Below are 138,463 nucleotides of genomic sequence, written 5' to 3'. Positions count from 1 at the left end.
AGGCTGAGTCCCGGGACCAAGCGACCCCTCACTGCTCCTCGGGCCCGTCTCCCCCCTGCGCCTGTTCGTAGGGGCAGGGCCGGCGGCCAAGTCCGGCGGGCTCGGGGCCCGGCCTGGGCCCCGCGGGCGGCGCCTCCTCCTCCGCGCCGTCCCCATGCTCGCCCTCCGCGTCGCTCTCGTCCGAGTTGTCCTCCTCCAGGTAGCGGTAACCGCGCACCTTGTGCTGGGGCCGCGGGATGCGGGGCTGGCGTGGGGCCACGCCCCGCCGCAGCTTCTGCTCCATCCGCAGGTAGGAGACCGCGGCCGCCACCAGCGTCACCAGCAGCACCGCCAGCTTAGCCTGGGCGTAAGGACAGGGATGCCAGGGACCCGCGGCCACCTCGCCCCGCACCTCCCCGCCTATGCCCCTCGCCGAGATAGGCCCTGCCCTCCTTCTGGAGCCTCCCGAGCCACAGGGCCCTCAACTTCTTCAGCACCTCCACCCACGCTTCCTGGACCGCCTCCTGCAGGCCAAGCTCACATCCCAGCACTGTCCCTTACAGTCGCCACGCCCCTGGGAACCTCAGTGTCCCACGCTGTAAGGGGAGAATGCAAATCCCTTTGCCTTATAGGGTGCATGCACCGGTGTTGATAAAGTGCTGGCCACAGGCGCTGCTTTCTCAGGGCTTACAGCACTCTGTGTCCCTAACACGCCCGTGGGCTGTAGTGATGTTTTTCATGGAGTTTTGACTATAACCCGCAGTCAGGGATGATTTTACATCATAGCTCAGTACATACACACGTATCTGTAGGCATACTTCCTGTTATTTTCTCCCCCGCCCCACACCTGCTGGAGTGCAGTGGCATGATCATGGCTCACTTCAGCCTCAACCTTCCAGGCTCAACCCATCCTCCCACCTCAGTCTCCCAAGCTGGAACTACAGGCACGCGCCACCACGCCCAGCTAATTTTTAAATTTTTTGTAGAGACAGGGTCTCCTATGTTGCCCAGGCTGGTCTTGAACTCCTGGGCTCAAGCAGTCCTCCTGCCTCAGCCTCCCAAAGTGCTGGGATTACAGGTGTGAACCACCATGCCCAGCCCACTCACTGCTTTTTTTTTTTTTTTTTTTTGGAGACAGAGACTCGCTCTGTCCTCCAGGCTGAAGTGCAGTAGCATGATCTTGGCTCACTGCAACCTCCATCTCCCAGGTTCAAGCCATTCTCGTGCCTCAGCCTCCAGAGTAGCTGGAATTACAGACACACGCCACCATGCCCAGCTAATTTTTGTGTTTTTAGTAGAGGCAGGGTTTCACCATGTTACCCAGGCTGGTCTCAAACTCCAGACCTCAGGTGACATGCCCACCTCGATTTCTCAAAGTGCTGGGATTACAAGCATGAATCACTATGCCCAGCCCATTCCCTGCTATATTTAGTTCTATTTTTAAAAAATGTTTAGCAACTGGGACTTACTAGACCGAGCCACCATCTTTTGGGAGCAGAGTATGAGGGCCTTGCCCCACTTCAGGCCATGAAGGGAGACAGACCCAAATCTGGAGAACAGGGTACCAAAGAGCCCACAGGACGGCTGTGATGCACCCACAAAATCCCCTCAGAGATGGGCAAACAGACTGGCTGGAGGTGGGCCAGTAAGTGGGGTGCTGAGTTGAGGGCCACCCAGTGGGCTGCAGGAATGGGGCCTTGGCCCAGAGACTGGCTTGGGAAGGGGTGGTGTTTAGGAAACTGTGAAGCCAGGGCAGGGGCTAAGGAAGTACCTGTCATTGGGCATGGGGCCCCCAACCCTGCCCAGCCTCACCTTCATGGGCAGGCTCGAGCCCAGGTACACGGTGAAGATGGCCACAGCCTGCCACCAGTGGTAGATGGTGAAAATAAAGTCCTGTCTCTCCTTGTCTTCGTACAAGATTCCCAGGAGTGCTGCAGGCAGGCAGTACAGGGCAGGCAGGGGAGAGGTGTCACCTGGGGCCTGGAGGTGCGGAGCTACCACCTATGAATTTTACTAAGCCCTGTGTGAGTCCCAGCCCAGGACCGGAGAGCGCCTAGAAAGTGCTGTAAGCCGGTCCTGGCCTGACCCCTGGTGGAGACCCTAGTCACCACACCACTCACACGCTAAAGCAGAAATAGGAGCAGGTGCGCTGGGCTGTGTGGATGCAGGTGGTTCCACTCTGCACCACATGCGTGGCCTCAAAAGAAGAAAGCTCTGTGCTTAGTCATGTCCTGTCCCCAACCCCAGGTGTGCAGTGCCAAGCGTGCAGGTGCTGTTTCTCCTCCTCAGCCAGGGCTAGGGAGATCGAACTGTTTGCAGCTGCTAACTCTGCAAATCAAACCTGAAGCTAAGCATGGAGAGGGGGGCTTCCTTTCCAACGAGTCCTCCCAGGGTGGGCAAAAAGAGTAATGAATCGGGAGTCAGGAGATGTGTACTCGTTCTCAGGACTGTAATGTCGGCTCTGTGGGTGATTTGGGTACTTAACTCCCCAGAGCCGCTTTTCCCAGTGGTGAGAGGAGCTTATGCCTATTGTGTGCTGTGTTCTGAAGTTCTAAAGCAAGAAGGTGGGCATGGCACCTGCCAAATCGTAGGGGCCACTATTAACACCTTTGCCAGGCACTCAGGACATGAACACTCCTGTCTTGGGGCCCTGCAGGGTGACTTTACCCCCACAGGGCTGCTATGAAGAGACACGGAGCCCCCATGGTTCACAAGGAGGAGATGGAATGTGGAGCTGGGCAGAGGGGATGCCAGGACCAGACAGGGCACAACATAGGTCCGAGATACCCAGGCTGGACTCTGCCCAGAATTGGCTATCCTTGGGCAAAACAGCCAAGAGACTGTGGTGCAGTGTGGGGCTCCAGCCCCTACTACAGACAGAGACACCGAGCACGCCCCTGCCCTGGCAGCAGCAGGCATGACCTCTGCCACTCCACACCCCAAGGATGACATTCAAAACCGTTCACAGTTCGGCCCATCAGAACAGACGCTGACATGGATGCCCTGCAGGACCGTGCCCGTGTGTGCTAGCTGTGTCACTGCGTGTGCCCATCTGTGGGCAGGGAGCATCCTGGAGCTGAACTTGGGCCTACTCGCTGCCTTCTGCAAACAGGGCCCTGTTCCCCAGCAGCCCAGACCTGGGGCCTGGACTCTGGTACTGAGCAGACTGGGTTGGAGCTGCAGGCCTGCTCCTCTCCATACAAAGGCCCATGTCTGTATCTATGCCCTGGTGTACACAAGGCCACTTGCTCCTACCACACGCTCCCTGAGACAGAGACCAAAACATCTGCTCCAAGTGTCACGAAAACTATGCCAAGGTAAGCCCTGTCCCCTGGTATGAAAAGGGAGAATCCCTGATGTGTTTTTCACACTGTCCCTAAGGGGTGTCCACAGAGCCCCACACCTACCCTGTGTAGCCACGAGATTTCACACTGACCCTCCAGTGTTGATGGGGCCCTGTGCCTGCCCTGGGGTATTAACAGAATGTTCATGGCATGGAACTCCCATACCTGTCTCCAGGCCCTCCCCATCTATCCCCACTGTGTCCATGAGACTTCCCTTCCACCCCTGGAGTGTCCACAGGAAGCCCCACCTACCTCTGCCATGTCCGCAGGACCCTATGTGACCATGGGACTCCATATCTGTCCCTGGGATGTCTATGTCCAGCCAACCGCCCAGAGATAACCATAAAGTCCCCTGCCCCGCCCCGCCTCCCCCACTCCCAGTGCCTACAGTTATACTCACTGCTGAGTCCAGTCTTGTTCAGGGCGCTGCCCACACCCCAAAGGGCGGCTGCCACGTAGAGGATCCAGCTGTGTTGCAGGACCCGAGGCACAGGAGCCCAGAAAAAAAGGACGAAGGTGAGCAGCAGGTGCACCCCTGCTCCAGCCACCAGGGGCACCGGGCGTGGCAGCCATAGCCCCAGCAGGCCCAGGAGTGAGGCAGCTGAGGCGCCCAGGCTGTAAGCCACGAGGAGGTAAGCCAGCCGCTCCAGCCCCACCGAGCACACGCCATAGCCCTGGGGGGGACAAGGGGTGAGCACTGGAGTCCAGAACAGCCCAGACCCCGACCTCAGCCCTCCCCACAAGAAGTGTTCCTTAGGCCACGCCCTGCCCTCCCTGGACTGCCTGACCTCGCTCCAAGGCTCAGGGGAAGGTTCTGAGGGCAAGTGTGAAAATGCCTGGAGTGTCCCTAGACACCATGGGCTGTACTCCGCAAGGAACCAAACGCTTTGTGGGTGCCATCCCATTTCAATTCAGGGAAGCTAAAATAACTTGCCCAAGGTAAAGACAGGATGGGGGTAAGAGAGGGAAGAGAAAGCAGGAGGGGAATATTCGGGATATACATGTACACACTTACACATGTAATTAAAAATTATTCGTTGTTTACTTGAATTCAAATTTACCTGGTTATCTTGTCTTTCATCGGGCAATCCTATGCAGGCTGTACTTACCAAGGCGATACCAGTGCAGGCAAAGAGCACCTCGAAACCGCTGTATATAAAGAAAGGTACCAGATGGCGCAGGCGGTAGTCACGCACGTGCTTGAAGGGCAGCTGGAAGATGTTGCCCCAGCCCACGCTGCGCAGATCGATCTCCTCTGTGGGCCGGTAAGCGGCTCCGCACAAACCCAGCACCTGTGAACCCATGACTTGAGGGGCAGCCAGCCAGACCCAGGCCCGGCCTCCAGGCTTCAGCCCCGCCCTTCAGATGCACCACAAACCCAGGCCTTGCCCTAGCTCTCGGCCCCGCCTCCCAGTCCAGGGCCCCGACCCTGAGACACACCCACAGGTCCAGGTCTTGCCTCATCCCAGCTCAAGGCCCCGCCTCTCAGCACAAAGCCACGCCACCACACTTCCAAAGACGGTGGTCTTACCTCCCAGCCAAAGTCCCCATCCCCTGTCTCTCACATGCACACACTTCACAACTCACACTCAGACAAACCCATAGACTTCAGCCTTGCTTCTCAGCCCCGCCCCAGGCCTCAGCCCCGCCTTCCAGACTAGTCCCTGTCCCTTGGACACACCCACATACTTCAGCCCCGCCTCCCAGCGCTAGGCCCCGCCCTGACACAGCCACAGACTGGGCCTTGCCTGCCAGCTCCATCGCTAGGATGCAGCCGCGCCAACGCCTTAGTTCTGCCTTCCAGTACCGCTCCCAGTTTGAGCCACACCTTCCAGCCCTCACCCTGGGTCCTGTCCCCAACCCCCTCACAGGTCTCAGTCAGTCCTCTAAGATCTTGCCTCCAGCTCGAAACCGTGGGCCAAGCCCGTTCCCACCAGCCCCTGGCCTCTGGATTCCCACCCCTGCCTCGGACCACAGGCCTCAGCCCCGCCTCGGAGCCTCATGTCCCCTCTGCAGCACTCGGCCCTGACTCCCCAACTCAGATCACGCTCCCAGGCCTACGGCCTCCCCGAGGCCACAACCCGACCCTGGCCACGCCACCTGATCCAGACCCTTTCTCGCAGACTCGGTCCCCAGACCCACACTCTGGTTCACAGACTGTCCTGCCCCCATCTCAGGCCGCACCAGCAGCATGGCCAGGAAGGCCACTGCCATGAGCACGCTCTCCACCACAATGAGGTTTCCGCTCCGCGGGAGCATCCGCAGAACCGTCTTGTTGAAGCCGTTGAGGATCCCATGGCTGTTGGTGCCTGGGAAGGGTGGGGGTGGGAGCACCGTGAGTGAAGAGTAGGGCATAGAGTCAACCCAGCCACCTGGGTGGAGCCACACCAGCCGCGGAGGCGCGGTGGAGGGATGGGAGAGTGAGAGCAAGGGCAGGGTTCCTTCGGAGAGCAGTTTGGACGTTTGAGCCACTGGGGCCGGGTGTGCCCCGGGGAAAGGGGCATCTTTCCCCTGCTTCCCACCCTATTGCCCCAAGGCTCAGTCGACCTCACATTTCCATACACACCCCCTGCACTGATTGAGCTCTGACTCTCTGCCTGGCCCCAAGAAAGATCCCACTGGCAGCCTCAGCCCAGATGGTGCCTCCTCCAGGCAGTCTTCCCTGCCCACCCACTCTCCTGGCTGGGTCAGATGTCCTAACTACTTACTCCTACAGGGACCTGTGTCTTGCCCACCAGAGCCGTGGGGCGCTGGGCTGCCAGCCCTGAATCCTGTGAGTGAGGGCCCAGTGTCTGCTGGGAAAGTAAGTAGGCTTTGGGGACTCCTCCCCAACCCCCATAAGGACTAACCGCAGCTCTGCACGTTGTACAGCGTGTGGTTCAGGTCATACAGGTAGTGGTTCAGGAAGTAAATCATGGGCAGCTGGGCGCAGGCGAAGCTCAGCTGCAGACACAAGGGCAGTTGGAACCAGACTCAGGCATAGAACCAGGTAGGGGTCACAGGCATGTCCAGGCACAGCCTTTTGGGGACAGGGGCCTTCCCAGTTCTGGGAGTAGTGTGGTTACAGGGCTGCGCAGTGAGGAAGACCTCCTCCTGGCCAGCACTGTGGACAGGGGCGGATGAGGTCTCTATGGATGAGCAAGCTGGGGTGTGCTCAAGAAAGGCAGATGGGCAGCCTGGGCAACATAGAAAGACCCTATCTCTACAAAAAATTAAAAAATTAGCCAGGTGTGGTAGCACACGCATGTGATGCCAGCTACTCAGACCGCTGAGGTAGGGGGATCACTTGAGCCCAGGAATTCAAGGTTGCAATGAGCCGTGACTGCACTACTGCATTCCAACCTGGGCAACAGAGCCAGACCCTGCCCCCCACCCCCACCAAAAAAGAAAGAAAGAAAAAGAAATGAAGTCGGGGCAGATACAGTGGTGTGCGCACGTAGTCCCGGCTGCTTGGGAGGCCAAGGTGGGAGGATCAATGGAGCCCAGGAGTTCAAAGCCAGCTGGGCAACATAGTGAAACCAGGCCTCTTAAAAATAACAATAATAAAAGACAGGAAAACGGGACTAGAGGGTTGAGACTGTGGATGGGCTTCAATGCCGGGGGTCTGCCCTTGCCACCCAACAATGACCCACGTGGTACTCACATGGAAGAAGCTGTAGAAGATGGCTTGGAAGACCAGGAGATATGGCGCATGGGAGCCCCGTGGAGGCCGCTGCTTCAGCCCCTGCCCATCCTGCTCCTTGTAGTGGGAGTACTCATGGTACTTCTGTGCCATCCTGGACCACAAAGGAGAGAAGGCTCTCCACTGCCCGACCTGTGCCACTCCTGTGTGTCCTGCACCCAGAGCTAGGGGCAGACCAGCCCTGGTGTGGGGAAACTGAGGCCCAGAGGGTGGAAGGGGCTGGACCGTGATCCCTGAACCAAAGTTGGCAATAAAATGGAGGCTTGACCAGGTCTGCAGCCTCCTGTTCTGCTGCCCACCAGGCTCACCTGGTGATGTAGTTGCCCATGGAAGCCCAAAGAGGCACGATGGCCATGCCCAGGGCCACAGCCGAGGGCACAAGTGTGTAGTACCGCTCCCAGTAGTTGGTGGAGACAAAGAGGGCGTAGATGCCCACAGCCAGGAACATCATCCACTTGGTTCCGAAAAACCTGCGGACAGTGGGAGGGATGCTGGCACCACGGGCCTGCTGGACCACGGTGGCCTGAAGCCAAACGGGGTCAAAACTGCAGGTCCCAGCTGACAGGGCTGTGTGAGGTAGTCGAGGGCCCTGAGATGGAATCTCAGATACACAGACCTGCTGAGTGGCCTCAGGCAAGCTACTGTGCCTCAGTTTTCCCAGCTGTCGTATGGGCACAGAGCCCAAACCACAGGCCTCTCATCACCGCTGTGAGGATGGAGAGTGGCCCATGGGTATAACCAGCCCTCATGTGTGTTCTGGGCTCTCTGACTTTCCCATTCCCCCTTCTCCTCCCAAGCTCATGCACTGTGTCTGTAGGGCCCAGGGACACCTCCCCGGGGCTTGATTCAGGCTGGGAGAAGAAAGAGGAGGCCCCACTGCTGGGAGCAGCAGAGCCGGAGTCCTGGTGCCCCTGCCTCCAGCCCATTGCTCTTAAGAACCGTGGTGGTCAGTCAGGAAGTTTCCTCCTCTCTGGGTCTGGGAAAAGGTCACACAGTGACAATAGAAGGGGCTTGGTGAGTGACAGGCTGAGGGCCCAATCAGGCCATGGAAGCTGATCAGGCCAAAAACTACTACTGGTATCTTCAGGTTTTCTGTATTTATGCTCCTTAAGTAAAAATGCCAGTAAAAATGTGCATTCACCACTGGTGAGGATGTGGTTTAAGAGTGGCACATATAGGCTGGGCATGGTGGCTCACGTCTGTAATCCCAGCACTTTGGGAGGTGGAAGTGAGCGGATCACCTGAGGTCAGAAGTTTGAGACCAGCCTGGCCAACATGGTGAAACCCCATCTCTACTAAAAATACATAATTCGCCGGGCGTGGTGGTACACACTTGTAATCCCAGCTACTCAGGAGGCTGAGGCTGGAGAATTGCTTGAACCCAGGAGGCAGAGGTTGCAGTGAGCTGAGATCGCACCACTGCACTCCAGCCTGGGCAACAGCAAGAGTGCATCTCAAAAAAAAAGTGGCACATAGAGCCAGTGGTCATGCACACGGCGTAACCCTTTGGGAAAGCAGCCTGGTAGTTTTGGCAGGGGGTGAACATGTGAAGTTGAGTCCCTCTGCTGGGGTTCAAGCCTTCAGTCTGCCAGTTACTGCCTGTGGGACCTGGGCAAGTTGTTCAACACCATGGTTTCTTCATGTCTAAGATTAGAGCAGCTTCCTCAAATTCTTGGGAATGAAATTGTACTTATAAAGTGCCCAGCACGGCCAGGCATGGTGGCTCTTGCCTGTAATCCCAGCACTTTGGGAGGCCGAGATGGGTGAATCACGAGGTCAGGAGTTTGAGACCAGCCTGGCCAACATGGTGAAACCCCGTCTCTACTAAAAATACAAAAAATTAGCCGGGCGTGGTGATGGGCGCCTGTAATCCCAGCTGCTCGGGAGGCTGAGGCAGGAAAATCGCTTGAACCTGGGAGGCGGAGGTTGCAGTGGGCCGAGATTGTGCCGTTGCGCTCCAGCCTGGGTGACAGAGCGAGACTCCGTTTCCAAAAAAAAAAGTAAAAATAAAAATAAATAAATAAATAAATAAAATAAAGTGCCCAGCACACAGGAGACAAGAGTTCACTGCTACTAGTAGAAGTGATAGGTTCCAAAAACCATAAAGCCTTTCGTATGGCTTTGACCTAGTAAAGACATTGTTGAAAACGTATCCTAGGAAAAATAATTGTTTAAAAAATTGGCGGAGTGCTGGATGTGGTGGCTCACACCTGTAATCCCAACACTTTGTGGGGCTGAGGCGGGTGAATTCGAGACCGGTCTGAGCAACATAGCAACCCCCCATCGCTATAAACACTATAGAAGTCAGCCAGGTATGATGGCGTGTTCCTGTCGGCTCAGCTACTCAGGAGGCTGAGGCGGGAGGATTGCTTGAGCCCAGTGTGTGGGGGTTGAGGAGGCAGCGAGCTGTGTTTGTGCCACTGCACTCTAACCTGGATGACAGAGTGAGACTGTCTCAAAAATAATAATAATAATAAACAAACACATTAATTAAAAAAACAAACAAGGAAACAACTCAGTGCCGCCATATCTGCAGAAGATGCTACCATCTTGCAAAGTCATAACTGTGAAGGCTGTAGAGTAGCTAAGATATGCTCAGTGAAAAGAAGGAAGCAAGCGCTGGGCACGGTGGCTCATGCTTGTAATCCCAGCACTTTGGGACGCCAAGGAAAGCGGATCATTTGAGGTCAGGAGTTCAAGACCAGCCTGGCCAACATAGTGAAACCCCGTCTTTACTAAAAGTATAAAAATTAGCCGGGTGGCAGGCGCCTGTAATCCCAGCTACTCAGGGTACTGAGGTAGGAGAATCGCTTGAGCCTGGGAGGTGGAGGTTGCAGTGAGCCAAGATCATTCCACTGCACTGCAGTCTGGGTGACAGAGCAAGAGTCTGTCTCAAAAAAAAAAAAACAAAGTAAGCAAGCAAAAGCAAACATGGCCCACTTGCATACACACACACACACACACACACACACACGGGCGTGTCCACACACATGCGCTCTGGGGACAAGGATGTGAATATAATCCATGCATGGTGGTGGGACAGCATGGATAGCCGATTTCCTGGAGGGCTTAGGCGGGGTTTCTTTTTTATGATTTCAGTTATTCTAATCCTGCTTGTGCAACTGGAGATGTTTTAAATTTTCAAATTTTTGTTTAAATGGAGTTTTTTTGTTTTTTTGTTTGTTTAAGATGAGGGAACTCAAATTCACACAATTTGTCCACTGGTCTCCAGGTCCCATTAGGGAGGGCGCTGTGGACCGGTGATGGGGAGGCTGAGCCACATACCTCCAGGGCTCAGATCTGGGGCAGAGTTCCCGGGGCACCTGCCCCGCCATGCGTGTCTGTGAGAAAATACCCCTCAGCACCAGTCACAGCGACTGGGCCAGGCATGGGTGCTGGACTGTGCTGACCAACCAGAAACCCCTAACTCCACAGCCCCAACCCAGAAGGCCACGGTGGCTCTAGGAGGCCTCCGAGGAGGCCTGGAGAGGAGGATGTCACATGAGACCCAGGCAAGCTGGGAGGGAGCTCAGCCCGTGGGAATCTGTTGCTGGAAACCAAATGTGCCCTGAGGCAAAGTTCCTCTTTCCTTCCCCAAATCCGAGTTTCACCCCCTTCACTCTCAGGCTTCCGGGTAGAAGAAGCCTCTCCCTTGCTCTCTCCCACCACAAACACCCCGACAGATGAACGCCTCCTAGCCCGCCGGCCTCTACACCCCGCGGAGATGGGAGTAACCGCAGCATCCCACGGGAGCAGCCACGCCCACCTGATGAGCACTGGTGTGTAGAGCAGGGCGGCGATGGGCGTCACGTTGATGCCCATCAGCATCTTGCTGTCGATGTCGGGCAGTCCCATGTTGCCATATTTCACCTCGCGGTAGGTCTCGTCGTAGTGCAGGATCAGCTGCATCTGCAGGAGGCCTGGGGACAGGACAGGGAGCGGCGTGGAGGGAGCAGCCTGGCTCTGGGCGCCACCGAGCAGAAGCCGGCATGCAGGCCTCCTGGGTACCTGCAGTCACCGAAGGCATCCCCTCTAGCAGCGCCCCTCAGGACAGCGTGGGTCCGGGTTGCGCCACGCCTTCTGCCAGCCCGCGGCCACTTGACCCAGACCCCACCCTGCCTTGCTCCGCCAGCCTCCATTTCCGAAGGGGGCAGGTCTGTCCCGGAGCCTGGACCCCCGCCCCCCACCCACACCGAGACTCTGGCTGGGACCTGGGGACGCTGCTCTACTTGACCTCCCTACCCCACCCCCACCGCGGGGGGCCGTGGCTGCAGCTGCGAGGGCGGCGGAGGGGAAGTGAGAGCGGGCGGGAGGCCGTGGCCCGCGGTTTCTGTTTCCCGGGCCGGGCTGGGAGCGGGCGGGGCGGCCCTGGGTGCCCGCGCGGCACCTACCCAGGTAGACGCCGTAGGTGAGCATGCCCCCGGCGCTGGCCGCCAGCACGTTCTTGAGCACGCCCAGGCGCTTGCGGCGGTAATAGCGGCGCTCCTCCTCCTCCTCGTTGTAGTTGGGGTACGCGCCCACCAGCTCGTCCAGCTGCGGGCCACGCATGCCGCTCGCACCCGCGATCGCGCCCCGAACCCGTGCCCCCCGGTGCCCGCTGCCCCCCGGCCCGCCCCGGCCCACAGGGGACCCCTGCCCCTCGCGCTGCTGGTCCCCGCTCACCGGGGCCTCGGGCCCGTCCGGAACCCCGAGCCGATCCTCGTCGCCCTGCGGTCCCGCGGCCCCCGCCATCGGGTAGAGCGGCGGCTCCGCCTCCATGGCCCGAGCAACTGCGGACTCGCGGCGGTGGCCCCGGAGCCCCTGTGACCGCCCGGCCACTTCCTCCCGGCGGGCGGGACCTGCCCCCGCCCCGCCCTGTCCCGCCCTGCGGGCTGCCTCCTCCAGGACACGTGTGTGTGCGCGCGCGTGCAGGAGCGTGCCTGTGTGTGCCCCCTTGGGTGTAAGTTCGAATTCCCGCTCAGCCACTTCCTGGCCCTGTGACTTTAGGAATTAACTCCATTTCTTTATGCCTCGGTTTCCTCAGTTTCCTTGACAGTGAAACAGAAATACTTGGCACTACCTCCAGGGCCATGGCAGAATTACTGTGTTAATGCAAAGCCTTGGAAAAGTGCCAGGCCCACCTTAAGCTCCCGTCGGGGTTGCCTGGGTCATCCCTAGCCCCACCTCCAAGTCTGCTGTTACAGCTCATCAAAGAGCCCTACAGGGACAGTATCCTCACCAGCTGGGCCACACCTCCCACCACAGGACACTACAGCCAGAGTCCACCTCCCATGTCCCCATCCTGCTCCAGTTTGGGCTGTGCAAAAGGGAGCTTGGGTGGGGTCCTGGGAGGTGGAGATGGTGGCCCCCACTGAACTACATGCGGAACCCTGCCACCACCCTGTAGTGGGGCCGAGAGCCACCCGCCCCCGTCCTGCTGGGCACTGGATCCAGGGCTGCAGCGGGAGCTGTGGTGGGGCTGACATTCCAAAGCACTGGCTGCGCACCCGGCTGCAGCCACCGGCCCCTTTTGAAAATATCCAGATTCTCTGGCCCCTGGGTTCCTCCTGGTTTGAATGCTCTTCCTCCTGCTCCTCCCAGGTGGCTTCCTTCCCACTCAGCTCTGGGAACAAGGGACCATCCCTGCAGAGAATGCAGCCCTCCACTTCCCTTCTGGTTTTCCGTGCCCTCCCTGTGCACCCCCTCCCCCAACCACTCTCCAGGTACATCCTCTCCCGAATGCAGAGGATGGCATTGGGCACCTACTGAATGATCAATACTTGTGACTGGATAGATGCATGAGTGACTGGATGACAAACACCTCCTGCCCCGCAAGGATTGCTGGGAAGGTGGAGGGACAGGGGAGGGAGGTGTGAATCTGCAGTGGCTTTAGGCTTCCAGGAGATAGAACTTTCTCCAGGTGAGGATGCCCAAGTGCAGATGTGGGGAACAGACAGGTGGATTCATGCAGGTGGGTGGCTGGAAGTGGGAGACAGGAAAGGAGCAGGAGAGAGGGCAGGGCCCGAAGCTCAGGGGCAGGGAGGAGGTGGGAGAGTGGGGCTAAGGTGGGGGCCGTTCTCAGACAGCAGACACTGGCATCATTACACAGCATGATGAGAAAGTGCCATTCTCCTGCCTCAGCCTCCTGAGTAGCTGGGATTACAGGCATGTGCCCCCATACCCAGCTGATTTTTGTATTTTTAGTAGAGACGGGGTTTCGCCATATTGGCCCAGGCTGGTCTCGAACTCCTGACCTCAGGATCCACCCACCTTAATCCCCAAAGTGCTGGGAGTGGGCCCCCCAAGCTTCTCAATTTCCCTGAGGGACCCAACCCTCTGGGGCCTGGTGACATCTCTTCCTCCCCTTGTCCCTCTGGGTCTGGGGGTGGTGGCAGCTGCTGTGGTTGCCCATCCTGGGCTCTTCAGTCACCTGTGCTGTGCCACCAACTCCCTGCACTCAATGTCTCCTACTCGAAACACCTGGAGACAGCCGGGCATGGTGGCTCACGCCTGCAATCCCAGCACTTTGGCTGGCCAAGGAGGATCACTTGAGCTCAGGAGTTCAAGACCAGCCTGGGCAACATAGCAAGACCCCATCTCTACAAAAAACACAAAAACTAGCCTGGTGTGGTGGTGCACACCTGTAGCCCCAGCTACTCAGGAGGCTGAGGTAGGCGAATTGCTTGAGCCCAGGAGGATGAGGCTGCAGTGAGCCGAGACTGTGCCACTGCACTCCAGCCTGGGCGACAGAGTGAGACCTTCTCTCTCAAAAAAAAAAAAAAAAAAAAAAAAAAAAGCCCTGGAGGCTCTAAGCCCTGACTGACCTGACTGATACCTCTTCTCTCTCCAGAAAGGATTTTTTTAGGTGGTTTATGGAGCTGCTCTTGGGGAGCCTGGAGACTATCTAAGAGGCTGATAGGGTGGCCCAGATAAACACACCAGGGTGACCTGCGGGACAGAGATCTGAGCAGGGCCAGCACTCACGCCAACCCATCCAGGTTGCAACAGTCCACAGTCACATCCCCAGGAAGGGGCAGCCAGATCTCCCCCCTCACTGTTTGCCAATGCTTTTCTCTATAATAAGGCTTTACTTTCAGTTCTCATTATGAAAATAATCGATGTTCCTTGAAGAAAAGCAAGCCGAAGAGAACAAATATTGCTCTCAACTGGAACTCCCTGAAATAACCTCTTGGAATATTGTTACCCTGCATTGCACTGACACAGGAGCGTGCTGGGCAGCCCACGTGATTCCCTTAACACCACTTCCCTGGCATGGATGCGATTCCACAATATTTTAAACATTAAAGCCAACGGGGATGATGATCACTGAGTCTGGCTCACGGGATGTTGAGAGGTCCCCAGGTTGGGGTGTGCCAAAGGCTCTGCCCAGTGCCTGGCACAGCAAATTCCCAGGTGGCTGCTGCTTTCCACTGATACTTGAGGCTTCCAAGAGTTGGTGGCAAGGGGCTCACCCAGAGCTGATGACCCCAGCCCATTCCTGTGCGAGGGCTCCAGGCACCTTGGAAGCACCGTGGGCCGGGGAGCCAGGACTGGCTGGGTGTGGATCCCCGTGTGTCCTTGTCACTGTGTGACCCAGCTGGAAGGCACGGTCAATAATGTCTGGGAATTGTGAAAATTGTGTGAAGTATCTGCACACAGTAGGTGTTCAGTAAAGGGTTGTTGAGTGCGTAAATGAACAAGTGACCCGCATTCACGGTTGCCCGTGAGTTCCGACTGTGTCCTGGGCCCTGTGCCCCTGCAGCCTCTAACTTTGCCTCTCCGAGGAGCCAGGGTGGGCCCAGCCTTCCAGGCTGCCAGGGAGGGAGTGGGAGGCAGGACCAGGGCCTCAGGGCCAAGGCCTGGGGCAGCTACTTCCTCAGGAGGGCAGGGAGAGGGGCAGGAGGACGTTCACATGCTCTGGGCGCCTCCTGGGCACCAGGTGCCCTGTCGGTGCATCAGGTCGGCTCTCGTTTCACCCTCACAGTAGCTGTGTGAGGCAGCTAGAGTCAGCCCCATTTTACAGCTGGGGAAACTGAGGCCCAGTGAGGAAACGTGACCTGTTCAAGGTTACTCGTGGGCAGGTGAGGCAGTGAGATGCTCTCGGGCAGGTCTGAGGCCCTGTGAGCCAGGCTCAGGGGTGTGTGTCTGAGAAGTGAGGGAATGAATAATGAATTATAAGTGAATGAATGAATGAATGAATGATTCCACCTGATGCCATGCTCATGCCCTGCCCATGCTCCTGTCCTGGAGTTAGGATGGTAGCTCTCAGACCCCTCCAGAGGGGCAGGGGCACTTGGAGTGGTCACAATTCCAGGCCCACGTGCATGGAATGACTTGTTTCGGTCTCACAATCACTTGGGTACGTTCTTCTTACACATCCCATTTTATAGATGGGAAGGCAGAGGCACGGGGGGTTAAGACGCTAACCTAGGTCACACAGGTAAGTGACAGAACCAGGATTTAAGCCCAGACTTCACACTTAACGCCCTCCATGCCGGGCGCCGAGGTACGTGCCCACCGAACCCTCTCATTCACCCACAGATGCCCCCGGGACTTAGTCAGCCCGATTCTCACATGGGAACTCCGAGACCCAAAGAGGGGAAGCGTCAGCCCAGCGAGGAGGAGGCAGGGCAGGTGGGGCTGCAGCTGTCTGGCCCAGATCCCTGAGCTCCCCTCCATCCGCCCCACCTGGCTGGCCTGGGCCTTGGCAGAGCCCCCTCACCCCAGAGCTGGCTTAGAGAATGAATCCTCCTGGTGCTGTACGCAGAGGGTTCCCCTTTTACCCTGGGCTCCCCTCAACAAGGACGGGACTCCCAGGCCCCACTGAGCCTCTGAAGCTTTGAGGAGTAGTGAGGGGCACCCAACCCAGACTGGGGAGGGCCCAGCCCTCCTGTCCCAGGAGGATAGGTCTCTTCAGGGGCCTCTTCCCAGTTGCTCCTGCATTCATGACAAGTTCAGCCCCTGTGAGTTGGGGGGAATTCCTTGACAGCTCCCTGGCCAGGGAGGGGGCCCTCGGGATCCTGAAACACCCCTCCCACCTGCCAGTACCCACCAAGATGGGTCCCTGATTTGCTGTGTGGCCTTAGACCAGTGGCTGCCCTCTCTGGGCCTCACTCCCAGCTGAGATGTACAGACTCAGCCTCTGCCCAGCCCTGCCTGGCACCTGCTCGATCTGGCTGAGCTCCAGAGAATGGCAGGGCTGGGCTGTCACATGCTGAGCCACGTGACTGGCAGTAGCTGGGGGCTCCATCCCACACAGAGGACGGGGGCTTTGCAGTCCCTCACTGCTACCCTATCTAAATCCTCACAGGCCACCAGTGTGGGCGTGGTCCAGAAGACCTCACCGCCCTCCCAGGTAGGCAGGGAGCTGGCGGGTGGGGGCCGTGATGAGCACCTCCCGGGTGCCAGGTTGGCCCAGAGGCCCCAGGGCCAGGAGCCACGGAGACCCAGGGCACCAGGGAGATGGCAGCAGCGGCAGGCCCAGGAAGGGGAGGAGGATCCTCCCCCACACCTGTCACCCTGTCCCCTGCCTGTCCACATCCACAGCAGCTTGTGCATCATCCCTGCAGGGTGCTGGCTCAGACAGGTGTATCCGGGGCAGGCTGGGGGCAGGCAGGGACAGGCTTTGGCCTGTGCTAAACCTGAGGAGGATCGAGACTACAGGAACCACCAAGGTGACCGTGGCATCACGACCACGGTCCTAAGCAGAGAGGGAGGCACTCCTCCCGGGAGGCAGAGGGGACATCCAGGATGGGTGCAGACCCAGCTCTGGAGCGAGAAGCCCTGCCACACACACCCCCCATGTTTACATCCCACCCCTTCTACCCCCAATTCCTCGTTTGTAAAATGTTAGATCTGGGGGAAGACAGGCTCTATGAATGGGGTGGCCCGTGGGGTGATGTGGAGGGACATAGAAGCACAGGGCGCTGGGAGAGGAGCAGGCATGAGGTGTGGTCCCTGAGATGGTATTTCTAGACTCCAGCCACCTTTGGGTGTGACTTGTTTTGCAGAAGGGGAAACTGAGTCTTGGGTAGGATGTAGCAGGACGAACCACAGACAAAACTCCTCAGACACTGGATTAAAGAAGGAAGAGGTTTATTCAGCCAGGAGCATCGGCAGACTTGCATCTTAAGAACTCAGCTCCCTGAAAAATAAATTCTTGGCCTTTTTAAAGGCTTACAACTTTAAGGGGTCCACATGAAAGGGTCATGATAAATCGAGCAAGCGTGGGGAAGGTGACTTGCTTGACAAGTCCTCAAGCTTCAGCCGTGTGTAAACTGGTCAGCCTGCAGAGTGACCAGAGCAGGGCTGTTGTGCTCAGCAGCAGCTTGGTCTCGTCTCAGGATCAGCTGGATTGGATGATCTGCGTCCTGCTGGCTGGTCTACTTGTCCTGAGCTGCCAGTGTTAGCTGACTGTGATGAATCTAAGACACAACACATGCAAGTTTAACAGCAGTGGGAGTGGACAAGATTTTCGTACAGGGCCTATCCTATGTGGGTCTTAGAGAAATTAGATTTTACTTTTTAACTTAAACAGAGTCACTAGATTTAAAGGGGTGTCAGGCTGATAGGCATTTTTATGTACCTAATTATGAACACTTTGGCAATTCTTAAAGCCTGCATTTGTTTCTTAAGGTTAATCCCCCTAGTTCTTGGAGGTCACCTTTAATTTGACCTATGATGTGGGGATGGCCGACCGAACAAAATCTTATAGGGCAAATCCTCAGTTTGTTTGGTGGGGGTGCACCTGACTCGGAGGAGGACCATAGGCAGAAACCTGATTCTACCTTAAATGAATTTCCCGGCAATATTTCTTCAGTAGCTGCTTAAGTGTCTGGTTCACGCATTCCACCTTCTCCTGAACTTTGCAGCCGATAGGCTGTGTGTCTCTTCCATTTGATTTTTGACAGTCCTGTTAAATCTTGCACTATTTTAGCTACAGATGCCGGCCTATTGTCTGACTTTAAAGTTAGAGGCAGTCTACACCTGGGGATAATGTCTTTTAACAGTGCTTTAGTCACTTCTTGTACTTTTTGTGTCCTCGTGGGGAAAGCTTTAACTTATCCTGAAAAGGTGCAAACAAGCACTAGCATGTACCGACAGCCTCCGGCATGGGGCAGTTCTGTAAAGTCTACAAGCAAGTTTTCACAAGGCAGGGCTCCTTCTCCTGTTCCGTTTCCCAGAGGAGGGGTTCGTTTTCTGCCCCTTTTGTAACTCCATCTAGTGGCTTAGCCATCGGTGAGAAACTGGAATCCAGATATGGCCGAATCCTGCCACCTTTAACTTCTAATGTGACCGTGGGCTCCTGGGAGCCTAATGAGAAGGTGCCGGGTCTGTCCTATTCCTCACGTCCTTCAGCTTCTGCCAGCCTGATCAGGTCAGAATTTGGTTCCTCCAAGGTGCGGCAGCCCTTGGCCGATGGCCTCTTTGTCTTGCAGCCTTGGCCATTTCCCTCATTGCCTTCTGAACATTTATCTTTCTAGTTTTCTTTCTTTTTGTATCTGGCACATTAATCTTTCTCTAGCCTTGTCCAGCTCTTGAATCCTTGCCTAACTTGACTTCTTCCACGTCTGCATCTCCATCCAGGTCCTCTCACATTGTTAATTTTTTTTTATAAGAGCTGTTGCCAACAGATTGGCTTTTTTTCTTTAAGCCTTGAATTTACTTTCCTTTTTTCTTTTTTTCTTAGTTTTTCTGCTCCCACATCCAGCTGGCGGGGCCAGGCAACGGCATGGGCCCTGCCCTCACGCACTGCTGTCTGTCTCTTCTATTTCCTTTTGATTTCCTTTTTTTACACTTACTCTTAGTCTTGTTTTTCTTTTGCTCTTCTCCTGGCACCGGTCTTTAGCCTCCCTTTTTCTTTTTTTTTAGATGGAACTGGGCTGGGGAGAGGGATTTAAAATTTGGCGTGCCTAGCCACCATGCTTGTTGCTTTTGCTCTTTCCCGTCTTGTTCCCTGGTCACAGTTAACATACACGTTGGTGGCCACTTTTACAGACTGGGTGGTATTCACGCCTGCAACTTCCGCTTGATGTTACCCTGGGCTTGCCTTACAAATGCAGTAATCACCATATGCGATGTTCAGCAGCCTCAGAGTTAAATGGGGTGTAAAGCCAGAATGCTTCATGGAGTCTCTTACAAAACTGACTTAGGCTCTTGTCAGTTCCTTGAAGCACTTCTGAAATTTTTCTTTTTTTTAATTTTTTTTGAGACAGAGTCTCGCTCTGTCGCCAGGTTGGAGTGCAGTGGCTCAATCTCGGCTTACTGCAAGCTCTGCTTCCCGGATTCACGCCATTCTCCTGCCTCAGCCTCCCAAGTAGCTGGGACTACAGGCCCCTGCCACCAGGCCCGGCTAATTTTTTGTATTTTTAGTAGAGACGGGGTTTCACTGCATTAGCCAGGATGGTCTTGATCTTCTGACCTCGTGATCTGCCTGCCTCGGCCTCCCAAAGTGCTGGGATTACAGGCATGAGCCACCACGCCTGGCCCTGAAATTTTTCTTATATTAATGGCTTTCTTTTTACCAACTCTTAGCTTCTGCAGAAGTGCCTCTCGGTACCTCTGCAAACGCTGAAAATGAGTTGCGTTCTCTGGGTCCTTTTTGTCCTTTTTGCCAGAGTTCAGCAGGCCCTTTTCTTTATATAATACTCCATGCACTTGGAGGGTTAAACAGGCATACCGAGAGTCAGTGTAAATGTTTACAGTCTTACCTTCACTGAGTTCTAAGGCCCGGATTAAAGCAATGAGCTCCGCTTTCTGGGCTGAAGTATTTCCTGGGGCAACGATCTGGCTTTAACGACAGTGTCCAGGGTTACCATCGCATATTCTGCATCTCTCTCTCCTTGTGGGTTGATGAAGCTGCTCCCGTCCACATACAGCTCCCAGTCTGCTGACGCCCAAGACTGGTCCCGGAGGTCAGGTTTGCCAGAGTAAACTGAGTCCAACACCTCTGCACAGTCATGCTTGACAGGACTCTCTGATACCAGGAGCAAGGTGGCGGATTCAGGGTGTTTCCAGTTTAGTGGTTGAAAAGGGCTGATAGGCCAGGCGCAGTGGCTCACGCCTGCAATCCCAGCACTTTGGGAGGCCAAGGCAGGTGGATCATGAGGTCAGGAGTTCGAGACCATCCTGGCTAACATGGTGAAACCCTGTCTCTACTGAAAATACAAAAAATTAGCTGGGCCTGGTGGCAGGCGCCTGTAGTCCCAGCTACTTGGGAGGCTGAGGCAGAATGGCCTGAACCCAGGAGGCGGAGCTTGCAGTGAGCAGAGATGGAGCCAATGCACTCCAGCCTGAGTGACAGAGCGAGACTTCGTCTCCAAAAAAAAAAAAAAAAAAATTAGCCAGGCATGGTGGTGGGCGCCTGTAGTCCCAGCTACTTGGGAGGCTGAGGCAGGAGAATGGAGTGAACCCGGGAGGAGGAGCTTGCAGTGAGCCAAGATCACGCCACTGCACTCCAGCCTGGGTGACAGTGCAAGACTCCATCTCAAAAAGAAAAAAAGAAAAGGGCTGATAGATGAAAGTCTATTGCCCCTGTCCCCGGACATGGGCTTGGTCATCATAATAGATAGGTCCTCGTGTGTCCCTGAGAGGCATTTACATAGCTTGAGGACGGCCAGATCTGAGACGGCCCGCTTGACTATCTTGACTTCCTTTCCTGGCCTCTCAAGGCTCCGATCTTCCCCTTGGAGGTGAGACCTGGGGCGTGTTAGCTCCTGAATCTCATTTCTGGGAGGGCTGTTGGCCTCGGTAAAGAGGGGTAGGCTGGGACATATGGAGAAAAAAATTTCTGTTACCTCTGGCGGCTCCTACAAAACTGACTTCTCTTGCTGTTCCTGGGACTCTCCTTTTAACTCTGTGTCTACTGGCGAAACTGATCTTACTTTCACTTTCAGCTTTTTTTTTTTTTTTCTTTTGCAATAAGCTGTTAAACAGGGCTGGATTTATGCTGGTTTTTGTTTATATTATATTTAACTATGAGTTAATATAAAGGAATTGATCTGGGTCCACTGGCTGTCCTCTGACTCTTGTCACCACCTTAAATACATTGCCAATTGTTCCCTGCCTATACCTTCCGTCGGCTATCCAACACCAAAAGAGGGCAATTCTAATTCACAGAGAGTTCTCAGCCTCTTTGGGGGAGGACAGGGGTTAACTTAACTCTATAACCCCCTCCAAAACCTTTCATAACATGCATTTTAATAGAGTAAGTTTTGGCTGAGCGTGGTGGCTCATGCCTGTAATCCCAGTACTTTGGGAGGCCAAGGCAGGCAGATCATGAGGTCAGGAGATCGAGACCATCCTGGCTAACATGGTGAAATCCCGTCTCTACTATAAATACAAAAATTAGCCGGGTATGTTGGTGGGCACCTGTAGTCCCAGCTATTCGGGTGGCTGAGGCAGAAGAATGGTGTGAACCTGGGAGGGGAGCTTGCAGTGAGCAGAGATCATGCCAACACACTCCAGCTAGGGCAATAGAGCGAGACTCCGTCTCTAAAAAACAAAAAACAAACAAACAAAAATAGAGTAAGTTTTGATGTTTTGATGACTTTTCTCTTATTTTTTTTCTTTTTTTTTTTGATTTTTTTTTAACATAGTTCCTAGCGGAGTGGGCTTATTTTGTGTCTGACCTGTTTTTCTCTCAAGACGAAACAACATTCACACTACAAGGAGGAAAGGGTAAAATGTTACTCACTCGTCTAATTCACACTAAATCAAAATCAAAACTAAAACCAAAGTGTTGTTAAAGGCACACCTGTTCGTCAAGCAATTTAAGCCAAGTCAAAATCAAAACAAAACCCAAAGTGCCAACAAAGGCACCCTGTGGGTGGTCGGGCCACGCTTCCACTCAGATGGAGTGGGCAAGTTCCCAAGACCTGTCTTACCGTGTTTCAAATGTCCGGACTCCAAGTGCCAGTTCCTTCCCCATGTTCAGCCACTGCGTTGATCCTCCACGGGGGCCTGCTGTGCGCTACTCTGACAAGGCATCCTACCGGGGCCAATGCGTACCCGGGAGCGCTCTCAGGATCCGAATCGCTCAAGCTGGCTGGAGTCCCCCACAGGGATGCTCTACAGGGCAGGCATAAGCTGCCTAAGGGGCTGCCTTGAACACCCATTAATCACCTTGCTTCCCAGTCAGGGAACCAAGAAATGTAGTGGGACGAGCCACAGACAAAATTCCTCAAACACCAGATTAAAGAAGGAAGAGGTTTATTCAGCTGGGAGCGTCAGCAGACTTGTGTCTTAAGAGCCAAGCTCCCAGAAAAAGAAATTCTCGGCCTTTTTAAAGGCTTCCAACTTTAAGGGGTCCACATGAAAGGGTTGTGATAAATGGAGCAAGTGTGGGGAATGTGATTAGCGGCTACGTGCATCAGCTAACAGAGCGGAAAGTTTTACAATGCTTTTTCATACAATGTCTGAATTTACAGATAACACAAGTAGTTTAGGTCAGGGGTTGATGTTGCTATTATTACTTTTTTAAACTACCAGGGCCAGGTGGTGGCGCCAAGGTCTTCTGGCTATTTCTCTTACTTCTGTTTTTTCTAACTTTTTGCTTTCTCTCTTTCCTCCTGTCTTGTAAACCAGGCAAGGTGGTGGGAGGAGGGCAGCAGGAGTAGTAGTGGTCTCCTTCTTTAGGGAGACATCGAGGGAAGGCTGGGAGTGGGGGTAGAGACTTCCTTGCTATTCTGGGCCACAGAATATAACATTCCACTAATATTATAATATAATATAATTGATACAATGATAGTTCCCCTCCCCACACCAGGATTCCCAGGGCCACTGCCCCACTCCTTGTCCTCAGGCTGGCCCTCAGCTCGGAGCTCACCCCTGCTGTGTGGCTCTAGCCTGGCGCCCTCTGGGCGTTGACTCCTTCTCTGTGGTCTGGGAGGAGATGTCGAGACCCCTGAGGGAGGTGGTGGTGAAATCTCGGCTTGCAGCCTCCAGCCCGCCCAGAGCCAGAGTCAGGCACGAGGCCAGGGCAACTCCGCCTCCCGGGGGCTGGCCCTGCGTTGGACATTTCTTAACAGCAGGGCTGCCAGGCAGAGTGAGACAGCCAGGAGGAAGGGCAGCTTGGCAGAGCCTCAGGTACAGTATTCTGGGGAGGCTGGGGCTGTAGTGGGCCAGCAGTCAGGGCCAGAGTCCAGCTCAGCAACTGTGGGTTGCAGGCAGCCCAGGCGGGCCTAGCCACAGGCAGCTGCACTCAGGGGCCGCCATGTCCTGGCTGAGCTCATCTGCCTGCCTGCTGGGGGAGAAAGCAGAAGGAGGAGAGGCAGGGCTGGGGAGTGGCAGCGAAGTCCCGGGCACCCCACTGGCTAGCAGGCACCCTTCCGTTGTCCGAGCTGGGCTGCCACCGCCTCCTGTTCCTGGGGTTCCCGGGCACCCTCCAAGGGAACCAAGGGACCAGTTCTGGGCCCAGCTGCCCCAGGAAGGACTGTGCCGTCCTTCCCTGCAGGGGGTCAAGTATCTCTTCCAGCAACAGCTGTTTCCTGGGCACCAGCCTGCATGCCCAGCACTGATGCGGGGACGTGGCGATGAATGACTCTGGGAAAGAATTGTTCTTAGCAATGGACTTTGTCAGGGTCCAAGGAAGGAGTAGCCAGCCCCGCCCTGCCTGCAGGAGGCCCTTCTCATCCCGGGAACTGTGCCCCAGCAGGGAGCCGGGGCTGCTCAGCCGCTTTGTGGCCCAGGGTTGGGTCGGCCCAAGCCACAAACGCGGGGATGCGCTGGTCCCTGGCTCCCCAAGGACCCCATGGAAGGGAGGGGCTGCCAAGCTTTGGGAGACCTCATGAAAATCCAGCTTAAGGCCATCAAAAGACAAAATGACAACACATTTAGTTATAGATCAAATTGGCTTCTATTCATGATTCATGAATCTGGGCAGCCTGCATTCTACAAAATGGAATGAGACTTCCCACCAGGCTGTGGCGGAACAGGGGGTTCGTAGGGCAAGAAGGAGGAAACAGAAAAATAGGAAACACCAAACTACCTAACACTGGGTCGCTGCAGACACAGGGTCACCGCAGACACCGGGTCACTGCAGACACCAGGTCGCCGCAGACACCGGGTCGCCGTAGACACTGGGTCACCGCAGACACCGGGTCACTGCAGACACCAGGTCGCCGCAGACACCGGGTCACCGCAGACACTGGGTCACCGCAGACACCGGGTCGCTGCAGACACCGGGTCACTGCAGACAGCTGTTTTCTAAGGGGTAAGACAGAGGGGACTTCCTGATGCCGCCAGCCCATGTGGACTGGAATCTCCTGCTTCCTGGAGAAACTTGTCTGTTGTTTTGGGCTCTATCTGCTTCCTTAAAGCTTCAGTTTGAAGACGTGGTGTTTGGCATAAGTGCCTCCATTTTGGTTCGGTCTTGTCTGTTGGGGCCTAGTACAGGAACTCAGGTCAAACCATAGCCTCTCATCATGTTTGTTGAAGGAAGCTAAACTGCAGGAGATCAGAATCGGAGACCCTGTGGTATTGGGCCTGTGGGTCCCCTGAAGCTGACCTGGTGATCCTCGCCTTCTGGCTGCCCTGATGGGGGTCCCCCCAGGCCCTCTACTCACCATGTTCAGTCCCTCTGTCACCGCATCACTGTCCCCAGTTGGGTCTCAGGGTGATGTCTGTGTCTTCCCAGCACCCACCCTGGATCAAGGTCTCTTCAGGCCCCTCTATAGAGAGGCTGCCCCCAGCCCTCCCCTGTACGTCCGTCCTCCATGGACACTGAGCACTTCCCGGGCTCCCAGTGCTTGAATTCTCTCGACAGTGGTGTGGGGGCTACAGTCAGTGCCCCATTTTACAGACGGGAAAAGTGAATACAAAGAGGTCAAGCAACCTGTCCAAGGTATCCCCACTCACACGCAGTTGCTGCAGTTTGAACCCAGGTCATTGGGCCCCCAGACCATACCGTGCTTACAGGATGCTCTTAGAAGGCCCATGGTATAGATGAGGAAACTGAGGCAGAAAGAATGAGAGAACGGGTAGAGCCTCCGTTTCTTTGGAATCCACCCACTTGATGGGCCGGGGTGTGAATGAGCAGGGGGGTCTCTGCCCAGGGATGGTCCCTCAGCAGGACGATCCCTGCTGTGAGGCTGGGGGCAGCGGCTTGGCCAGCCATTCACTCCCTGTGATATGTTGTCCCCGTTCCTGCCCGCTCTGTTCCCAGAGCCTGTGGGCACCTGCAGCGAACACCCAGCGTGTGGGCACCTGAGTATTGCTTTTAGAGGCCTGCGGCCTTGGGGGGAAGTGGCTGGTCCTGCCCCGGCCCCCAGGCCAGAGGAAACAGAGCCACTGTCTTCATCACCAAATGATGTGGCAACTCCCCCCCACCCCAGAAGCTGTAGGTCTGGGCCAGATGTGCCTCAACCTGTGATGGGGGGCCATGCCCCAGAGACCCTTGGGCCCATCAGCCCCCGGACCTCAGTGGCTCAGCCCCAGGAGGCAAGAGGTGGTCTTAGACCCCACAACCCAAGCACTGCGGGGAGTGGCAGCAACGGTGAGGAGGGAGGCCAAGGAAATGGAATCCAAACAGCAAGACACCTCCCCTCACTGGGCACCCCTCCCACAGCCGGCCTGCCGGAGTCCACCCGGCCCTGGGTCTGCTGTCCAGGCCCCAACCCAGTGTCCCTTCCCCCAAGGACTTGGCTGCCCATCCCCAGGGGACTATGAGGGAGGTGGGAGCCGGGGTGGGTAGCCTTCTGCTCTTCTGGATTTGGGTTTTCCAGTGTGAGGAGCTGGGTGGCATCAGGCAAGCTCTAGCCCTCTCTGAGCCTCAGCCTCCATCTCCTTCAGTGGGGTGAACAGCGGCCCCTCAGTAGGCAGCCGTGGTGGTGAAATGAGTCAGGGCAGGCACGGGGATCACACGCAACTTCCTTATGACCTCACACTGTGGGAGAGGCGCCGCGGGGTGGGCTTGGGGGCCGCCAGCCCAGTGCCTGATGTAGGAGTTCCCTATTCTGTGTGACCACAATGGCTGTCCGGCACCCTCGGTGGGTCACAGGCCCAGGATCCCCCGATCTCAGGCAGAAGGCAGCCTTGGCTTCTCCACTTGCGAGGGTCCTGCCCAGCTCCCTGTCCCCTGCTGGGCACTCCCTGGGGGCCTCAGTCCAGAGTGAGTGACCCGTAGGGGCAATGCCAGGGCTGGTTGCCCTGTGGGAGAGATGTGTCCTGCGGCCCTGGCGGGTTGGTTTCAGTGTTGCTAGGAGGGTTCTGGAATGTTCCATGCAGAACTCCATCCCTCGCAGAGCTCCCAGCCCACAGTCCACCATTCACATTACGTGCCTTGCATTTTTGTGGTTTCTGCAGAGATTCTTACAAAGGGCGAGAGAGGTGCAGGCGTGGTTTGCCTTTGACCATCGGCAGAAGTCTGAAGGTGAGAGTAGAATGGAGAATGACCCAGGAGAGTGCGGAGTTGGGGGAGATAAATATTTGCAGGCTACTTAGCAGAACACCCAGAGCTGACCTTTGTCGAGTACTTTCTGTGGGCACAACAGCAAACATTTTATGCAGCGTCATGTCATTTAATCCTCACAATGACACCAGGTGCCATTAGCATCCCCATTTCACAGATGAGGAAACTGAGGCAGAGAAGGTGAGTTACTTGCCCAATGTCCCACAACCAGTAAGAGGCAGAGCCCGGAGATGGGCCTGATGGTGGCTCGAGAGGCTCGTTCTTGGCTCCTGGGTCTCTCAGTCCTGCTCCCGTAACGGGCCATCGCCTATGGGGACCATGGTGCCTGTCCTGTGTGCGGGCAGCTGCCCAGCTTCTCCCAGTCAGAGCAGGAAGATGGTGGGTTCAGCCTGCCTGCCCCCGCCCCCCAATCACTCCAGCTGAGGGCTGGCCTGGGTCTCCCTACCCGGCTGTCAGCGGCACACTGGTCCAGCAGGGCCATCCTGCAGATCGAAGCAGGTCCCGCCCTCAAGGTGGCCACTTAATAATCACCCACAGCCTTGTGCTCACTGATGCTGGGCCCTGGGCTCAGAACGGACTGTGTGGTCTCATTATCAGCTGGCAGGTGCCATCATCACACTAGTAACATGACAGGCTTCGAGCACTAGGTCTCAAATAAGTAGGCACAGAGGGGCCTGCTCCCAGTCTAATGAGGGGGAAATAAGAGGGATGTGGACAGGGTTGGGAGGTGGGTAGAGTGTAACCAGACGTTTATCACATAGCAAAACTCAGAACGGTGGGGAGCAGAGTCAAGGGGCCACTGTGACAGTGGATGAGGGCATAATCTGGGTGGGCTGCCTGGAGGAAGCATCGACCAAGCTGAGATCTGGAGGAAAGGGACTCAGAGAGGGAAGGAGGAAAGGGTCCCCACGGGTCCTTGGCACCAGGCCGAGGAACGAGTGCACCAGAGCGCTCCTCCGACGAACTTCAAGTTTCAAGTAAACAGGCAGGGCTCGGGGGAATGTCTAGGCCCCTACCCTGCCTGCCAGCCCTGGCTGGCACCAGCATGGAGGCAGGAACGCCCTCTCCCACCCCCGATCCTCTCCCCCACAGCTGTTTCCGCCTCCCAGCACCACAGCCCCGGCGGGGTGGACAGCAGGGCCTCTAGGAGGCCCGAGGTGTTCTCCCTCTTCCTGCAGAAGCTCAGGCACAGGGAGAAGAGGCTATTGCCCACTGGCCTGGCCTCCCTGGGCAGTGCCCCCCGGCTGGGGACAGGGGAAGATGGACAATTCTGTGTCTGGAGTGCTCCAAGGTGGTGGCCATGGTGGCAGTGGGTGGGATACCCCCTCTACTCATCAAGCTCCTGCTTACTCCATTCAGGCTGGCAGGGGTGAGGCCACCCCGCCTCCAGGAGGGGCATCAGGGCAGGGCAGAGGCCATGGCTTGGGGTTAATTTCTGTGCAGCAGGAAGAAGCGTGGCGCTCAGCCTGCTGCTCACCCTCGGGGGGCTGTGGTGGAACAGCTGTCCCCAAGCCCACATCCAGTCCTTCAGCCGCCTCCAGGTCCATGGCAGAGGGGCCTGGAGTGGTGCGAGGGGCTTCATGTGTGTCTGGGAATGTTCACTGTTGGGGGTAAGGGGTCGCAGGCAGCCTCAGTCCCCCTGGGGCCATCTGAGTGGGTCCCTGTGTGTGTGTAAGGTAGAGGTGTCTGCAAGCCCCTGTGGGTGCAGGCAGGTCAGGGGTGCCCAGACCCTGGGGTGGCTGGGTGGTGCCTGTGAAGGAGGGGCAGCCCTGGCCACCCAGTTCATGCCGCCCCATCTGGCAGGATGGACCCCTTTGAGGACACACTGCAGCGGCTGCGGGAGGCCTTCCACACGGGGCGCACGCGGTCGGCTGAGTTCCGGGCTGCGCAGCTCCGAGGCCTGGGCCGCTTCCTGCACGAAAACAAGCAGCTTCTGCATGACGCGCTGGCCCAGGACCTGCACAAGGTGGGCTGGGGTTGGGGTATGAGAGGGTGCACCAGGGGCAGGGGGACATGGAGGGCAGCTGGGACAGAGGAGGATGAAGGCAGCTGCGCCCTCCACGAAGGGGAGTTGAAAGCAGCTCCTCCCCTAGGCCAGAGCTGCTCTTGCACATTCATCCAGTCACTCATTTCTGTATTCATGTAGCAACTATTTGCTGAGCACCTACTATGTGCCAGGTACTATGTGCCAGGTACTGTTCTAGGCTCTGGATATACAGCAGAGAATAAAACAAAGTTCCCACACCTACGAAGCTGACCTTCTGTCCGAGACAAAAAAAACAGCAAATAAATAATTGCACAGCGAGGCCGGGCGCAGTGGCTTACGCCTGTAGTCCCAGCACTTTGGGAGGCCAAGGTGGGCAGATCACTTGAGGCCAGGAGTTCAAGACCAGCCTGACCAACATGGCGAAACCCCGTCTCTGCTAACAATACAAAAATTAGCTGGATGTGGTGGTGGGCACCTGTCATCCCAGCTACTCAGGAGGTTGAGGCATGAAAATCGCTTGAACCTGGGAGGTGGAGGTTGCCGTGAGCTGAGGTCACATCACTGCACTCCAGCCTGGGCAACACAGTGAGACTCTATCTCAAAAATAATAATAATAATAATAATTACACAGCATGTTGGGTTGAAATATGTGCCCTGGAGACACAGCCAGGGTGAAGGGGAGAGAGGGGCCAGGATCAGGGTGCTGTTTTATATGTGGGGGTCAGGGAAGGTTTCTCTGAGAAAGCGGCCTTAGAGCAGAGACATGAAGATGGAGGGGGAGGCTCCCCATGGACGCTGGGGAGATGGCAGCAGGCACAGCATGTGCAAAGGCCCTGAGGCAAGAGGTGCTGGGCGTTTCTGCTTGAGGAGCAGCAAGGAGGCCAGCTTGGCTGTGGGGAGTGGGAGAGGAAGAGGCAACAAAGGCGAGGCCCGGGGCACGGGCCACACTAGCTAGGACCTCACAGGCTATGAGGTCTTGGGCTTCTCTCTGGGTACAGCAGGCATCGTGGCCTCTGTCTGGACCCCGAAGGCCTGGGGCCTCAGCCCCTCCCAATCCCAGTAGCAGCCAAGGCAGAACCCCGAGAAACACACTTCCCCCAGCCCCTTACCCATCAGGGCCTGGCCTGCCCCTGCCTCAGGACACCTGCCCCTGCCTCAGGACATCTGTCCCAGGGGCTGCCCCCGGCTCCTATTCTCTGGACAAAATGTCTCCTCCCTTTGCCTCGAAGGCCATAGTGTCCAGACCTTCCCCTAGCCCATTGGGTTCCCTGGGGACAGACTCCCCCGCCACCACTGAGCTTCTGCCACCGGCCACCTACCTGCCTTCATGAGACTTGACCTGACATCTCTCTGGTCCCTTTTCTCCCTTCGGCTCAGATTCTGCCTCCTGCCTTCCCATCCCAGGTGCAGGAGCAGGGCCCTACAAAGGGAGCAGTAGCCCAGAACATTCAACCTGGTCTCTCTCTCTGGCCCTGGTCAGCCCCCTGTCCCCATCCTCAGCAGGCAGCATCTGCCCAGCGTCACGTGCACCCTCTCAGTTAACCCCTTGGTGAATCTGGCTGGACAACCACACACCCAGCGGCCCCCAGACGAGTCTCAGAGAGCGCGTTCTTGCCCAAGGGCAAGCAGCCAGGAAGAGCAGAGCCAGAGTTTGAACCTGGCTCAAAATAGCCCAGTCTCCCAAAGTCAGGTCCCAGGTGACCTAGGAGGTGTGACGGGCAGGCCACCAGGCTCATGGGGCCAGAGCACAGGCTGTGGGAAAGTCCTCAGTGGCTGGGAGGTGCTGGTGCACGTGGCGTCTTCCTCCCTCTTGGGTGGAAGCCAGCTGTAACCCTGGCCTTGCCCCTGGTTTGCTGAGTGACCTCAGGCAGGGCATCCCCTTCTCTGGGCTTCGCTGGTCCTCCGGCCCATCCAGCACCCCCTCTGCCCTGACCCGGGAGAGCCTGCACCCCATAACCTCAGGCAGGGAGATAGCCTGGCCCGGTGTCCCTGACTTGTTCTCCAGCGGCCTGCGGCCTGCTGCCTGCCTGATTTCTCCTCCCTTGGGGTGCAGAGGGCAGGGCATACTGGCTAGTCGAGAGCAGGACAATGTCCCTATTGATTCGGATCTCCTCACTCCTGCTTAGAAGCCTGACAGTGGCCCTGGCCCCTGGGCTGTGGGAACTGACAGCATTTACCTAGGGGTGGCTGTGCCTGTGTCCCCTGCAGGCCAATCTCCACCCTGCTCTTTGGGAGGCCGAGGTGGGAGGATTGCTTGAGGCCAGGAGTTCAAGACCCACCTGGGCAACATAGCAAGACACTATCTCTGCAAAAATTCAAAAACTAAACTTTTTTTTACATTAAAAATTAAAAAAAAAAAACAAACCTAAGTCAGATCCCATCCCTGCTCTTCTCAGGAGTCCCTTGCCCAGCCACCTGGCCCCCTCACCTTGCCCACTCCTCTTCTTGCTAAACAGGAGCAGAGCAAGCTCACAGCCACCTCAGGGTCTTTGCAGCTGCCAGGGCCTCTGCCCACAGTATGCCGCCTCCCAGTACCCACGACTTGCTCCTTCCTTGCCTTCAGGTCACTGCTCAAATGTGACCGCCGCCTGGAGACCTGTACTGGCCACTTTGTAAAAACAGCACACACACATTGGATGTATACATGTGCACACCTGTGCACAGCCACACGCTCCAGCAGTCTCCACCCCTGCCCTGCTCCGTGCTTTCCCTAGCACAGCCACATCCTAATGGAGCTGTCAGTGTTCTCACCTTCACATGGACCGACTACCCCCTGCAAGGTCGGCCCCAGGGCAGGTCCCTCCGTTTTGCAGAGACAGCACCTCAGACAGGAAGCACGCACTGAACATGGAGTGAGTGAGTGAACGAATGAAAATGAATGAATGAGTTGTGGAAGCAGGCCCTGCCTGGAGGAGGCTGTACCCTCCTGCTGACTCTGGGACTCCTGGCCCACCCTGACCCCACCCACTTCCCACAGTCGGCCTTCGAGTCGGAGCTGTCTGAGGTTGCCATCAGCCAGGGCGAGATCACCTTGGCCCTCAGGAACCTCCGGGCCTGGATGAAGGACGAGCATGTGCCCAAGAACCTGGTGAGCTGGTCGGGCTGGGGCGGGCGGGGCTCAGGGGATATTTGCTCCCACAGGGTGGCCCCTCTGGATGGAGCTGGTTGCCAAGGGGTCGGGGTGCTGAGCGCTTAATTTCATCCCCGGCTCCCCGCCCAGGCCACACAGCTGGACTCCGCCTTCATCCGGAAGGAGCCCTTTGGCCTGGTCCTCATCATTGCGCCCTGGAACTATCCCCTGAACCTGACGCTGGTGCCCCTCGTGGGTGCCCTCGCTGCAGGTGAGAGCTGGGCCTGCCCCTTCTGGCCACCCTTCCCCGCTCGGGGTCTCAGGGCCACCCATGGATCCCAGGAGGACATGGGGGAACCGGCCCAGGTGACAAAGAAGACTGTCTGGTCCACCGTACCCGGGCTGTGTGGCCCTGGGCCCATCATGTCACCTTTCTGAACCAGGTTCTGCATCTGAAAGTGGGTGAGGCCGATGCCTGCCCTGCAGGTGTGTGGAGACCAGGAGCGGGCTACGCCTCCCCCAGCTCTCTCCCTGCGCTGCCCTGCAGGGAACTGCGTGGTGCTGAAGCCATCAGAGATTAGCAAGAGCATGGAGAAGGTCCTGGCCGAAGTGCTGCCCCGATACCTGGACGAGGTGAGCAGGGCTGCCAGGCAGGTGGAGTGGGAACAGGCGGGGCTCAAGGGCTGGGCAGCCCCTGACATGGAAGGGCCTGTCGGTCAGACCCAAGTCCCCACCTCAATTCTGCCTCTTCTGAGTTGTGTAAACTTGACCAAGTCACCGCCCCTCTCAGCCTCACTTTCCCTCTGAGGAGCAGCGAGGGCAGCCTGTTGCCCAGCGGTCCCGTGTCTGCCTCCACCTGGCCCTGGCATCAGTCCCTCCAGCGCCAGCCGGACTCCAAGCTGGGCCTACCAATGCCAGGCAACCTTGGGGAGCTCCCTGCTCCCCACTTTGCCTCCACCCAACCCTCCTAGAGTCCTGGCTGGGTCAGGCCAGACGGGGCGGAGGCAGGGCAGGGTCCAGGCAGTGCAGGCTCCTCCCTGGGATCTCGGAGCTGGGGTCCCAGAGGGAGCCTCGCCTATCGCGCCTTGCAGAGCTGCTTTGCTGTGGTGCTGGGGGGGCCCCAGGAGACGGGGCAGCTGCTGGAGCACAGGTTCGACTACATCTTCTTCACAGGTGAGGCCGGGACGAGGGTCGGGCCAGGCTGGGGTCGGGGAGGACAGCCCCATGCTCAGGGGTCCTGTCCCTCAATCTGGGAGTCCACAAGGGAGACCGAATTCTCCTCTCTCCGGACCAGGCTGGGAGCAGTCCTGGATCCCCAGACCCCTTAGGAAGGGATGGAGTCCTATGTCCAGGGCCAGCCCACCGTGCCAACCACAGCCTCAGGAACCACAGCCTCTGCCCCCACTGCCCCCAGACCCTCATATGTGACCCCACTGCCCCCAGGCTCTTAGACACCACCCTACTGGTGCCCACAGCCCTTTCTGCAGGCAGATGAGGGACTAGGCCTCAGCGTCCTGCCCAGGGTCACCCTTGTGGCCAGGATGGGGACAGGCTGGAATGTGCATACAAGCCCTTGGTGAAATCCATGCTAGAGGTCACTCCTTTTTTTTTTGAGACAGAGCCTTGCTCTGTCACCCAGGCAGTGGCACAATCTTGGCCCAATCTTGGCTCAGTGCAACCCCTGCGCCTCCCGGGTTCAAGTGATGCTTATGCCTCAGCTTCCCAAGTAGCTGGGATGATAGGCATGTACCACCATGCCCGGCTAATGTTTTGTATTTTTAGTAAAGACAGAATCTCACTATGTTGCCCAGGCTGGTCTCGAACTCTTGGCCTCAACCAATCCTCCTGTCTTGGCATCCTAAATTGCAGGGATCACAGGCATGAGCCACCACAAAAACCCAGCCTCGAGTTTTTGAGCTAGTGAGGGGCAGAGGGAGGGGGAGGAAGACAGTGGTGCTGGCAGGCGAGTCTGTGCCTTGCAGGTCGAGGCAGTCATGGGGACGGGCTCGGCAGGATTGAACAGGCCACCTCCCAGCAAAGACAGGAGGAGGCCCGGAAGGAAGCACAGAGCCCAGGAAGCACTGTGCCCAGGATGGGGCAGGGGTGAGAGTAGAGAAGGGACAGTGGCTCCTGCTGGCTTTAATCCTTGACCACAAGGGGGAGAAATGCCAGGGCCATCCCCACAGACACAGCAGCGTGGTCCGAGAGTCAGGTCTGGGGAGGAGGCCTTGAGGCCCAGACAGGGCTAGGGCAGAGAAGGCTGAGTGCATGGGGAGACTGCTGGGCTCTCAGAGGCCAGCACAGAGGAGAGGCGAGGCCAAGCCAGGCAGGACATGGGGACGCCTGCATCAGCCTGGGCCAGGCCACCTCAAGGGTCAGAAAAAAAGGGCTGGGCATGTGGCAGAACTTCCAGGTTTAGGTTTAGAGAAGAGAGACCTGAAAGCCACAGACAGAGCTGGACTCCAGCCTTGGTTGATCAGGGATCCCTGACGTTTCCAGAGGAGATGGAGGGGTTCCATGCAGCATTTTGCAAAGAGTCCCCTGCAGGGTAAGCCAGGGTCAGAAGCAGAGGCGGGAGGAGCCAAAGGGTTTGGCTCAGGAGGGGGACCCTGGGGGCCAATAGCGGCCACGCACCATTCCCTCCTGAGACTCTGTGCTTAGCGGCTGGTCCTGGTGAGGGATGAGCAGGGCCCTGGGCTGCAGGGTGGCAGTGAGGAACAAGGAAAGGCCAGGCGAGGGATGGTGCCCGCTGACTCCAACACCTCTCCAGGGAGGAGCGGGGCCCGGGGCTGGGCCATCCCGCCTGACCTAGGTCACTGAACGGCCACTCTGGTTTCCTTCCACACCCAGGGAGCCCTCGTGTGGGCAAGATTGTCATGACTGCTGCCGCCAAGCACCTGACACCTGTCACCCTGGAGCTGGGGGGCAAGAACCCCTGCTACGTGGACGACAACTGCGACCCCCAGACCGTGGCCAACCGCGTGGCCTGGTTCCGCTACTTCAACGCCGGCCAGACCTGCGTGGCCCCCGACTACGTCCTGTGCAGCCCCGAGATGCAGGAGAGGCTGCTGCCCGCCCTGCAGAGCACCATCACCCGTTTCTATGGCGACGACCCCCAGAGCTCCCCAAACCTGGGCCGCATCATCAACCAGAAACAGTTCCAGCGGCTGCGGGCACTGCTGGGCTGCGGCCACGTGGCCATTGGGGGCCAGAGTGACGAGAGTGATCGCTACATCGGTGAGTCCTGCTGCCCCTACCACAGCCCACCTGGGCCAAGACCCCCCTCACGGGAGGGCCCACGGCTGGGCCACGAGTCTGGACCCGCACCTGAAAGTCAGCCCCACTGTCAGAGCCCGGCCTTGAGCCGTGGCTCCAGTGCCGTGACTCCGTCTCTGTGCTTCTGAGCCTGTGGCCCCACAAGGCCAAACTCTGGTCCCTCAGCCCTGGATTCGCTGAGTTCGGATCCCAGGGCTCCAGGGCCCAGCGTGCTAAGATGAACTCCCATCCCACCACCTGCTGTCCTGAAAGGCCACAACCTCAGATTCTCCGAGCCCACGATCCCCAGGTTCTAAACTCTAATGGCCCCGTCCTGAGCCCCCCAGTCTCCTGGGCCGTACGGCTCAGCAGCTCACGGGACACTGTGGCTCCAACATTCTGGGGTGCTGTCGCCTCATGAACCCCAAGGTTCTAAGAATCCCATCACCCCTGACTGTGAGACCAAGTTCAGGGGATTCTCTGGGCCCCACAGGCCCTGAGCAGGCTGGGGAAGACCTAGGGTCCCTCCTGGGAGTCTATGGGGAGACTTTCTTCCCTAAACACTCCGAAGCCTGAAGCAATGGGAAGTCAGACCTTAGGATCCTGGCCTGGAGCCCTGGCCTGTGGCCCTGTCCCCATCTCTACCCCCACCCCTGGGGGTGATCCTGACTGTGGCCCCGGGGCTGAGCCATCTCTGGTGCCCGGCAGCCCCCACAGTGCTGGTGGACGTGCAGGAGACGGAGCCGGTGATGCAGGAGGAGATCTTCGGGCCCATCCTGCCCATCGTGAACGTGCGGAGTGTGGACGAGGCCATTGAGTTCATCAACAGGCGGGAGAAGCCCCTGGCCCTGTACGCCTTCTCCAACAGCAGCCAGGTGGGGGTGCGGCCAGGCTGGGCAGGGTCAGGAACCCGCAGTGGGCAGTGCAAGTGGTGGCAGCAGAGGGGCCACCAAAATCCAGTGGCTTCAGGACTTTGGAATGGTGGTCCTCTTGGCTCTGTCTCTGCCCACTCTCCTGGAAGCAGCGGAGCCTCACCCACCCCAACCCTGTCCCCAGTCTGGGCCCCACTCTCCTAGGCCTTCCGTGGGTGGCTTCCCGGGGTCTTCGCTAGGGCCCAGTGTTTCCTCTAGGTCAGCCCCTGCCTTTGTTCTTCCTTACACATTGGAGCCTGGTGGCCACATGACCCCTCATGCCTGGCTCTGAAGGCACAGGCAACATGTCAGGGATGACCCAAAGGTGCAGGTCTGAGAATGAGCCCTGATCCCCCACCCCTGCTCAAGCTGCAGAGGCAGCCTGGGAGGCCCAAGGGTGGAGCCCTCAGATTAAAAAACACCAGGAGGTACCAGCAGTCCCTACCCACCCTCCCCGTCCCTCAGCCAGTTCCTCGATTCTCTCCACTTGAACCTTTTTTTTTTTTTTTTTTTTTTTTTTTTGAGATGGAGTCTCACTCTATTGCCCAGCTTGGAGTGCAGTAGCACACTCTCGGCTCACTGCAACCTCTGCCTCCTGGGTTCAAGCGATTCTCCTGCCTCAGCCTCCTGTGTAGCTGGGGTAACAGGTGCGTGCCACTATGCCCAGCTAATTTTTTGTATTTTTGGTAGAGATGGGGTTTCTCCACGTTGGCCAGGCTAGTCTTCAACTGCTGACCTCAGGTGATCCACCTGCCTTGGCCTCCCAAAATGCTGGGATTACAGGTGTGAGCCACCGTGCCCGGCCACTTGAACTTTTTTTAAAATAAACTTTGTATTGGGAAATACTTTTAGATTTACAGAAAAGTTGCCAAAATGGTACAGAGTTCCCATGTACCCCACACCTAACTTTCCCCATTTAATGGTGCTTTGATGGGTCAAAACTAAAAAAGTGATGGCAGGGCTGGGCACGGTGGCTCACACCTGTAATCCCAGCACTTTGGGAGGCCGAGGTGGGAGGATTGCTTGAGCCCAGGAGTTTGAGACCAGCCCTGGCAATATAGCAAAACCCTGTCTCTATGAAACATTTTTTAAGATTAGTTGCAAATAGTGGGACACACCTGTAGTGCTAGCTGCTCAGGAGGTTGAGGTGGAAGGATCTCCTAACCAAAAAAAAAAAAAAAAAAAAAAAAAATGTGACAGCAGTACTTTACTATTAGCTATACTCCAGACTTTATTTGAATTTTGCCAGTTTTGCCACTGACGTCCTCTTTCAGCCCCAGGATCCAAGCCAGTGTCCCACCTTGCATTAATAAGCCTCTCGGCCGGGCGCAGTGGCTCACGCCTGCAATCCCAGCACTTTGGGAGGCCAAAACCCCGTCTCTACTAAAAATACAAAAAAGTTAGCTGGGCGTGGTGGCAGCGCCTGTAGTCCCAGCTGCTCGGGAGGCTGAGGCAGGAGAATGGTGTGAACCCGGGAGGTGGAGCTTGCAGCGAGCGGAGATCGAGCCACCGCACTCCAGCCTGGGCGACAGAGCAAGACTCCGTCTCAAAAGAAAAAAAAAAAAAAAGGCCTCTCAGCTTGAGGAGTGCTGGACAAGTCTCCTGTAGAACATCTCCAGCCTCAGCTCATCTGGTGTATTTCTCATGATTAAAGAAGGGTTACCGGTTTTAGGAGAGAATCCCACAGAGGTGAACCTGCCTCTCACACCATATCAGGGGCACCTGAGATGCACATGTGGTTAGTAAGGGGAAGTGAGGTCACTACCGGGTTAGGGCGGTGTCTGCCAGGGTCTCCCTGGGAAGTTACTATTGTTTGTTTCTCTTTTATTCGGAAGCAAGTCTCTAAGGCTACCCCACCCTCACCAGGTGGGGGTAATTAAGCTCTATGCTGGTCTATCATATTGTTAGTTATTATCTAGTTATTTTACACATTCTTTTCTTATTCCGTTTGTGGTTTGGTGGAATTCTGTTGTATTGCCATTTGATAGCTTTCTCTTCCTCCTTCGTATGATTGTTTTATAGGGCCTGCGAGTTTTGTATTTTTGTATGTATTATGGCAAATATCAACTTGTTTTCATGTTAAGATTCCTTTCAGCATTTCTTGCAGGACTGATGTAGTAGTGATAAACTCCCCCAGGCTTTGCTTGTCTGGGAAAGGCTTTATTTCTTCTTCATCTATGCAGCGTAGTCTTAGCTGGATACAGTATTCTTGGCTAGCGGCAGTATCTACATCTATTTCCTGGAATTCTGTAAGAAAGATTCATCTCTTGAATTGTTTATTTAGGTCAGTATGGACTCAGGTATATTTATTTGACTCCAGGGGCTGTAATCCAAGGTCGTGTGGTTTGTCTGAGGCTCCGGCTCGGAAGCCCATGTAAGGTGTTCCAGCCTCTTGGGTTGTGACCACCTCCTTCCCCTCTGGTGCTACAAGCAGCTCCAGGCTCATCTTGTATCTTCCCTGCTCCAACTCCAGAAGTAGCCATTCCTCCAAGGAGCCCTGCTTCATCTGGATACTTTTACCTTTAGAAAACTCTACAGAGGCTTTTTGGCAGTGGAGTCATCTGGCTTCAAACTTTTCTGACCACCTAGCACTGTTCCCAGGACACATAGTCACACCTAAGACACAAGTCACGCACAAGGTGGCTTGCCCGTACTACTTGGGATGCCCTCTGCTGCCTTCTGCTCCATCTCCTCCATCTGCTGCCACTGCCACTGTGGGTAAAGCTGGTCTCATGCCATGAAGTGACATCTGAATCCACTGGGGGGGAGTCCACTTCCCCCACATCAGACAAGCCCTGACCCAGCTGTGATCAGAGGCTCGTGGTGATTGTGACTAAATATATTGAAGCTTTTGTGCAGCAACAATTTAGTGTCTACCAATCTTTTTTTCCTTTCAGTCTTCAAATAAGCCTACAGATTGAGGAAGAAGGTCCTTTATTAAGTCAAGCAACGGCCACGCTTCTGTTTCTAAAGTGCAAATCTGACCACATCATTATGTCTTCATGTCTCTGTGCTCACACCACACAGCCCTTCAGCCGCCACTCTGTCTAGGGTACCCTCTCTACCTGAACAACTTCTGTCCCTCCCAGTTCCTCCACTCAGCAGGCACATGACACCCCTCGCCTAGGATGCCCCCCTGCTGCCCAGCACTGCACTGCTGCCACTGCACCCTCCGTGTCCCCAAGCAACACTGGGTTTCCTGCCCCTACCCCCACGCCTAAGAGTCTTTGCCCCCAGCACGGACCACCCATGAGCAGATGTCCAGGAAGCATGTTCCAAGTTGGAAGCTCCACGAGGGGCTGCTACACAACCCCTTGCCCCACCTGTACCATCACAGGCCCTTCAGCTGACATGGTGGCCTCAGACCCTTTCTGAGGCAAGATCAGTGTCACAGAGTCCAGCATGGAATAGGCTCTGGGTCTTGAGGATCCTGCTGGGGCTCAAGGCGGCCTCACACACATCCTGTTCTCTCCCAGGTGGTCAGGCGGGTGCTGACCCAGACCAGCAGCGGGGGCTTCTGTGGGAACGATGGCTTCATGCACATGACCCTGGCCAGCCTGCCTTTTGGAGGAGTGGGTAGGTGCCTGTTACCCTGCCCTTCTGTGACCATTTGGTCAAATTGCAATAGTGTTACCTGCATACATTCCCGCCAAAGCACCCCAGCCCCACCTCAGCGTAGAGGGACAGGCAAGGAGGCCTCACCCCAGAACCTGCATACTGCTCCCCACCCCAGAGGGTCTAAGTCCAACCTGGGCAACATAGTGAGACCCCCGTATCAGGAAAAAAAAAAAAAAAAAGTCTGCAGTGGAACCTTCTAGACCATCTCTGCACGGACACACAATTTAGTGAATGTTTTAAAATACCACACAACCATGATCACACTGCCCACTGCACTGCTATCTGCTCTTCTCCCCAACTGCACGACCTGGCGTCTGCCCCTCAGCAGCAATGCCGCCGGAGTCCTTTACTCCAGGGCGGCCGCTCCTCTAACCCCGTCCCCCGTCCAGCTCTCAGTACCACTCCTCCCCACCCTGAGAGGCCCAGATGAGTGTCAATCATCCACTCCCCAGAGCCGCCCCGATGCCACTGCAGAGTCCTGGCCAGTCAGGAAGCCTCAGAGATGGTCCCAGCAACACGCCTGTGGCCCAGGTGCTGCCTCCCCTCTCTGAGTCCACTTCCTCCTCAGTGAACGGTAGGCCCCGGGCAGGTGACAGGCAGCCCTGCCACCCATCCACACTCAGCACCAGAATGAACGATGGCAGGGCCAGGCAAGCTGCCTCAGGTGGGTCCACGCCCTTCCTGGAGGGCAGCCAGGGCCACAACAGTGCCTGTGCCGCTGTCCTGGCTCGGCTCGAGTTTGGGTGGCTGCCCCCAACTCCACCTAGCTGCCTCCCCAGCCCCAGCCTCTGCAACCCGCCTCCCCTGCCCTGGAGGAGAGCTGGGGCTGTCTGTGGGCACATCTGACCCTGCTGCTCCCTCAGGAAAGCCTCCCCCAGCTCCCAGGCCCCCGAGCCGGCTCTTCCTGGTGGCTATGGCCCCAGCCCGGCTGCCCCACCTGCTGCTCCCACGGCCTGAGCTCTGCCCAGCTCCTTAACACACCACGTGGCACCCACCTCTAAGGCTCCCCAAGCCTGGGTCCCTCTTGCCCCCACTCACCCTCTTCCTCTCATTAACTGCATATCCCTGGAGCTCACTCACTGCAGGAAGCCCCCCCAGCCAACCCCACACCACCCAGGCCGTGCCCTGGCCGCCCTGGCCTGGGGCCTCGTCTACCTCCCGACCTAGACGCTGAGGAGAGCTCTTTGCACATAGCACCTACTGGGTCCAGGTTTCTCAACATCCCCTCAATTCCCACCACAACCCTAGGAGGGAGGTACCCTTGTCACCCCACAGCAGAGGAGACTGAAGCACAGTCCAAAGTGACACAGATTGTTTGCAGCAGGGCCAGGGTTTAACCCCAGGCAGTCTGACTCTGGAATCCATGCCCTTGACCAGTCTGCCTATCTTGCCTGGCACCTGGTACCCCCAAGGCTTACTGAGCTGGTGCCAAGCTCAGGGCTACCCACAGTGCCTCATGATCAGCCTACTAGACAGATGGAGAAACTGAGGCTCAGAGGGGTGAAGTAGCCTGTCTAGGCCCCACTGTCTGTGACTGGGAGACCCCCAGGGCCTGACCACCAGTGTTCTGTGCCACTGTACAGGTGCCAGCGGGATGGGCCAGTACCACGGCAAGTTCTCCTTTGACACCTTCTCCCACCATCGCGCCTGCCTCCTGCGCAGACCGGGGATGGAGAAGCTGAACGCCCTCCGCTACCCGCCGCATTCGCCGCGCCGCCTAAGGGTGCTGCTGGTGGCCATGGAGGCCCGAGGCTGCAGCTGCACACTGCTCTGAGCCCCTCCCCAGGCCCAGGCCCGAGACCACCATGACGGCTGTCGCCTGCAGCTGGTGGAGACGGGGCCCGGGCTCCAGGGCCCGAGGAGGAAAAGGATTGCCAAAGCTCCAGGGTACTCCTCAAAGCAGCGCCTGCCTCCTCCCTCCTGGGTCTTCCCTCTCCCTGCCTCAGCCTCCTCCCTCAGCCACTCCCAACTACGAGAGCTGAGGCAGGACGCATGGGAAACAGTGCAGTGACCCACTCCCTGCCCCACCAACCACCCATGTTCAGGAGAAGAGGACAGACATGGCGCCTCTAAGCCACCCATCTCCTGTGGAGCGGGTGGCCGAGGGGCCCTGGCATCTGACTCAGGCCACACCATGGAATCACTGCATCCAAGGCCATCCCTGCCCTCTGAGTCTCAGTTTCCCCATTTGTTCAGTGGAGAGAATTAACCAAGTCCCACTTTTGAACAAGTTGATGATTCTGAAACCGGCCCAATTTCCTAACAAGCCGGATGCTTGAGAAACCTACATTTGGACAATAATGACAGGCAGCTCCCACAGCCTGCGGGCCACCTCCTCTTCCTGGGCTCCTGCTTTCTTTTCAGACGATATCAACCTACAACTTTAGTCAGGGAGGGGGACAGGGATGGACCTGAGTTTTGTCTCCTGTCTCTCTGGCTGATGTCACCTGAATAAAGCCTTCTTCCCTGGCAATACTTATATCTCAGTGATTTGCTTTCTGTGCAGCTAGCAACAGGACTCTGGACCAAGCCCCTGGCATTGGGTAACAATTATGTAATGACGCAGGATTTCCTCAATACATGCAGGAATCCACGCAGGAATTGCCTGGCGAAGGCCTGGGGTCAGGTGTGGGCCACCATCCCGAGACCTCCCTTCTCTCCAGGGCCAGCCCCTCTCCTCTGAGCACCTGCTGACCAGCCCAAAGCCCTCTCCACTCCTCAGCCTGAACTCCCCCAGAGTCTCCCTGTGGCCCACAAGTCCTTTGGAGGCTTGGGCATCCGCATGCAAATCCCAAACCACTGTCCCCTTTGCACACACTGAGCCTTCCCTTGTCCTCGTCCTGGTCTACCGTGCATATCCTCCCTCTGCATGGGCATAGGACATGCCCTCTGTCTCCTTCCCTTCCTGGCCTGCCCGACTCCTACCCACTCTCAGCGCAGACCCTCCCAACACACACACATACAGGCAGCCTGGGGGCATCCGCGGGTCCCTCTACCACAGCATTCCCGGGGACGGGCCCGGTGTGGTGGCTCACAACTGTAATCCCAGCACTTTGAGGCCGAGACAGGAGGATCGCCTGAGTCCAGGAGTTCCAGACCAGCCTGGGCAACATGGCGAGACCCTGTCTCTACAAAAAATACAAAAATTAGCCAGGCCTGGTGGTGGCAGGTGTCTGTGGTCCCAGTTGCTCGGGAGGTTGAGATGGGAGGATCAGCCGAGCCTAGGAGGTCGAGGCTGCAGTGAGCCGAGATCGCACCATTGCATTCCAGCCTAAGCCACAGAGCCAGACTGTCTCCAAAAAAAGAATTCGCGGGGAGGAAACACAGGCTGGTTGAGTACGGGAGTCATACGGATCAGGTGGATCAGGCGGCCGCACACCGAAGCTCTACGGCCTGGGAACGTTACTAAATACTCCCATGCCTCAGTTTCCCGCCTTAACGTAATACGTTACTGTAGTTTCTCCACACAGGGCTGCTGTGAGGATTAAAGGAGGCCGCGTGGGTAGAGCATCTCGTCGCCATTACCGTCATCACACGCCCCCCACCCAGACTCGACAGACCCCGTCTCTGCACCCATGGCGACCGCAAACGCTTTCTAACCCACGCCCCGGATGTCCCGCCTCCAGCGACTCGGAAGTCTTCATTTATTGGCCTACCCAAACCAACATGGCTGCCCCCTACAAACTTCAAGCGCCGCTCTGTCCTAGCCAATCAAAAGAAAGATATTTCTGAATCCCGCCTCTTTCAGCAGCCTTATTGGCCAATCAGACCACACCATGGAGCATCAATCCAGAAAAAGGGGAGCCGGCCGGCCCAATGGCAGCGTCCTAGAGTGTAGGCTCCGCCTCCCGATGGACTGGCCTGCTACGCAAGGCAAGTAGCGGCGGCGCTTCAAGGTGGGTGTTCATGTCTTGTCCGCGAAAGCCGGGCGTGGGCAGCGTGGCTTCGGGGGCGAGTGTGGTGTCCCCGTTGGCGCCGCCAGCTCTGCCTGGGTTTCCCCTCGGCTCACTCAGGACCCGCGGCCTCCGTGTCCTTCAGGTGCAACGGGGAGTCCGCTCTCAGGGCGCATGCGCCGCCCTCTGTGCGCCCTCGGCCTAGATGGGGTCGGAGATCACTGGGAAGGTGGGGAAGGTGCCGGGTTGGGTCCCTGGAACTACAGTCAGTGGTCCAAAGGAGTGGGCCTGTTAGGGGGTCCCAGGTCGTGGGAGGAGCACTTATGAGCTCCGACTGAGTGCCGGGCTCTGGCGTGCCCTTGGCATGTATGGGCTCCCCTTATTCCCAAGATCACCAGCCCCCAACCCACTTCATAGGTGAGAAGACGGAGGCCAGGTCACGTCACCTGCCCAAGGTCACGCGGCAGGCTGGGGGACAGTTCCAGGAGGGCCTTGAAGCTGGGGAAAGGAATGTGGTACCGAGGACTGTTCAGGCCTTGAAGGGTTTCCAGCAGGGCAAGGCTGGGTTCCGATCCTTTGCGCACCTCCTTATCATGTGACTTCCGAAGAGTCACTTTTTTTTCTTTTTTTTTTTCTGAGACGAGGTCTCTGTCGCCCAGCTTGGAGGGCAACGGTGTGGTCTGGGCTTACTGCAGCTTCTGCCTCCTGGGTTCAAGCGATTCTCCTACCTCAGCCTCCCGAGTAGCTGGGATTATAGGCGCCCGCCACCACGCCCGGCTAATTTTTGTATTTTTTGGTAGGGATCGGGTTCCACCATGTTGGCCAGGCTGGTCTCGAACTCCTCATCTCAGGTGATCCACCCGCCTCGGCCTCCCAAAGTGCTGGGGTTACAGGCGTGAACCACCGCGCCCAGCCCTGGCGAGTCACTGAACAAACTGAGCCCCAGCGCCTTATTGGTGCCTCCCTCATGGAGTCCTTGTAAGGATAGGATGGCAGTGCATGTGACCCCCTGGGCACGGTGTCTGGGGTGGAGAGCTAGCAAAGTTAACTCTCAGTGCATGCTGGTAGGGGCTGGTAATGTTGTTTTTGGTCAGATTTGGGGAGGATGAAGGGAGGAGCAGAAAGATGGGAGACAGGATCTCTGGGAGGGAGAAAGGAAGGATGGATTTAAAGGGTTTCTTAGGTGAGGCAGAACTTGGAGTCCACAGAAACTGAATTGTAGCTCAGCTGAGCTGGATCAGGTGGAAAGCTGGGAGGCGCTGGGAACAGGAAAGCCACCTGTGCCTCGACAGCAATGGGGTATGAGTAGAGGGCAGAGTGACACATGGGTCTCCAGTGGAGGCTTGGGATCCCTGCTGTGCCAGTCTCAGAAGAGGATGGTACTTGGGCACACCCCACTCTCCACCGCTGTTTCTGCCCCCAGATGCGCTGCCTGACCATGCCCATGCTGCTGCGGGCCCTGGCCCAGGCCGCACATGCAGGTAGGACCAAGGAAGCCTTTGCTGGGGGTAGGGGAGCCCAGTCTCCTGGCATGAGGTCACGCTCCTCTTTTTGCAGGACCTCCTGGTGGCCGGACCCTCCACAGCAGTGCAGTGGCAGCCACTTACAGTGAGTACCTGGGTGGCCTCTAGCCTGACTGGTCCTGCCGGAGGTGGGGAAGAGACCTGAGTTCCAGTCTTGGCTTTGTCAGGGGTGTTCTTCTCTGAGCCTGTTTCCACTCTTAAAATGATTATGACGATGGAGACTAATTCCCAGGGACAGGGTCCATCATGGCCGGAGTTAGCACGTGTGATCTCAGAGCTCCCTGGGGGTGATGGGGAGGGGGTTGCCAGGTGTGAGCCATGGGTACCTGTGCCTTTTGCCAGTCCCTGGTGAAGGTAAAGGCTCAAGCCCCCCACTTCCCCCCTTGATTCCTCTTTCAAGCCCTGTTGGGCGGGGGTGCCTCTGGGCTCGAATGGCCACCCAAGCACAGGGAGAGGTAGGCAAGGATGGGCTCAGGCCAGAGGCGGCCTCCAGGGTCCTTGCTGAGGCTGGGGAGAGGTGTGAGTGTACGGCCCCTTTGGAGCCCAGCAGTTGCACCTGGAAGTGAGGGCCAGGCCTCCTCTCCCGGAGACTCCAGGGAGACAGTGTTCGAGGCCCCTGCCATGGCCTCCCTGCCCGCCTCTCTGCAGAGTATGTGAACCTGCAGGAGTCTAAGACGGACATGAAGTCAGTGACTGACCGGGCAGCCCGGACCCTGCTGTGGACTGAGCTCTTCCGAGGTGCGTCCTGGGCAGGAGGGGACAGGACAGGTGCCGGCTGGGCACAGATGCATGGGGGAGGAGGGTGCCCCTGCCCACCAAACTCATGCTGCCCACAGGCCTGGGCATGACCCTGAGCTACCTGTTCCGGGAACCCGCCACCATCAACTACCCGTTCGAGAAGGGCCCGCTGAGCCCTCGCTTCCGTGGGGAGCACGCACTGCGCCGGTACCCATCCGGGGAGGAGCGCTGCATTGCGTGCAAGCTCTGCGAGGCCGTCTGCCCCGCCCAGGTGAGCCCCCGCCCCAACCGACCACCAGGCCAGCCCCTGTCACTGGGAGAGGGAGGCCAGGCAGCCCTAGGCCCAAACCCTGGTCCCTGCTTGATGTGTGTCCCCAGGGAAGTCCCTTTCCCTCTCTGAGCCACTTCCTGCGTGAATGGGAATGATGAGGTCTTGCTACCAGAGCACAGAGTCAGTGAGTTGGCAGAGTGCAGCTTCCAGCCCTGGGCAGGTGCCTGACACACACAGGTTCCCCCTTGGGGTCTGGCCAGGGGTGTGACCCCTGGGCCTATGAGCCATGGGGTGGCACCTGAGGCCATCATCCCCTCCCCGGATATAGCCACAGTTTCCGGGGTCCTGCTTGTGTGCCTGTTGCAGCTTCCCTTCCCCAGTGGCTGCTCCCCTGAGGCCCGGCTTTCCATTCTCTTAGTGGGTCTCGTGCTTACCAGCGGGGGCCAGGCCTGTCAGCACAGGAACAATATGACTCGGTCAGAGCTCTGGTCAGACCCCTGTGTGTGCCTGGCAGGAGCCCTGGCAGCCGCCATCGCTACTTCCTGTGTGCACAGCAACCCCTCCCAGTGTTCTGTGACTCGGGTGGCTCCTGTCCAAGTCCTAGTTTGTCCCCTGGAGCGCTCCCAGGTCCTCCAGGCCATGAGCTGCGGCCCTGATGTCTCTACTCCAGCCACAGACTGGGAGCGCATAGGAGTGTCCCCAAACAGCAGTCACCATGGTCACCCGTGGCTTCCACATAGTGAGTGCTGTCCACAGACAGACCTGGCACTGTGCCACGTGTGTGACGCACAGCCTCTCCTGTAATCTCAACAACCACTCGAGGAGGTAGAGGTTATTGTCCGCATCTTTATAAGCACTGAAGGATGAGCCTGCCAGCCACACATCCCACTGTGAGTTGTGGCCACTACATTTCTGGGATGGGGGCGTGGGAGAGTCCTTGCCAGGCACCCTAGAAGGTCCTCCCAGCCAGCCCCTTCCCCAGCGGGCTACCCAGGAACTGTTAGGACGTGCCCTTGAGTTAGGGCTGTGCCCCCACACTTGCTATGTAGCTTTGGGGAGTCCCTCAACCTCTCAGAACCTTGTTTTTCTCATCCATCAAATAGAGAAAAGTAGATTTAAGGCACAGGATTGCAACCAACCGTGCAGGCGTTCTCGGCGATGTTGCAGGTTCGGTTCCAGACCATTGGGGTAGTGAGTCACACAGATGTTTTGGTTTTCCAGTGCATTTAAAAGTTAGATTTAGACCGGGCACACTGGATCATGCCTGTAATTCCAGCACTTTGAGAAGCCGAGGTGGTGGATCACTTGAGGTCAAGAGTTCGAGACCATCCTGGCCAACATGGTGAAACCCCGTCTCTACTAAAAATGCTAAAATTAGCCAGGCCTGGTGGCAGGTGCCTGTAATCTCAGCTACTTTGGAGGCTGAGGCACGATAATCACTTGAACCAGGAGGCAGGGGTTGCAGTGAGCCAAGATCGCAAAAAAAAAAAAAAAAAAAAAAAAAAAATTAGGGCTGGGTGCGGTGGCTTACACCTGTAATCCCGGCACTTTGGGAGGCCAAGGCGGGCGGATCACAAGGTCGGGAATTCAAGACCAGCCTGGCCAACGTGGTGAAACCCTGTCTCTAGTAAAAATAACAAAAATTAGCTGGGCGTGGTGGTGCACACCTGTAGTCCCAGCTACTTGAGAGGCTGAAGCAGGAGAATTGCTTGAACCTGGGAGGCGGAGGTTGCAGTGAGCTATGATTGCACCACCACACTCCATCCTGGGCCACAGAGTGAGACTTCGTCTCAAAAAAAAAAAACAACAAAGAATTTACACTACTGTAGGCTGTGAAGTATCTAAAACACAATGTACCTTAATAAAAAATACTTTAGGGGCCAGGCACAGTGGCTCACACCTATAGTCCCAGCACTTTGGGAGGTCGAGGTGAGTGGATTACTTGAGACCACCCTGGGCAACATGGCAAAACCCCGACTCAACAACAACAACAAATACAAAAAATTAGCCCCTGTATTCCCAGGTACTTGCGAGATTGAGGTGGGAGGATCGCTTGAGCCTGGGAGGTTGAGGCTGCAGTGCGCTATGAGCTGCATCACTGTACTCCAGCCTGGGTGACAGGGCGAGAGTCTGTCTCAAAACAAAAAACCAAAAACAACAACAAAAAAACTTCATTCCTAAAAAGTGCTGACCCAGAGATAAGAAGCAAGCACGTGGTTGGTAAAATGACGTCAGTGAGCTTGCTTTATGCAGGGTTGCCCCAAACTTTCAATTTGTAAAACTCACAATATCTGGAAAGCTCGGTGAGGTGAGGCGGGACTGTAACCCAGCCCCCGTCGCAGGGTGAGACCCTCAGGACAGGGGGCACTACACTGAACAACGCAGTGAACAGCCCCCTGGTGAGAGTGGGCTTCTTGGCAGATGACGCCAGCAGCTGACAAACAGGCAAGGCAGGCCGGGCGTGGTGGCTCCCACTTGTAATCCCAGCACTTTGGGAGGCCAAAGCAAGTGGATCACGAGGTCAAGAGATCGAGACCATCCTGGCCAACATAGTGAAACCCCGTCTTTATTAAAAATACAAAAATTAGCTGGGTGTGGTGGTGCACACCTGTAGTCCCAGCTACTCAGGAGGCTGAGGCAGGAGAATCACTTGAACCGGGAAGGCTGAGGTTGCGGTGAGCCAAGATTGTGCTACTGCACTCTAGCCTGGCAACAGAGCGAGACTCTATCTCAAAAAAAAAAAAAAAACCAGCATGGCAGGGACGCCAGCAGGGCATGTGCTGAGGAGACAGGCGCCAACGGCAGAGGTGCAGGGTGGCCTCTTAACTGCAGTCCGGGAGGCCTCTGAGGGGAGAGGGCTCCTGGTAGACACCAGGGGTGGGGATGAGCAGTGACGGGGCCCTGGGGGCTGGGATGTGACAGCGCAGCGCAGCAGTGTCTGCTGGCCCCTCCCACAGGCCATCACCATTGAGGCTGAGCCAAGAGCTGATGGCAGCCGCCGGACCACCCGCTATGACATCGACATGACCAAGTGTATCTACTGCGGCTTCTGCCAGGAGGCCTGCCCCGTGGATGCCATTGTCGAGGTGCGTGAGGCCCCTGGGTGGGAGGGGCGGGGCGCTGAGGCTCCTCAGCGGGGCCTAACCGTTGTCCCTGCACCCCACCTGCAGGGCCCCAACTTTGAGTTCTCCACGGAGACGCATGAGGAGCTGCTGTACAACAAGGAGAAGCTGCTCAACAATGGGGACAAGTGGGAGGCTGAGATTGCCGCCAACATCCAGGCTGACTACCTGTACCGGTGACGCCCCACCGGCCCACAACCCCTGCTGCCCAATAAAATACTGCTCCAACCCCACGGCCTCTTGTCTTGACTCTGGTGTCCAGGGTGGGGCCATCCCCAGCCTGCCTGAGGCCTATGGTGCCTCCAGCTGGACTAGGTAGCCCCCTAGTCTTTCTGCTGTCTGCGGTCCTGCTGCCCCAGCCCTGCCTTCCCGTGGACTCCAGGGCCCCAGCAGGCCCTCATGGCTGGGCCACAGGCTGCAGCATCACGATCACCCTGCCTCTTCCTGGTGTCTTCCCCGAGGCCCAGCAATGCCAGAGGTCACCACAGTCCTGTCGTTCCCACAGTCCCAGCTGTCCTGGCTGGGGCCTGGGCCTCCTGTCTCCCAAGAGCCATCCACTTCTAAGACCCTTAGGACTTGGAGCATCCCAAGGCCTCAGGCTGAAGAACAGCAAGCGGCAGAAACTCCGGCCGGGGCATCCTTGCGGGGGGTAGGAGGAAGCCTGCTTGGGGTGACAGTCATGCGAGGGTGACACAGGCCCTGCTGGCCCTGAGCTGGCCTTGCCTCCAGCCACATCCTCTTTCTTCCCCATGTTCCCCAGGCCAGGCTGCTCGTCCGGCAGCTACTCACCACTTCCTGCTTTGCAGGCCCAGCAATGTGGTGGGGTCCCCCCAGGGTCACACACAAGCCCCTTGCCCACATAATGGCCAAAAGCAGCCCACTTTAACTTGTGCTAAGCACTGTGGAAGGATTTCACTTCATCTGCAGTGAGGAAACCAGCTCCGAGAGGTGAAGAGGCTTGCTCAGGGCCATGGAGCACACATCCCATAATAAAACTCAGTTCACAGACCTTGAACCCCCGTCCTCCATCATTTCCAAAAGTGCTTTTTACAAAGCACTACTTCGTAAAAACCTACTTCGAAAGAACAAGTTTCCTCGCCCAGTGAGTTTGGGAAATGCTCCAGCTGCTGTCCACCTGCTGGCAAGTATGGCGTGGTAGACATTCAAGGCTCTGAGAAGGCCTGCAGCAAAAAAACCAGCCTCTCCCAGCCCATTTCCAGGAAGCCTTTTCTCAGGTCTAACACCTGGGCCTCCTTCCTAGGCCAGGCATTGCCATCTCATGCCCAAGTGGCCGGGCCCCTGCTTGGGCCCCACAGCCTGTGGCACTGGGGCGAGAAGTAACTGCAGGAGTCGAGGGGAACCCTGGAGTCCAGAAAGTGTCCACAGGTCCGGTTCACAGCTCATCTTGGCCACTGATGAAAACAGGCGCTGTTTACAAAAACCAGGCAGGCGTAGGACTCCTGAATCCCTGCATGTTTAGCTGTTTCCAGACATAACCGCTGTTAGAGCGCGGCGTGGAGCCTGTAGCTGCACACGGAGCACTTCTATTCCAAGCGGGTCAGACTTTCCAGCTCACCGATGGTTCTCTCCCTTAACCATGGCCTCCCGGGCACTGCTCTGCTGAGATCGCACCAGAGCTGTCTGGTTGTGTCAGGCCCTGCCCCTGTCAGAACAGGCCTATGACCCCCAACAAGTCCCCCAATTTTCTGAGGAACCACAGCTGAGCTTGGTTGTGACTCAGTTTCCAGGCCCGGCTCTGGGGCTCCATTTGTCCACCCCTGCCGCAGCCCCTCAGGCCTCTGCTCACTGTGTGGGGCTTAGGCATTGCCAGAGCCGAAGGGCCCCTGGCCTCCAGTGGGAATGCCCCAGGCCTGGTCAAAGTGCAGGCAGCTGGATGGCCGTGAGTCCCAGCTTCCAGGCGCTAGGACCTGATGATGCCCATGGTGCTGACCTGGAGCAAGGTCACAGTGACAACCCCGGCTGTGGCTGCCGGTGGAGCTGACAGCTGGCCTCTGCCCCAGGGTATCTCCCAGGGCCTGCTGGGTGCGGGGCCCTGGGCAGAACAAGGCAGCATGGCCTGGCCCTGTGTCCTGCTGCCAGTGAAGCAGGCCCGGAGTGGGGCAGCCATCCACCCAAGGGCCAGCGCGGGGCCTCTCCCGGTGGTCAAGAGCAGGAAGGTGTAAGCACCGCCTTTCACTGCCGCGCACCCAAGGGAGGGGTCCCGAAGGTGGGAGAGCATCCTGGGGACCCCAGGCCCATGAGCCTGCGAATGTTGGGGTCCCATCAGCCAGAGGCACACAAGCCTCAAAGTAAGAGGAGAGCAGGGTGTCATCCCCTATCCTGAGCTGGGCCTGAGCGGAGCTGCCCCTGCATCAGGGCCAGCACAGACGCGTGCGGTTGGCACTGGTCCGTTATACGCTCCGTTCTCCAGGTCTCCTCTCCTGGATTAAGCGCCCCACTGAGGACCCATCCGCGAGGCCACAGCCTGGGCTCAGCCTCCCCCAGGCTTCCCGGACTCCGGTGGAGGCTTGGGCCGGGGGCGGGGCGTCCCTGGCCCCTCCCCGTCGCCCCGCCTGCCCGGAAAGGAGTGAGCGGCGCCGGGCCCCGGGCGGGCGGGAACGCAGCTCTGAATACGGCCCGGCGTGCGCGGAGTGGGGCAGCCAGCAGCAGAGCCGCGGCGCGCAGCCCACCCGGGTGAGTGACCCCGCTGGGGTCTGCGGAGCCCCAGCTCTGCCTGCCCACCCTCTTCCCCTGCCCCGGGGTGGGGATCTCGGCGCCCCACCCAGTTGGCTCCATGAATGCAGCTCAACCCGCCACCCCGCCGGGTGTCAGGCCTTGGGGGGGACACGGAGGATCGCCAAGGGAGGAGGAGAAGGATGGGGTGTTGGCCAACAGAGCCCAGCGTTCCTGGGCCTGGTGTGCGCGGAGCTTTCCCCACTGCATTCTTCCTGGGAGGGAGGGACCCATTCTACGGATGGGGAAGCTGAGGCCGCCCAGCTAGGAAGTGTCAGAGCTGGAGACCAGCTGGGTTTTTGACTCCAGAGCCGACCCCATTTGGAATGGAGGGGCCGCCAGACCCTCTCCTACTGCCTTCCCGTCATCCGTAGGGGAGGGCAGGGGTGCAGAGAGGCCTGGTGGGTTCCTGGAGGAGCCTTATGAGGGTGCCAGGAAAGGGGCACAGGGTGAGGAGTGGGCTGGAGACTAGACCCCAGGGCTGCAGGATGGAGGCATATTCATTTACACCATAAAAGTGGTTGGGTGACCCCTGGCTAGAGTGGGGATCAAGGGGGATAGCGGTAGGGGATGAGCCAGTGGGGCCTCACATGCCAGGCGCGGGGGTTGATCATGTCCTCACACCCCTCCCCCTGCCCATTATAGGTTGTTCCCCCACCCCCTGGGAAGTGCTGGAAGGAGCCGAGCCATTGGCATAGTGGCTGCGGGAGCCCTGATGGCCCTGAGCCAGGGGTGCCCCCTCCCCGGATCCCCAGAGCTGACTCCCCACACCCCCTTATTTGGCCAGCACAGCCCCAGAGGGAGCCAGGTCAGACTGCAGCCCTCTTCCGAGCTCACCCTTTGTGCTGGGCACGTAATGTTGGACTTTACCTCGCCAAGTGTCAGTGGAGTCCTATATAAAACAAAGGTCCAGCGCCCCCTCCCCCAGGATTTCTCCCCCCAGAGATTAGTGTGAGGTCTTGTGGATGAAGGGATTCAGTCGGGGCTCTGGTTATTTTTGTCACCTCCCTAGATCCTGTCTCTGTCAGGGGTGCCACGTCCCATTCACCCAAAGAGGAAGTAGAGGCCCAGAGAGGGTGAGAGACTTGCCCAAGGTCACACAGCCAATCTCAGCCTGGGCCCCAAGTCCCTTTGCCCTGTGGCTGGGCCTGGTCCTTAGGGATGGAACCCAGCCCCCCGCTGCCCGCTGCCCGGCCCGCTTGCAGCCTTGGGCCGTTCACTCAGTGTTCCCTCGTTCCCTCCTTCTCTCCTTTCCCAGGCTGGGGCTGGGGCTGTGGTTCCCTATTTAGAGTTAAGTAAACCAGACCCAGGGCAGGAAGTGACTGGCTGGGCAGGCCCTGGCCAGCCCAGCAGCAGGCGGGGCCCTGACCAGGCCTGTCCCCTCCCCTTAATTTTCGAGCTGAGGAACTGAGTCCCACAGAGGGGCGCTGGGCCCTGAGAGCAGTGGCTTTGGAGCTGGAGGGGCCCCAGCATCCACAGGGCCAGGGTGGGTTGGAGGTAGCCTGGCACCCGCCCTCAGCCTGCATCAGCCTTGAGCAAGGCCCCGGGCCCTTCCCCGCCATTCTGCAGTTTCACTTTTGTTGGTTTCAACACCTGGTAGGCTGCGGCTGCTGCCAGGCGGCCCGGGCCTCAGGGGACGCCCCCCTCCCAGCAGCGGTGCTCCCTGGCCAGTCCCAGGGTACCCCGTGGAGATGCCCACCCCCGCCCCTCAGCACATGCAGCCCCACAGGGAGCAGGGAGGGCTCCAGCCACCCCCGGGGCAGCCCCGGGCCTAAGTGCCTGGGCCAGTGGGATCCTGTCTAGGGTGAGGGCAGCCTGAGAGGGGGAGGCCAGATGAAGGTGGGGGTGGAGCCGGTGTCATTGGGAGATGCTGGAGGTAGGGGCGGGGGTCCCTGTGGGCAGAGCAAGCCAGGAGAGAGCTTGAGGTCGGCCCGAGAGTGGGCTTTGGGGTCTCCCAGTCCCACTGCTTACTTCCTGCGTGACCTCAGCACCACACCAAGCCTGCCCAGGCCTCAGTTTCCACCTCTGTCAGATGGGGGTGGTAGCAGCAGCTTCCAGGATTCGGTGAGTGAAGGTGCGCAGATGCCCGTGGTTGGGAACTGTCTGTGGTCCGCCCCTGACTGGCCCCCATCCGTGTCCACCCACAGGACCATGGGCTCCATGTTCCGGAGCGAGGAGGTGGCCCTGGTCCAGCTCTTTCTGCCCACAGCTGCCGCCTACACCTGCGTGAGTCGGCTGGGCGAGCTAGGCCTCGTGGAGTTCAGAGACGTGAGTCGGGTGGGCAGGCGTGGGAAGGGGGCTACTGCCGAGGTTAGCCCGAAGGCCGGTGTGGGATGGGGACCACCCCCCCATAGGGCCCTGGCCCCGTTTGAACCCCAGTGGCCCCTGCCATGGGCGCTGCTCATGGGAAGCCCGTGGCTGAGGCCCCTGAGTGGGCTCCTCCCCACGCCGTCCCGGGGTGTGGGGTCTGGTCTGTGCTCTGATCAGCCTCTTGTGGCTCCCAGGGCGCTCAGCACCTTTCTGGAGGAGGCAGCTGAGGCCTGAGGAGAGTCAGGCCTGGGCTCTAGGCTGAGAAGCTCCCTGACCCCGTTCCTGAGACACTGACCCCTCCGTGTGGCACCCACAGCTCAACGCCTCGGTGAGCGCCTTCCAGAGACGCTTTGTGGTTGATGTTCGGCGCTGCGAGGAGCTGGAGAAGACCTTCAGTGAGTTGGTCCCAGGCGTACATTCCAGGCAGGCTTCCTGGAGGAGGCATGGGCCAAGTTTGATCTGAAAGGAAGAGTCTGGGTTTGCCAGGTGGAAGGCAGAGAAAGGAGGTACAGAGCAGGGCCCTGCATGGCCAAGACAGAGCAGCTGAGATCTGTGAAGTGTGCTTGGGAAGGTGGCTGCCTTGTGTGGGCTGAGCAGAGGGCCTAGGGCAGGGCTGGCTGGGGAGGCCTTGAATGCAGCGTAAGAGCCCAGGACTTCGTCCTGTGGGCACCGGGGAGCCACAGGGATTTCTAAGCAGGGAAGAGGCACAGACAGAGCTTTCTCCTCCGCAGCTGGGCTGGGGTGGGTAGGCCCAGGATCTAGGGTTGGGTGCCCCCGAGGAGCATGCAAAAGGGACCCCTGCCCTGGGCAGCCGCTCTCAGGAAGAGCCTGAGGGGCACCAAGGCAGGGGCATGGAGCAGGCTGGGTTTTGTGTTTGCTGTTGCAGTTTATAGCTTTTCAACAATCACGCCAGCTCCCGTCCCAAACCCTGCAGCACGAGGGCCAGCCTGTGGGGAGACCTCAGGCCCTCTGCTGAGCAGTGGGGAGGGAGAGCAAGCCCAGACCTGAGCTCAGAGGAAGGGGAGCACAGCTTCTGGATGGAGATTTGGCCAGGATTTTCCGGCCGCCTCTGCCTGGTGAATCCAGCAGCTGGTGACCGATGGAGTTTGGGGCAGCAGGTGGGGTCCTCAGCTGTTGAGACAACGTCGACTGCACCCCACTCCCGTTCCTCTGCGCCCAGCCTTCCTGCAGGAGGAGGTGCGGCGGGCTGGGCTGGTCCTGCCCCCGCCTGAGGGGAGGCTGCCAGCACCCCCACCCCGGGACCTGTTGCGCATCCAGGAGGAGACAGAGCGCCTGGCCCAGGAGTTGCGGGATGTGCGGGGCAACCAGCAGGCCCTGCGGGCCCAGCTGCACCAGCTGCAGCTTCACGCCGCCGTGCTGGGCCAGGGCCATGGACCTCAGGTCAGCTCCAGCCCAAGCAGGAGACTGGGAGGCTGGGGAGGGGCTGTCTGGCCCAGGGCTCATGGTGCTTCTGGGCTCCTAGCTGGCAGCCGCCCACACAGATGGGACCTCAGAGAGGATGCCCCTGCTACAGGCTCCCGGGGGGCCGCACCAGGACCTGAGGGTCAAGTGAGTGAGGGTTGACCTCTTGTCCTTTCTGGCCAGCCCAGAACCCCTGGCCAGTTGCTGGGCTGGGCCAGGCTGAGCTCCAACTCCTTGTCCAGTGCTCTCCCCTCTGTTCCTGCTCTCAGGCTGCCCCCACCTCCTCCTTCAGGCCTGGAACTTCCCACAGTCCCAAACCCTGGCCCTGAGGGGGGTCCTCCTCTTCTGGCCCTGCCCAGGAGGCCTCCTGCCTTCCGCTGTGGGCAGGGCCAGTGGGCCCAATTGCCCGATTACCCATGCTGGTCAGGGTCCTGCCCCGAGGGCCTGGTTGGGGAGGCAGGGCGGGAGGTTGGAGCAGCCCTACCCAGCCCCGTGGCCGCCAGCTTTGTGGCAGGTGCCGTGGAGCCCCACAAGGCCCCTGCCCTAGAGCGCCTGCTCTGGAGGGCCTGCCGCGGCTTCCTCATCGCCAGCTTCAGGGAGCTGGAGCAGCCGCTGGAGCACCCCGTGACGGTGAGCAGCTGGCCCCTGGGCTGGGGGTCCTGGGCAGAGCGAGACTCCAGAATCAACTGAGCCTGCTCTGCAGGGCGAGCCAGCCATGTGGATGACCTTCCTCATCTCCTACTGGGGGGAGCAGATTGGACAGAAGATCCGCAAGATCACGGACTGGTGAGTCACCGGGAACACCCGCCCCACCACCCTGCTCCGCAGGCCCCTGCTGTCACCTCCCAGCCTGCCCTGTCACGACTCCTCCCCATGAACTCCCTTCAGACTCAGAGTCTCATAGCAGGGACCCTCAGGCCCCTCACGCAGCACAACCTTCCTCCAGCTTCCACTGCCACGTCTTCCCGTTTCTGGAGCAGGAGGAGGCCCGCCGCGGAGCCCTGCGGCAGCTACAGCAGCAGAGCCAGGAGCTGCAGGAGGTGGGTGCCCTGGCCTGGCCTCCCAGAGGTGGGTACAGGAGGTGGGTGCCCTGGCCTGGCCTCCCAGAGGTGGGTGCAGGAGGTGGGTGCCCTGGCTTGGCCTCCCAGAGGTGGGTGCAGGAGGTGGGTGCTCCCAGCCCAGCCACCCCACCTGCCTGCCCAGCGCCCGCTGACTGCCCACTCTGGCGCAGGTCCTGGGGGAGACAGAGCGGTTCCTGAGCCAGGTGCTGGGCCGGGTGCTGCAGCTGCTACCGCCGGGGCAGGTGCAGGTCCACAAGATGAAGGCTGTGTACCTGGCCCTGAACCAGTGCAGTGTGAGCACCACGCACAAGTGCCTCATTGCCGAGGCCTGGTGCTCCGTGAGAGACCTGCCTGCCCTGCAGGAGGCCCTGCGGGACAGCTCGGTGAGCACGAAGCCTGAGACTTCACCCCCTCCACCCGCCCCTCCTACCAGGCCGGGGCATTTCTGCCTCACTTCCAGCCTGCGGCTGCCTGCGCCTGGGCTTTGCCCAGGGGCTCCTTCTCCTCCCAGCCTCCTCCACGGCCCACCTCTTCCAGGGAGTCTACCCTGTTGGCCCTGGCCCAACAAGCCCTACCCTGACTTTCCTGAGTCCCTGGAGGCTGACGGGGTAGTTTTAGTCAGAAGCCTCATTTCAGTTCAGGCCCCGCTGTGACCTTAGGCCTGCTTATGGTCTGTGGAACTGGTGAGATGCCCCTGCCCCCGGGGGTCACCCGCCGCATGCAGCAGGTGCTTGTGCGTGAGGCTGGGCTCCTTCTCCTGGGCCGTCCCTAGGAGGCAGCACACTTGCCTTTCCCAAGCCATTGCCAGTCCATGTGGTGTCTTTGGGCCCCCACCAGGGCATAGCAGGGCCGATCATCTCACTTCAGAGAGAGGGGAAGGGGCTGCTCAGTGAGCCCCCACAGGGCTCTGCATCTCCAGCTGGGCCTGGCTGGGGGTCCCAGGGTCCCTGAAGGCCCCTGCCACTGGTCTGGTCTGTCTCTGTCCTGGCGTCCAGACGGAGGAGGGAGTGAGCGCCGTGGCTCACCGCATCCCCTGCCGGGACATGCCCCCCACGCTCATCCGCACCAACCGCTTCACAGCCAGCTTCCAGGGCATCGTGGACGCCTACGGCGTGGGCCGCTACCAGGAGGTCAACCCCGGTGAGAGCCACGGCACCCTTACCCGTGTCCTGGGAGGCTCAGCTGCCCCACTGGATGGGTGTGAGCCTGAGGGGGAGGTATCTCCATCCTGGGCCCGGCCTGCCCTCCTGGGATGAGGTGCACGCATCCCGTCACTCTCGAGAGGCTGTTGGGCTCTGCAGCCAGTGTGAGGCTTTATGTCGGCTCCCAGCCAACTCCCCCGTGTTGAGTTTACAAGGGAGCCGCATGGGCTTGTGCCAAGAACAGAGGTTGTGCGGTGGACATGGCCCAGGTTGGAAGCCCATCTCGCCTACTTTGATATGTTTCTTAGCTTCTCTGAGCCTCAGCTGCCTCACCTGCAAAATGGAAATAATAGCGCAAACCTCAGAGGAATGTCAGGAAGCTTAGTGACCCCTGGAGACTGCAAGCAAGAGCCAGGGGGCAGCCTGTGGTGTGGTTGGTTTGGTCACACGGTTTTGTTTGTTTGTTTGTTTGTTTTTTGAGATGGAGTCTCGTTCTGTCGCCCAGGCTGGAGTGCAGTGGTGTGATCTCGGCTCACTGCAACCTCTGCTTCCCAGGTTCAAGCCATTCTCCTGCCTCAGCCTCCCGAGTAGCTGGGACTACAGGTGCCCATCGCCACGTCCAACTAATTTTTGTTCTTTTAGTGGAGACGGGGTTTCGCCATGTTGGCCAGACTGTCTCGAACTCCTGACCTCAAGTGATCCGCCCACCTCAGCCTCCCAAAGTGCTGGGATTACAGGCGTGAGCCACCACTCCTGGCTACACAGTGTTTTTTGGTTTTTTGTTTTGTTTTTTTCCCTGAGATGGAGTCTCGCTCTGTCGCCCAGGCTGGGGTTTGGTGGCATGATCTCGGCTCACTGCAATCTCCGCCTCCCGGGTTCCAGTGATTCACCTGCCTCAGCCTCCAGAGTAGTTGGGCAGGCGCGCGCCACCACGCCCGGCTAATTTTTGTATTTTTGGTAGAGATGGGCTTTCACCGTGTTGACCAGGCTGGTCACACACTCCTGACCTCGTGATCCGCCCACCTCAGCCTCCCAAAGTGCTGGGATTACAGGTGTGAGCCACCACACCTGGCCCTACACAGTGTTTTTATGGAAGTTTGCATTAATGCAGTCTTGGGTCAAGCTGTCCCTGAGACGGACATTCTGGAGTAAGCGGTGGGTTAAGGGAGGTGCTCCCAGTAGAAACCAGTAAGGGATGAGGGCAGGGGTTGGGGGAGCTCTAGTGCTTTCCTTCCACCTCCTTCTCCTCCCCATTGGGAGTCCTGAGGCCTGCAGTGCCTGCTCTGTCGTCCAGCTGTGTCCTCCCGCTCAGGATGCCACTCCCCAACACAGTGGGCCAGCTGCAGTGTGGCTGGTGCTGTCAGATGAGTGGAGGGGCCCAGTATCCCCCAGTGCCACCATGGGGGCCCGGACCATAGCGTGGGTGTGACGTGGTGGAGCCCCTATTGGGAGGGGACTTGGACACAGGCCAGGGAGGGGCCCTGCCTCACCCAGTGGGCAAGAGTCAGGGTGCTTGGGCCCCCATGGTGGTACAGGCAGGGCGTGAGTCTGAGGCTCTGTGAACCAAGACCAGGGCTGTGTGGTCCTGGGAGGCTTGCTCCTCCTGCAGGGCCGGGATCCTGGGGCTGGAGCTGGGCCCCACTCGGATTCCCCTGCACATGGACAGAGGCTGGTGCCGCTAGAGCATCGCCCAGAGGCCCATGGTGGATACAATGCTGCCAGCTCAAAGCACCAGCCTTTGGGGCAACGTGTTTGCCAGGGAAGCTGTAACAAAGTGTCACAGGCTGGTGGCTTAAGGGGCAGACACGGCCCCATAGTCCTGGAGGCTAGAAGTCCAAGACCAAGGTGTCAGCAGGGGCCGGGCACACTGGCTCATGCCTGTAATCTCAGCACTTTGGGAGGCTGTGGTGGAAGGAGGATCGCTGGAGTCCTGGAGTCCAGGAGTTCGAGACCAGCCTGGGCAACATAGCGAGACCTTGTATCTTAAAAAAATAAAAGATAATGAGGTGTTGTCGGCAGGAGTGGCTCCTTCTGAGACTGTCCAGGAGGATCCCTTCCTGGCCTTTCTCCTGGGCTTGGAGCGGCCGTCCTCATCTTCACATGCTGTTCTCCTTCCATGTGGGTCCAAATGTTCCTTTTCATAAGGACACTGGGCACACTGGATTAGGGCCCACTGTAATGGCCTTATCTTAACCCAGTGACCTCTGTAAGGACCCTGTCTCCAAAGAAGGTCACATCCAGAGTTCCTGGGGGTTGGAACTCCAGTATATCTTTTTTGGGGTCACAATACAGCCCCTGACAGGGTGTGCATGTTGGGGTCCTCCTGCCTCCCATGAGGACTTGTTCCCGTTTTACTGATGGGAAGTCGAGATTTCAGAGCTGGAGCGACCAGCTCGGCCTCCTGGAACTTGCCATGTGCCAGTTGGGGCCACCTGTGGCTCCCTGTCCTCTCTGGCTTCTGTGTGGGGCTCTGGGGACAGCAACAGCTGAAACTGCTCCAGGCCTTATGAAGTGGCCTGGTGTTACCTCCATTTTACAGATGGGGAAATGGAGGCTCAGAGAGGTTAAGTGACCGGGCCTAGGTCACACAGCTCCTAAGTGGTGGGTTCTTTTTTTTTTTTTTGGAGACAGAATCTCACTCTGTCGCCCAGGCTGGAGTACAGTGGCGTGAGCTTGGCTCACTACAACCTCTGCCTCCCAGGTTCAAATGATTCTCCTGCCTCAGCCTCCTGAGTAGCTGGGATTATGGGCACCTGCCACCATGCCCAGCCAATTTTTCTGTTTTTAGTAGAGACAGGGTTTCACCATGTTGGCCAGGCTGGTCTCGAACTCCTGACCTCAGGTGATCCCCCCCCACCGTCTCGGCCTCCCAGAGTACTGGGATTATAGGCGTGAGCCACCGTGCCCGGCTGCTAAGTGGTGGGTTCTTGACTGCAAGCCAGCAGGGCCTCTGTGGCATCTTGGGCCGGGGGACGGATGCTGGTGTGTTTGGGGGTTCCCAGCTCACCCACCATGCCCTCTGCCCACAGCTCCCTACACCATCATCACCTTCCCCTTCCTGTTTGCTGTGATGTTTGGGGATGTGGGCCACGGGCTTCTTATGTTCCTCTTCGCCCTGGCCATGGTGCTTGCGGAGAACCGGCCGGCAGTGAAGGCCGCGCAGAATGAGGTGAGGGGCCGGGCTGGGGTCCTGATGAGGGTAGTGGGGCCAGGCAGCCCTTCACCACACTGCTGCCCCCCCAGATCTGGCAGACTTTCTTCAGGGGCCGCTACCTGCTCCTGCTCATGGGCCTGTTCTCCATCTACACCGGCTTCATCTACAACGAGTGCTTCAGTCGTGCCACCAGCATCTTCCCCTCGGGCTGGAGTGTGGCCGCCATGGCCAACCAGTCTGGCTGGAGGTGAGGCCCGGGCCCCAGCCTGGCCGGGGGCCCCGCAGCCCCCACAGCCCTGACCGCCCTGCCCTCCGTTGCCACAGTGATGCATTCCTGGCCCAGCACGCGATGCTTACCCTGGATCCCAATGTCACCGGTGTCTTCCTGGGACCCTACCCCTTTGGCATCGACCCTGTGAGTCCTGGGGTGGAGTGTCCGCGGGTGGCAAAGGCAGCTGGGAGTGGGGGCTGGGGCTCCCCTTGGTTCAGCCCTCCGGCAGTGCTGTCGCGGAGCACTCCTGTGTGCCAGGCCCTTTCCTCAGCACAAGAGGCAGACAAGGCTCCTGCCCCGCAGAGCCTGCATCACAGTCCCCTGAGTGTGCGAAGGCAAAGCCAAACTGGACAGGAACCAGTCTGTAGCTTGCACTGTGCTAAGCACTGTTCCCAACCCTCTGTGGAAGTGATTTTCTTTTTTTTTTTCGGGATGTGGAGTCTCATTCTGTCACCCAGGCTGGAGTGCAGTGGTGCGATCTTGGCTCACTGCAACCTCCATCTCCTGGGTTCAAGCGATTCCCCTGCCTCAGCCTCCTGAGTAGCTGGGATACAAGCACCTGCCACCATGCCTGGCTAATTTCTGTACTTTTAGTAGAGACAGGGTTTCACCATGTTGGCCAGGCTGGTCTCGAACTCCTGACCTCACGTGATCTACCTGCTTCAGCCTTTCAAAGTGCTGGGATTACAGGCGTGAGCCTCCGTGCCCGGCCTGATTTTCTGTTTGAACCTCATCACAACCCCGTGGGCCGAACGTTAGCCGTGTCCTCACCTAAAGAAGAGACTGAGGCACAGAGGCCATGCCCAAGGTCACCCAGGCTGGAGCCGTGGCAGCTGGCCCATCTGTGCTCTGTTGCCCCTCGGTGGGTGGGTGATGGATGAGGCTGCAGGCTCCGAGGGGGAAAGCAGGGTGATGAGAGAGAGGGACTCGGGCCGGAGACTTCCTGGCAGTGCTGGCCAGGGAGCCCCTGAGTCCAGCCTGCCCCTGCTGCCACCCTAGGTCTGGAGCCTGGCTGCCAACCACTTGAGCTTCCTCAACTCCTTCAAGATGAAGATGTCCGTCATCCTGGGGGTCGTGCACATGGCCTTCGGGGTGGTCCTTGGAATCTTCAACCACGTGTGAGGGCCAAAGCTGCCCGGGGGTGGGAGGCTGACAGGCCAGAGTGGGCCCCAGTGACCACGCCTCCCTCCTGCCTGCCAGGCACTTTGGCCAGAGGCACCGGCTGCTGCTGGAGACGCTGCCGGAGCTCACCTTCCTGCTGGGGCTCTTCGGTTACCTCGTCTTCCTAGTCATCTACAAGTGGCTGTGTGTGTCGGCTGCCAGCGCTGCCTCGGCCCCCAGCATCCTCATCCACTTCATCAACATGTTCCTCTTCTCCCACAGCCCCACCAACCGGCCACTCTACCCCCGGCAGGTGTGCTGTGGCTGGGGGGCCCAGCTCACACAGCCTCATGGGGATCCCACGGTCACTGGGCCACTGGGAGCTGCAGGATCCTCGTTCGAGAAATGGGGATGCGGGCCCCGGGCTGTGCAGACAGGGCCGTCAGAGGTGATGGTGTGCATCTTTAGCAGGTGGCACAAGTGGCACTGGGAACCTGGGGTCCCTTCCCTCAGGAGTCCTTATGGAGCCAAATCCTCACTCAGTGAGGGCACGGAGCCCCTGGGGGCCCTGAAGGGAGGAGCGGCCACAGGCTCTCTGGGCCCTGTGACTGCTGTGATCCAAGTTCCTGTGCAGGTGTGCACAGCAGGGTGCCCTGACTCTCGCCCTCTCCCTGGCAGGAGGTGGTCCAGGCCACGCTGGTGGTCCTGGCCTTGGCCATGGTGCCCATCCTGCTGCTTGGCACACCCCTGCACCTGCTGCGCCGCCACCGCCCCCACCTGAGGAGGAGGCCCGCTGGCCGACAGGTGGGACCGGGCCTAAGGTGTGGGGGGCTGCTTGGGAGGAGAGGCCACTGTCCGGTGTGTACCTGACTCCCCACTTCCTCGCAGGCTCCTAAATGGCCAGGAGCAGGCCTGGTGGGTGGCGGGGGCCCTCCTGAGACTGGAGCACTGCCAACACTGCCTGCTCGTTCCCCAGGAGGAAGACAAGGCTGGGTTGCTGGACCTGCCTGATGCATCTGTGAATGGCTGGAGCTCCGATGAGGAAAAGGCAGGGGGCCTGGATGATGAAGAGGAGGCTGAGGTGGGTGCGGTGCCTTCCTGGGGGTGGGACGGGTGAGGCCCCGCTGGCCCTCACTGCACCCGCCCCGCAGCTCGTCCCCTCCGAGGTGCTCATGCACCAGGCCATCCACACCATCGAGTTCTGCCTGGGCTGCGTCTCCAACACCGCATCCTACCTGCGCCTGTGGGCCCTGAGCCTGGCCCACGCCCGTGAGTGACCTGGCCACCGACGGCCAGCCCCGGCTCCTGGCTTCTCACTTACGGCTGCTGGCTGGGCGGGTTTCTTTTCTCTGGGCCTCAGTTTCCCCTCTGTAAAGTGGGACTGTCCAAGGAGGTCCCTCGCTGGCTCCCCGTGCAGGGAGGGCTTCAGGCTGCGGCAGGTAGGTTGGGGGCTGGCAGGCCCCCACTTGCCGTTGGCCCCCACTGTCTCCTCCTTTGCTCGCAGAGCTGTCCGAGGTTCTGTGGGCCATGGTGATGAGCATAGGCCTGGGCCTGGGCCGGGAGGTTGGCGTGGCGGCTGTGGTGCTGGTCCCCATCTTTGCCGCCTTTGCTGTGATGACCGTGGCCATCTTGCTGGTGATGGAGGGGCTCTCGGCCTTCCTGCACGCCCTGCGGCTGCACTGGTGAGCCACCACCCTGTGGCCTGGGCTGCTCGAGGTGGGAGTTCCCCTCACCAACCCCTCCTCTTCTCACCCCCAGGGTGGAATTCCAGAACAAGTTCTACTCCGGCACAGGCTACAAGCTGAGTCCCTTCACCTTCACTGCCACAGATGACTAGGGCCCACTGCAGGTCCTGCCAGACCTCCGTCCTGACCTCTGAGGCAGGAGAGGAATAAAGAGGGTCCGCCCTGGGGAGTGATGTCTCGTCTCTCTTCCCTCCTTTCTAGCTGAGGCAGGTGGCGGGGTAGAAGGCATGGTGTAGGAACTGGGACCTCAAAAAGTCGAGGCCAGGACCTGCAGATCTGCAATGTCAGACTCTTGGGGTGAAAAGGGGCAGAGAAGGGCCAAGGAGGGATGTTTCCAGCACATTCTAACTTGGAGTGAGCAAATGCATTCCCAGGCCGGGTTAGGGGAGTGAGCTCCCTATCCTTGGAGGTGTGCAACTGGCTGTGAGCGGGTGTTTGGGTTACTCTCTGTTGGGAGTGGTGCCAATATCCATGCCCTGGTGCCGGGCCCTGGGGGGGGGCTGGAAGTACAGAGCAGTCTGGGGCACCTGAGTCCCGGTCCATGCTCCAGGCAGGGCTATGGTGTCACACGCCCAAGGCCACATGCCTGCCAGGAAGGGCAGAGGCTGTCCCGAGCAGCAGACATTACCCCGGGCCCCGGGGGTCAGAACAGGGGCTGAGCCTGACTCCAAGCCCAGCCTCCCCTCACTGAGGCCACAGTCTTCCTGACGCCTCCCCGGTGCTCCTTCCTGCGTTGCTGGCAGGACGGGATGGCTTTCTGCAGTCTCCCCTGGCCTGGGTCCCACCCCTGCTGGGAGGCAGAGCCAGTGCTTCCCAGAAGCCAACAAGCTGCAAAGTGGTTCTTCCCACGGCTGTGGCTGTGGCCAGCTGCTGGGAGGAGCCTGTCCATTGGCTCCTGGACTGCCTTGCTCAGGACCTCCGGATGCCAGGGGTGGTATCAGGGCCTCTGAGGTAATTCTACATGCCGAGCAGACTCAGCTTAGAGAAACGGTGTCATGGTGCTGGGCTAGGAACAGAGGAGGCTAAATGAAGGACTCCAGAGAGCTGCAGGTGGATCTGGACCAAATCCAGAACCCAACGCCTCACTCCCTCCTGGGGAGGGAGCTGGGCAGAGACTTGGGGCAGGCAGTGAGGTGGGGATAGGTGAGCAGCACTTGTGGCGACTGGCCCCAGTGTGATTTAGGAGGGGTGTGGTGTGGGATCCCAGGGAGATGACCAGTCAGCCCTGCCCTGGCTTTGACATGGGGGTACCTGGCAGTGGTGGCTACAGAAGTCCAGTTTGCCATGAGAATGGCACATAAAAAGGCACTGGGGTGGGCACCTCTGGGGCATGGAAGTCACTGGGAGACACAGGGATGGAGTGGGTCACCTGTATGGAAGACTCGGCAGTGAACAGCACAGGCCCGAGCCCATCCCTGTCCACGTGAGCTTATGGCCTGATGCAGAGACCACCAGGGGCTCCAGGAAAGTTAAGGTGCATGGAGAGAAACGATGGGCCAGGGCCAGGCCCAGGGTGGTTTAGGGAACGCCAGTGTCTTGGGTAGAATAGCAAGGCCAGAGATTGGAACTGAGCTGACAGCAGGGCAAAGTGAAGGAGCCCAGTATTGGAAGATCGGCTCCAAATGTATCTCTGCAAAGAGACTGCAAGTGAGCTCATGTGTGAAGGACCAGGCAGAGGTGAGGGCTAAGTGAGGCCAGCAGTGGCCTGGGCACAGGAAGATGGTGAGTGAGAATCCACCAGAGCTCCTATGCAGGAGTGCAACACCACTGCTGTTTAATTCAGTTCGGCTTCACCTGTTTAAAACTGTAACTCTCTAGAAGGGTGAATAGTGAAAGCCTCCCTTCTGCCCCTGCCCAGCCACTCAGTGTCCCCAGGCACCAGCGCTGCTCCCAGTCTCCAATGTCCTCCAGGGCTCTTCATTTCTGGGCTAGAAGCAGGGAAACCAGAGTGTGACGGGAAAGAAGAGGAGGTGGAGGAAGGCTGATGGGGTCACACGCTGCTGGGATGCCAGCTGAGAGCAGTGGGGCACTGCTGAGCTGAGGGACTGGGTGGGTGCAGATGGAGCCCTCCATGGGCTCCTTCAGGTACCAGGAGCCCTCCCTGAGATTTAGGACACATCCAAGGGTGACAGCTTGAGGTTGGATTTTTATTATTTTATTTGTATAGTACAATCTCTGTGGTAGCAGAAATATATGCACAAAAAACAATTAAGAGTTCAGAGTAAAAAAAGTCAGCTAAGACTGTATCCCGTGGGACATTTCATATATATGGATTTCACAGCTACACTCAATCCACGCCGTTCACCACATAGAGGCTGCTATCTCCCACAAGAATGATGATGTCAGGGACATCGGGAAAGGTAAGGGCCGGGAAACTGAGCCCTCAGAGAACCCAGACCAGGGTTTCCCTCACCCTGCCCGGGGGCGGCCCAGCCCACTCAACAGGATCCCACACTTCAGGCAGAGCAGAGGGCAGGAGAGGCCCAAAGAGCTGGGTCAATCAGCTGGCTCCCCTGGGAGAGGAGCTGGGAGACAGGGAGGTCCTCACACTGCCCGGTGGCCACGCACGGCTGTCTGCACACTCCATCAGGAGGAAGGGCAGGGAGAAGTCACACACAGTACAGTGAAATTCATCAATGTCACACACCCAGCAGGAGGGGAGAGCTGTGCTCCACACGTAAGCGGCAGCAATCCACTGCTCCAGCTTCAGCCATGGGACCAAGAGGATACAGGAGCAGCTTCTGGGGGCCCCAGGCAGAAGCTACCTTGCAGTAGTGACTGGCGACTTCACAGTACATCTCTGCTCACTTGCCGTCCCTTGGGAATGAGCAGCGTCTATAACACATCGCCATCTACAAAAGCCTGGTCACAGTGTTCACCAGCACATTCATGAAAAAAAAAAAAATTAAATCAACATTAACCAAAGTACCTGCAAGTAACACTGCTTACTCTTGCTGTTTGCCCTTTCTGACTGGAAACCTTAGCCCTCAAATATGAAACGCCTTCTCTAGATTAAAAGGATTCAGAGATGTTGCACTATTGCACTATATTTCTGCTTCCCAATCTCGTTTCTGAGTCCTAGTGAAATTGTAAACAAGAGGTGAAATAAATGTCGCTCCATTTTAATACAGTCTTTAGTATCATAAACATCTGTATTCAGTAGTGAGCCACCCAAAGCCTCCTGCCACAGGAGCAGTAGTCGAAGCACAGAGGGGACCCCGCTCCGCCGCCTCCCCATGCAGTCCAGTGATGAGGTGGATGGAGTCCTCCCCACAGTCACACCCCAAGCTTCCTCTTCTGGTGGAAATAGGCATCAAACCTTGCTTGGGCGTAGTCCTAGGAGAGAGCAAAGAGAAGCAAGGAATCCTGCTGGCCTGACCCCTGCCCATGTGTCCCCCAAACCCCACCCCTGGCAAGAGCTGAGGGCACGGACCCATGAGACCAACAGCACAGGACTGGCCTGTGCAGCAGGGCTGCTCCGCAGGTGCAGGCTCCTGCAGCTCCTGGCCCACCCTGCACACCTTCATTCTCAGGAGGCCTGTTTACAGGCATGGGCCAGCCCAGCCCTGCCTCTCAGGATGGACGTCTCGTCCACACGCTTGGCACTGCTACCATTCATCACCTTGTTAACCTTGGGTGCTGTGGGCACTGGCTGACCGACATAACACACTTTTTAGAGCAAAAGGCCCCTGGGACATAGGCAAGTCTAGAATAGAAGGGGAGAAAAAAGAGGATGCCCGTTGCCTATTTCCTGGGATCTCCTGCAGCATGACTTTTAAGAAAGACACTGAGAGGCAAGGGAGAACACCTGGCTTGGTGTTCTGTTTCTGCCACTATATTTTTCTGGGTCTCTTCCCTCATCTGTCCATCAGTGAGGACAACACAATCTCAAAGACCCACTCCTAATCTAAAAGTCTGCAATTCTAGAAGCCAGGAAGATTACAATAACACTTTTTTGAAAAATTAACTCTGAGCTGTAATTTCTACTCTATAAGCATGAGCCCATTTTAAGTGTCCAGTTGGAGGGCTTTCACAGATGCATCCAGCCAGTTCTCCACCACCGCAGTCAGGAGGAGACCTGTGTTTCCAGCATCCCTACAAGCTCCCATGGGCCTCTTGCAGTTGGCCACAGGCAGCCACCGACTCAATTTTTGTCACTATGGATTGGACTTTTCTTTCCTAGAGTAGCACATAAATGCCACCATACAATATGCACCCTCGTGCCTAGCTTCTCAGTGTGATGTCTCTGAGTGGCCCATGCTGTCATGCATTCGTGCCACCTTCCTTTGCACTGCCAAGTGTTCTCAGTACACGGATCTGGCACTGCAGTATCCACGCACCTGCTGACTGGCATTGAGGCTGCTTCCAGTTTGGGACAATTACCAATGAAGCTGCAGGCCAGGCATGGTGGCTCACACCTGTAATCCCAACACTTTGGGAGGCCAAGGCCGGCAGATTACTTGAGGTCAGGAGTTCAAGACCAGCCTGGCCAATATGGAGAAACCCCCTCTACTAAAAATACAAAAATTAGCTGGGTGCAGTGGTGCACGCCTGTAATCCCAGCTACTCAAGAGGCTGATGCAGGAGAATGGCTTGAACCCAGGAGGCAGAGGTTGCAGTGAGGCAAGATTGGGCCACTGTACTCCTGCCTGGGCAACAGAGTGAGACTCTGTCTCAAAAACAAACAAACAAATGAAGTTGCTATGAGCGTTTGAGTGCAAGTCTTGGTGTGGAATCTGTTTTCATTTGTTCTGGAAAAATTCCCCAGGAGGGCTGCTGGGTAGTCTAACGCACGCATCTTCACACCGGCTGTCGCAGACTGCATTCCCAGCAGCAGTGCACGCGCATTCCCATTGCTCTATCTGCTCGCCAACATGTGAGACTGTCAGTTCTTTCAAGTTTCAGCCACCACTGTGGGTGTGTAGGGTATCGCAATAAGGCTTTGATTCATATTTCTTTAATGACTAATTATATGAAACACATGAAAAGATTCTTACTGGCCATGTGTTTCTCTTAAGTGTCCAAATCTTCTATCCATTTATAAAGCACGCTGAGACCGGGTGTGGTGGCTCACGCCTGTTTTCCCAGTACTTTGGGAGGCCAAGGCGGGCGGATCACCTGAGGTTAGAAGTTGGAGACCAGCCTGACCAACACAAAGAAACCCCGTCTCTACTAAAAATACAAAAACAAAATTAGCCGGGTGTGGTGGTGCACGCCTGTAATCCCAGCTACTCGGGAGGCTGAGGCAGGAGAATCATTTGAACCCAGGAGGCAGAGGTTGTGGTGAGCCGAGATCATGCCATTGAACTCCAGCCTGGGCAACAAGAGCGAAACTCCATCTCGAAATAATAATAATAATAATAATAATAATAATATTAATAATAATAATGCAGGCTGTTTGGTTTCTGGCTGAGTTATGAGTTCTTTATATATCCTAAATATGAATCCTTTATTAAATATACATTTGTACTATTTTCTCCCAGTCTGTGGCTTGCCTTTTCATTTTCTCCATGATATCGTTCAAAGAGTTTTTCATTTTGATGAAGTCCAACTGTGATGATATATATGAGTGTTTTTGTAGCTGGTCCCTGTCTCATAACTCCCATAGCCCTTACTACAGTAAACAGAATCTCCCTCTCTGACCTTCTGCCGTCCTTTCACCTGCCCAAAGCTAGACTCTGATCTGACTGTGGGTCATAAGACTCTTATTCCAGAGAGGGTCCTGCCTCCTACCCTGGGATAAGGAATGCTGTGCAAAGAGGCCCAAAGAACCTGGTCAGGCCTTGCCGGGTTTGGATCACACCTTTTTTGGTCCAATCACATTTCAACATTGTTGTCCATGTTTCAATCATGCCTATCCAATGACATTTCCATAAAATGCCCAAGAGGACAGGGTTTGGGGAGTTTCTAGAGAACCGCAGGTGGAGGCTGACAGGAAGGTGAACAAGAATGAGTTCCCCAACCCACCCGCAGGGACAGAAGCTCCTGTGCTCAGAATCCTTTCAGACCTCACCCCACCTATGTATCTCTTCACCCTTAAAATACCCTTTGTTAGCTAAGCATGGTGGCGGAACGTCTGTAGTCCCAGCTACTTGGAAGGCTGAGGCAAGAGGATCACTTGAGTCCAGAAGTTGGAGACAGCCTGGGCAATACAGTGAGACCCTGCCTTTAAAAAAAAACATACACCGGTAAACTTACATGTTTCCCCGAGTTCTGTCAGCCGCTCTAGCAAATTAATTGAACCCAAGGAGGGGAACGTGGGAACCCCAATATATGGCTGGTTGGTCAGAAATTCCAGAGGCCTGGACTTGCAACTGGTGTCAGAAGTGGAGGGCAGTCTTAAGTTCTCAGCCCTCAACCTGTGGGGTCCGATTCTCTCCCCAGGTAGACAATGTCATAATGGAATTGGAGGACACCCATCTGCTATCCACTCCAGAACTGATTGCTTGTTTGTAAGGGGGGAGAACCACCCCCTGACTTTAGTCTTCTGTGGTGATGATTGCTGCTGATGAAAGGAATGGGAAAAAGCACTTTGGTTTTTATGTGTTTTCTGCTCACAGCAACTTACTCTATTTTTTCCTCTTTTATGGCTAGTGCTTTATGTAACCCAATAAATCTGGGCTTAAGTCAGTAAGCTTTTTTTTTTTTTTTTTTTTTTTTTGAGACAGTCTCTCGCTCTGTCCCCCAGGCTGGAGAGCAGTGGCGCAACCTCCGCTCACTGCAAGCTCCGCCTTCCAGGTTCACACCATTCTACTGCCTCAGCCTCCTGAGCAACTGGGACTACAGGCGAGCAGCTGGGACTACAGGCGCCCGCCACCAGGCCCGGCTAATTTTTTGTATTTTCAGTAGAGACGGGTTTTCACCGTGTTAGCCAGGATGGTCTCAATCTCCTGACCTTGTGATCTGCCCGCCTCAGCCTCCTGAAGTGCTGGGATTACAGGCGTGAGCCACCGCGCCCGGCCTAGGTCACTGAGCTTTTCTCTTGTGTTTTCTCACAGAAACTTAATAGTTTTAGCCTTCACATTTAGGTCTGTTACCTGTTTCAAGTTGACTGCTGTTTATGGCACGGAATCAGGTTCAGTTTTTTCTCCGTATGACTCTTCAAATGTTCTTGCATTGTTTTTTGAAAATATAATCCTTTCCCTCTTAAATTACCTTGGCCTTTCTGTTGAGTACCAGGTGATTATATACATATGGATCTATTTCTGGGCACTATATTCTGTTCCATCTGATTTGTTTTGTTTTGTTTTTGAGATGGGGTCTTGCTCTGTTGCCCAGGCTGGAGTGCAGTGGCGTGATCTCGGCTCACTGCAACCTCTGCCTCCCGGATTCAAGCGATTCTCCTGCCTGTCTCCCAAGTAGCTGGGATTACAGGCGTGTGCCACCACACGCTAATTTTGTATTTGTAGTAGAGACGGCGTTTCTCCATGTTGGTCAGGCTGGTCTCGAACTCCCAACCTCAGGTGATCCACCTGCCTTGGCCTCCCAATGTGCTGGGACTATAGGCATGAGCCACTGCACCTGGCTGGCTGTGAGTTTTTCATACATGCCTTTATCTGGCTGAGGAACATCCCCTCTAGTCCTAGTTTGCTGACATTTTTTAAAATCACATTGGATCTTGACAAATTCTTTTTCCTGTGGTTCCTGAAATCATCATATGGTTTTTCACCTTCGTTCTGTTAATATGAAGAATTATATGAACTGATTTTTTCAAATACAAACCAGCCTTACATTCCAGGGATAAATGCCACTTGGCTATAATATATTATCCTTCTACATATGTTAATAATTTAATTTTTGCCAATGTTTTGATAGGGATTTTGTGTAATATTTCTTCTTATGTAATATAAACATTTAAGCTACAAAGCCGTAAGTTTATAAATACTGCTTTATGTATATCCCACAAATACTGACATGCTATGTTTTCATTATAATTCAGTTTAAAATATTTTCTCATTTTCTTTTTAATTTCTTTGACCCAGGGTTTATTTAGAAATGTATTGTTTAATTTCCAAATAATTGATAATTTTCTAGGTATCTTTTGTTGTTGATTTCCACTTAAATTTCACTGAGAACATATCTGGTATTACTTCATTCCCTTTGAATTTATCAAGACCTGTTTGATGGCCCAGCATATGGTCTATCTTGAGAAATATTCCATATTCATTTGAAAATAATGTGCACCCTGCAGTTGCTGGTGGGTTTAATGAACGTGCATGAGGCCAGGCTGGCAGGGAGAGTTGTCAGGCCCTCTCTCTCCTTCTGTGTGTGTTCTTCCTTGTTCTAATCACAGAAGAGGAGTGGTGAGATCTCCTGTGTTTGTTTTGTTTTTCTTTTTGAGATAGAGTTTCGCTCTTATTGCCCAGGTTGGAGTGCAATGGTGCCATCTCAGCTCACTGCAAACTCCGCTTCCCGGGTTCAAGTGATTCTCCTGCCTCAGCCTCCCTAAGTAGCTGGGATTACAGGCATTTGCCACCATGCCTAGCTAATTTTTGTATTTTTAGTAGAGACAGGGTTTCACCATGTTGGTCAGGCTGGTCTCGAACTCCTGACCTCAAGTGATCCACCCCCCTCGGCCTCCCAAAGTGCTGGGATTACAGGCATGAGCCACCACACCCGGCCGAGATCTCCAACTTTAATCATGAATCTGCCAGTTTCTTCTTTCACTTTTGTCAGTTTTCACATCATGTCTTTTGAAGCAAGACAAGGATTTTTAATGTCCTCTGGATGTACTGATGCCTTTATCATCACAAAATGCCCTTCTCTCTAGTAATATTCCTTGTTACGAAGTATGCTTTGTCTTACAGTATCATTTGACCATGACTCAAATCTGCTTTAAAACTCCAATGTCCCTTTCTTTTACCTAACATCATCTTTGCATTACCGAACCTTCTGCCTAGAAGTAGAAATCATTCTAGTATAAAACTGAGGAGGACAAAATGAACTAGTCCTATCCCTGTCCCAAAGGAAGGCAGCTCACTAGACTGTAGACATTTGTGTTGTCCCCCACCCCAAGACAACTCACCAACATTCATTCACTATGGAACAGAAAGGTTTGTCTGATGGTTAAAAATACTTTCTATTTCTATGTCAATGACAGTTCTTTTTTTTTTTTGAGATAGAATCTTGCTCTGTAACCCAAGCTGGAGTGTAGTGGCATGATTTCAGCTCACTGAAGCCTCCGCCTCCTGGGTTCAAGCATTGTCCTGCCTCAGCCTCCTGAGTAGGTGGGATTACAGATGCCCGCCACCACACATGCTAATTTTTGTATTTTTAGTAGAGATGGGGTTTCTCCACCCTGGCCAGGATGGTCTCGAACTCCTGACCTCAGGTGATCTGCCCACCTCAGCCTCCCAAAGTGCTGGGATTACAGGCGTGAGCCACTGTACCCAGCTGACAATTCTTAAGGTTAAAAGTAAATGACAGCCTAGCTTGGTTACAAACATGCCTGTGAAAAACAGGAGGTCTAATTCAGTAATTACCAGCTTCCAACCCAAAGTCGGGCACTACAGGCTGGAGAATGAAGTGGTACCCGAGAAATAAAACCTTCCACAGCACAGGCAAGAGCCACCCACTCTTCTTCACTTACTGTCCCCTGTGTCAGAAGGGACTGAGGTCACAGCTGGACCTCCAGGGTGCAGATGCCTACATTCCCCATCAGGATTGCAGGACTACCTGGCCCTTCTCTGAAGCCGGGGAGCAAGGTCTGCTGGCCTGGCAGTGAGGGCAACCTCCAAAGGCAACCACGGCATCAGTGACAGCGGCTTCTCCCCTGGCTTCCTGGGCTGAGCCACACTGTCCTGATGCCACCAGGTCACCACATTCGGGTACTTGGGGAGACAGAGAACCCTCTGTAAGGAATGGTCATTTGCTGCCAAGCATTCACAAATACTATAGCATTTTTACCCGGGAGTAGGATGGAAAAAAAAAAAAAAAACGCTGCTAAAACATACCATGTACCCAAATTCAATAGATGAAATCTTGGCTTGTACAATGGACCAAAGTCCCCAGAGGAAATGAGATGCAAGGGCAAACCTGGAATGACAAAAGCAAGAAACACATATGAGACATACAGTATCAGTTACAGGACTGATGAAATGATTTCATGCCAGATGGACATTTTAACTTGTGTGGATGCAAACCTAGTTAGTGTTGGCAAATCATGGGTCTATATTCCATGGGACTAACTAAGAAAAATGGGAATATCACTCCCATACCCTTCCTTCATCTGCTAGTGACAGGTGCACTGGTGAGTGTGAACACACACAGCTGGTCTGGCCATGGCACATGTCAATGCCACTTGGCCATAATATATTCACAGGGTGAATATATTCACATTCACAGGGTGCAGGTGAAGGCCTGGGTGGCTATGCTGGCAGAAAAGAAAGCAAGCCTGCCACAAGGGAGGGTGCGCAGCATCAGCAACCAAGAGGCAGCCCTTTGCTGGAGGCACGATGAAGCTCTCACTCCTTGAGCAAGAGACTTCTAAATCCCATCCTTGTCCCATCCCCTTCTGTCACACAGAAGTGAAAAGAGCAGATGAGAGAGTGTGAGCCACGTCACCATCTCTAGGCTGTACCAAGCCCCCAAGTCACTGCGAATCCAAGTTCCTCCTCAAACGATACCCTGAGGGTTCATCTACATGAAGATAAAGCTCAAATTTAGGAGTGCCTGCTCTAGTATCCTCCAACCCTACTCTCTGTTCATCCTGTGGTCCTCAGCCCACTAGAGTCCCTTGTGCTACCCTTTCTGTCTGGGTTCTCCTTCATCTACCTTTTTCTGTTTCCACCAGTTCAAGAAACAGAAAGAGATAATGTAAGCTGTGGTGGGGCCCGGCAGGTAGGCAGATGTGACAACACACTTAGTGTGGGGGGTGAGCACTCTGGAGGCCATGAGGAGATGACTGTGGTAAGTGCAGTGGAAAGATGAGGTGGGCCACAGTGACTTCAACAGCAATTTTACCAAGTAATGTCACAGGAGACCCCAAATAACAGGAACAATTCACAGGCCTCTTGACTAAAGAGATGGACAATAGTGGTCTAGACCTTTGCAGAATCTGGAAGTTTCAGGACCCTGCTTTGAAAACTTGAAAAACCAGTAAAAAGCAAGACTTAAAACTAATAAACATGAGTTTAGTCATTTTCTAGGAGAAACTGAAGAGTCAAACGCAGCAAACGGTGCCCACCACTCCACAAGCATCAGTGACAAAGTTTGCACGGCCAGGTGCAGTGGCCCACGTCTGTAATCCTAGCACTTTGGGAGGCCGAGGCAGGGGAACCACTTGAGCCCAGGAGTTCATGACCAGCCTGGGCAACAGAGCAAGACCCCGTCTCTACAAAAAAAAATACAAAAATTAGGCAGGCATGGTGGCACGTGCCTGTAGTCCCAGTTACTTGGGAGGCTGAGGCAAGAGGCTCGCTAAGAGTTAGAGGCTGCAGTGAGCCATGATCGCATTGCTGCACTCCAATCTGGGTGACAGAGCAACATCCCATCTCAAAAAAGAAGAAAAAAAATTCTGTAGGCCCTGGGTGGCAGCAACCCTGTATGGCTGGGTTGTTGTGTCTGGATGACAGTTCAGAATGTCACAAAGTGTCCTGACCCTTCTTGGACACGGGACTTCTTCTTGTGATATGGTTTGTCTCTGTCTCCCCACCCAAATCTCATCTTTAATTGTAATCCCCATGTGTGGAGGGAGGGACTGGTAGGAGGTAACTGGATCATGCAGGTGGTTTCCCCCATGCTGTCCTCCCAATAGTGAGCGGGTTCTCATGAGATCTGATGGTTTTAAAAGTGTTTGGTAGTTCAACCTTCTCTGTCTCTCTGCCCCTCTCTCTCCTGGCGCCATGTAAGAAGTGCCTTGCTTCCCCTTTACCTTCTGCTATGATTGCAGGTTTCCTGAGGCCTTCCTGGCCATGCAGAACTGTGAGTTAATTAAACCTCCTTTCTTTATAAATTACCCAGTCTCAGGTAGTATCTTTGTAGCCATGTGAGAACAGACTAATATACTCTGCCTGCTGTATGCTCAGATCTGAAAGTTCTGCATAGTCTCAGCCACAATGGAGAAGTAGCAAATTCTATTTTTGACAAAGGGCAAGTCCTAAAGATGTACGATTAAAAAGAAGCTCCTAGGTCGGGCGTGGTGGCTCACACCTGTAATCCCAGCATGGGAGGCTGAGGTGGGTGGATCACCAGAGGTCAGGAGTCCAAGACCAGCCTAGCCAACATGGCAAAAACCCCATCTCTACTAAAAAATACAAAAATTAGCTGGACATGGTGGCAGGCCCCTGTAACTCCCAGCTACTTGGGAGGCTGAGACAGGAGAACTGCTCGAACCTGGGAGGCAGAGGTTGCAGTGAGCCAAAATTGCACCACTGCACTCCAGCCTACGTGACAGAGCAAGACTCTGTCTCAAAAACAAAAACAAAAACAAAAAAAGAAGCTCTAAAATACTCATAATTGCAAGTAAGCATCCCAAATATAGTCTATAAAGAGGAACGCTATCTTTACAAATCAAAAAAGGAAAAACGTTACCTATTGACTTCAAGCAACATTTCTTCTTCTATAATGGATTTTTCTTCAGTACTGAGGTTTTCAAAGTCATTTTGGAATGCAGGCAAGTAACTGGAAATAAAATGGAGCTTAAAAAAAAGTAATTGTGTTAGGATCAATGATGGTTAAAACAGACTGTCAATAGCTGTCACGAAGCATATGCATCTACTGTGACACACTGGGAGACACACACTCAACATGACGTTCACATCTCCGACATCCTGGGCTGGCACCAGCAAGCCAACCTTTGCGAGGCTTTCAGCTGCTCTCTCTCCCCAGGATTTCTAGTGGAGATACAGTGTCTAGGCTCTTCAGCATACTTTTTCCCTTTAGAGTAGCACTTAAAACTGGACACCATTATTTTGGAGGCAGGCTTGGTGCACCCTCCCAGTCCTACTCAACTTCAGCACTGCTACCAAGGCTTCAGTGCTGGGCTGAGGAATGGGAGAGAAAGATCCCAGGAGGAAACTCCCATGAGAACTGATTCTCCACACAATTACCAGCCTCCTCCCATCATTCAGGACAGGAAAGGGAACTGTTAACACCAAAGACATTTCCTTCCATTACTAAACCCTGGTGCCCGAAAGATTACTTCTCTCTCCACAGTGTGAAATGAATAGAAAAAGGTCAGTGATCGCCAAAAAGATGGCCAGAAAGGGGAATCAAGGCTGGGTTTTTCAGAAAACACCAGAAGGAACTACAAAGGATGCTAAAGCTCTTCTCTGAATATAAGTATCTCTGACACAGAGATTTTTAATAAGCTGGACTAAAACGTCAAGTTTGTGTCTACATTTAACAGAAACAAAATAACATTTTTTAACATAAACCAAACTTTAAACTTTAAAAGGTTAACTTTAAAAATGAAGATGTAGGGCAGGGGTGGTAGCTCACAACTGTAATCCCAGCAGTTTGGGAGGCTGAGGCAGGAAGATCACTTGAGCCCAGGAGTTTGAGACCAGCCTGGGCAACTTGGTGAAACTCCATCTCTACAAAAAAAACAATTAGCTGAGCGTGGTGGCATGCGCCTGTGGTCCCACCTACTTGGGAGGCTGAGGCGAGAGGATCACCTGAGCGCAGGAGGTCAAGGGTACAGGGAGCCATGATCGCACTACTGCGATCTGTACTCCAGTCTGGGAAACAGAGTGAGACCCTGTCTCAAAAAATAAAAAAGAAGATGTAATTCTAACTGCATGAAATTGATGTAATTTTCCTATCAAGTATACAAAAACTCATCTCCTACCTGCTGTTTCTTGGTGGGATACTTCCGGATGTTTGCTCTGAAAAAAGGGTACTTTTCATAGCTATAATCATACATCCACTCACAGAAGTGATTTCCAATGTCGAATCCCCTGAAATAAGAGACAAGACAGTGCACAGAATGAGGCAAACCGTATGCCTGGAGGCTCCCTGACTGCAGAAGAAAGAAAGGCTGAGTTCCGAGCATGCCACTCCTGTTGCCATCTGGACTTGCTGAGGGAGCAGGACTGTAACTGCTTTAATGACAGAGACAGCCAACAGATGGTTGTCAGCATCACAGCTGACTAAAGCTATACAGGCGCACCTGAACCACAACTCCAGAACAATGTGTCTCCTCAACTAGGATTTATGAGAAGAAAATAACCTCTGAAGCCAAAAGAAAATGCCAGAGTCTGGCTGAATGGCATGGCTGTCCCCAACTAGCGCTGTCTGCTAGGAACAAGGAGGGCCGTGCCACCTCACCACAACCATCACGGGCCACTGGACGAGAAGCCACTGATTCCAGGTGAAGCAGCTTGCAACTCAGGGTGGCGTTTTGACTTATTTTCTCTAATAACTGTTAATTAAGCATATCATAATGATAAAACAATATTGAGATGGAAACACTGGACTGTAACATATTACCTGTAATTGTAACTGCTGTATTCGAAGTCAATGAGCATCAGTTTCTGTTTTTCAGAATTCTCTTGGCCTTCCAGCAACAAGATATTACCTGCAAAAGGTTTGGATAACATGGCTTATGTTTTACAATAGAAGGTTCAAGTCCTTGAACAGCAGAGCCGAGAGAATGGATCTGATCCCTTAGGGAATCCTAGCTGAATGTGGCTTTTGGTCTGTGGACATCACCAGGGCCTAGACAGAGCGTAGAAGTGCTCACGGGAGGCCTACCCCTGTGCACGGAGGCTCCTGACCCACCTGGCCATAACAACCCCTGCTCATAGCCCTAGTCCCCACCGGACCCCCAGGCTCACTATGGAACAAAGCCTAGTCTCTTGCTCTGCTGTCAGAAGAGTACTTCCCAAATGTTCTGTATGGTGGCATGCAGGAGCTCGGGCTAGCCAAACACCACCCTCAGCAGCCCTGGGACTTGGTTTGCTGTCTGCAGGCCAGCTGGCTGCAGCACCCCAGCTGGGAAGCTGCGGGAGTGCCCTCCAGTAAGAAAGGCAAGGAAGAGCTCAGCTGCCACACGGGATGCCCTGCTTTGTTCTTGCCTGCTTTTCCCTCCCAACGAGACCACAGGCAGCATTCCTACACCACTATTTCCTTTACTGTTGGATTCTGGGTCAGGAGTTGGTCGGCCATCAGCCTGGCTCTGCAGGCCTACATTCCTGATATCCCCACACTAGACATGACATTCAGCATCTCCGACATCCTGGGGCTGGCACCAGTGAGCCAACCTTTGCTAGGTTTTCAGCTGCTCTCTCCCTCCAGGATTTCTAGTGGAGGTATAGTGTCTAGGTTCTTCAGCATACTTTTTCCATTTAGGGTAGCAATTACAACATAAACTGGAGACCAGAAAACGTGATTGGCTCACACTTGTAATCACAGCACTTTGGGAGGTGGAGGTGGGAGGATCACTAGAGTCCAGGAGTTTAAGACCAGCCTGGGAAACACTGAGAGACTCCATCTCCATGAATTATTAGCCAGGCATAGTAGTGTGTGCCTGTGATCCCAACTATTCGGGAGGCTAAGGTAGAAGGATCACTTAATCCCAAGAGGCTAAGGCTACGTGGAGCCTTGATTGTGCTACTGCATACCAGGATGGGTGACACAGTAACAGTCTCAAAAAAAAAAAAAAAAAAAAAAAGGCAAATTGGAGGCAGACACCCAAAGTAGCAGAACAAAATTAATGTACAACTGTTACCTCTTCGATCCCTCCTACACTTTGCCATCATCAACGCAGCTGATCTCCTCCAGTCCCCTCTCTCTAGTGATGTCTGTGCCATTTATCACCCCCTCACCACCAGAAGGGCAAGGATAATACACAAAGCTGTAGCTGTAATGTCTATACTCTCCTTGACTTGAGTTAGCCAGCTACAAGCAGCTAATTAGTAAAAGGTAATTTGGCTCAAATGAATGGCTTATGGATGACGGGTCTTCATGAGAGACCGTTTTCAGGATTAAAAGCAAACTGCTGAGCCTGGCAAAGAAGGGCTCAAGGTGTGACCTGAACTACTGTGACTGGGGGAGGCAAGGTCAAGGCAGAGCAAGGCCATGTCAGCAGCACCAGTGGGAGCTGCATAGTGGGGGGCCTCTGATGAGACTATTCAATGTGCAATTGCGTGGGATAAAATTTTGTTACAGTAAGGAACATATCACTGTCATGTTTTCAAAGCAGAGAAGCCCGAAGTAATTAATAGCACAGTGCACTGATACTAGGAGAGAAGGTGTTAGGATTACACGTGTTGCAATAAGCAACACTACGCTATGTGATGCAGAAGGGAAGGGCCCAGGACTGAATGGGGTAGGCAGTGGATCTTGTTCTTTTATTGCTTTTTCAGGTTAAAAAAAATCATATATGTTTACTACAAGGAGTTAAACACTGAAAAAGTAACATGTGACTTAGAAAGTTTAAGTTCTGTATCCCAATTTCCCAAGTTTAGTGAATATTCTTTCGGATTTCTTCCATGTAATGTGTGTGTGTGTGTGTGTGTGTGTGTGTGTGTGTGTGTATATATATATATATATTTTTTTTTACAGGATCTTGCTCTGTCATCCAGGCTACAGTGCAGTGGTGCATAGTATACTATAGCCTTGAAATCCCAGGCTCAAGCCATCCTCCAGCCTCAGCTTACCAAGTAGCTGGGACTACAGGTGCACACCACTATGCCTGGCTAATTTTTTAATTTTTTGTAGAGATGGGGTCTTGCTATGCTGCCTAGGCTGGTCTAGAACTCTTGGGCTCAAGCAATCCTCCCACCTTGGCCTCCCAAAGTGCTGGGATTACAGACATGAGACACTGTGCCTGGCCTCATATGCTAAAAAAGTAATAAGTAATACAAAACCTCACTGTCTGATTGTATCATAATTTAATGTACCTAATACACTCTTGATGCTACCTGGCATTTTTTAGACACACTGCCAGTAATTTTCTAAGTATACACACAAACCTCATCTGTAACAGAACATAGCAATTCTTACCTTCTTGACAGTCATTATGACAAAATACAACTGGAGATGGAGTAGATTCAAGCAATGATCTGAAAAGAAAGGTTTCACTGTTACCTATCAAGCTTCTCAGTCAGCTGCACACCGTCTTGCCTTCTCCACATGGCCAGCACCAAATTCGTGCTCCAAAGCAACACACAGTTTGGGAGTAGTATCTGTGATGTGAATTCTGACAACTGTGTCAGAATTCCACAACAGCTCCACAGTAACAACTCCACAGCAGCTCCCGCCTGAAACCCCCACAGGCCCTCTGCACTCAGCTCTTCCCCCGGAGGACCCTCTGCATGTGCCACTCCCTCCTGGAGCCCCTTTCTCTGCTGGTCTCAGCTTGTACAGCACCCCCTTAGACAGCCCTTCTCTTACCAGTGACCCAAGCAGTTCCCCCTATGCAGACTAAGGGCCTACTTTGGTCTATGCTTCTGTCACAGCACTTATCACAATTTGACATTATTTTATTTGTTTACTTGTTTTCCCTTGGCAGCGATCATCAAGCCTAGCAGAGGAGGCACATACCTGAGTAATTAAAGGTGTAAATACTTATGGCTGGGTGTGGTGGCTCACGCCTGTAATCCCAGCACTTTGGGAGGCTGAGGTGGGCAGATCACGAGGTCAAGAGACCAAGACCACTCTGACCAACATGGTGAAACCCCGTCTCCACTAAAAATACAAAAATTAGCTGGGTGTGGTGGCACATGCCTGTATTCCCAGCTACTTGGGAGGCTGAGGCAGGAGAATCACTTGAACCCGGGAGGGGGAGGTTGCAGTGAGCTGAGATCGCGCCACTGCACTCCAGCCTGGCAACAAAGCGAGACTCCGTCTTATTAAACAAACAAACAAACAAAAAATGGTATAAATACTTGTTAGTGTACAGATGTGAGTAGCCTGCATCCAGCATCACTCTGAGGACAAGGATGGCCTTGCTTCAGAGATCAGCAGGAAGATTCTGTTTCTCACAAAAGCCAAGGTTGAACTGTAAGGAAGAGGGATTTTTCTCACACTCCCCAGCCTGCCCTTACTCCCTTCTCCCCACCAGAGAAAATCCACCCCGCTAGACACTCTACTGCCCTGGCCATCAAGCCACTCCTTCGACATTTTCCTTCTCTATGGAACTTTCACAAACTGACTAGAGGCCACGTGTGGGCCTCTAGTCCATAGAGTCTATAATCTCTAGTCCTCTAGAGAACCATAATTCCAGATGACAAAACTTATCTGTTTAAATTCATCCTGTAAAATCAATGTAAAATGCCAGACATAAGGCAAGCTCAATCAATGTTTACTGACAACAGTTTTAGTGACTAAGAATATTTAAAGTCAGGAAATAGAAGGAAAACTTACCTCAGGTTTTCCAGTTCCAAAGGCAGATTGTAACTGAGCAATTTGTGGAGCTTTTTAATTCTGGATTCCTCAGTAAATTTAATTCTCAGAACTTCATTTAGATATCTATTAAATTTTTTTTTTAAAAAAAGAACAGAACAAAGAATCACTGTCAATTCACCAAGGCTTGTTGTTCTTGGGGCTTTGGTTAAACATTCAATCCCAGTGCAGTTCCAATGCCAGCGGGACCCCTCTGGCTGCCACGACTGAGGGAGAGGAGCGGCCTTGGGGGTTCGTGGCATTCTAGGAAGGTGATTTTCTGCCCCTTCACCCGTTCAATAGCATTTTTGTATAAGCCTTCTTTCTTGGTTTAGGAATTGACTTTTATATGTAAGAAAGACTTACTTATGAGACAAGTATCACCAGCTGACACTCTGCACTTCAGAGAACTAGGAAGACCTAGTTGCTCACTCTGGTACTTCTAGGAGCCACCACTGTAAAACTACATTAGGACCAAGTGATTTCACCACTTACTTTTCCATTGTGCCAAAAAGCCATTTTGGTTCCTTATTGAATGGCATTTTCATACCATGAAACGTAGCCATTTTCTCAGCAATTTCTGCAGAAATATCTGGCAAACTTAATTCTTCAGTATCTAACCGGCGGCTCTGAAATAGAAAAGGGAGTTGAAAACTGACCTTTACCAAGTAAACTAAAAAGAGTGAGATTACACAGTCTTAGGAATGAGAAGCCAGTTTTTGTAGTGCATTTAAGTCTCACCCAATGCCCCAAATTCCCTTAAGAATGGACACTGTGTCCCCACAGTGACCCAGCAATTGCTATGGCACTTCGACAGTGAGGAGCCAGCCACCTCCAAATATCTATCTCATTCTGAACCCCTTTTAACTATGAGAACTCCTTCCTTAAATTTTATTGAACTGAAACTACACTATCATCTATTCTTCTGGTCTCTAAAACCACAGCAAATGTCTATTCTCTACCCAATGCTGAAGTCCATGTCTTCAGCAGTTTATCACACAGCTCTGCTTCCAGCTCCTCCATCAGCTGGGACATTCTACTCTGATGTGTTGCAGGTGAGATGCAGGGTCCAGAACAGGTCGTAACCAGATGTGTCACAAGGACGGGGGGCCGTCTCCAGCTGCTCCCAGTGGCGGTGTCAGCACCTGGCCTGGCACAGAGAAGGTGTCCAGGGCAAAGTTGGGCAAAAAAACAGTGTCTAGAGGACTTCCTCCTGGCCTCTGCATCCTGCACTTCCCTAAATCAGCCTGAGGCCATGCTTGTTTGGCTGCCCTTTTACAGGAGGCCCATGGGAGCTCACAATCAACTGAAACCTCTAGAGCTTCCTCGTGTGACCTACCACCCTGCAGAAACCTAAAGAGAGGTTTCTGTGAAAATGCAAAGAAGTACAGCACAGAGGTAAGAGTGAATGCTCCCAACTTAGGGAAACCCCAGCTGAAATCGTGGCTTTAATTCTCATTTCAAAGCTACATGGTCATCCAAGTTACCTCACTGTGTTCCCATTTCTATCAAATGGGAATCAGGACATGAAGTCTCTCACAGAGTTGCCAGGAGAGCTGGAGGAGAGAATGCAGGTGAGGTCTCTGGGACAGCACCGAGCCCAGGGTGCAGCTCAGCAAGTGGCAGACGTCTGCTACTGAGAGCTAAGAGCTCACTGTAAGCATTGGGCTCAACCTTCTATTCAACTCCCTCCAGAAAGCACTGTCACCCCAGCACTGTCAACAAATTACCATGCTGCAATAAGAACAAGGACTCCACTTCCAGCAGCAGGACACGCAGGACTTATTAAGGTAGCTCACTCAGCTTTCAAAACTGCCATTAATTTGGCAACAAGGAAAATCTAAAGCTAACATGCTCAGATATGAACAAATTTCAGTATTCCAAATTCCTTCCCCAGCACAGAGAGAAACAGACTACCTACCATCCCTAGTGGCCCCGCTATTCTCACATGCCCTTTGAAAGATGGCTACAGGAATCATGAAACTAAATCACCTGATCCCAAGCAGTGAAGAGTAAACCTAAGCCAGGCGTGGTGGCTCATGCCTGTAATCCCAGCACTTTGGGAGGCCAAGGCGTGAGGATTGCTTGAGCCCAGGAATTTGAGACCAGCCTGGGCAACACAGGGAGACCCCATCTCTACAAAAAAATAAAATTAGTCAAACATGGTGGCACATGCTTATAGTCCCAGCTACTTGGGAGGCTGAGGTGAGAGGATTGCTTGAGCCTGGGAGGTTGAGGCTGCAGTGAGCTGAGATCAAGCTGTTTATACTTCACTATACTGGGCAACAGAGTGAGACCCTATCTTAAAAAAAAAAAAAAAAAACAAATCTAGAAATAACATATGGTATTAGGTTGAATCAAATGAAACTGCCATTCTTGTTGGTCAAAAACAGTTAAACACCAGCAGCATCATATGGTTCAAACCTAGTATATAACAGAATTTTAAAAAAATTTTCAGCCGGGCACAGTGGCTCAAGCCTGTAATCCCAGCACTTTGGGAGGCCGAGACGGGTGGATCACGAGGTCAGGAGATCGAGACCATCCTGGCCAACACGGTGAAACCCCATCTCTACTAAAAAATACAAAAAACTAGCCGGGCGAGGTGGCGGGCGCCTGCAGTCCCAGCTACTCGGGAGGCTGAGGCAGGAGAATGGTGTAAACCCGGGAGGCGGAGCTTGCAGTGAGCCGAGATCCGGCCACTGCACTCCAGCCTGGGCGACAGAGCGAGACTCCGTCTCAAAAATAAATAAATAAATAAATAAATAAATAAATAAATAAATAAAATTTTCACTATGGCTGGGTGCAGTGGTTCACACCTGTAATCCTGGTGACTTAGGAGGCTGAGGCAGGAAAAGAGCTTGAAGCCAGGAATTTAAGACCAGCGTGGGTAACACAGCAAGACCCATCTCTATAAAAAAATTTTATTAATAAAAATTTTTTTAATAAGCTGGGTGTGCTGGTGTGCACCTGTACTCCCAGCTACCTGAAAGGCTAAGGCAGAAAGATCACTTGAGTCCAGAAGTTCGAGGCTGTAGTGAGCTATGATCATGCCATTGCACTCCAGCCTGGGCAAGACAGTGAGATTCCCATCTCAAAAAAAAAAATTAAATATGTAATAAACAATATATATAAGAGTATAGATAGAACTTAAGAACTAGAACAAAATCGATTCCACAGATACTATAATCTATGTGTCCTCATGCCTGCCCTTTTTGTCCCCAAGATACTTTTATTATTCTGAATTGTGTTAACATAATTCTCTTACCTTGTCCAAAAAGAGAACTTTTATTACATGTGCATATATTCTTAAACAATTTTTAAAATGTATCAGGCTTTATAGAATGGTATGATACTACTTACAGTCTCCTGCAGTTTGGTTTTATCATTCGACACTGTATTTGTAAGATTCACTTACATTGCCACTTATAACCATATGAGGTTTTATATTTCCAAAATTCTTTCAAAAACTTATTATCTCGGCCAGGTGCAGTGGCTCACACCTGTAATTCCAGCACTTTGGGAGGCCAAGGTGGGCGGATCATCTGAGGTCGGGAGTTCAAGACCAGCCTGGCCAACATGGAGAAACCCTGTCTCTACTAAAACATAGCCAGGTGCCAGGGAGCAAACTAAAGGTAAAAGCTGGTGCAATGAAGGCACCATCCACTCATCTAAACACATCCTCAGCACTGGCAGCTAGCACAACGCTAGCACAGATGGACAGCACCACTGTCAACTAGAAGAGGATATCTCTTCTGGGGAGACAGAGCACAACTAGCCTCCCTGTTTCTGGGCTGTGGGATTAGACAAAGAAACCCCTGCCCCTGGTCCCCAGCCAGACACAGCAGAGCACCCCTCTGCCAGGCATCCTACTGCTAGGCTCCATCTGCACAGATGTACAGGACAGCCCTGGACATGCCCAGGCCTCTCATGGATAAGACATCTCATGCAGCAGGGCAGGAAAAGCTAGCGGCTTATGACTCTAGTCCTCAAGGAGCTTATGCTCAATTAAAATGGGGAATATCTGGTCTATCTAGGAAGGGAGTGCAGGCTGACAAAGACCAGCATTGCCAACCAAAGTAGTACTGCCAGGGCTCAGAGCCATACTTCAACACTTAGGGTTCATGAGAACCCCTGGGCATGAAGAATTGTGCAGGGCATGGAGTCTGGGGTAGGTGGGTAGAGGGACAGAAACTATGCTTTAGATATGTACATGTAACTCTAAGACATGGTATACTGGTAAATGTTATAGCAACACTAAAACTGCCTTGGGACAATAAGAAAGGGAAAATAATCCTGACTGCTTAGAAATTAGACTGCAAGGTCTTGGAGCAAGGCCTTGAAATCTAAGAATTTGACCAGCATATGGGGACAGGAAGATGGGCGGTAGGGAGACTCAGTGGGAATGCATAAAACAAACCAAGGAAGGGTGATGGGAAAGAACAGGCATGGCCCCCTCACAGGGCTACAGCCAGAGACTGAGCAGGGTACAGTCAAGGCCAACGTGTTCTAGTAGCAAGTTCTATAAAGCAGGGCCCCAGAAGTTGAGAGGAACAAGGTGAAAAAGGGCAAAGTCTCAGGGTACACAGCCTCAGGGGACAATGAAATGGTAGGTTTCATATATTTTTCAAATTTGGATGAATATACCTTTACAGGAAAGAAAGAGGTTCTGATATGAGTACAAAATAAATGTTGCTTTCCATGATTTCTGATACAGTTTAATGACATAGGTGAGGTTAACAGTTCAAGAACCAGCATTGCAGGTTCTTGCAGCAATGAGACAAAGAAGCCATCTTCTGTCTGTGGCTTATGTCAACTGAGCCTTTATGAACAAATCTTACCGGGATGAACTGTTCCAGTCGGCCTTGGGGAAAGATGCCATAGAGTTTTGGCCCAAGTGACCTCTCTGCGAGAATGGCAAACATAACGCTCTCCAGAACCATGGCCTCGGCCCCCTAAAACAGATGGCAACAAGTCAGGTGTTTACTGAGTGTTTGCTATGCGCCAGGCATCAGAGGCACTCTCACAGGAGTGTTTCATCTAGTCCTCACGAGTATTCTTTCATGTGGACACTACTGTTATCACCATCCCCATTTTAAATATGAAGAAATAGAGGTTCCAAAGTCACACATCTTGTCATTTGCAGGATTCATGCTTGCAAGCACTACGCTATATTGATAAGATTTAAAATGTGAGTTTAAGTTAGGTCACTAGTTCCAAAAATAGAAAAATATCCATCAGTGCTTTTATTGCTTCTATTTATTTCGCAACCTATATAGGAGTCTCACTCTTGGCATCTCACCAAAGACCACAACACTATCCATTCTGGTAAGGGTTGATTTGCTTTTGGTTGAGTGCACCTAGTTAAAGCAAAGGATCCAAAGGACCTTCTGCCTACTAAATTGGGCTCATGGGTCCAACAAGCTTGAAAATCACTGATTTAGGTCCAGGGTCTATGGCTTTCTAGTCCAAAGAGCAGCCGAGCGTGGAGCATCCCAGATTTCAGCTGGCATACCTGACCTTTTCCTGTTACTGAATGTTTGCCTTGCTGAAATCTCTATGATGCTGTCTGTTCTATCTTCGTCCTAATAATTAATGTGGGATCTATCATCATTTTGCCTTCAAAATCCATGCTTTGATCTCAAAGCAAATTCAGTCCTTGGTCTTTCCCCTTTAAGCATAAGGGTTTCTATCTGTTGGAGCGAAGGATTCATTCTTATCCAGAGGTCCACCTGAATCTCTTAAAGAGCTTTTACAGGCTAGGTGGTGGCTCACGCCTGTAATCTCAACACTTTGGGAGGCTGAGGTGGGAGGATCACTTGAGGCCAGGATTTAAGAGACCAACCTGGGCAACACAGTGAGATGCCCCATCACCACCAAAGTCTCTTTAAAAAAAAAAAAAAAGAACTTTTGCAGAGAGATTCCTAGGTCCTACCCCAAGTATTAAAAGAGAGGCACCAGCAGAGCTGTTTTGAAAAAGGTTTCAGATGATTCTAATTCACCCCCTGTGAAGAAATGTGCTGTAGAGGAACATATATCCCAGAGAAACATTCTCTAAACACATTCACGTTACCAAAAACTGAGAAACCAAGAGGACAAACTTATTAGGAAATGATACAGTACTAGAGTTAGTAAGAAGAAAACAAAAAAGAAAAGCCACTTCCAAAGGATATCAGACCACATTAAAGCAAAAAGTATTTTGGTCACTTTTATATTTTGTGGGAGCAAATGGATTTGTCGGTAATCCTCCACAATTATCATCTACAACTATCATTTGTATAATCCTCACAATTATGAACTGCCATCTTGTGAGGCTCAATCTTTCCTAATTTGTGGTTTTGTGTATATAACAATAGACTGACATCATCAATCTATCAAGCTAATGAATTTTAGGGTGGGATTTGATATCAGACAGGTTTTATTTCTTTTTTTTTTTTTTTTCCTGAGACGGAGTCTCGCTCTGTCGCCCAGGCTGGAGAGCAGTGGCCGGATCTCAGCTCACTGCAAGCTCCGCCTCCCGGATTTATGCCATTCTCCTGCCTCAGCCTCCCGAGTAGCTGGGACTACAGGCGCCCGCCACCTCGCCCGGCTATTTTTTTGTATTTTTTTTAGTAGAGACGGGGTTTCACCATGTAGCCAGGATGGTCTCGATCTCCTGACCTCGTGATCCGCCCGTCTGGGCCTCCCAAAGTGCTGGGATTACAGGCTTGAGCCACTGCGCCCGGCCGGTTTTATTTCTTAAAACCTTAGAGAATGACAACAAAGATCTAGTATCCTTGTTTAGTTGTCAAAAGGTTTCCAAGCACTTTTCAGTCCTATGGTAGAGTTGTCCAGAGGTGCAGTCCCCATCTTACTCCAAGCCCAACATCACAGAAACTTTCTGGGGCATTTAAGCAAGGGTCTGCAAAGCCTCCTCTAAGTCTCTGCTTAGACATTGTGTTCCCCTGCTCCCCAGGGGGCAGCACGGTCCTGGTGCTCTGGAGACTGTGGTCCCCACCCCCACCCTCATGCTGTGTAAAACACGAAAGTAACCAGGGGCTGGGCATAGCAGGACAAGGGGGTGCTGGACTCAGAAGTTCAGCATTTTGCACATCACGTCCACTGGGAAGGATTCTTGGAGGTGACTTTATTTACGTGTGGCATTGTCAACACATGTCACCAGCACTAGCCAGAATCCTCTCCAGAGCTGAGTCAACCCAGAAAGGACATAGAGAAGAGGGAAAGAAATGTAAGAACTTTCCAATTCTCTTTAGCACTGCCCTAAACATTGTAAACAAAAACACCCTTATTCTTATGTAATACTGCAGTTCAATTATTTATTCACAGTGGGAGAAAGGGGGAGATGGTGCATGGAGAGAAGGATTTAGAGAGGAAGAAAATGAAGCTGGGCACCATGGCTCACACCTGTAATCCCAGCACTTCGGGAGGCTGAGGTGGACAGATCACCTGAGGTCAGAAGGTTGAGATCAGCCTGGCCAACATGGTGAAACCCTATCTCTACCAAAAAAAGTACAAAAATTAGCTGGGCATGGTTGCGGGCGCCTATAATCCCAGCTACTCAAGAGGCTGAGGCACGAGAATCGCTTGAACCTGGGAGGCAGAGGTTGCAGTGAGCCGAGATCACACCACTGTACTCCAGCCTGGGCGACAGAGCAAGACTGTCTCAAAAAAAAACAAAATGAAAGAGAACACCAAGGCACAAGCAAAAAAACAACAACAACAACAACAACAACAGGTTAAGGATGGCAGAGAATCCTAGAATAAGTGCACCAACTACTGATGGTCTTCTTGTCATCACTAAGTCTCCAGGCACCCTCCTGATTGCTCCTGAAAGTAAGCATGGTAAAAAGTGGGGTTGGACAGACATGGCTGGGTTCTCTCCTGCACCATGCACTGGTTTAGCCACAGCTAATGACAGTGGAGGGAGAACTGGTCCTATTTTTTCACATATCTCAACTTGGAACAATTTACTTGGGCTTCAGAAATACTCATTAATACACTGGCCCAAAACACACTTACATGTCTACTCTGTCCTGGCACTGTGCTAAGCACCAGGGAACCAACAAAGAACAAGACACATAAGGCCCCTGCCCACAACGGGGCTTACATGAGGGAGGGAGGGATAGAGAGAGAGAGAAATGGACAGTAAGCAAGTACACACAGCTATGGACGGGCTCACTGTCATGAGGGAAACAAGGGTGACTGGTGTGGTGGAGTGGGTATTTCTAAGGAGGCCACACTGAACTGACCTGAGATCTGAGGTGTGAGAAGCCACAGCAGCCCCACAGGAGCACAGGGCCATGAGGAAGGAACAAGTGTGATGCCTTCAAGGAACTGAGAGGCCTGTCTCACTGGAACAGGGCAATTGAGGAAAAGGAAGAGAACAGCATGAGATTGCTGGGTGGACTGGGGTTCACAGAAAGGACTGGGCCAAAGATACCAATTCACAAGTCCTCAACATGTTGATGATGTTTACAGCTCACAAACTGGGTTCGATCCCCTGGGGACAGAAGAGGAACCAGCACAGGCCTTAAAATGCCCTTTCTTACTGTGACTGTCGAAACAGTAAGAAAGCTTTCTGGCCGGATGCGGTGGCTCATGCCTGTAATCCCAGCACTTTGGGAAGCCAAGGCAGGTGGATCACGAGGTCAGGAGATGGAGACCATCCTGGCTAACACAATGAAACCCCATCTCTACTAAAAATACAAAAAATGAGCCGGGCATGGTGGCAGGCACCTGTAGTCCCAGCTACTCGGGAGGCTGAGCAGGAGAATGGTGTGAACCAAGGAGGCAGAGCTTGCAGTGAGCGAAATCGCACCACTGCACTCCAGCCTGGGCAACAGAGCGAGACTCAATCTCAAAAAAAAAGAAAAGAAAGCTTTCTACAGGGCACCCTCGCATACACTCCCAAAACAAACATTATCCACAGCAATACTCCCTCTCACAACTGGGCAATGCTTATTAATATTGTCCACTCTATTTCATTTGAAAAAGCAATCAACATGCTAACATTTCATGCCCCACTAGAAGTTCACAAGCCACAACTTGAAAAACTAGTTTAAGTTCAGGCAGCAAGAAGAGGGCCCAGGCCGGAAGATGAGGTGAGGCAGGCACCACTGCCAGGAAGGAGAGTGGCATTCCCTAATAATGCTGCTAAGTAGCCATTAGATTTGGCAATATGGAACCTGTTGGTGACAAAAACAAGAACAGTTTCAGAGTGATGGGGGGGATAGGTGTCAGATTGGAGCATGTGAAGAATGAGCAGAAGCAGGAGAGAGAAGTGGTTGAGAATGAAACAAGAGGTTTAAACCGACTTTATCTATGAAGTTTCCTTTATTTAAAACCCAGGAAGAAGAGTATTGATGTTATGAACCTCTTGAGAAGACATAACAGCATTTCTGTGGTATTTCAGCCAAAAACTCATAACCTCAATTGGGAGAAAACACTAGACAAGCTGAAATTGAGGAGACATTTCCAAAATAACGGATCACTACTCTTCACAAGTATAAACATTATAAATAACAAAAGAATTGTTACAGGCTGAAAAAGACTAAAAAGAAATAGCCAATGCAATGTTGAGATCTAACTCAATCTTGAGACAGAACAAAAGAAAATATGCACAGAAAACTTCTGAAATTCAATTCAGTTCATAGTTTAGTTGTTATTACAGTTATTATTATTATTATTTTTTGGCAATGGAGTTTCACTCTGTCGCCAGTTGCCCAGGCTGGAGTGCAGCGGCGAGATCTCAGCTCACTGCAGCCTCCACCTCCCAGGTTCATGCTATTCTCCTGCCTCAGCCTCCCAAGTAGCTGGGACTATAGGCATTCGCTACCAAGCCGAGCTTATTTTTGTATTTTTAGTAAAAACAGGGTTTCACTCTGTTGGCCAAGCTGGTCTCAAACTCCTGACCTCAAGTGATCAGCCCACCTCAGCCTCCCAAAGTGCTGGGATTACAGGCGTTTAGTTATTATTATTGCATCAAAGTTAATGTCCTGGTTTTGACCATTGCACTGTGGTTATGTGAGATGTTCACATTAGGGAAGCTGAGTGAGCGGTGCATGGGAAATCTCTGTACTATTTTTTTTTCTTTTTTGAGTCAGAGTCTCGCACTGTCACCCAGGCTGGAGTGCAGTGGCACGATCTCGGCTCACTGCAAGCTCTGCCTCCTGGGTTCACGCCATTCTCCTGCCTCAGCCTCCCGAGTAGTTGGGACTACAGGTACCTACCACCACGCCCAGCTACTTTTTTTTGTATTTTTAGTAGAGATGGGGTTTCACCGTGTTAGCCAGGATGGTCTCGATCTCCTGACCTTGTGATGAACCTGCCTCGGCCTCCCAAACTGCTGGGATTATGGCGTGAGCCACTATGCCCGGCCTCTCTGTACTATTCTTGAAATTTTTTTCTGTAAGTCTAAAATTGGTATGAAATAAGAAGTTAAAAATAAGTTCATATAAAAAAGACTGAAATCAAGCAATATAACAAAATAAGTGACTAATTCTGCACAGTGAGAATAAAGGTGCTTACTATACTTTCCCATGCTTTCAAACTTGCCTTCCGAAAAAGAAGACGGGGAAGTGAGAAAGCAGAGACAGGAGATACCACCTCCAGAAATCTTGTGGGAAAGGAAGCAGGGACAGGGTGTGGCCAAGAAAAGCACAAGGCAAGTGACCAGTTTATTATTTCTCATGATTCTGTGGGGTGACTGGGGCTCACCTGGATGGCAGGGCGGTTGAGAAGAAACAGCCAATGAAAAAGGGGAGAGGAAGGTACAAGGGGTGAAGGGACAGGTCAAGAAGTCAGGCCCAAAAGCAGACAAGTGGAGAGTTCAACACATGCAGCCCAGGGAAGGACAGCCCTTCACAGTCAGTGGAAGACACGGGTACAAATGCAGAGGGCTTACAGGCAAAGACAGGAGAGAAGCAGCAGCTGGGGAGTGAGGTGATACTGCCTGCTCAGGGCAGGAACAGGGAGGTTTGAAGAGAAAAAGGAAGGCCTGAAACAGACCTCTCAGCTCTAGAAGGCAAACCTGGAGAAACTCAGAGGCTGCCCAGCAGTGGTGAGTGCCCACCCGAGGCTTGGCCCCATAACTGTAAGATGAAGCTGGTCCTGCCAATGATGGATTTTTCCTCTAACAATGTTCAGCTGCTTGGGTGCAGCACAGAGAAGGCAAGTGGGTGGCCAGGTTTGGCAGGGGTGGGGTTTTGTGAGATGAGTCCAGCAGAAGGCCAGTGGAGAGAGTGAGTGAGAATGTGTGGAAGGCAAGGCTCATGATGGCAGAGTGTAGTTCTTCAGCCGGGCAAGGTGAACGTGGGACGGAGGACTGAAGGAAAGCCAGGAGTCAGTCGTGTCTGGACCAGAGGTCTCAGTTGTGGTCACAGAGCCATGGCTACGGGGGTGCCAAAGTGTACTGGGAGTTCAGCAGATGGGTTGTTGAAACTGGCATGTCACCATTGGCAGGACCAGCTTCATCTTACAGTTATGGGGCCAAGCCTTGGGTGGGTGCTCACCACTGCTGGGCAGCCTGTTGAGTTTCTCCAGGTTTGCCTTCCAGAGCCGAGAGGTCTGTTTCAGGCCTTCCTTTTTCTCTTCATGTCAGAGAGGGCACAATTTCTGGCAATTAGGTCTGGGGCACATCCATGAGTGGATGATGGAAGAGGAATGAGAGGAAAAGGTTGTTAGTGGATGAGGAGGTCAAGATACAGAGCCCAGAGAATGACAGCAGGAACCAAAACAAACTCAGAGGCTGAGCCATGGACTGAAATCTTCACCAAGGGATGAGAGCCGTCAGGAGGAGTCAAGGGCTAGAGCCATGGGTGTGAGCCTCACAAAACTGGGTTTTCAACACAGGAGACATGGCAGGCAGGAATGAGGAAGGAGCAAGAAGGCACCAACCCCACTAGTGGCCCTGAGGTACTTGGGAAGTGACTGAGGAAACCGCCTCCTCTGGAGAAGGCTGTAGGGCAGGGAGTCTCCTGAGACAGTGAGGCTTGGAGAAGACCAGTTAGTGGAGGAAATGTTCAGAAGAGCAGGGTCTGCAGACCAAAACCGGCAACTCAAAAGGGCTCAAGTAAGAAGACAAAACCAACTCCTCCACTCTGACAACCACCTGCCTACCCTTTGACCCAAATCTCTGCCATTTCTCGGGAGGCCCTGAGGAGGGAGAAGTGGTGCTGCTATAACTGAAGGGTCACCTGAGGTGAAGGCATCTGAACCTGATGAGAGGAATGGACAACAGTGTGTACCGGCAGGCAAGGGTAGAACGTCTGAGATGTCCACTGGCAGCAGCCGCCACCAGCCTTCAGCAATTCTTCACTGCGTCCTGCTCTGTACCCGCTGCTGTAGTTGCAGTGGGACAGCAGGAAGCAGCAAAAGCCTGTTTTGAGTTCAGCGTCTCGTGTGAGCAAAAATCATATAATACTGAAAATTTACAGCCATAGAAAGTGCAAAGGGCCCAGGGGCAGTGGCTCATGCCTGTAATACCAACACTTTGGGAGGCCGAGGTGGGCAGATCACTGGAGGTGACGGGTTTGAGACCAGCCTGGCCAACATGGCGAAACCCCGTCTCTACTAAAAATACAAAAATTAGCTGGGTGTGGTGGCACATGCCTGTAGTCCCCAGCTACTCAGAAGGCCGAGGCACAAGAATCATGCCTCACCACCTTGGAGGTGGAGGTTACAGTGAGCCAAGATGGCACCACTACACTCCAGCCTGGGCAACAGAGCGAAGGAACTCTGTCTCAAAAAAAGAAAAGAAAGAAAGAAAGTGAGTGCAAAGGGCTGGGCGCGGTGGCTCAAACCTGTAATCTCAGCACTTTGGGAGGCCAAGGGAGGCAGGCAGATTTCTTGAGCTCAGGAGGTCAAGACCAGCCTGGGCAATATGGCAAAACCCCATCTCTAGGAGAAATACAAAAAATTAGCCAGGCGTGGGGGCATGCACCTGTAGTCCCAGCTACTCGGGAAGCTAGGCAGGAGGATCGTTTGAGCCTAGGAGAAGGCTTCACTGAGCTGCAGTTGCGCCACTGCACTCTAGCCTGAATGACAAAGTGAAACTCTATCTCAAGAAAGAAAAAAAAAAAAATGCAAAGAAGTCCCTGGTGTTGTGAGAGCATGAAATGAAAGCCCCAACCTTGTCTGGAAAGCCAGGAGGGGCCCTGTGCAAGAAGCCCCAGCTGATCCTCATTATGAGAAGAGCTAGGGGGTGGGAAACAGGTGAAGGCCTGGAGCCAGCCAACAGAAAAGGCATCTGCAAAGGCCCAGGGCAGGGAAAAAACCACAGGGTTTAGGACAACCTGGCTGGAGGGAATGAAGGGTGGGGGAAGCAGGTTGTGAGCTGAGGCTGGAAAGGTCAGCAGGGGTCAGACTATTGAGCACATGGGAGGCAAAGGCCCCCTTAACCTGGCCAGAGGTGCAGAGCGAACGTGGAAGGATCTTAAGCAAGGGGTGGACACGAGCGGGTCGGCAATTCAAAAAGATGACTATGGCAACGATAAAGGGAATAGTTTGTGGGATACAAGAGAAGAAGGCAGATGTAAGGTGCAATTCAAAGGCAATATCAACATCATGGTTAGGATGCCAGGGTAAGTGACAGCAGGATCTCGGAGGTAACGCCTTGCTTTCTGGCCTGGGAACTAACTGGCTGAGCAACCAAGAAAAAGAGATCACCAGAAAGGACTAGATTTTGATTGTGCTGTGGGGGGATGTGAAGAGCCCAAGCATGCAGTGTAGGACATGGCGAGTTTGAGGGGCGTGTGAGATATCCGGGAGAGACTGCTAGCCAATGGCATTAGTTCCAAGTCGAGGTCAGGGCTGGAGGAAAAATGCAGTGGCCCTTTGGCCTATAGATCAGGTGACTGAGGGAGAGAGGACAACATGAGAAGAGGGTCTATGGTCAAACCATGGGGCGCCCCAGCATGTAGACAGCCAGATCTGTACTGTGTCTCTGTGTCATGGCTACCCTCAGGAAAGGAAACATTTCAAAAGGGCGGGGGTCATGTCAAATGCTACTGAGAAGTCAAAATAAAATGAGAACTGAAAAGTACTTTGGATTTAGCATCACGGAGGTCCTTGTGATCCAACATTTTCAGCTACCAGGATGTCCAAAGGTCTCTGTACAAAGGGCTTGGAATGGTTGACAACAGAATGTCAATCACTTCCCACCCAAGGACTTCCCAGTCACTGTCACTCCAGAGAGCACAAGTTCTAGATCTTCTAGCAGGGCCCCCAGAGCAGGACACATGCAAAACAAGCTGCTGAAACATGTGGAAAAAATATCATCACTTTCATTCCTTTTTTAGCTCAACTGTTTTAATGTCTATTTCCTGATTTTTTTTTTTTTTTTTTGCATTGAGGGGACAGTGTCTTGCTCTGTCACCCAGGCTGGAGTGCAGTGGCACAATCTGGGTTTACTGCAACATCCGCCTCCCAGGTTCAAGCAATTCTCCTGCCTCAGCCTTCCAAGTAGCTGGAATTACAGGTGCCCACCATCATGCCCAGCTAATTTTTCTGTTTTTAGTAGAGACGGGGTTTCACCTTGTTGGCCAGGCTGGTCTTGAACTCCTGACCTCATGATCCACCTGCCTCAGACTCCCAAAATGCTGGGATTACAGGCGTGAGCCACCACACTCAGCCTATTTCTTGGCTATTTTAATAATCAATATACAATTGGTAAAAGTGATGTAGCGATGTGTGCATGTATCTACATCTTAGATCCACGTATGTTGGGCATGTGTGCACATGCACCCTTCTCTGTGAGCCTGCACATAACGGCAGAGATGCTCAAAAGGTGCTTACACTGGGGCATGCAGACCAACACCCCAGACCCCTGCTTCTGAGGCTCCATCCATCAGTGCTCTCGGCCTCAAGCCATCTGCACATGTGAGTTTCAGAGAGTGGGGTCACATTCTCTAAGTCTAGGAAGAAGCTTTTCCAACTTGGGTATCATGCATAGGAAAAAACACTGCTGCTTGCCCAGGGAAAAAGGGTGGTCACCAAAACCACTGGGCCGTGGGTACGACCAAGAGGGGGTGAGAAAGGCATCACAGCAGCGGCAGCCAAGGCCTCCACATTGGGTACCATACACGAATGCTCCCCTGCTGCCATCTGCCAGCATCCCAATGCTGTTTCGATTGCCATAAAGACACCAAACTTCCACAGTCTACACTCTCAGGAGGAAAGAGGAATACCTACTGCTCACTCAGTCTCTGCAAAGTGGCTTCCAATAGATATACCAAGAGCCCCTCCTGGCAGAAAGATAGATCAGGATTTTCCAAGGGTAGGTAAGAGACACTGCCAAGCCCTGGAGTAGCAAAGGGTGGCTAACACCAGTTCACATCTCAAACAGATGCAGACTCAATTACTTACTTGAAATTCATTTTCTTTCTGAGCTTGTTCGGATCCCTCTTTATTACAGGATCCCTATGAATGAGAAAAAGGAAACACTTCCAGTGAGATGGGGAACACTGAACAAACACTAACTTTGCAACCACCAGAACAGTCAGGGTTTACAAAACATCACAGGTCTTTAAGGAAGATTTCTCAGCCCACCGATGTGACGGGCAGCATCTAATGCACCAGCAGCCTCCAGCACTAGTACCAACGCCTTAGAAAGTGCTTCATTGCTTTATGAGAAAAGGGATGTGCCGGTGAGACCCGATAGCTGCACGTCTCACAGCCGCCCCATGTACCTTTCACAATTTCATTGTTAGAGGAAAGTCAATAGAGTGCACTCTTCCAATCAGGCCTTCTAAAGACAAGCGGTCAGGCTGAGTCTCTCACCAATTTAGCTACGTGGTTCTCTCAAGTCAACCTGCAAGAACAGGGAGTGTAAACATGCCTGTGGACAGCTGTGGTCAGCACAGAACTCGGACAGAGAAGAAAGCGCTGTGCAGGCAGGAAAACTGGCACAAAATCTGTGCAGACATGCCCTGCCGACTCGCCACTTTCCCAGAGTAACCCCTCTAGTTCAGTCGGTCACCAGCTCAAGCTGAACTGTTCCTCCACCATAAAGAGGACTGTGTGAATTTAATAAAGTCTCTAAAATTATTTCACATATTAATACATTAAGAAATACTTTTACATCACTTTCCTCAATGAAATTGCAAATTTATGGTAACCAGGATTCTAGCAATAACAACACACTAGATCATTAACTACCATAAACAACCCTTGGGCTACATTCTTCATGGCACAGATCATATATTTTAAGAGCAACCCCCCACCCCAAATGCTTTAAAATCCTTCGTACTATCTTTAATAAGGGAATGGGGAAAAGTAAAGTCAGAAACTTGTGTCATGACAAACTTTTATACTCAAACACTGCCTCTAAAAATGTTACTTGTTACAATTAAACTAAGTCTGCTTAAGCCAGACCCAAAAGGAATCCCATAAAGGAAACCGCTTTAAAAAAACTTAATGTAACAGATTCTTGAACATCCCATGAAAAACATACCTTTCCATTCCACAGCTTTATCAAAAATACCTGTACCAAGGGTGGAAAGTGTGGACAGGAAAAAAAATGCCACGTTAAGCAACACCAGCTACTCTAGCACCAATCAAAAACCTAGTGATTTAAAGCAACCACTCATCCATCACACACCGAAATAACATTCCAGACATTTTAATGCATGTTTTGTATAAACAGTACATGTTCTATCTTACTCAATACAAAAGTAAACAAAAGAAGTACCCATGTTCATAAATCTATTTGCAAAAGACTCTTAATATTTGCACTGATACATATTCAATACTATATTTAGCATACAGTTAAGTATACTTGGTACAAAGTACAGAAAGTACAAATGGGGATTTATGATATTTTCATTTGTGTAATCTGCAGTTCTCTAATGAAAAAATGTTACAGGTTAAATCCCGTTACAATGAAAGTTATAAAAATCAAAATACTACAAAAATGCTTTCAGATCTTTGCAGATGATTTGATGTGCGATGTGGTAAGCACTGGAAAGCTTCACTTCACCCTAATTCCAAATACTCTCGTGACTGCACTGTTACCTTAGACTCTGCTTTGGTGGTCGCCCCTTCCAAGCAGTCTGTAAATTCCTAATGAACAGGGACTGCATCTTTTATTGATGTTAGTCTTCTCCCAGAGCACCAAACAAATCTTGATGCCCACTACACTTTTTAGGCTGCATGAATAAATGAACGCTCCAGAGCGGTACAGCACGAGGCAGGTGAGCCCAAGGAGCTGCCTAGTGCCATGCAGCCAACCAGCAACAGCAAATTCCCATCCAGGATCTTGGTAACAAGGAAGCTAGCCGTGGGGTTAATTAGAAATGCCCCTTCAGAAGTCCTTGTGCTTTTTTCCCCAAAGAAACTTAAGAATAAAAAAGTTCTATGATATATTACATATTAATACTTTGCAGTATAAGCTTTAAGACAAATAAGAAAGTTTGATACTCTTCTGAAATTGCTGTAACGGGATTTGACCTGTACACAATTCTAAATGACTATGGTTATTCCTATGCTGTTGTTACTCTAACTGTATCTTCTTAGGGAGATACAGTTAATGGGTTATTTAGCCATCAGAAGTCCCTTTCCCTTATCTAATGGTGCTCTCAAAAGCAAGTTACTTCATCCAAAGTTAAAAACTGGCTGAGTCCCCAAGGCCTTGCCTTTCTTTAAACATACTGGCACTATAAGTGGTAGTAAATTCCATGATAATCTCCCCTGCCCACTCCCCCTCAGTCCACCTCCAGATGAATTCATTACTTATACCAAAAGAGCACCATTATGAAGGCAAGATGGACTTCTGCAATATCCAGCCCTCTGTTCTGTTTCCTCAGTACAGAATGTTCAGTCTCCCTAAGTCCTGTAAATAAGAAGTGTAAGACCAGGAAATCTCAAACCAAGTGGATATTCATGGAAAGGTAAGAAAAGAACTTTTTCGTCCAGGAAGACAGGAAATTAAATACATTTTGGGGCCAGGCGCGGTGGCCCACGCCTGTAACCCCAGCACTTTGGGAGGCTGAGGCAGGTGGATCATCTCAGGTCAGGAGCTTGAGATCAGCCTGACCAACATGGTAAAACTCCAACTCTACTAAAAATACAAAAAAATTAGCCGGGCATAGTGGCATGTGCCTGTAATCCCAGTTACTCAGGAGGCTGAGGCAGGAGAATCGCTTGAACCCCGGAGGAAGAGGTTGCAGTGAGCTGAGATCATGCCACGGCACTCCAGCCTAGGTGACAAGAGCAAAACTCTGACTCCAAAAAAAAAAATATATATATATATATATGTATATATATAAGTATATATATAAGCATCTGTGGGATTTTACTTCAGTGACATAAATTCATTTGAAGCAGATATTAAAATACATTGTATATTTAGTATGACATCAAACTTTTCTCTAACAAGTTAATAAAAATTATCTTCTATAAGTTATAAAACAAAACTAAGCTTTTCACATTTATTAGAAATTTGAACACTGGTTATTTAATATTAAGTAATTATTAAATTTTTTTATTGTGAACATTACTGTGGTCATTTAAAAAAAATCATCTTGTATAGATACAGACTGAAACATTTACAGAATAATATAACACCTGGAATTTGCTTGAAAATAACCCTGGGGGAGTAAATGAGGGAAAAGATGGAAGAAGATTGGCTGGTGAGGGGAAGATGCAGAATGGACACTAGGGTTCATTATACTCTTCTACTTTAGGGTATATCAGAAATTCCCCATAATAAAAACTTTTAAAAAATAAACATTGAAATTTCAAGACCTAAGAAATCAGAATGTCTCAATTATGCCTAAGACACCCAACTCCATAAATATACTGAAAACCACTGAATTCTACACTTAAAAGGCACATAATAATAAAAAATATATTGCCACTGGCTTCCTCCCACCTTTCTTTCCTTCCTATTTTGGGCTTAGTTTTCAAGAGAATCTTAAGTTAGAGTCATATATTCATTAGCCTGTGATGTAGGAAATAAAAGAGGCTACAGTGACGGCATTAATAAAGGAGGCGTAATTACTATTTTAAAGTTAGCTTTTAAGAGGTGAAACTTTAAAAAAAAATTTGGAGACTGGGTCTCGCTCTGTCTCTCAGGCTGGAGTGCAGTGGCAGGAATAGGGCTCACTGCAGTCTCAACTTCCCCAGGTCGAGCAATCCTCCTATCTTAGCCTCCTAAGTAGCAGGACCACAGGCATGTGTCACCTTTTTTTTTTTTTTTCTTGTAGAGGTGGGATCTCACTGTGTTACTCAGGCTGCTCTTGAATTCCTGAGTTCAAGTGATCCTCCTGCCACAGTCTCCCAAAGGGCTGAGATTACAGGCATGAGCTGCCATGACCAGCCTGAAAAAGATTTTTTGATTGGCCAAGAACTTTTAAATTTAAAAACGAAATTCCTGAAAGTCTAAATTATATTAGCTAGGGAGTAAAATAAAAAATAGAGGACCTTCATTTTTACTTTAAATACTTCTATACTTTAAAAAGTGCTTAAAAGCTTGTATTATTTTTATAATAAATACATTTGGTGCAAGGTTTCAAATGTTTACTTTTCTAACAAAATTGCATTTTAAGGCTTTGGGTTTTGTTTTGTTTTTTGTTTTTGATACAGCGTCTCATTCTGTCACCTAGGCTAGAGTGTAGTGGTGCGATCTCAGCTCACTGCAACCTCCACCTCCTGGGTTCAAGTGATTCTCCCACCTCAGCCTCCTGAGTAGTTGGGATTACAGGTGTGCGCCACCACGCCCGGCTATTTAGGCTTTGTATTTTATATGAGACTATGAAAAGCAGTAAATGTTCATATTATAGAGCACGGGTTTTCAAAATGTTCTACTTCATGCTTTAAAAATAAAATGGGCCAGGCACGGTGGCTCATGCCTGTAATCCCAACAGTTTGGGAGGCCGAGGCGGGCAGATCACGAGGTCAAGAGATAGAGACCATCCTTGCCAATATGGTGAAACCCCCTCTCTACTAAAAATACAAAAATTAGCTGGGTGTGGTGATGTGCGCCTGTAGTCTCAGCTACTCGGGAAGCTGAGGCAGGAGAATCGCTTAAACCCAGGAGGCTGAGGTTGCAGTGAGCCAAGATCACACCACTGTACTCCAGCCTGGCAACAAAGCGAGACTCCGTCTCATAAAATAAAATTTAAAAAAATCAATAAGTAGTAAGACAACTCCAGGACCAAGAAGGAAGAGACATCCCTTTATTGTATTTTGTGTTATATGATTTTAGGATTCAAAAACCTACTTTAAGTTACCTAATGTTCCACAATACAGCAGGTGTATTTCTTTTAACCTATTTAAGCCATCAGACAGAATAAACTTACTTGGCCAGTACTTAATGAAAGACTTCTCTAATACTGAGGGAAGTAGGTTTATGACTAAATGAATAAAGCCCCACTGGGAGATGAAACAAACCAGCACCTCATTTTTCTCTAGAGTCTGTGCATAGTAAGAATTGGTGAAAGTGGCATAAAGAAAGTGTCATTAAGTCACATATAGCTATCATTTAAATGTCATTTAAAACATCTTTAACATCTGAAACATTTATCTTCAAAGTGTCTTTAAAGGTCCACTACTACATGAGCTGCTTGTGAGACAGATTTTAAAAAGTGATGAATCAGCTACAAAGAACACCATGTCATCAATAGCAAAATAAATTGGAAATGCTATTTAAGAAACCAAATCATTATTGATTATGGATAATATAATATGAGCCAGGCACAGTGGCTCACGTCTGTAATCTTAGCACTTTGGGAGGCTGAGGGGGGAGCAGATCATTTGAGGTCATGAGTTCAAAACTATCCTGGCCAACATGGTGAAATCTCTTCTCTACTAAAAATACAAAAAGATTAGCCGGGCCTGGTGGCAGGCGCCTGTAATCTCAGCTATTTGGAAGGCTGAGGCGGGAGAATGGCTTGAACCTGGAAGGCGGAGATTGCAGTGAGCCAAGATCGCCCCACTGCACTCCAGCCTGGGCAAGAGAGTGAGACTTCATCTCACACACGCACAAAAAAATCGTAATACAGAATAGAAACAGGTACTGTTAAATATAATGGTGGCTGCTGAACTAAAATGATATACAAATAAGTACAGGTTTTTTGTAGAAAAAATTTGTGCCATCCATTTTTTAATAGAAAAAAAGAAAAATACGTACAAAAAAAGAAAACTAAGAAACATGGATAACATTCTCTTCTTCCTACCACTCCTTCCTCACCAAAAAATAACTAAATGGATCATTCACCTTACTGTCTCTTTTAAAGGCTTTACATAAAACAGTAAATTGACTGTGACCTTTTAAAAATGTTTTGAGACCTATAAACAAATAAGTAAGAATAATCCTTTCTGGGCGCGGTGGCTCATGCCTGTAATCCCAGCACTTTGGGAGGCCAAGGTGGAAGGATCACCTGAGGTTGGGAATTTGAGACCAGCCTGACCAACATGGTGAAACTCTGTTTCTACGTAGAATACAAAAATTAGTCAGGTGTGGTGGCGCATGCCTCTAATCCCAGCTACTCAGGGGACTGAGGCACAAGAATCGCTTGAACCTGAGAGGCAGAGGTTGCAGCAAGCTAAGACCATGCCATTGCACTCCAGCTTGGGCGACAGAGTGAAGCTGTCTCAAAAAAAAAAAAAAAAAAAAAAAAAAAATTCCTACTCAAAAAAAAAAAAAAAACCTAGACTTAGTTTCTAGGATATCTAAATTTTGGTCTGGGAAAATAATCCATCTTTCTACTAATCTGGTATTATCTTCCTGAGCTGAGTACTGAACAACTCTCAGGCCATCATATTCACTCTGAGAACAGGAGCATGTGGTGCATCATTCGGATTCAATTCAGTAGCTGTGATGCCCATTTGGTCTTGGAGTGGCATGCTTCTTTACTGGGTAGCCTGTGGCTTCAGAGACCCTTAATACCCACCCTGGTCATCTCACCACACTCAACCCTCTAAGAGAGAAATGATTTTTAATACGGGGTGGCATCTGTTATAATCCCTGGCCTGCCGAGTCCCTGTTGATGATGCAGCTATGTTCCATCTCAGGAGAGGTGGGGCAGGAAAAAGCCTGAGAACCATGACTCTATAGAATGTGTTCAATTCTACAGAATTGAAAGAGTTATGCAACTCTTTCAATTAACATTTTGCAGTATGGTTTCTTTGCAATATGTTTTCCTCTCAGAGTTATCATGAACACTAACCTTATTTCTTCCTGATTTCTATGAAAAAAATGAAATCATCCTGTATTTATTGCTTTTATGGCTTCTTACAGCACTTTCTTGAACTCCTGACCTCAGGTGATCCGCTCGCCTCAGCCTCCCGAAGTGCTGGGATTACAGGCATGAGCCACCACGCCCGGCAACTTATAGCACTTTCTGAAAACATTTTACAGAACACATTAAAATGTGAGATCTCATGCAATGATTTAAAGTATAGCTTATGTTATTATCTAAAGAGCACATATGAATTACAAGAATTTAAACAGATAAGTGATTTCTAACATTTTATGGTAGTCTCTAGAGTGTCTTCAATTATCCCAAGGACCAATCTAAAACAACTTCATCTTTTTGGACACTAATAATTTCAAAATTGGATGACTTGATGAACATCCCTAGGAAACTAGAACTTCTAAAACATTTTAAGCAACATAAGCCAATAGAAAGACAGGTGAGTGGAAACCCAGGTTTTAAAAAGGCCCATTTCGGCCAGACGCGGTGGCTCATGCCTGTAATCCCAGCACTTTGGGAGGCCGAGGCGGGTGGATCGCGAGGTCAGGAGATCAAGACCATTCTGGCTAACACGGTAAAACCCTGTCTCTACTAAAAATACAAAAAATTAGCCGGGTGTGGTGGTGGGCGTCTGTAGTCCCAGCTACTCAGGAGGCTCAGGTAGGAGAATGGCGTGAACTCAAGAGGTGGAGGTTGCCATGAGCTGAGATCGCGCCACTGCACTCCAGCCTGGGCAACAGAGCGAGACTCCATTTCCAAAAAAATAAAATAAAAAAAAAGAGGCCCATTTCAGGACTTTCTCAAAATGTATGTCTGATCCAGGGCAACCTGCTGATCCAATACTCCTCAGACTTCCAAGACTAAATAAAATACTTCCCTCTAAGTATCCCAAGGGTTGACTTGTAAGCAACACCTTTACAGGAAGTGCGCTTCACTACATCAAATCAGCACTGCAGAGCTCCCTAAGGTCTCAGGTACCCAGTGTATGAAAGCACACTGACTGGTAAGGACAAAGAAGAAGGTTTGTTTCTAATTCTGACCAAAATATCAAAATATATATGGTGTTTCCTTAATGCTGGAAGTGGTATGAAGGAAGAACTTGATTACTTCAATTAAGTTATCAAGTTGAGGCCCATAAACTTCTAAAAGTCCTAAATGTTTGTCATTTTCTACTGAGGAAACAGAAGAAAGGAATCTGATTTGCTTTGGACAAAAAAAAAAGTGATATATTTATTACACAACATTCTGAAATCTTAATCACTGTACCTCTTTAAGCACAGCACAAACTGTAGCTGGTGCTACTTAACAAGCATTACAACTTTCTTTTTTAAAAGCAATTCTTGAATCCAAGAACTAAAAGAAAGAAATTAAAGCTGTAGAGAATGCTCCAACTTCAGAGGTCTCATACTATACCGTGAATCGTGTCTGTCACCTGGAAACCAGAGTGCTCCAGGCACGATCGCATGGACAAGCCTGCAGCAGAGAACACATGCACATACAGCTAAAGTGGTACATTACCCCCAACGCCCTTCACTCCACCCAACATAAAGACATTCCTTCCCAAAGAGGGGTGGGCTGCGGTCAAACCATCGTTCCATGGACCAGAAATCCGCATTGGCTTCATGCTATAAATCCCAAACATTTAATACCAGCAAGACAAAGACATTTTGAATATGTAAAAATTAGACATAGTAGTCTGTGGTTTATTTGGTTATCAAAAGAAGGCACCAAAGCAGGTATGGAAGGACTATTGGTAGTAATTTGGCAACTATCTTGGGAGAGTATCAGCTAAAGAAATGTTAGGTTAGCCCAAATGGGAACACACAACACGAGAAAAATGTTTCACTTCTGAGAGGGAAGTTTTGACTGCCTTAGGAATAAAGAATTAAACCATACTCAAAAGTATAATGGAATTTTTTTTAAAGCAGCATGAACAGAACAACTTAAATTCCTAATGATCATAATGCAGTAAGGAAAAAAGTGACAATTCACAGAATTCAGTTACCAGGGACATAATTCCTTCAAAGAGTACCAGCAATACTGGTCTTTGCATGGTGTGACCTTAGTAACATAAAGAAATACTTTTTAGCAGCTGATTTCTCAGTAGCCAGTAGTTTAATATTAACTATTTATGAGTTATCCATATTTTATTGTGGTTTAATTTTTAATTAAACTGGGGCTAAGAGAAAACAGGGAGGAAGACATTTGTTTTCTAGATTCAAAAAGGACGGTGTCTCAAATTTTACTCTTTTGAGTTGCTAATACATATCTGCGTTGTGCCTTGATGCCTTTATTATGGTTAGTACTCAAACAAGCACTAATATTAGCCTTCTATTACTCAAAAAACAAACAAAAACAATTTTCCAGACAACATTCAAGAGAGATCTTTGATGTGTATTATAAACATTCATGCCTGTGAGACCGCTCATAACGGTGAGGCCAAATCTCTCCATTCATGCACAGAAGGAAGTGGCTTAACACAGAGTCACTGTTCTGACAGAGGAAGGGACAAAGCAATCCTCTGAGACTTCCGCCAACTGGCACAGGTTACATTGAAGGAACAATACGTACTGACATTTGTGTCTTCCACAATTCATGATAAATAAGCAAACTGGTTATTTGTAATCAGCCAAACTTGCTTCTCTGAAAAGGCTGCTACTGGACGTTGCAGAGCTCATGTTCCTTCCCAGTATCAGAAAGGAAAAAAATCAAGTTACATTTATAGCTAATTTTACACATTTACGCTCTCTTCTAGCAATTCTATCTCTTTCCACAATGCAAACGCTGACCTATTCCCAAAACTTCTATTAAATTATCCTCCTTTAGCTCAGGGTAGTTTCACAGTTGAGTTTGGTTTTCATAATCTATGCAGCTAATGAAAATAACCTCATTTCCATTAAAATTAAAGATAGTCTATGTAAAACAGACACTAAATTATATTGACATGCATTAGATCAGACCAATATTTTTATGTTTAATAATTTCCTACAAATAATATTCTATAGCTGTGTGTGTCTTATCTTGTTCATATTTTCAAAAGGACCCATTCTTGACCTTGACAAACACAGGAATTTTCATAAGCACCCTAAAACTAACACAAATCCTAAACAAAAACTCCAGGATACAGTCAGGAAGTCTGCTTCTGTCTCATCTTAGATAGAAATAGAGGCTAGAAGAGACAGATGTTTGTGGGACAGAAGCTGTGGGGCCAAACCCAATCAAAGCTTTACCTTGGCTTTTTGGCACTTAACCCTTAGAGAACTGTACCAAAGAGCAGTCATTTCAGTGTCACTATGGAAATAAAGGAGATTAGACATCTTACAATGCCAAGATGAAGAAAAATGAGAAAGTTGAGAATCATCTAGTTATTTTAAACCAAGTCACCTGTAAATCATTTGCAGATCAAAGAACGTGTAAAATGTTACCACCTCTGATTCTCACAGAAGTAAAATGTTCAAAAGCTTAAAACAAGGAAGGGAAATAGAAAGAAAGGACATACTAAACTAAATCTGTCATATAATTAAGCAAAAATGCAAAATACTCTGAGGAAACACATAGGCCTATTATTTGTGCAGTAGTCTTCAATTAACATTTTTCCAAGGAGTGAATTCTAGCCCACCTTAAAGGATGCTATAGCTGCATTTGTAAAGTTGGCTTGGGAGATACCAGTTATATTTGTATAAATACACACACATGTATAAGATGTGTGTATGCTTTCCTATGAGGTAGAGCAAAAAGAAGGAAAGCAGAAGATTTGAGTCATACTATATTTAATTCTCTCTTTAACCCTTAATTTTATGAAAGTAATGTGATTTATTATTTGGGGCTCTGTATTTGCTCAGTCACATCTCTCAATTAATGCAAATCTTGACAATCTATCATAAATTCTGGCTTTTTTTTTTTTTTTTTTTGCTGTGATAGGAACAAAACCCTCACTGTAGACCATAAATATCTCCTTCCATTGTAGGCCAGATTCATTCTAAAGAGTTGGCTATACATCAGCAATTTCATCACACCTAGACCACAGCAAAAATAAATAATATAAACTTTAAAGCTGTTGAAAATATTTGGAAAGGAATTTAAAATCCCTGGCACAGTGTGTGGCAGCTCAGCTCCTAAAGCACACAGCAGCTGTTGCCTGGCTCGCATCTTAGAAGCTTCTAAGCCTGCTCTTTACTTTCCTTCTTTTGCACCTTAGCCATCTTTTGGAGTTCTTGATTTTGGTTCCCCTCCTCATGTTGTCACAGTACTCCCAATGACCAGCACTCTCCAATGGCCATTAATATCTGAAACTCTTAACTGGCAACAAGTATGCCTGCTAAACTCTGCAGAGCTAGGAAACCAAATATATTGAACTCTGTGACTCCAGGCTTCATGGTTTACTAAGTTTAAACTACAACCAAAAAAGTGTGCTTGAACTAAGGACTTGAACAACTGAATAATTCCATTGAAAATACAGATTCCCACCTACAAAGCAAAGAAATAGTTTTTTTCCAACAAAAATGAGTTTGTTGTCTATGTCAACTGTCAGATTGTCAGAGGTATGCTTATTATCCATGTAGAAAACTACTAATTTCCCTTCCGGTTTTTTTTGTTTTTGTTTTTTGAGACGGGTCTCTCTCTGCCCCCCAGGCTGCAGTGCAGTGGCATGATCTTGGCTCACTGCAACCTCCACCTCCTGGACTTAAGGGATCTTCCCACCTCAGCCTCCAAAGTTTCTGGGGAACCACAGGCACATGCCAGCACGCCCAGCTAATTTTTTATAGAGACAGGGTTTTGCCATGTTGCCCAGGCTGGTTTCAAACTCCTGGACTCAAGTAATCCACCTGCCTTGGCCTCCCAAAGTGTTGGGATTACAGGAGTGAGCCACCATGCCCAGCCCTAATTTCCCTTTCTATCCAAGGTGCTTTCAAGTATGGTTTCCACCTTACATCAGTAGATATAGCTTCAGGAATGGAAACTCATTTAACATTTGCCTAATAAAAACATAATTGAGAAGCTAAACGTGGGGTACCTCCCCCCAAATTGGAATTATATGTAAAACATACTCTATTCTATTAGTTTGGTAAGAGTCAATTACATTTTAAGTGGCTTAAATAATTCTTTTTATTTTTCTTAGTTACTTAATAGTCTTTTTTCTTCGAAATAAATTAGGACATAGAATTCTGTTCAAACAAATTTTATTTCCATACATTTCTACTGTATTTAACTACTGTCAGGTACTACTTCCACAATGCTAAAATTTCAAAATGGAAAAAAGACTAACAATAAATAATAATAAAGATAATGAATCTTTATTAGAGGAAGGCTAATTGCCAAGTTGTAGGCTATGCTGCAGCTGGCTTTTACTAAGTGACTCATATAATAAACCAGAACATTCTCGAGCTGGGCTGTCCAACACAGTGGCCACGAGCTACATGTCACTATTTTAATTTAAATTAACTAAAATTAAAAACAATTTAAAATTCAGTTCAACAGTCACACTTGCCACATTCCACATATTCATTACTGACATGTGGCTGGTGACGAGTGTATCAGACAGCACAGATGCAGAATACTCCATTACTCCCATCACTGTAGCACTGCTCTAGAGCAGAGGATTAAACTCCTAGGTTAGTCTAGCCCGCAGAGGAGCACCTTGTAACACATTTAAAATGCTTCTTATTTAAGTTAGAAATGAAAGCCTCATAAATCAGATTTAAACAATAGTTTTATATCACATGTAATTTCAGCAGCTATTTATTATTTAAAAAGTGTTGTATAAATGTAAAACACACAAAACAGCAGAAATGGGACTTAACTGTTGCAGAATCTAAACAGTCCTCAAAGAAAAAATGACTATCAAGACATACCAGGCCAAGTGCAGTGACTCATGCCTGTAATCCTAGCATTTTGAGAGGACTAGACGGGCACATCACTTAAGCCCAGTAGTTTGAGACTATCCTGGGAAACATGGTGAAACCCTGTCTCTACAAAAAATACAAACATTATCTGGGCGTGGTGGCTCACTCCTGTAGTCCCAGCTACTCAGGCGGCTGAGCTGGGAGGGTCACCTGAGCCCAGAAGGTCGAGGCTACAGTCAGCCATGGTTGTGCCACTACATTACAGCCTGGGTGGCAAAGTGAGACTCTGTCTCAAAACAAAAAAAGGCACATCAGTAAAAGTGCCAAAATAACAATGAAAGATTTTTAAAACTATACTCTGAAACTGCAACTTGATTAAATTTAAAACCCAAGCTGCATGGTGAACACAAGAATCTTTTCTGCTTGTGTATTAACAGCAAGGGGTCTGTGTTTTCAGTTAGCATCAATTGTGGTCCTAGCTGGATGCCAGCTATCTGCACCTAGTGACAAAGTGACCACACATATCCTCAACAAGCGTACACATGTGTGGAATAGTTATGTACCTTCAAACATACTAACTTGTTCCCCACATTTTTAGATCTTAACCATTTCCACAGCTTGACAGAGTCAAGGAAAAGCTATCCAATAAAAGGGTTTCTTCACATTATGACAATTTTTTTTAAGAATTAACACCTAGACTGCCAATTTGAACTTTAATATTGCCAAACATATAATCAAATATCATATGGATATGACCTGCTTTTTAGATTGAGCTGAAATAGGCCGGTCTTCTAAAAAATTTAGCTTGAAAACTACTCTATTTCATTAAGATAAAATGGGCCCTTCCAAAGAAGATTAAAATGGATATCAGGGCCAGGCGTAGTGGCTCACGCCTGTAATCCCAGCACTTTGGGAGGCCGAGGCAGGTGGGTCACAAGGTCAGGAAATCGAGCCCACCCTGGCTAACATGGTGAAATCCTGTCTCTACTAAAAATACAAAAATGAGCCGGGCGTGGTGGTGGGCGCCTATAGTCCCAGCTACTTGCAAGACTGAGGCAGGGGAACGGCATGAACCCACGAGGCGGAGCTTTCAGTGAGCCAAGATTGTACCACTGTACTCCAGCCTGGGCGACAGCAAGACTCCATTTCAAAAAAAAAAAAAAAAAAAAGGCTGGGCACGGTGGCTCACGCTTGTAATCCCAGCACTTTGCGAGGCCAAGGCAGGTAGATTACGAGGTCAGGAGATCAAGACCATCCTGGCTAACATGGTGAAACCCCGTCTCTACTAAAATTATAAAGAATGAGCCGGGCGTGGTGGCGCACACCTGTAATACTAGCTACTCAGGAGGCTGAGGCAAGAGAATGGCGTGAACCTGGGAGGCGGAGCTTGCAGTGAGCCGAGATCGCGCCATTGCACTCCAGCCTGGGCGACAGAGCGAGACTCCGCCTCAAAAAAAAAAAAAAAACACACAGATATCAAAATCCTACCACAGGCCAGGCGTGGTGGCTCACGCCTGTAATCCCAGCACTTTTGAGAGGCTGAGGCGGACAGATTACCTGAGGTCAGGAGTTTGAGACCAGCCTGGCCACCACTATGGTGAAACCCTATCTCTACTAAAAATACAAAAATAGCCGGGCATGGTGGTGTGCCTATAATCCCAGCTACTCAGAAAACTGAGGCAGGAGAATTGCTTGAACCCAGGAGGCAGAGGTTGCAGTGAGCCGAGATCGCACCACTGCATTCCAGTCTGAGCAACACAGCCAGACTCCATCTCAGGAAAAAAATAAAAAAATAAAAATCCTGCCACAGAAATACATCAACCTGGCCGGGCGCAGCGGCTCATGCCTGTAATCCCCGCACTTTGGGAGGCCACGGCAGGTAGATCACTTGAGGTCAGGAGTTCGAGACCAGCCTGACCAACATGGTTAAACCCCGTCTCTACAAGAAAAATACAAAACTAGCCAGGCATGGTGGCATACATAACGCCAGTTACTTGGGAAGCTTAGGCAGGAGAATCGGTTGAACCCGGGAGGCAGAAGTTGCAGTGAGCTGAGATCGCCCCATTGCACTCCAGCCTGGGCAACAAGAGTGAAACTCTGTTTCAAAAACAAAAACAAAAAAAAACATCAACCTAACATTTCTATTGTGGTCAAAGAAATAGTAAATTCATGACATTAATAATATTAATGATAAACCCAGACAAGTTGGGATACCCTGTAACTGAATAATTCAATAGATACTTTAATTAAGAATTAGATTATTTAAGTAATATAAAACTTTAGAAAGATTATGACTATAACAAACAATTCAAAGTTTTAAAGAAATCTCAGAGAAATAGTTATTAAATTCAGCTTCATTGAGATCATACTTTGTTAACTGGGACTATCCTCTAAAATCTTTTGGATAATTTATAAAAACAATACCTTCTCCACATTAGAACTTTACAATCTAAATTTGAGCTGAAAATTTTAATCAATATGTAGAACCAAGAATCATCAAGCACTATTTAAGATTTAACCAACGTTGTACCTTCTCTGGATGTGAAACTGGGAATACCTGTACTAGTTTACTAATAAATAATAACTAAAAAAGAACAGGAATTAACTCAGAATGCAAACCAAGTTGTGCAGCCCAATTACAGTAAAAGCAATATACTTAAATATCTTTAGTAACACCATTGAAGTATTTAAAATCTCTTTCCAAGGTATCTCAGGAAAGAAGATTTAAAATGTTAACAGGATCCCCCCCTCCCAAAGTAGCCTATCAACTCACCATCTGCAAAATCGCTCCATAAAGTCGCAGGAGCACTTTCCGAGGCTCATCGCCAAGGGTGGCTGTGGTATCAGGTAGGGAGCACTGGAAGAGCATGTTGCTAAGGCCGCCTCTGTCAGAAATAAGAGGATAGTAAGTATCTGTATTGCAGGTGAGCTAAATCACTCTTCTTGGATAAATATGGATGAAAAGTCAGGGTTACACAATAACTGTTCTCATCTTATCTCGATTTATTCTCTCAATTTAACTCCATGAGTCACATTAAAAACAGACAAATTCTCTGTTTAATTTCTAGAGTAGAGGTGGGGAAGCGTTTTTGAAATCGCCTGTGTGGGCTGGGCGCGGTGGCTTACGTCTGTAATCCCAGCACTTTAGGAGGCCAAGGCGGGTGGATCACAAGGTCAAGAAATCTAGACCATCCTGGCTAACACGGTGAAACCCCATCTCTACTAAAAATACAAAAAAATTAGCCAGGCATGGTGGCGGGCACCTGTAGTCCCAGCTACTTGGGAGGCTGAGGCAGGAGAATGGCATGAACCGGAGAGGCGGAGCTTTCAGTAAGCCGAGATCACGCCACTGCACTCCAGCCTGGGCGACAGAGCGAGACTTGCCTATGTGTACCTCCACATGCTGTTCCCCTTTAGAGAAGAAAGAAGAAATGCCCTCAGTCCTGGGAAGGGGAAAGCCATCCCAGATGCATCCCTGAAAACTCATATTCTTCTAGAATCCAAAAATCTCCATTTTATTTCTATAATTAGCAGGTTAAAATCTTGAGGCAATATTTAAACCTTCTTCTCTAGGGCTTTCCATTTGATATGTATTAATAGTTCCAAGATCTTCTATGCTAGTGTTACTAAGGATCTGTCAACTGATTTTGACTAGGAGCTTGTTCAAAAAACTTCCAACATTAACTGGTTACCAGGGCCTTCAGATGAAACAGGAGACCTCCATACTCTAATCACACACCAAGTAGGTAGCTAAGCAAGGAATCAAATTCAGGCATATGGCTCCAGAGTCCTTGCTTATAACTAACCATGAAGAGTTGTCAGAGAGATAGGAGGCAAAGCTGGAGAGCACCACGTGCCACATTAAAGATGTCACAGGAGGCCTGGTGCGGTGGCTCACGCCTGTAATCCCAGCACTTTGGGAGGCCAAGGTAGGTGGATCACCTGAGGTCACCTGGCCAACATGGTGAAACCCTGTCTCTACTAAAAATACAAATCAGACGGGATGGTGGCACACACCTTGTAATACCAGCTACTTGGGAGGCTGAGGCAGAAAAATCGCTTGAACCCAGGAGGCAGAGATTGTAGTAAGCCATTATTGCACCACTGTACTCCAGCCTAGGCGACAGAGTGAGACTCCCATCTCAAAAAAAAGGAGAGGAGGCCAGGCGCGGTGGCTCACGCCTATAATCCCAGCACTTTGGGAGGTCGAGGCGGGCGGAGGTCAGGAGATCAAGACCATCCTGGCAAACACTGTGAAACCCCGTCTCTACTAAAAATACAAAAAAATTAGCTGGGCGTGATGGTGGGCGCCTGTAGTCCCAGCTACTTGGGAGGCTGAGGCAGGAGAACGGCGTGAACCCGGGAGGCGACGGAGCTTGCGATGAGCGGAGATCGCGCCACTGCACTCCAGCCTGGGAGACAGAGCGAGACTCTGTCTCAAAAAAAAAAAAAAAAAAAAAGAGAGGAGACGAGAGGGGAGGGGAGGGGAGAGGAGAGAGGAAAAAAGAAAAATGTCATAGAAGCTGCGAAATCACCTTCCATCAGGACTACTCTCTATAAACCTCTATGACACAAAAGTCTCCGTGTCCTATCACTGCTATAACAAATTACTACAAACTTAGTGGCTTAAAACTTTAAAACTGAAAACAGATTCTGATCAAGCTCATGAATTTTTAAAAATAAGGGTAACTAGGTGGAAATGGGGAGTCTGTTAAGTTTAATGGGTACAGAGTTTCAGTTTGGGAAGATGACAACATTCTGGTGATGGTAACACAACAATGTGAATGTACTTAATACCACTGAACTATAAATTTTAAATTTGTTAAAATGGTATTTTTACTGCTGCTTATTTTACCATAATTTTACTTAATTTTATTTATTTATTTATTTATTTATTTATTTATTTATTTCAGAGAGGGTCTTGTTCTGTCATCCAGGATAGAGTACAGTGGCACAATCTCGGCTCACTGCAACCTCCACCACCCAGGTTCAAGCGATTCTCCTGCCTCAGCCTCCCAAGTAGCTGGGATTACAGGCTCATGCCACCATGCTCAGCTAATTTTTATATTTTTGGTAGAAACGGAGTTTTGCCATGTTGGTCAGGCTGCTCTGGAACTCCTGACCTCAAGTGATCCACCCATCTCGGCCTCCCCAAGTGCTGGGATTACAGGCACACCATGCCTGGCCTTATTTTACCACAGTTTTAATAAAAAAGGATGAAGTACTGATATATACTACAACATGAAACTTAAAAACATTATGCTAAGTGAAAGAAGACGGTCACAAAAGACCACATGTTACATGATTCCATTCATATGAACTGTCCAGAACACGGAAATCTATAAAGTCCATTAGTGGCTGCCAGGAGCTGGGGTAGGAGGGGGTACTTAAGGGTAGGGGATGATAACTAAAGGTTTCTTTTTGAAAGATGAAAATGTTCTAAAACTGACGGTGGTAACAGCTACAAGAATCTGTGACTACACTAAAAGCCATTGGACTGTACAATTTAAATGGGTGAACTGTATGGTATGTGAACTATATCTCATTTTTTTCTTACCAATTAAAAAATTTGAATGTGCTTCTAACACAAACAATTTTTCCCAGATTTAAGTAAGACATATTTAAGAAGTTTTTTCAAAGGTTACTTAAAATGAAGAACCATCATGAGTCTCTAGGAACAAGACAGCAAGAGTCAGGATCTATTTTCCCAGAAGGTTGTCTACCTTAGTTAAAAAGAACAAAAATAAAAGGGAAACCAAAGTTCTTGTTTTTCCCAAAGTAAGCTGTGAAACAGGCCAACAATGTGTAGATCAAAGGAACCAAAAGCAGCCTTAACCTTTCTGCTAAACTTGGGGTGGTGCCTCAACTGCATGTCTTATCAGAATACCCCTGCCGTGTCTGGTCACAGCCAACATGGGTTTCTGGCTACCAAGCAACAGAACAGGCATTAAAACAGAGTTAAAAGCCCTAGTTTTTCTTCCGGTCACATACTCTGGAAATCTCAGTCAAATGCAAAAGCAAACAGATGAAGTACTGTTCTAAATTGTGTAACCTGATTCAAAGTTTATCCCCGTACTGCTAAAGAAGGCAGGCAGACTAGCTTGGCCAGAAACAAGCTCACGACCTGGAAATGCTTCAGCTGTTTTGTATTACCTGTAACCTCTATTGTTCAATAGGTTTCAATGAAGAAACTGTCAATTATTTTTTAGTGACAGTCAAAATAAATGAAGCAAGGTGACTGGCACCAATAACCCAAACTGTGAGAAACTCACCTAGAAAAAAAGCCAGTTACCAATGAGTCAAATAATAATATGATCAGGAACAACAAAATCTGGTGGGAAGAAATGCCAGAAATGGTAGAAAAAAATTTATCATATAATTTGTCAAAAATATCCTCCCAAGTAAAACCCCAGGAGCTCTCAACGATTTACAAGAAGTTTTGAAACCACAAACTTTATCACCTGGCATAACAGCTTTATAAGTCATAATTAAATATAAGAGGCATGGGTTGGATGTGGTGGCTCATGCCTGTAATCCCAGCACTTTAGGAGGCTGAGGCAGGCAGATCACTTGAGGTCAGGAGTTCAAGACCAACCTGGCCCACATGGTGAAACCCTGTCTCTACTAAAAATACAAAAATTAGCCGGGCATGGTGGCACGTGCCTGTAATCCCAGCTACTTAGGAGGCTGAGGCAGGAGAACTGCTTGAACCTGTGAGGCGGAGATTGCAGCGAGCTGAGATTGCACCACTGCACTCCAGTCTGGGGGACGAGAGTGAAACTCTGTCTCCAATAAATAAATAAACAAATAAATTTAAATATACGCGCACGCACACACACACATACATATATATATGAGAGGTACAAGATACTCAAGCAAAATCTCAAATACAGTGACAACAACACACTTATTCCACACTCAACACAATGACAGGAAGGAAACGGAAAAGAGCAGGAAGTACCTGCTGGCAGAATTCTCACCTCTGCCCTCCAGACCCAGTGGTGCAGGCATCACTAACTGCCAACTCATGATTCCTTAAAACAGAATACTAAGGGAATACACGCTGTATAAAGAGGTTCTTTTTCTTTTTTTTCTTTTTTTTTTTTGAGACAGAGTCTTGCTCTGTCACTCAGGCTGGAATACAGTGGCACGATCTCGGCTCACTGCAAGCTCCACCTCCCAGGTTCACACCATTCTCCTGCCTCAGCCTCCCGAGTAGCTGGGACTACAGGCGCCCACCACCACACCGGACTAATTTTTTTTGTATTTTTAGTAGAGATAGGGTTTCACCGTGTTAGCCAGAATGGTCTCGATCTCCTGACCTTGTGATCCACCCACCTTGGCCTCCCAAAGTGCTGGGATTACAGGCGTGAGCCACCGTGCCCATCCAAAGAGGTTCTTTTGCAGAAATTGTTAATCAATACTGAAATGAATCATTTCAGCTTCTCTTGATAGCCAGAAGAACTAGGCAAAAGAAGAAAGAAAAGGCCTCCAAATTGGAAATGAAGTTAAATTATCCCTGTTGGCAGACAACATGATCTAACATACAGAAAACCCTAAAGACCCCACCAAAAAACTATTAGAAGAACTAATAAGTTCAGTAAGATTGCAGGATACAAAATCAATATACAAAAATCAGTAGCAGTATTATTTCTATATGGGAGCCTCAGATGGGAAGATCACTTGAGCCCAGAAGGTCAAGGCTGAAGTAAGTGAGCTGTGATCACGCCACTGCATGCCAGCTAACAGCATATTATCTGGAAGAGAAATCAAGAAAACAATCGAGTTTACAATAACTACCAAAAAAAAAAAAAAAAAAGAAATAAAGAAAGAAAAAGAAATTTAACCAAGGAGGTGAAAGATTTCTGCAATGAAAACTTTAAAATATTGATCGGAGAAACTGAAGACACAAATAAATGGAACAATAGCCCATGTTCACGTATTAGAAGAATTAATATTGTTAAAATGTCCATACTGGCCAAGCACCGTGGCTCACGCCTGTAATCCCAACACTTTGGGAAGCTGAAGTGGGCGGATCACTGAGGTCAGGGGTTCAAGACCAGCCTGGCCAACATGATGAAACCCTGTCTCTACTAAAAATACAAAAATTAGCTGGGCATGGTGGTGGGCACCTGTAATCCCCGCTACTCGGGAGGCTGAGGGAGGAGAATCGCTTGGACTCAGGAGGCGGAGGTGGCAGTGAGCCAAGATCACTCCACTGTACTCCAGCCTGGACGACAGAGCAAGACTCTGTCTCAAGAAAAAAAAAAAAAAAAAAAAATCCATACTACCCAAAGCAACCTATACATTCAATGCATCAATGCAATCCCTATGACATTCTTCATAGAAATAGGAAAAACAATCCTAAAATTTATATGAAATCACAAAAGACCCCAGTAGTCAAAGCAATCTGGAGCAAAAAGAACAAAGCTAGAGGAATCACACTACCTAACTTCAACATATACTACAAAGTCATAGTAACCAAAACAGCATGGTATTGGTGTAAAAACAGTCAGAGACCAGCATAACAGAATAAAAGCCCATAAGTTAATCCATGTTTACAGTCACCTGATTTTCAACAAGCGTCAAGAACACAATTGGGAAAAGGATAGTCTCTTCAATAAACAGTGTTGGGAAAACTGGATATTGCATGCAGAAGAATGAAACTGGACCCTTATTTCACACCATATACAAAAATAAACTCAAAATGGATCAAAAACATAATGACCTGAAACTATGAAACTACCATAAGAAAACATAGGGAAAAAGCTTCATGACCTTGGTCTGAGCCAGGAATTTTTTTTAAAAGACCTCAAAAGCACAGGCAACACAAACAAAAATAAACAAATAAGATTATATCAAACTAAAAAGTTTCTGCACAGCAAAGGAAACAAGAGAGAAGAAACAACCTACAGAATGGAAGCATCTATTTGCAAACTATATATCAGTTAAGGGGTTAATATAGAAAACATACAAGGAACTCACAGCAAAGAAAGGAAAGAAAACCAATTAAAAAATGGACACCAGCTACTCAAGAGGCTGAGGCAAGAGGATCACTGGAGCCCAGCAAGTCAAGGCTGCGCTGTACTTTAGCCTGGGTGACAGAGCAAGACCCTGTTTAAAAAAAAAAAAAAAAAAAAAAAAAATTAGTCCTAAATGGTGGCGTATGCCTATATTCCCAGCTTGGGAGGCCGACACAGGAGGATTGCTTGAGCCTAAGAGTTTGAGGCTGAAGTAAGCTATGAATGCACCACTGTACTCCAGCCTGGATGACAGAGCAAGATTCCATCCCTCAATAACAAAACAAGGCAAAAGACCCAACAGACATTTATCAAAAGACGACATATAAATGGCCAGAAAGCCATGTGTGGTAGGTAGCATGTGCCTATACTCCCAACTACTCGGGAGGCTGAGGTGGCAGGATCACTTAAGCCTGGGAGGTTGAGGCTGCAAATGAGCTGTGACTGTGTTACTGCACTCCAGCCTGGGTGACAGAGCAAGACACTGTCTCAATAAATAAATAAAAATAAAATAAATGGCCAACAGATACATGAAAAAATGCTCAACATCACTAGTCATTATTAGACTGGCTATTATCAATGATAAAAGACAACAAACACTGACAAGGATGTGGAGAAAAGGGAACCCTTACACACTGTTGATGGCAATGTAAGTTAGCACAGATACGAAAAACAGTATGCTGGGTCCTTAGAAAATTAAAAATAGAATTACCATTAAGATCCAGCTCCTGCTCATCAAAGCAAGTTTAAAAAAAAAAAAAAAAAATCCAGGCTGGGTGCAATGGCTCATGCGTGTAATCCCTGCACCTTGGGAGGCTGAGGCGGGCAGATCACCTGAGGTCGGGAATTCGAGACCAGCCTGGCCAACACAGTAAAATCCCGTCTCTATTAAAAATGAAAAAAAATTAGCCAGGCATGGTGGTGCACGTCCGTAATCCCAGCTATTTGTGAGGCAAGAGGCACAAGAATCACTTGAACCCGGGAGGCAGAGTCACAGTGAGCCTAGATCACACCACTGCACTCCAGCCTGGGAGACAGAGCAAGGCTCAGTCTCAAAAAAAAAAACCAAAAAACAAAAAAAAAAATCCAGCAATCCCATTACTGGGAATACATCCAAAGGAAATGAAATTAGTACATCAGACATCTACACTTTCATGTATATTGCAGCACTAGTTACAATAGCCATCAATTGGTTATAGAATCAATATGTGTCCATCAACAGATGAAAATAGAAAATGTGGTATATATAAACAGTAGAATACTATTAAGCCTTATAAAAGCACGAAATTCTGTCTTTTGTGACAATATGAATGAACCCAGAGGAGAGTACTTACGTTAAGCAAAATAAGTCAGGCGCAGAAAGACAGTAACAATGTGATCTCACTTGTGTAGAATCTAAAAAAGTTGCTCTCATAGAAGTTGAGAATAGTGCTTACCAGAGGCAAGGGGAGGGCAGGGGAGACAGGGAGAGATTGGTCAACTGGTACAATGTTATAGTCAGATGGAAGGAATAAATTCACCTTATACCCCAAAAATAGAACAATTATTATTATTACTATTATTTTGAGACTGAGTTTTGCTCTATCATCCAGGCTGGAGTGCCGTGGTGCAATCTCAGCTCACTGCAACCTCCGCCTCCCAGGTTTAAGCGGTTCTCATGCCTTAGCCTCCTGAGCAGCTGGGATTACAGGCTCCCGCTACCATGCCCAGCTAATTTTTGTATTTTTAGTATAGACAGGGTTGCACCATGTTGGTCAGCTGGTCTCGAACTCCTGACCTCAAGTGATCCAACTGCCTCAGCCTCCCAAAGTGCTGGGATTACAGGCGTGAGCCATCGCGCCCGGCCCATATGTACAATTATTACATGTCAATTATAAACATTATGAATAATGCTCCAATGCTTCAGCACTTACATCAAATACACAGGTTACAAAATTATAAAATTCTGGTCCCAGCTACTCAGAAGGCTGCGGCAAGAAAATCGCTTGAACACAGAGAAGGAGGAGGTTGCAGTGAGCTGAAATCAGGGCACGGCACTCCAGCCTGGGCAACAAAGTGAGACTCCATCTCAAAAAAACAAAAACAAACAAAAAAAAGAAAATAAAGAAATATGTCATCTCTAATGTCAAACATCTATCTATCTTTAATTATTTGGGTTTTTTCCCCTGTCCTTTTCAGCAACGGGGATATTTTGGTATTCATGTATGTGAATCAGCTGAATGAACGCTCAGGCAGATGACAAACCTGAGGAATTGTCTGCCCCAACCTGTAACACAAAGATTTCCACCTGATAAATTAAGGTAAGAAGTTACCTAACCAACTGTATTTTGCTGAAAAGCAAAAAAGCCACTCAAAGCTCTGCAAACTGTCTACAAGTCACAGGGCACCCAGTTCAGCAGATACAGGGCTTAGTCCCCAGGGCTGAGGGCCTGGACCTAGGAGAAAATAGAGCAGGCAGTCTCATGACTATCATCTAAAAGTCAAAATGACTAGAAAGAAAAAAAAAATCACGACATAACCAGTGTCTCAGCAGAAAAATGATCTTTAAGCCATAGGGCTGGCTACATGGAAAAGAGAATACAGCATAATATCAAAACAGCTACTGAATTTAGAGCATAAGGAAAATAAGAAAAAAAGCAGATTTTGGAAAAATTTATTCTAACCATCTAAAATTCAAATTGCAGCTATGGCTCAGGTAAAAAAAAAAAAAAAAAAAAAAAAAGTCCTGCAGTAAAACATCAGTATCTCTATGGAGTAATCAGGACAGTCTTAACCCCCAGCTCTCTGAACACAAGAAAAGCCAGGAGGTACCATTAAAAGAACAGGCTAGGCCAGGCACAGTGACTAACACCTATAATCAATCTCAACACTTTGGGAGGTCAAGGTGAAAGGACTGCTTAAGCCCAGGAGCTGCAGACCAGACTAGGCAACATAACAAGACTCGATCTCTACCAAAAAAAATTTTTTTTAATTGGTCAGGCATGGTGGCATGAGCCTGTGGTCCCAGGTACTTGGGAGGTTGAGGTGGGATGACTGCTTGAGCCTGGAAGGTTGGGGCTGCAGTAAGCCGTGATCACGTCACTGCACTCCAGCCTGGGCAACACAAAAACCCGTCTCCAAAAAAAAAAGTCCAGCCCAGGTGGAGTGCTGGCTCTATACAAAATAGCTGTGTGACCTTGGGCAGGCCTCCAAGCCTGTTTTCACACCATAAAACAACGTAGCAGTATTTAACAGAAGTTTTGTGAAGATTACATGAGATCATATGAGCTGTTCATTTATCAGCACCAATTACAAAGCAAAGGTTAATATTTAAGAGGAAGCCAGAAGGATGAAAGGATAAAGCTCAGTCTTAAGAATCCTACTCCAGCATGGCTCAGCCTTGACAATTCATATCTGGGGCCAGGTCATTCTTCGCTGAGGGGCAAACCTGCCCTGTGCACTGCAGGAATGTTTAGTAGCAACACTGCCCTCTATTCACTAGATGCCAGCTGTACTACCACCAACATGGTAACAATAAAAACGTTCGGCCGGGCACAGTGGATCATGCATGTAATCCCAGCACTCTGGGAGGCCGAGGCGGGTGGATCACAAGATCAGGAGTTCAAGACCAGCCTGGCCAACACGGTGAAACCCCGTTTCTACCAAAAATACAAAAAATTAGCTGGGTGTGGTGGCGGGCGCCTGAAGTCCCAGCTACTCAGGAGGCTGAGGCAGAAGAATTGTTGAACCTGAGCAGCAGTGGTTTCAGTGAGCCAAGATCGAGCCACTGCACTCCAGCCTGGGCAACACAGTGAGACTCTGTCTCAAAAAAAAAAAAAAAAAAAAAGTTCAAACATTCCCAAATGGTGAGGTGGGAGGACAAAATCACCCCACTATTCCTCTACTTTTTTCATGATTCTTTCTGCAGTTTTTACCTATTTTCCCTTCCCCAAAATTTGAACACCACTTTGTTCTCTAGCTGGATTCCCAACTTATAATCTTTTCCTTTCTCTATTCAAAATAATTTCTTCCTCCTGATTTGCCTATTTCAGTTAACAGTAGTACCTTTTTCCCACTCACCCAGGCTCAAAACCTTCCTCGTTTCCAGTGGCCTGGTCCTCTCCCTATCTCCCAAATTCTCTCATCCTTTCCATTCTCATTGCTCCTGCCCAAATGTACATCCTCCCCCTAATCCCCACTACAGCAGCCTCCTCTCTGGTCTCCCAGCTTCTAACTCCCTCTCTCCTCTATGCTATCCCCCAGGCCACCTTAGAAAGTGTTTCTAAAATATAAATTTCAAGCCACCACTGTCCTTAGCACAGTCTTTGGAACACAGTATGCCTCTGCCTACCCTTCCCACCTAGGAAGTCCTTCCACAAGGCATGGTCAGAAGTATCCCCTCCCACTTTCTCATAAAGTGCTTGCATCCCTTCTAGCTCACGCTGACTCCCAGTCAATACTGGACAAAAAGAGTACTAGGCACATTAAGATGTGTAAATACATTATGAAAGACAAGGAAATTACGATCTCACTGTGGAAAACTAAAGATAAAGGCTATGCCCCACCACACAGCAGAACGAGGAGATTCCCTGCCACTGACAGAGAATGGAGAGATCCCGGAAGGATACTAGACAGGCTGACGGGGCTCCACTGGAGGTGAAAACAGGCAGGAGAACGTGGGCATCACTGAAAGCAATATATGATAGATAATAGAACAAGTGCTTTTATTATTATTATTTAAATTCTACTCCTAGCTGGGTGCAATGGCACATGCCCGTAGTCCCAGCTAATGAGGAAGGTGAGGTGGGATGATCACTTGAGCCCAGGAATTCCAGGCTGCAGTGAGCTATGATCCCACAAATGCACTCGAGCCTGGGCAACAGAGCAAGATCCTGTCTCAAAAAAAAAAAAAAGAAAGAAAGAAAAGAAATATCACTCAACCTTCTGGTTTCTAGCCCAGCATGTAAGAAGCTTAGAAGTCGCCACCTGATCCTAACAACATGTAAAAAGCTGAATGAACTGAAAAAACAACTCTTAAAGAAATGAGGTGACTAGGCGTGGTGGCTCACGCCTGTAATCCCAGCACTTTGGGAGGCCAAGGCAGGCGGATCACGACGTCAGGAAATTGAGACCATCCTGGCTAACACGGTGAAACCCTGTCTCTACTAAAAATACAAAAAAAAATTAGCCGGGCGTGGTGGTGGGTGCCTGTAGTCCCAGCTACTCTGGAGGCTGAGGCAGGAGAATGGCATGAACCGGGAGGCGGAGCTTGCAGTGAATCATGCCACTCCAGCCTGGAAGACAGCGAGACTCTGTCTCAAAAAAAGAAAAAAAAAGAAACAAAGGAGGTTAAGCGGGAAACTGCTGCCTCCCAAATTGGACAGACAGACAGGCAGATACAGAGAACCACAGCTTACTGGAGCAAAATCCTCCACCAAATCAGCGCTAGGGTAGGAAAACCTTAACTATAACTAACAAATTGCTGGAGGCTCAGTGTGGACAACTGTGAGAGTTTAAAACTCCAGGAGATCCAATTACTGGGGAGCCCCATCATTTGATGAGTTTTACCTCCAGGAGCTCTACCAGTTCCTTACAGTGAAAACTGAGCAGGGGGAAAATCCCTTCATGCTTCCAGCACAAGGAGGGGCAAAGAAATCATTTTTTCTTTTCTTTTCTTTTTTTTTTTTTTAAACACACCAGAACATTCTGTTCTTAACAAGGTCTGCCCTCAGGAGAAATTATTTTGCTAGCACCTAACCTGTTGGGATCTTCTCAGAGCCTAAACTTCCTGGGAGAAGGGAAATACACAATTCTAGCCCCCTCTGGCCATTCTGTCCCACCTAAATGGGGAGAAGAACTAAGAAAAATGGGTAAATTTCACAGTCTAGGTGCACAGGCTCACCAAAAGACTGAGACCTCACCATAGGACTATAGGTTAAACATTCAAAAATCAACAGTAGGTTGGATGTGGTGGCTCGTGCCTGTAATCCTAGCGCTTGGCGGGGGGCAAGGCAGGTGGACCACTTGAGGTCAGGAGTTCGAGACCAGCCTGGCCAACATGGTAAAATGCCGTCTCTACTAAAAATACGAAAATAAGCTGAATGTGGTGGTGCACACCTGTAATCCCAGCTACTCAGGTGGCTGAGGCACAAGAATTACTTGAACCCAGGGAGTGGAGGTTGCAGTGAGCCAAGGTCACACCACTGCACTGCAACGTGGGTGACAGAGTGAGACTCTGTCTCAAAATAAAAAATAAAATCAATTAATATAATCTACCACATCAACAGGCTAAAGAAGAAAAATCACATGATCATATCAATAGATGGAGAAAAATTATCTGACAAAATCCAACACCCATTCATGGTAAATAATAAATTCTCAGAAAATGAAGAATAGAGAGGAACTTCCTCAACTTGATAAAGAACATCTATAAAAAACCTATAGCTAACATCATACTTGATGAGAAAGTCACAGCTTTTCCACGAAGAACAGGAACAAGGTAACAATGTTCTCTCTCACCACTTTTTTCAACATCATACAAAGTCCTAACTAATAAGAAAAGGAAATTAAAAGTATACAGATTAGGAAGAGAGAAAGAAAACTGTGTAGATGATACGATTGTCTATGTAGAAAATCAGAAAGAAGTGACAAAAAAATTGCTGGAATAAGAGATTATATAGCAGGACTGCAAAATACAAGATTAATACATAAAAGTCAACCAGTTTCCTATATACCAGTGACAAACAAGTGAAATTTGAAATTAAAAGCACATTACCATTTATATGAGCACCCCCAAAAATGATATACTTATATATAAATCTAACAAAATGTGTATAAGCTCTACTTGAGGAAAACTATAAAACTCTGATGAAAGATATCAAAGAAGAACTAAACAAAGGGAGAGATATTCCATGTTCATAGGTAGGAAGACTCAATGTTATCAAGACGTCGGTTCTTCCCAACTTGATCTGTAGATTTAATGTAATCCCAATGAAAACCCCAGCAAGTTATTTTGTGAATACCAACAAACTGATTCTAAAATGTATAGGGAGGCCAGGCACAGTGGCTCACGCCTGTAACCCCAGCAATTTGGGAGGCCAAGGTGGGCAGATCACTTGAGGTCAGGAGTTCCAAGACCAGCCTGGCGAACATGGTGAAATCCTGCCTCTCCTAAAAATAAAAAGTAGCTGGGTGTGGTGGCAGGCACCTACAATCCAAGCTACGCGGGAGGCTGAGGCAGGAGAATCACTTGAATCCAGGAGGCAGAGGTTGCAGTTGGCTGGGATCGTGCCACTGCATTCCAGCCTGGGTAACAGAATGAGACTCCCTCTCAAAAAAAAATAATGATGATAATAATAAAGTTTATAAGGAGAGGCAAAAGACCTAGAGTAGCCAATGAAGAATAAATTCAGAGGACTGACACTACTCAACTTCAAGAATCATCATAAAGCTACATTAATTATGCCAGGCGCGGTGGCTCACGCCTGTAATTCCAGCACTTTGGGAGGCCAAGGTGGGCAGATTACCTGAGGTCAGGAGTTCGAGACCAGCCTGGCCAACAGGATGAAACCCTGTCTCTACCAAAAATACAAAAATTAGCTGGGCGTGGTGGTAGGCACCTGTAATCCCAGCTACTAGGGAAGTAGAGGCAGGAGAATTGCTTGAACCTGGGAGGCAGAGGTTGCAGAGAGCCAAGATCGTGCCATTGCACTCCAGCCTGGGCAACAAAAGTAAAACTCCATCTCAAGAAGAAAAAAAAAAAAAAAATAGAAAATGAGCCAGGTGTGGTGGCACACACCTGTAATCCCAGTTACTCAGGAGGCTGAGGCATGAGAATCACATGAACCCGGGAGAGAGAGGTTGCAGTGAGCCAAGATCATGCCATTGTACTCCAGCCAAGACACTATCTCAAAAAATAAAAACAAAAAAGCTACATTAATTAAAACAGTATGGTATTGGCAAAAGAAAGGACAAATGGATCAATGGAACAGACTAGAGAGCACAGAAATACACTCACATAGTCAACAGATCTTTGACAAAGGAGTAAAGGCGATACAATGTAACAAATGTCTTTTACAACAAACCATTTGTTGTTTCAACAAATGGTCCTGGAACAACTGGACTTCCACATGCAAAAAAAAATCTAGACAGACATTACACTTCACAAAAATTAAATCAAAATGGATCACAAACCTAAATATAAAATGCAAAATTAGATAACTTCTAGATGATAACATAGAAGAAAATCTAGATGACCTTAGGTATAGTGATTGCTTTTATTTATTTATTTACTTTTTTTGAGACAAAGTCTCACTCTTGTGGCTCAGGCTGGAGTGCAGTGCCGCAATCCGGGCTCACTGCAACCTCTGCCTCCTGGGTTTAAGCAATTCCTCCTGCCTCAGCCTCCCAAGTAGCTGGCATTACAAGTGTCCACCACTACACCGGACTAATTTTTTTGTATTTCTAGTAGAGACAGAGTTTCACCATGGGCCAGGCTGCTCTCGAACTCCTGACCTCAGGTGATCCACCCATCTTGGCCTCCCAAAGTGCTGGAATTATAGGCATGAGCCACTGCCCAGCCAGATTACTTTTAGATACAGCATCAAAAGCATGATCCATGAAAGAATAATTGATAGACCAGACTTCACTAAAATTAAAAACTGCTTTGCAAAAAATACTGTCAAGAGAATGAAAAGTCACAAGGTAAAAATATTTGCAAAAGACACATCTGATAAAGGACTGTTAACAAAAATATATAAAGAATTCTTAAAACTCAAGAATAGGAAAACATTCCTTTCTACTCAAGAAGGTGTGGCAGGGGCCTGGCACGGTGGTTCACGCCTCTAATCCCAGCACTTTGGGAGGCCAAGGTGGGAGGATTACGAGGTCAGGAGATCAAGACCATCCTGGCTAACACGGTGAAACCCCGTCTCTACTAAACTTACAAAAAGTTAGCCAGGTGTGATGGCAGGCACCTGTAGTCCCAGCTACTCGGGAGGCTGAGGCAGGAGAATGGCGTGAACCTGGGAGGCAGAGCTTGCAGTGAGCGGAGATCACACCACTGCACTCCAGCCTGGGTGACAGAGCAAGACTCTATCTCAAAAAAAAAAAAGGAAGTTGCAAATTAAAATGAGATACCTGACCAGGCACGGTGGTTCACGCCTGTAATCCCAGCACTTTGGGAGGCTGAGGTGGGTGGATCACCTGGGTCAGGAGTTTGAGACCAGCCTGGCCAACACAGTGAAAACTCATCTCTACTAAAAACACAAAAAATTAGGTGTGGTGGCAGGCGCCTGTAATGTCAGCTATTCAGAAGGCTGAGGCAGAGAATCGCTTGAACTCGGGAGGTTGCAGTAAGCTGAGATCACACCACTGCACTCCAACCTGGGCAATAGAGCAAGACTCTATCTCAAAACAAAAACAAAAAAGAGCTGGGCACGGTGGCTCACGTCTGTAATACCAGGACTTTGGTAGGCTGAGGCAGGTGGATCACCTGAGGTCAGGAGTTCAAGACCAGCCTGGCCAACATGGTGAAACCCCATCTCTACTAAAAATACCAAAAATTAGCCAGGCGTAGTGGCAGGCACCTGTAATTTCAGCTACCCAGGAGGCTGAAACAGGAGAATCACTTGAACCTGGGAAGTGGAGGTTGCAGCAAGCCAAGATTGCACCATTGCTCTCCAGCCTGGGCAACAAGAGTGAAACTCCATCTCAAAAAAAAAAAAGAAAGAAAAGAAAAAGAAAATGAGAGACCATTATACGCCTACCAGAATGACCAAACTCCAGAATGCTGACACCACCAAATGCTAGTGAGGACATGGAAAAACAGGAAATCTCATTCACTGCTGACAGGAATGCAAAATGTTACAGCCACTCTGAAAGACAGTTTGGCAGTTCATTACAAAACTAAAGGTAACTCTCACCATATGACCAGCAATCATGCTCCTCGGTATTTACCCAAATGAACTGAAAACCTACACATGAATGTTTAGAGCAGCTTTATTCATAATTGCCAAAACCTTGAAGTAACCCAGATGTCCTTCAGTAGGTGAATGGATAAACTATGGTATATCCAGATGACACACAACTACCCAGTATTAAAAAGAAGTTAGTTATCAAGCCATGAAAAGACACAGGGAGGCTGCGCGCGGTGGCTCACGCCAGTAATCCCAACATTTTGGGAGGCCAAGGTGGGCAGATGACAAGGTCAGGAGTTCGAGACCAGCCTGGCCAATATGGTGAAAACCCGTCTCTACTAAAAATACAAAAAATTTAGCCAGGCGGGGTGGCACATGCCTGTAATCCCAGCTACTCGGGAGGCTGAGGCAGAATAATTGCTTGAACCCAGGAGGCGGAGGTTGCAGTGAGCCAAGATCGCACCATTGCACTCCAGCCTGGGCAACAGAGCAGGACTCGGTCTCAAAAAAAAAAAAAGAAAAAAAGAAAAAGAAAAGACAGGATACTGGGAAACTCAATGCATATTATCAAGTAAAAAAGCCACACTGAAAAGACTACATACTGTATGATTCCAATTCTATGACATTCTGGAAAAGGCAAACCTATGGAGATTATAAAAGAATCAGTGATTGGCTGGGGTTAGGAGGGAAAGAGGGTTAAACAGACATTAAGTAGAGGATTTCTAGGGCAGTGAAACTATTCTGTATGATAGTACAGATGGTCTCCAACTTATGATGGCTCAACTTATGATTTTTCGACTATACAATGGTGCCAAGGTGATATGTATTTGGAAGAAATCGTACTTCGGGTATACATACAACCATTTTATTTTTCATTTTCAGTATAATAATCAATAAATTACATGAGATATTTAACACTTTATTATAAAAACAGACTTTCTGTTAGATTATTTTGCCCAACTGTAAGCTAATGTGTAAGTGTTCTGGCAAATTAAAGGTAGGCTAGGCTAAGATATGCTGTTCAGTAGATTCGATGTATTAAATGCATTTCAATTTACGATGGTTTATCAGGGCATAACCCTGCTGAAGTAACCTCATCATGTAAAGCAGCATCAGTAAAATGGTGGATACAAGTCATTATATGGTGGCCAAAAACCACAGAATGTACAACAGCAAGAATAGGATGTAGTGTGTTATGGACTCTGAGTGCTAATATGTCAATGCAGGTTCCGCAGTTGTAACAAATGTACCATTCTGGTGGGGGAAGCTGAGAAAGGGGAAGGCAGTGCCTGTATGCAGACAGGGGGTTATATGGGAACTCTCTGTACTTTCTGCTCAATTTTGCTGTGAACCTAAAACTGCTCTGAAACTGGGCACAGTGGCACACACTTGTAATCCCACCTACTCAAGTGGCTGAGGCAGGAGGGACTGCTTGAGCCCAAGAGTTCAAGACCAGCCTGGGTAACACAGTGAAACCCCGCATTTCTAAACAAACAAATACAAACTGCTCTAAAAAATAAAGTGTATTAGTTTAAAGAGGAAGAAACAAAAAAAAAGTCCGCAAGCCAGTCACTCAAGGAACAAAACTTTCCAGTAAAAACAAGTGTAAATAAAATTGTATCTTGAAAAATGAAACTGAAAATTATTTCTGTTCTTAAATGTAACATAATTTAGGTTATAAGTACAACTACATATTTATGTTTAAATTGAAAAGCAAACATTTAAAATGAAAAGTAGGGAGTCTGGACACAATTTTTCCAAAAACATTATGGCACCGTAAGACACAATTAACTTCCTACGTGAGTTTTACTGCATAATTTTACAAGAATATCTGAGGACTTGGCCAGTCTTTTCGTGGGACTCTCTCCATCTTTTGATATGATTCTATTTTGCAGGGTCCAAGGTATCATCCTTATCAATGGTTTTCTTTTCACCGTTAGTGGGTCTGCGGAACGCAATGTCAAAAGATGTGTGTGAAACTTTGACAGTTCTCCAACATTTCATTCATTGAACTTCATGAAATCTTGTATCCCACACAAGACTTTAAACTTCATTTCACAACTGCTGTGACCTTATCAATCAGCAATGAAAATAACAAACTCTAAGCTGGGCACAGTGGCTTACGCCTGTAATCCCAGGGCTTTGGGAGGAGGCAGGAGGATCACCTGAGCCCAGGAGTTCTACACCAGCCTGGGCAACATGGTCGAATCCCACGTCTACCAAAAAATACAAAAATTAGCCAAGTGGCCAGGCATGGTGGCTCATGCTTGTAATCTCAGCACTTTGGAAGGCTGAAGCAGGTGGACCATGAGGTCAGGAGTTCAAGACCAGCCTGGCCAACATGGTGAAACCTTCTCTCTACTAAAGATTAAAAAAAAAAAAAAAATTAGCCGGACAGGGCACACGCCTGTAATCCCAGCTACTCAGGAGGCTGAGGCAGGAGAATCGCTTGAACCTGGGAGGCAGAGGTTGCAGTGAGCTGAGATCGCGCCATTGTGCTCCAGCCTGGGCAACAGGGTGAGACTCAGGAGGCTGAGGCATGAGAATCACTTGAACCCGGGAGGCAAAAGTTGCAGTGAGTCAAGATCACACCACTGCACTCCAGCCTAGGCTAGAGAGCAAGACTGTCTTAAAAAAGAAAGAAAGAAAGAAAGAAAATAATAACATATTATTGATTAGACAGGCAGGGACAGAGTTAGTATTAAGCTGTGATGCCTGGAAATGAACAAATTTTCTTTTTTTTTTTTTTTTTTTTTTGAGACGGAGTCTGGCTCTGTCACCCAGGCTGGAGTGCAGTGGCCGGATCTCTGCTCACCGCAAGCTCCTCCTGCCGGGTTTACGCCATTCTCCTGCCTCAGCCTCCGGAGTAGCTGGGACTACAGGCGCCCGCCACCTCGCCCGGCTAGTTTTTTGTACTTTTTAGTAGAGACGGGGTTTCACCGTGTTAACCAGGATGGTCTCGATCTCCTGACCTCGTGATCCGCCCGTCTCGGCCTCCCAAAGTGCTGGGATTACAGGCTTGAGCCACCGCGCCCGGCCCAAATTTTCTAAGTGGTCAGTTCATTAACAACAATTCTCATGTTAGGACAATTTTTATTTTTCCCTATACCACTCATAGTTGGAGAGACTCAGACAAGGACCTCCGTTCATCACACAGCAAAGAGGCCAATTTAAGCTAAAAATGACAGTTTCTACACTTATCCAGTGCTGGTGTGCCAGGCACTATTCTAGTGCTGAAGATACAAAGATGAACATGAAATGCCCTCTAGGAATTCAATCTAACAAGAGAATGGAATGAATAAACACACAAATGTGTTAAGGGTTGTGATAACAAGGCCTGCATGTACAAAGTGCTAAAGAGGAGACACAGAGGGGAAAGAAATTCATTATGTCTGGTTCTCTCTGAGTTAAGCTTTGAAAGAGGAATTTTAAAAGCAGACACCAGGGGAAAGGCTGCCAAGCAGAGGGTAGGGGCAAAGAAAGGCCTGGTAACTGAAAACACAAAACTCATTCAGAAAATGCAGGCTCCAGTGTAACTAGCTCAATGTTAGCTGCTGTGGTCCGAGAGAAGGAGTGATTTTAAAACAGTAATAACAAAAAGAACCAGTCTAAAAAGTTAGGTCAGGCAGGGTGCGGTGGCTCACACCTGTAATCCCAGCACTTTGGGAGGCCAAGGAGGGTGGAACACCTGAGGTCAGGAGTTCAAGACCAGCCTGGCCAAGTGAAACCCCATCTCTACCCAAAATACAAAAATTAGCCAGATGTGGTGGTGCATCTGTAATCCCAGCTACTCGGGAGGCTGAGGCACGAGAATCGCTTGAACCCAGAAGGCGGAGGTTGCAGTGAGCCGAGATCGCACCAGTCTGGGTGACAGAGCAAGACTCCGTCTCAAAAAATAAATTTAAAAATAAAAAATAAAAATGTAAGCCAGGGCTCAAGTTTAGACCATGCAAACAAGTTTGGATTTTATTTTCCAGTATTTGAGAAATCCATAGCAACACGATATAGAATGGATTAGAAGGAACACACAAAATGCAAGAAGATCCTAAAGTGCCTACTGTTATAGTGTCTAAGCAAGGACAGCAAAGGGAGCAGACAGAAGGTGGGGATACAAAAGTAGCTCATCAGGTTTGAGTTACTACTGCGTGCAGAGGAGGGATTTCTGCGGGAATGCAGAGTTAGAAATGATCCCGGGGCTCTGGCCAGGCTGCTGTTACAAACGCAGAGAGAAAGCAGCAGCACATTCCTGGGTGGGGAGGAGCCAAAGGGTTAAATTTGGAATAGGTTGAATGCACTGAGTTGAGGTGGTGAAGTCTGATAAACTGCAGATGCACTGGCACTCAGTGAAACAGGGAGCTCCAGAAACAGATTGGGGCCAGGTGTGGTGGCTCACGTCTATAATCCTGGCACTTTGGGAGGCTGAAGCAGGAGGACTGCTTGAGCTCAGGAGTTCAAGACCAGCCTGGGTAACATGGCAAAACCCCAACTCTACAAAAATACAAAAATTAGCAAGTAATGGTGGTGCGTGTCTGTAGTCCCAGCTACTTGGGAGGCTGAGGTGGGAGGATCACCAGAGCCTGGGAAGTCGAGGCTGCAGTGAGCCATGATCACACCACTGCACTCCAGCTTGTGCAATAGAGTGAAACTCTGTCTCCAAAAAAAACCCAAAAACCAGAATCAGATTGGGAAATGTCAGTAAAATCTGATAGCTGGAGCCATAACAACTGCAACTGCCTATGGAGAATCACTGAATTTCATTCAGGAGAATTCCTCTCCTTCTCCCCACCTCCAAATGCCCTTGTCTTTTTTTAAAGCTAGACATCACCCACTTTCCCATGTCCTAAATCACCTTTGTTTCTCCTTATTAAACTTATTCCATAACTACATTCTCTTCCAGAACACAGACAGGACTGAGACAGCGTACTCTTGCAACATTATATAAAAAGGTCATCCAATCCAAAGGGAAAGCTTTGTTTTCCAAGACTGCTAACTCCTGGAGAAAAGAAACAAGACATCCTCAACGCTTTCCTAATAAATGGTTTGAGCAAAATGCAAAAGCTTAACTGCTGAGTGACTCTCCCTGGAGAAGGCCATGAAAATGTCTTAAGGCAGGATCTAGGGTGTCCAAACATTTTCACAAGCCACAGGCTAGAGCACTGGTGCAGGAGAGGGGCACACCAGAGACCTGGCAGTTCGGGCTTTGAAGGCAGTAAACACCCACTGACCTCAGGCAAGTCACTTCTCCTCCAAGTTTTTCACTTCACAGACTGGTGAGTACATGGCCTAGAATGATCGCCCTTCCAGTTGAGAATTTTCAGGACTAACTAAAAGCGAATTAAAGTAAACCTTAGAGAGAGCTGAATTTTTTTAAGTGCCATTAAGCAATTCAGGGATTATCTAAACAGCTTTGGTTTTCTTTCTCTGCTTCCTTACCAACTACCTTTAACTCTCACTCTTAGGTCATAGGCAGTCAGAGGGGCTGAAACACAAAGAGGAAGTGAAGCTCAAAGAGTTGATTTTGCTGCATTAGTGGCTCTGGTGAAAGACAGTGGGCACAGAAAAGGAATCAAATGACCAAAACTGGATTGGGGATTACTGGTGGCAGCCAGCCAGCAAATTTCTAGACACTGCACACAACCTGGTCAGCCAATTAAAAGAAAATTGGCAAAAAATGATGGAATACATTTTTTTTTTTTTTTTTTTTTTTGAGACAGAGTCTTACTCTGTCACCCAGGCTGGAATGCAGTGGCATGATCTCGGCTCACTGCAACCTCCACCTCCCGAGTTCAAGCAATTCTCCTGCCTCAGCCTCCCAAGTAGCTGGGACTACAGGCGTGCACCACCATGCCCGGCTAATCATTGTATTTTTACTAGAGATGGGGTTTCACTATGTTGGCCAGGCTGGTCTCAAATCCCTGGCCTCAAGTGATCCTCCTGCCTCAGCCTCCCAAAGTGGATTACAGGCCTGAGCCACCGTGCCTGGCTGGGAACACAATGTTTTTTTTTTTGAGATGGAGTCTCTGTTGCCCAGGCTGGAGTGCAGTGGTGCGATCTCAGATCACTGCAAGCTCTGCCTCCCAGGTTCATGCCATTCTCCTGCCTCAGCCTCCCAAGTAGTTGGGACTACTGGCGCCCGCCACCACCCCGGCTCACTTTTTGTATTTTTAGTAGAGTCGGGTTTTCACCGTGTTAGACAGGATGGTCTCGATCTCCCGACCTCAAGTGATCCGCCCGCCTCGGCCTCCCAAAGTGCTGGGATTACAGGCATGAGCCACCGCGCCCGGCCCAGGAACACATTGTTAAAGGCCTATCTCTTGGGAGCAGACTGATGAAAGAAGGTCAGACTTCTGTTAAGTCTGAATACCTACACGCGTACTTCTGTAATTCAAATTTAAGATTAAATATTTTCAAGTTTAAAAAAAGGAAAAAATGGCCGAGCGCGGTGGCTCACGCCTGTAATCCCACTTTGAGAGGCCAAAGCGGGTGGATTACCTGGGGTCCGGAGTTTGAGACCAGTCAGACCAACATGAGAAACCCTGTCTCTACTAAAAATACAAAATCAGCCGGGCGTGGTGGCGGGTGTCTGTAATCCCAGCGACTAGGGAGGCTGAGGCAAGGAGAATCGCTTGAACCCGGGAGGCCGTGGTTGCAGTGAGCCGAGATCGCGCCACTGCACTCCAGCCCGGGGACCAAGAGCGAAACTCCTTCTCAAAAAGAAAAAAAAAAAAAAGGAAAAAATATTTCTACCTTACTCTTAATTTAGAAGCCACGCCTCCCACCTTTGTCTAGTAACACAGCTATAGTGATGTCTCAACAGTCTCTTAGGGGATGAGAAAATGCTACTCCCCCACTAACAAATGACTCTTTGAGGGGGAAAAGACATCAAATTGCGAACTCGAGAAACTAGCAGAAAAAAGTTAAAAAGTGATTTGTGTTTTTAAAGCCAGCCACAACATCTTCATTCAAGGCCCTAAACCGCAAAGACTTTCTGGACCTATCTTAAGCGTCAGGACCACACGCACTTCGTGATGGAACGGTATTGTTCTCCTAGAGTAGACCCGTTTTCGCATGAAACCGACGTTTTTACAAAAGCCTGCCTGTGGACGGCCTGCCGCGGCCGCGGACCCGCTTCCCTTGGATTTCGCGAGGGCTGGGAAAAGGAGGGCTTTCGCCGGCTGCGGTCCCCGGCCCCGGCCCACGGCCCCCGCCCCGCGTCACCTGACTGGCCCGCGGCCCCCAGCCCCGGCGCCACCGACCTGATGACACTGATGTGGAACTCGTCCTCGCGGAGGCCCCGCCAGGCGCCGGGCAGGAACTCCTTGCACCACAGATAGGCCCTGCGCCGCGTCCGGGGCTCGGGCTGCTCGTCTGCCGGCGGCGGCGGCGGGGGCTGGGGCAGCGGCAGCGGCGGCGCGGGGGGCAGCGCGAGTGGCGGCTGTTGGCCGCCCAGCTGCTTGGACTCGAGGTCGCTGGCGGCGTCGCGCTGCTGCCCCACGCCGGGCGCCGGGGCCGCGCTGCCGCTGCCGCAGCTCAGCAGCAGCCCGAGCGGCGAGGGCTCCGCCTCGCCCCCGGTGCAGAACTTGGTTTTCATGCCCGACAGGCGGCCCAGGACGCGCGGGCGGCCGCAGCGCGAGAGGACGAGGCTCAGGGTCCGGCCGGGCGCCCGCCTCAGGGGGCCGGGCGGGAGGCCGCTCGCCGCTCTCTGACGGGCTGGCAGGCCGGCCGGAAGGGGGACGGGGGGCGGCGGGCCGCGGCAGTTGGGCGCGCGGGGCGGCGGCGGCGGCAGTAGCGGTTGTGGCGGCTGTGGCGGCTGTGGCGACTGTTGCGCGGGGATGTGCTGCTGCCCGCTGCTCTCGCTCCTCTGCCGCCGCCGCACGAGGAGCGCCGGCAGCGTCACAGCCCGCCCTCGCGCTCGCCACTGATTGGCCGCCGTCCGCCGCCTCGGCGCATCATAACCGCCGCCGCCCTCGCCACGCCGCCTCCCCATTGGCTGCGGCGCCGCCCCCAACCTGGGGCGCTGCGACCTCTGGGCGGAGGGGGCGGGGCGTCGAGGGGGCGCCCCCGGTCGCAGGAAAAGGGGAGAGGGGAGCGAGGCGCGGGGGCGCGCCGGGAGAGCGGCTCCGGGGTGGGACGGAGCCGGACTGGGCCGAGCGGGGAAAGCTGCTGAGCCTCGGAGGACCTCGGGGTTGGCTTTGGGAGCTGAAAGTTTCCTTGGACCCCTCGGAAGCCCCGTGACATCAGAGGCCGGGCCTGGCAGGGGCAGGCAGGAAACGTGTCTGGAGACAACTGCCCTCTCCGCGTGACCTTGGGCGAGTAGCCTCCTCCTGGGGCTCAGTGGCTCTGATTTTGTAACATTTCTCAGCACTGTGAGAGGCGCGTCCTCGCCTCGCGGAGCCCGAGGAATTACTAAGAAACCGAGGCCCGAAGGAGGGAGGAGGCGACAGGCTCGAGGCCACACGGTGGGCCAGGCTGGGCCGGGCTGCACGCGGGCTACCGGGACCCAGCCCTCTGCACGCCTCCAGCAGCCTCAGTTTCCCTGTCCGTGGTACTGAGGATGCTCGGGCCTAGAAGTTCAGGGCTGGAGGCTCAGGGACCGGCGAGGGAGGGGCATCATCCCCGACACGGGGCCGCCGCAACTGCCCAGAGCACAGGCCAAAGGTGCGTGCCACGGGGCTGCTGGCGTCGTGGACGCTGTCCCCTGCCTCCCCATCCCCCGCAGGAAACAGCCTTGTGACAGTGACTAACGCACCTTTGCCGCGGTAGGGGGGCAGGGGCCCCTGCTACCGTTTGCCACACACTGTCCCATGTCCCTCACTGCTGCCGTGCTTCCTGGAAGTGAGGTGCCGATAAATATAAAAATTACGGATCCCATTTTATGGGACATGAGCAGAAACAGGAGGTTTCCTGGGCTGCCAGGGGCTTAGGAAATCCAGTGCCTCATGCACAGGAAATGGCTTCTATGTAGGGAGTTCACAGTCTTCCACCAGAAGCAAAAATCTTTTAGAATGTGTACTTGGTTGAACTTCCTCCACGCAAAATGGTCTTATTTAGGGATAAAAATGAAAGGGGACTTTTGTGAGGCTGCTGTGGCGATAGGCCTGGAAGTTGGACCTGCAGGGAGGTAGGAGAGGCCAAAGCCCCTGGGACGGAGGCCAGGCAAGGTGGGAGTCCCACTGGATATTTGAAAGGCTGAGAAGCCAAGGGCTTCAATCTGGGGAGGCCATTTGGATAAAGGAGCCAAGGACTTTCTCTAAAAATACCAGCTCACAGGGAGGTGGGGCCATGCCAATGGCCTGCCCAGGTGACAAGCCCTTTGTCCCACTGTCTCCTGGCACCAGTCTGGTAAACTCAAAGGAATGCCAGAAATCTGGCCAGGAGGAAGGGACACTAAAGTAAGGAGTGGACCTCTATAATTTGAGATAACTCTTTCTGGCATCTGCTGGCTTGTGTTAGGAAAACCCTAAGACA

At 51.2% G+C, this 138,463-nt stretch overlaps 5 protein-coding genes and 1 long non-coding RNA gene across 23 annotated transcripts in view; 3 read left to right on the top strand and 3 right to left on the bottom strand.

Moving 5' to 3' along the window:
• UNC93B1 (unc-93 homolog B1, TLR signaling regulator) overlaps positions 1 to 11,845 on the bottom strand; it is a 12,245-nt gene extending 400 nt beyond the window's left edge. Inside the window, exons 1-11 of one of the 3 annotated variants that reach the window (XM_037998948.2) lie at positions 11,668 to 11,845; positions 11,397 to 11,538; positions 10,772 to 10,925; positions 7,314 to 7,475; positions 6,967 to 7,099; positions 6,173 to 6,266; positions 5,466 to 5,632; positions 4,433 to 4,615; positions 3,724 to 3,997; positions 1,792 to 1,910; positions 1 to 340 (exon numbers count right to left, since the gene is read on the bottom strand). The exon at positions 1 to 340 is cut by the window's left edge and continues 400 nt beyond it. In XM_037998948.2, the coding sequence (XP_037854876.1) occupies positions 29 to 340; positions 1,792 to 1,910; positions 3,724 to 3,997; positions 4,433 to 4,615; positions 5,466 to 5,632; positions 6,173 to 6,266; positions 6,967 to 7,099; positions 7,314 to 7,475; positions 10,772 to 10,925; positions 11,397 to 11,538; positions 11,668 to 11,763 (1,836 nt within the window). In that variant the 5' untranslated portion in view covers positions 11,764 to 11,845 and the 3' untranslated portion in view covers positions 1 to 28. The remainder of the gene's footprint in view (positions 341 to 1,791; positions 1,911 to 3,723; positions 3,998 to 4,432; positions 4,616 to 5,465; positions 5,633 to 6,172; positions 6,267 to 6,966; positions 7,100 to 7,313; positions 7,476 to 10,771; positions 10,926 to 11,396; positions 11,539 to 11,667) is intronic. The other 2 variants (XM_007963486.3, XM_073011618.1) reach the window with 2 other exon arrangements.
• A 4,401-nt stretch (positions 11,846 to 16,246) lies between these two features.
• Positions 16,247 to 23,226, bottom strand: LOC119624433 (uncharacterized). 2 transcript variants are annotated; one of them, XR_005240555.2, is made up of 4 exons: positions 22,811 to 23,226; positions 21,870 to 22,053; positions 21,355 to 21,477; positions 16,247 to 17,408 (listed from the first exon to the last, which is right to left on the bottom strand). It is a non-coding gene; the product is annotated as an uncharacterized lncRNA (long non-coding RNA). The 2 variants fall into 2 exon arrangements; XR_012091199.1 differs by having other exon boundaries at positions 21,870 to 23,226.
• ALDH3B1 (aldehyde dehydrogenase 3 family member B1) lies at positions 22,968 to 41,706 on the top strand. 4 transcript variants are annotated; one of them, XM_037998939.2, is made up of 12 exons: positions 22,968 to 23,070; positions 23,992 to 24,196; positions 26,287 to 26,353; positions 28,196 to 28,358; positions 31,357 to 31,467; positions 31,600 to 31,720; positions 31,997 to 32,082; positions 32,541 to 32,622; positions 34,300 to 34,686; positions 35,413 to 35,579; positions 39,092 to 39,191; positions 40,817 to 41,706. In XM_037998939.2, exons 4-12 carry the CDS (start codon positions 28,197 to 28,199, stop codon positions 41,005 to 41,007), a joined length of 1,407 nt encoding a protein of 468 aa, XP_037854867.2. In that variant the 5' UTR covers positions 22,968 to 23,070; positions 23,992 to 24,196; positions 26,287 to 26,353; position 28,196; the 3' UTR covers positions 41,008 to 41,706. The 4 variants fall into 4 exon arrangements, with proteins under 4 accessions (XP_037854867.2, XP_037854869.2, XP_037854870.2 ...); XM_037998941.2 differs by lacking the exon at positions 26,287 to 26,353; XM_037998942.2 differs by lacking the exons at positions 39,092 to 39,191; positions 40,817 to 41,706 and adding an exon at positions 37,936 to 38,479.
• Positions 41,707 to 43,027: 1,321 nt separating this feature from the next.
• Positions 43,028 to 49,013, top strand: NDUFS8 (NADH:ubiquinone oxidoreductase core subunit S8). Of its 8 annotated transcripts, XM_073011450.1 has the most exons (8): positions 43,076 to 43,129; positions 43,927 to 43,977; positions 44,550 to 44,607; positions 44,684 to 44,734; positions 45,298 to 45,387; positions 45,486 to 45,658; positions 48,616 to 48,744; positions 48,829 to 49,013. In XM_073011450.1, the coding sequence occupies exons 2-8, from the start codon at positions 43,942 to 43,944 to the stop codon at positions 48,958 to 48,960; spliced, it is 669 nt and encodes a 222-aa protein (XP_072867551.1). In that variant the 5' UTR covers positions 43,076 to 43,129; positions 43,927 to 43,941; the 3' UTR covers positions 48,961 to 49,013. The 8 variants fall into 8 exon arrangements, with proteins under 8 accessions (XP_007961144.3, XP_072867551.1, XP_037854873.2 ...); XM_007962953.3 differs by lacking the exon at positions 43,927 to 43,977 and having other exon boundaries at positions 43,028 to 43,129; XM_037998945.2 differs by lacking the exons at positions 43,076 to 43,129; positions 43,927 to 43,977 and adding an exon at positions 43,132 to 43,355.
• A 2,335-nt stretch (positions 49,014 to 51,348) lies between these two features.
• TCIRG1 (T cell immune regulator 1, ATPase H+ transporting V0 subunit a3) lies at positions 51,349 to 63,892 on the top strand. 2 transcript variants are annotated; one of them, XM_007962164.3, is made up of 20 exons: positions 51,349 to 51,474; positions 53,661 to 53,781; positions 54,140 to 54,218; positions 55,004 to 55,224; positions 55,307 to 55,392; positions 55,749 to 55,875; positions 55,949 to 56,031; positions 56,192 to 56,285; positions 56,477 to 56,689; positions 57,302 to 57,446; positions 60,478 to 60,617; positions 60,692 to 60,849; positions 60,927 to 61,017; positions 61,873 to 61,991; positions 62,074 to 62,287; positions 62,653 to 62,778; positions 62,951 to 63,055; positions 63,126 to 63,243; positions 63,479 to 63,656; positions 63,733 to 63,892. In XM_007962164.3, exons 2-20 carry the CDS (start codon positions 53,665 to 53,667, stop codon positions 63,809 to 63,811), a joined length of 2,493 nt encoding a protein of 830 aa, XP_007960355.2. In that variant the 5' UTR covers positions 51,349 to 51,474; positions 53,661 to 53,664; the 3' UTR covers positions 63,812 to 63,892. The 2 variants fall into 2 exon arrangements, with proteins under 2 accessions (XP_007960355.2, XP_007960277.2); XM_007962086.3 differs by lacking the exon at positions 51,349 to 51,474 and adding an exon at positions 52,202 to 53,577.
• Positions 63,893 to 65,852: 1,960 nt separating this feature from the next.
• CHKA (choline kinase alpha) lies at positions 65,853 to 136,869 on the bottom strand. 4 transcript variants are annotated; one of them, XM_037998938.2, is made up of 13 exons: positions 136,252 to 136,869; positions 112,853 to 112,964; positions 98,494 to 98,523; positions 97,407 to 97,460; positions 86,885 to 86,998; positions 82,542 to 82,675; positions 82,029 to 82,133; positions 80,667 to 80,725; positions 78,150 to 78,237; positions 77,509 to 77,617; positions 76,251 to 76,357; positions 73,673 to 73,754; positions 65,853 to 67,055 (listed from the first exon to the last, which is right to left on the bottom strand). In XM_037998938.2, the coding sequence occupies exons 1-13, from the start codon at positions 136,584 to 136,586 to the stop codon at positions 66,996 to 66,998; spliced, it is 1,389 nt and encodes a 462-aa protein (XP_037854866.1). In that variant the 5' UTR covers positions 136,587 to 136,869; the 3' UTR covers positions 65,853 to 66,995. The 4 variants fall into 4 exon arrangements, with proteins under 4 accessions (XP_037854866.1, XP_007960466.2, XP_007960603.2 ...); XM_007962275.3 differs by lacking the exon at positions 98,494 to 98,523 and having other exon boundaries at positions 136,252 to 136,868; XM_007962412.3 differs by lacking the exons at positions 86,885 to 86,998; positions 98,494 to 98,523.
• Between the last annotated feature and the right edge of the window lie 1,594 nt (positions 136,870 to 138,463).

Source organism: Chlorocebus sabaeus, chromosome 1 (genome assembly GCF_047675955.1).
Source record: "Chlorocebus sabaeus isolate Y175 chromosome 1, mChlSab1.0.hap1, whole genome shotgun sequence".
NCBI lineage: Eukaryota > Metazoa > Chordata > Mammalia > Primates > Cercopithecidae > Chlorocebus > Chlorocebus sabaeus.
This window is presented reverse-complemented; position numbering and strand designations above follow the sequence as displayed.

What these genes read in the sequence shown, in the direction of transcription:
- NDUFS8 (XM_007962794.3), top strand. Translation starts at nt 43,140, where the DNA reads ATGTCTTGTCCGCGAAAGCCGGGCGTGGGCAGCGTGGCTTCGGGGGCG. An exon ending in GCGGCCTCCGTGTCCTTCAG is followed by an intron (nt 43,272 to 44,549) that starts GTGCAACGGGGA and finishes TTCTGCCCCCAG; the next exon opens with ATGCGCTGCCTGACCATGCC. An exon ending in GGCCCAGGCCGCACATGCAG is followed by an intron (nt 44,608 to 44,683) that starts GTAGGACCAAGG and finishes CTCTTTTTGCAG; the next exon opens with GACCTCCTGGTGGCCGGACC.
- ALDH3B1 (XM_037998941.2), top strand. Translation starts at nt 28,197, where the DNA reads ATGGACCCCTTTGAGGACACACTGCAGCGGCTGCGGGAGGCCTTCCAC. An exon ending in TGGCCCAGGACCTGCACAAG is followed by an intron (nt 28,359 to 31,356) that starts GTGGGCTGGGGT and finishes CACTTCCCACAG; the next exon opens with TCGGCCTTCGAGTCGGAGCT. An exon ending in AGCATGTGCCCAAGAACCTG is followed by an intron (nt 31,468 to 31,599) that starts GTGAGCTGGTCG and finishes CTCCCCGCCCAG; the next exon opens with GCCACACAGCTGGACTCCGC.
- TCIRG1 (XM_007962086.3), top strand. Translation starts at nt 53,546, where the DNA reads ATGGGGGTGGTAGCAGCAGCTTCCAGGATTCG. An exon ending in CACCAGGACCTGAGGGTCAA is followed by an intron (nt 55,393 to 55,748) that starts GTGAGTGAGGGT and finishes CGTGGCCGCCAG; the next exon opens with CTTTGTGGCAGGTGCCGTGG. An exon ending in GGAGGCCCGCTGGCCGACAG is followed by an intron (nt 62,779 to 62,950) that starts GTGGGACCGGGC and finishes CTCGTTCCCCAG; the next exon opens with GAGGAAGACAAGGCTGGGTT.
- CHKA (XM_037998938.2), bottom strand. Translation starts at nt 136,586, where the DNA reads ATGAAAACCAAGTTCTGCACCGGGGGCGAGGCGGAGCCCTCGCCGCTC. An exon ending in CTTTTTGGCACAATGGAAAA is followed by an intron (nt 82,134 to 82,541) that starts GTAAGTGGTGAA and finishes AAAATTTAATAG; the next exon opens with ATATCTAAATGAAGTTCTGA. An exon ending in ATGTTGCTTGAAGTCAATAG is followed by an intron (nt 73,755 to 76,250) that starts GTAACGTTTTTC and finishes TTGTCATTCCAG; the next exon opens with GTTTGCCCTTGCATCTCATT.